A 144179-nucleotide genomic window follows, 5' to 3' on the forward strand; every position below is an offset into this window, starting at 1 on the left:
ATGGACAAATAACTCATTGTGACTTTCTCTGCATTCTTCCATCAAGATTCTTTCTGGTGCATTTTATTTCTTCTTTTTCCTTTTATTTTTGTTCATTCATTCATTTATGACATTCATTTAAATAATTTTTTGGATTCTAAATTCTCTTCCTTCTGTCTCACCCTCCCACTTATTGAGAAAGCAAGCAGTATGATATCAATTATACATGTGAAGTCTTGAGAAACATATTTCCATATCTTTCTGGTGCAGTTTCTTGATTTCTTTGGAGGAATTTTTAGTTGTACTGCTTCCTACCAGTCTGTCATATTTAGCTATACTTCTCTCTTTTTTTTTTTGACAAGGCAATGGTAGTTAAATGACTTGCCCAAGGTCATACAGCTAGGTAATTATTAAGTGAGGTCCTATTTGAACTCAGGTCCTCCTGAGCCCAGGGCTCTATCCTTTGTGCCATCTTGCTGTTCCCTCAGCTGTGCTTCTCTCTCTTTTGAATTACAAATATTTTATTTATTTTGAGTTTTGCAATTTTTTCTACTAATCTTACTTCCCCCACCCCACCCCACAGAAGGCAGTTTGCCAGTCTTTACATTGTTTCCATGGTATACATTGATCCAAATTGAATGTGATGAGAGAGAAATCATAGCCTTAAGAAAGAAACATAAAGTATAAGTGATAGCAAGATCAGAATATAAAACATCAGGGTTTTTTCCCTAAATTAAAGTTAATAATCCTTGTTTTTTGTTCAAACTCCACAGTTCTTTCTCTGGATACAGATGGTATTCTCCATTGCAGACAGCCCCAAATTGTCCCTGATTGTTGCAGTGATGGAATGAGCTAGTCCATCAAGGTTGATCATCACCCCCCATGTTGCTGTTAGGATGTACAATGTTTTTCTGGTTCTGCTCATCACTCAGCTTTAGTTCATGCAAATCCCTCCAGATTTCCTTGAATTGCCATTCCTCCTGGTTTCTAATATAGCAATAGTGTTCCATGATATACATATACCACAGTTTGCTAAGCCATTCCCCAATTGAAGGATATTTACTTGATTTCCAATTCTTTGCCACCACAAACAGGGCTGCTATGAATATTTTTATACAAGTGATATTTTTACCCTGTTTCATCATCTCTTCAGGGTATAAACCCAGTAGTAGTATTGGATTAAAGGGTATGCACATTTTTGTTGCCCCTTGGGAAAAGTTCCAAATTGCTCTCTAGAAAGGTTGGAAGAGTTCACAGCTCCACCAACAATGTATTAGTTTCCCAGATTTTTCATATCCCTTTCAACAATGATCATTGTTCTTTCTGGTCATATTAGTCAGTCTGAGAAGTGTGATGTGGTACTTCAGAGAAGCTTTGATTTGCATTTTATTGCATAAGTAATTTATTTAGAGCAATTTTCCATATGCCTTTGGATCACTTTGATTTCCTCATCTGTAAATTGCCTTATTGACTTTGCTTTTTTTTTTTTTTTTTTAGATTTTGCAAGGCAATAGGGTTAAGTGGCTTACCTAAGGCCACAGAGCTAGGTAATTATTAAGTGTCTGAGGCCGGATTTGAACTCAGGTACTCCTGACTCCAAGGCCAGTGCTCTATCCACTGTGCCACCTAGCTGCCCCTGGCTTTTTTTTTTAAATTTGATTCAGTTCTCTGTATATTTTAGAAATGAGTCCTTTGTCAGAAACATTAGTTGTAAAGATTGTTTGCCAGTTTACTACATTTCTTTTGGTCTTGTTTAGAGTGGTTTTGTCTGTGCAAAAGGTTTTTAATTTAATGTAATCAAAATCATCTAGTTGGTTTTTGGTGATGTTCTCCATCTCTTCATTAGTCACAAACTGCTTCCTTTTCCATAGATCTGACAGGTAAACTACTCCTTGATCTTCTAGTTTGCTTTTAATATTGTTTTTTATGTCTAAGTCCTGTAACCATTTGGATCTTATCTTCCTATAGGGTGTGAGGTGTTGGTCTAATCTAAGTTTCTTCCATACTAACTTCCGATTTTCCCAGCAGTTTTTATTGAAGAAAGAGTTTTTATCCCAATAGTTGGACTGTTTGGATTTAAGCTATGCTTCTCTTAATGCTGTTCATGATTACATTAATTTTTTGACTGCCATATCTCTCTGTTGAGTCATTGAGTTTGTAGTTCATTAACCCCTTCAGATCTTTTTCATACAAACTGCTATCTGATTATACCATCCCAGATTCAGAATAAAAGAAAATGAGATCTAGAAAGGTGAAATGACTAACTTTGCTCAGACACTCAGCTCATTAAGTTAATGGCATAAGTGAGAGTAGAACCATTTACTTGACTCCCAATCTAGGTGTCTTTCTTACTGCACCAAGATTTTTGTGGAATTATCTCTGTACCAGAAGTGATTACCTTGACTAAAATATGGAGGTTTGGAGGAGGAACTGGTTTAGGTTGCAAATAATTATTTGTTTTGGACATATTGCATTTGAGATATTGCTTGAACCAAGATGGTGGCATTTGGCTATTATGGCACTGAGTTGTACGAGAGAGTTTAGGACTGAGTGTGTCTTGTGGAATCATTAATTCATGGGAACTGATGAGAATCACCAAGAGATAATAGAAAAAAAGGAAAGAAGCTTAGGGAAACTTGTGCCCCATACTTGCTGGGCTAGAATATAGGTTTATTAAAAGAATTTGAAGAATATGATCGGATAAGTAGAGAAGATCATGATTAGAAGATGAAAGGCTAATATGAAATGTTGAAAGTTATATGAGACAGTAGAATGAACATTCTAGTAGAATGAGAAAAGATTTTGGATTTAACTGTTTATAGAGCAGTTTTATTAAATTGTTGGGTTGGAAAAGAGGAAATATAGGACATGAGAATAGCAACTTTCTAGGAGTTTGTCTGAAAGGTATAAACAGTTTGAGAATTTGTCTGAGTTAAGTGAAGATTTATTACATAAGAAATTACAAGAATACAAAAATATGGAAAGATCAACTGAAGAAAAAGATAGAATTAGAACTGTATGAATATTGCCTTAAAAGTGTTTTAAGACACAAGGGCAAAAAAAAATAGGAATAAAGAGCTTTTTATAAAAAAAAGTCTCCTTTTTTAAAACCTCAGCCAGTTTAGGTTTTGTTTTATTTGGGGCTTTCCCCTGGATTTTGTTATTTGTGTTTATTGGGAGTATTGTCTGTAATAATTTCTTGAATTTTTTTCTTAAAAATTTTCTGACTCCAGTAAATATTTGGGGTGTTGTAATAATAATGCTATTTTATATAATTTGGCATATTACATATTTATTATGATAAATAAATTATATTTTATATATTTTGAGGTCTGATCTGTGAGTTATCAAGAGAAAAGTGAAGCACTTAACTCAAAAATCCTATTTTAGTATACTGAATTTTTTTTAACCAGTTAGTCTGATATTGAAAAGATTTGATGGTTTAACTTTGTGCCAATAAATTCTTGAAAAGTCTGGCTTTCCATGAAATTAATTTTTTATAGGAAGTTATGATAACAAAGTTAGCAATTTAAATTCGATTGGTCTTGTTTATTAGAATAAAGTAATAATTACTGTAATGAGATATTACCAGAGACTGTCATCTTCAACCAGTTATAGAATACTGAGAACACACCTTGTATTGAACATTCATGTTGAGATCGTCTACTACTGGTTAATATAAGGTGCTTTTGTCTTTGAAGTCCCACACAATGTGTATGGCACATTATTGCTTTCCTTTTCTCTCGTCATTAGAAGATTGTAAACTTCTTGAGGGAAGTGGTTTTCAACTTTCTTTGGCTTCTCATTCCTACGACAGTGCTTTCTATATAGTAGGGCACCTTAAACTTTTATTGAGTTGAACTGAACCTACATTTTTAGCCTAGGATTACTAGGGAACCCTTAGCTCCTCCTAGTTAATGAGAAATATAGCTTGGGGGGGAGAGAGGGAGGTATTGTAAAAGGAACAAGTTTACTTCATATTATTATTTTAAAGTTGTCTTTTAAAAACCTTACCCTAAATTTAGAGGGAAGAGTAGTCTTCAAGCCAGGGTGACTACACAGCATTTAACTAATTTTAAATTTCTTTATAGACATAGTTGTAAGATGAAATGAGGAGTAATATCAGGTTCTTATGTCAAAGTGCTGGAAATATGGAAAATAGGGAAGACACTTAATGTAATAGAAAGAGCATTGACCTTGAAGTACCAGCAAGGCATTTTGTCCTTTTGAATTTCAGGTTCCTCATATCTATAAATTGAGACTTAATTTTTTTTTAATTTAAGGCAATGGGGTTAAGAGTGACTTGCCCAGGGTCACACAGCTAGGCAATTATTAAGGGTCTGAGGCTGGATTTGAACTCAGGGTCCGCCTGACTCCAGGGCTGGTGCTCTATCCACTGCACCTAAATTGAGACTTATTTGTGTCTTTTCTGTAAAAGTTGCAGCTGTGTTTGGATGGTCATTTAAGTTATAATTCCAATATAGCTATATTCTTCTAAGTGCTTTTTCTGATTAGACTAGGGAAATGAGTGGTAAGCATGTCTTTATAGTTATTTTTATTCTTCTGACATGTAGGAACTGTATTTCTCCCATTTCAGTTATCTTAAATGCCTTAAAATAAACTCACTTTGACTTCTAAATCACTCTCAAAAATATCTCAAGAAAATTCAGAAGTCAAGAAAAAGAAAGGATATATAGGGGAAGCATGAGACAGAAGGAGTTTCATCCCCTATGAAATGTTGACCAGTTGTTTTTACTTACTCATTCCAAAGACAAGCTATTTTCCTCCTTGACTCAATGAGTTCCAATTGTAATTTCATCAGATAGAGTTATTTTTAGATAAATTGTTATTAGGTTTTATGAAATTAGTTGTTAAAGAATTTCTTCTGCAGTGCTTAAGGAAAATTTTAGTCCAATTCCTGCCAGAATTGTTGTAGATTTTTCAATGAGGAGTTCAGATCAATTAGGTAAATATTTTAGTGTTTTAAGAGAGAAAGGAAAAAGTTCAGTTTTAATGAAAGAACTGTGTTCATGTTTTAAAGAAGCAGCTAGACTCTTCTAAAAAAATTGTTAGCCTCTCCTTACCAATTTAAAAATACCAGTGATTCTCTCAATCCCTCATACAAAAGAAGATAATGAAATATTTCATAAATTACTTTGATGAAGCTGTTAAAACTAAATTTCATTAAATAAAATGTTGAATTGCATAGTAGTATACATTTCAACCAATAATGTTTTTCATGCTTAGAAACTTTACTTTTGGGGCAGCTAGGTGGCGCAGTAAATAGAGCACCAGCCCTGGAGTCAAGAGGACCTGAGTTCAAATGTGGACTCTCAGACACTTACTAATTACCTAAGCTGTGTGACCTTGGGCAAGTCACTTAACCCCATTGCCTTGCAAAAACCTAAAAAAAAGAAACTTTACTTTTGTCATGACTAAAGCAAATTAAGATAAACCTAAAGTCTTTTAACTTTTTTCCCCTACTCATTTGCTATTAACTTTTTTCCCTACTCATTTGCTATTTTAAGGAAATTATGGAAGATAGTAATGTTTTTTAAAATTTGACAAGACAACATCTTAGTAAAACTTCAGAACCTAAAGGAATCAAATAATCTGCAAGCACTTATTAATGCTACTATGTACTTGGCATTGTTCTAGTGACTGGGTAGATTAAAGAAGTAGAAGACATTTTCTCTGCCTTTCAAAGAGTTTTATATACATTATCCCAATACAAATGATACCATGAAATTGGCTATACTTGGACAGGATGAAATATTGTGAATTAACATTTTTGTTCTCAGATACAGAAATTTTGATAACCAAGCTTTCAAGTGAGTGGTCATCACTCCCCTATATTTATTTATTCTTACTAAGTCTTAATAAATTTCTTTTAATTAAACAAAACATCATAATTTTCTTATTAAATGAAATACATAGCACAAGTGTAGAAGAGTTCCCTGGTCTATATATTTGCCATTAGCAGGACAGTTCATAATAAAACCAGTATAATGGTTCAGGATTTTCAGGGAAGTAGATTGCTCACAGCTTTCCTTGGTAATCCATTCTAGTTACTCTTTAGTTTTTCTGTCTTTTACCTAAATCCTTTCTGCTGGCTCTCTTTGTTTTGCTCTTAGCAGAAACAACATATCAAACAGTTAAAGAAATAAAAATACCCTTTTTCCCTTTTTTAAAGTAAATTTTTTTTTTTAATCCAGTCCCATTCTCCACCTCATCTCCCAAATCATCCCCAACAAGCCTGGATTAGATGCTCCAGTTTTTTCATTTATTGAAATATTAATGTATTTAGAGCAGAAATGTCGTTTTTTAGGGAATCTAGAACAACAGCAAAGCTGAGGTCAAACTGCCATACAGGATGGACACCAAGGAAGCTGTGTTGGGAACAAAAAGAAATCAAAATAAGGTAGATGAAAAGTAGAGAACAAGCACTGACCTGTGGGGACATGGGGAAAAGGGAAAGGGGGAGGAGGGAGGGATATGATTGTAATACAGTTAGAAAATAAAAATTAGGATATTTCTTAAAAAAGAAAACCTAGAAGCATACTAAGAGGTGGTAAGTAGGGTTTTAGTGGTGTCTTCTTCAGAATTTAGAGAAATCACATAAACCAAATTTCCCTTGACTGATTTTTGTAACAAACTCCCTGTAACAAATTTACTTACATCAAGTGAAAAGTGTGTTGGTGGAGGGGCTGGACAATTCTGAGTTATAGTTTCATGTATAACTTATTGTATAAAAGTCACTAGTGAAACATGTTTCAGTAGGGACTAAATACATAGGTAGAAACAACACTTTCTTCCAATTCATGATCATATTTAGGAAGTGTCTTCTTGTTTGGAAGACAGGCTGTGATAAGGAACTCTCCAATTTTAAAGTACTGAATGAACATATTCAACACAACAGATGTTATTTTATCTTCCCTTCCCCTTTTCTATCCATGATAGAATATTATGTTTTTGTTCATAGCAACATGAACCGTGAAGACCGGAATGTGCTTCGTATGAAAGAAAGGGAAAGGCGAAATCAGGAAATTCATCAGGGTGAAGAAGCCTTCCCACCTAACTCTCCTCTCTTTGCTGAACCATACAAAGTTGTGAGTTTACCTAATTTTAAACTTGCATCCAAAATAAAATGTAATGGTTCTGTATTATTATGGTGGTTGTTATTTTTTAACTTGAAAATTTGGTTCATGTTGTCCTTTCTAGTCTGTCACTAACTGATTGAATAAAATCCCTTAATTCCTCTGAAATTGATTTTCCTTATTTGTAAAAATGTTTTAGTTGGGCTCGGTGGTCCCTAATGACCTTTAACACTCTGAATCCTCCAACTTCTGTTCTTGTAATCTTCAGATGCAGTTTTATTTTAATTTGCAATTGCATTTTATTGCTATAATTTTTAATTGCTCATATTAAATGTAGTGTTGAACCAGGGTAATTTTGGCCAAAACAGAACAAAACAGGAAGCCAGTGTTTCCATTGATGTCTATAATGTATTGCTTATTGATACATAAGTTTCAGTAACTTCACCTTAAGTTTCTCTATTTTCTAAACCATTTTCCTAAACTTATTAACAAAATAGCAAATCAAGCAACGTATTACAGGCATCAGTAGAAGCATACAAAATGTAGATCTTGTTCTGAGTAGCTATGCTCTTTAATTTTTTCTACTGAGGTTCTTCTAACAAAATTAAGAATATTTTCTGATATCTGATTTTTAATTTCATACAATGGTTATCAGTACTACCCTGCTAAAATTTGACAAACTTCAAATAAACTTTATCATTGATTTCTTATTGTTCTTTTAATTGGTTCTGGTCTATTTTGTTGACTGATTTCAAATCTATTGAAGTTTATGTACATTTAGTGTATCATGACAGTAGTAATATAAAGATGACACAGATCTATTTTCTTGACCTATAGCAGGTCAGAAAATTTGACACCTAAAAATTCTAAAAATAATATACTTGATGCAGAAATTTTTTTGATAGATTTTTCTAAATTTTCTGAATTTCTTAAAATCTAGGCCCATTGACATAGCCATTTATGTTGCATAAATAAAATTTTAAAAAATGTTATATGTGGGCAAGAGCCAGGGAAGGAAAAGGTAGAAGGAATATAATTTTGATTCAAATTTTTTATTAAAGTACTCAGCTAAAATGAAGAAACCTGAGATAGCAACTTTTTGATAGAATTTAAAGAATTATGCATTTGTTTCTCTCATATGTGGCTGGCAATTATTTTTTAAGCACTCTTAAGTCATTATAGATAAGTGCCGGCCATAATAAGTATTTTTATGGGTTTTTTTGGTGGTGAAATGGTATTAAATTCTGTTTAGACAGTAACCAAAAAAATTTCCTCAAATTTTATGAAACATATTGGGGGATATGTGTGTGTGTGTGTATCTTTGGTATATATATGTTTGTACGTATGTATTAGACCAGTCATTTCCCCTTTGTTACTTAATTATATTTTTATGTTACTTGGGTACAATATTGATATATAGTGCATGATAAAATTAAATATAGGGTGATCAGAATTTAGTATTTCAAATTGTCTTCATATTTTTTTCTTAAATTTTCAATTTTAATATTACTATTATTTTTGTGAGTGGAGAGGAAAAATGTTTAATATTTGAATATAAAGTACACAGACTGATTCTACTGAATTTTTAATCATAATTTTAACCATAATTGAAATACTGGAGTACATTACATTCCTAGGGATGTTTTTGTTGGCAGTCAAAAATATGAAAATTGACCAACTGATTAACCTGCAGTTTTGTTGAATTAGGTAAAAATGTTGACTATTAAAGAACATTATTTCATGTTCCTATGGAATGTTTTCTTAAATTAAATTGTCGGATATGAGCATGGACCATTTGATTGACTTAGAGCTTTGATAAGTTAGGGAATATTGATGTTTGATGTTTCTGGCTCCCTGATGTATATTTTTTCTTATTTTGCCAGCAAATTGATTAAAAGAAGGGATCAAACTAGATTGCATTTGGAAAACCTTAAGGTGTTTTTATTGATTTTTTTTTCCCAAACAGCTTGCTATCACAGAAACCTTCTCTTTAACCACCAAGGTTTTCAGCCCAGCAAAAAGAAATTTCATAACAGTGAAATTAATTTTTATCCTTTTCTGACTTCTCTTAAATTTTTACTTATTAAAGTTTTAGCTTTTAAAATTTTTAGTGATGCAAAATATTTGAATGTAAAAATTCTTAGAAGAGTGAATTTTTCCTTAAGTAATGGAGTTAGGATTTCCTTAGTTTTCAAAGTTTTCAAAATTCTCCTGACTAATTGAAAAATAATCTGAATAATGTGCTTTATTGTAATTTCATGTCATTTTATTCTTTGTGTAGACTAGCAAAGAAGATAAATTATCTAGTCGTATTCAGAGTATGCTTGGAAACTACGATGACTCCTACGAAATGAAGGATTTTATAGGAGACAGATCTCTACAAAAGCTTGTTGCAATTCCTAAACCTACCATACCATCAACAGCAGATGAAAAACCAAACCCAAGTTTCTTTAGTGAACACAGACATGGTAGCTCTCATCAGAGCAGCAAATGGACTCCTGTAGGACCAGCACCTAGCACTTCTTCCCAGTCACAGAAACGGTCTTCAGGTTTACAGAGTGGACACACTAGCCAACGGACCAGTGGAAGTGGCAGTAACAGCAGTAGTAGTGTGGGTCAGAGGCATGACCGTGAATCATACAGTAATAGTGGCAGTAGTGGAAGTAGTCGTAAAAAAAGCCAGCACGGATCAGAACACTCCAAATCTCGTTCTTCCAGTCCTGGAAAACCACCTGCTGTTTCTTCATTAAGCTCTAGTCATTCCAGATCTCATGGGAATGATCACCACAGCAAGGAGCAGCGTACCAAGTCACCACGGGACCCTGATGCAAATTGGGACTCACCTTCTCGTGTTCCTTCATTTTCAAGTGGACAGCACTCCAGCCAGTCTTTTCCACCTTCATTGATGTCAAAGTCAAACTCAATGTTACAGAAACCTACTGCCTACGTAAGGCCCATGGATGGACAGGAGTCCATGGAACCAAAGCTAACCTCTGAGCACTACAGCAGCCAGTCCCACAGCAACAACATGAGTGAGCTGAAGCCTAGTAGCAAAGTACATCTTACCAAACTGAAAATACCTTCCCAACCATTAGATGTAAGTTGATAATTTAATTATAAAAACTTGGATTTAAGATAGATCATAGAAGAACATATTAATAACTGGAAAGAACTTGAGAGGTCATTTTTGTCCATATCCTTCATTCAACAATTAAGGAAAATGGGACCTTGTAGAAAAAGTTTACTTGTTTTGAAACTGCTACTGACCCTAAACTAGCTGTTTGGTTATTTGGCAGCAAGAAGTCTTTCTTGTGCTTTGTGATTGATTCTTTTTGACTTCTATGAAGACTTCAGTTTCTTTCTTGTTTAATTGTGTATAGGAAATAACCTGTCCAGCTAGGAAACTGATGAAGTGGCAACCATGATTCATTAATAACAGATCTTTTCCTCTTTTGGGTTATGTGGATTCATATATTATGGTTTCACCTGATTTATATACCAGATTGTTTTTTCTAGAGATAATTGGTGGGCTCTCACTATGCACTTTGAAGATTTCAAGACATTTCAAATTCAAAGTTGTTTGAAATGTATTGTTTATACAGTAATGACAATTCCAAAAGTTCATCTACTTTGATTTGACTACTTTGTCAAAGGAATGAACTGCATTTTTCCACTTTTAGGAAAAGAAAGTTAGTTTACAGAAATCCAGAGTATCAGAATTAATTAAATTTTGGTTGGAGTCAGTTGTTTATGAAATAATTAAATTGACTAAGATCAAAAGAAATTAAAGACTTCTCCCTCTGTTTATAAGAGGGGGTGGGTTATGAGTAAAGAGGATCTCTTCCCCCATCACCAACATCACCACCACCAAAAAAAAAAGGCTTTGTAACACCCTGTATTGTCAGATTCAGTAGATTGTTGGAGTAACATTTCCCTTTTTGTTGTTGTTGAAAGAGATGATTCTCTTGGTAAAGGGAATGCAGAGGGTGGTATTCAGAACTGAAGGTGTTGTTAAAAGATAGCAGTTTTTTGAAAAAGCCAGCTTGTTCATTAAACAATACTTTAAAAACAAAACTCCAAATCTTAGCAATCTTTTTTTCCTGATTGGTACTTACATTTTTACTGTTATCCAATAGAACAGTGTTTATTGGTTTACTTGCAGTGATTTTAAGAATTTTATAGATTTGGGGTGGCTAGGTGGTGCAGTGGATAGAGCACCGGCCCTGGAGTCAGGAGTACCTGAGTTCAAATGTGGCCTCAGACACTTAATAATTACCTAGCTCTGTGGCCTTGGGCAAGCCACTTAACCCTTGAAAAAACTTAAAAAAAAATTTTTTTATAGATTTAAAATTATTTTGCTTTTATAAATCCATATTTCTTGTTTAGTCATGAATTTTCCCCAAAATCATAGAATTAAAAGATAACTTCTTCCATTCTGTAGGTTTCTGTTTATTTTTTTTTTAATGCTGTACCTTTTTATATTAAGGTCAAATTTCTTTTTGGAGCTTATTTTCTTTATGTTGTGTGTGGTGGTAAGCCTTATGTTATCCATAAAAAGTATTTTCACTAAGATAATAATGATAAATAGTATTTTGCTAGAATGTACTTTTGCTTTGTTACTTTCCTCACTTGTTTATTATGATTTAATATCTTGAGTTGAAAATCATCAGCTATCTTATTTTCTTTTTTAGGCATCTGCATCTGGTGATGTAAGCTGTGTGGATGAAATTCTTAAAGTAAGTTATCTGGTTGTTTTAGCTTATGAAAATTGTTTTTATGTTTGACCAATTCAGTCAAAATAATAGATTTTTGCCAAGAGTTGACATTTTTGTTCTCTATCAAATAGTTTAATTGTACTCTAACAGAAACCTCCAAATTGACAGTTAACTTTGAGAGCAGAAATAAGCACAAATTATCCTTACCAGGCATAGCAAACAATGTTTTTTGAGGTATAGATATTGTCTTAATAAAGATTGCTAATTACTTAGATTGAGAATAGCATTAGAATCTAAGATAAATTCATGACCAGGAATTATATTTCTCGGTTGTGGGTACTAGAAAAAGAATAGAATTATTATCTAATTTCTCTCATGAATTGGCAAGTAAAGTCTTTCTTAATTAGCCTACAGTGATTTTTTTGGGGGAGGACTTTTTGCCTATACTTCTCATAAGACATTAAACTTATAAATAGATATTATTCTTTAAAATCTTCGTTTGTTTTGCCTCTTTAATTAGATATGAGAGTATGAGTTTTGTTATTCATCTTTATAATATTTTTTTGCACACTGTAAAGACTTAGATATTTGTTGGTTAATTAGATGCATTTTCTAATTTGGGTGCATGCATGTATATACAGTTACATTATGGCAAATAAAAATATACTTTTGGGATGGTTAGCTTTTTCATATTTGATTTTAAACTTAATTCATTTCAGGAGATGACCCATTCATGGCCGCCTCCCTTAACTGCAATTCACACACCATGCAAAACAGAACCTTCTAAATTTCCTTTTCCAACTAAAGTGAGTAAAGAAAGTTACTTTCATACTATAAACTCTAAACGACTTCAGTAAATAAATGCTTAAATTGTAGCATTCAGTTCCCAAAGTGAGTTTTGGACTCATAAGTTATCTTTAATGACTGTACTGCATATTTAGTATTACCTGTCTTTTTCTTTCTTTCCACCTTGACAGTGATTGCTTCTTATAGAACAAATTTTCCATTTCTTTTTCTGTCTTCTTCAGTTTAGTATGAAGGATTTATAGCCAATTTTTATGTGTTCCAATTTTTAGCTCTCTATTGAAATAGAAAGCTCTAAAATTATCTTTATTAAATAAAATACTATTATATTATTGCTAACATTACTTTATATAACCCAGGTACTTTTCTTTAGATATCTGTTTATTCTCCTGATAATTTAAAGTTTGGGAGCACTTCAAAGCATCAGAAATAAAATATTATGTCAGATTCCATACAACATATTAGCTTTTTCCTGAAATGTATCTTGACTTTTCATGTTCATTAGTTTGACTGAGCACAGACTATACAGGGAAAGATTTTAAGTTAGAGTAGGATATTAGATTGGAGCCAGGCCTTGAACAGGACCTTTTATGCCAAGCTGAGGAGTTTGTATTTTATCCTAGTGACAGGAGGAAACTAGAGCTACTGAAAGTTTTTGAGCAGGAGAGTAACATAAATCCAAACAGTGTTCAAGATTATTTTGCCAGCTATACTTGGAAATAGGTCAACCAATGGGTAGTAGAGAGAAAGGGAACAAACATCTATCTTTCTTATCTATCTGTCTCTCTGTCCCTCTATCTGTTGTGGTTTTATCTAATTACTTGTAAAGCTAGTTTTCAACATTCATTTTTTGCAAGATCTTGATTTCTACTTTCCCCCCCCCCCCCCCCCGACAGTATTTTCATATTGGTTATGTTGTGAAAGAAGAACTAGAATGAAAGGGGGGGGAAACCATGAAAAAAAAGGGGAAAAAAAACCACAAAACACATTTTTAAAAGTGAAAATAGTATGTTTTGATCTGCTTTCAGACTAGTTTTTTTTTCTGATTATAAATGGCATATTCCATCACAAATCTTGTAGAATTGTCTTTACTCATTGAATTGCAGAGAGAAGCTACACCCCACTATATTGCTGTTTGCTGTTGTGCTCACAATGTTGATCATCCCACAGTGTTGCTGTTAGTCTGTATGATGTTCTCCTGTTGTGCTCACTTTATTTAGCATCAGTTCATGCAAATCTTTCCAGGTTTTTCTGAAATCCACCTGGCTCATTATTTCTTATAGGACAGTAATTTTCCATAACATCCATATACCACAACTTGTTTAGCCATTCTCCAATTGTTGGGCATCTCTTCAATTTCAGTTCTTTGCCTCTACAAAAAGAGCTTCAAATATTTTTTGTTCATGTGGATCTTTTTCCCTTTCTTATGCTCTCTTTGGGATATAGACCTAGTAGTAGTATTGCTGAATCTAAGGGAATGCACAGTTATATTGCCCTTTGGGTTTAATTATAAATTGTTCTTCAGAATGAATGCATCCTAGTTCACCACTCCACCAACAATGCATCTACTTTTCCAACATTGTCCATTTTCTATTTTGTTTTTATTAACTAATTTGATAAGTGTGAGGTGGTATCTCAAGGTTGTTTCAGTTTGCATTTCTCTAATCAATAATGATTTAGAGCATCTTTTCCAATATGACTATAGATTGCTTTAGTTTTCATCTGAAAATTGCCTCTTTATATCCTTTGACCATTTATCAATTGAGGAATGACTAGTATTATTATAAATTTGACTCAGATCTCTCTCTCTCTTTATAAGAAATGAGTCCTTTATCAGAAATGCTAGTAGTTAAAATTAGAAAAAATGTTTAAGTCCCATTATGTGCCAAGTTCTACACTTAACCACTTTGTAAATATTATCTCATTTGAGCCTCACAATAACTCATACTATTATGATCCCCAGTTTACAGTTGAAACTAAAGATGACCTTCCTAAGGTCACACAGTAATTTTTGTAGATCAAAATTGTAAGAGGCTGTTACTTTTTTGGTAGTGAAGGTGACATATGACAATACTTGGAAGAATTTTTTAAGGTGGGAGAGAAAGGTAAAAAGAACACAGGAGGAGACATGAATGGGGAGAGGAAAATAATCAGGGCAGCAAGTTCTTATAGAGATGGGCCCCTTTTCAGAATAATATTTTTAAATTCAAAAAACAATGCATAGACCTGCTGCACAGATAATTAAATTAGTGAAAATAAAGGTGCAGGGGCAGCTGGGTGGCACAGTGGATAGAGCACCAGCCCTGGCATCAAGAGTACCTGAGTTCAAATCTGGCCTCAGACACTTAATAATTACCTAGCTGTGTGGCCTTGGGCAAGCCACTTAACCCCATTTGCCTTAAAACTGAAAAAAAAAAAAGTAATTTTTTTCTCCTTATCCTAATCAACCACTTCTCTTTCCTCTTCACCCCCTGCCCAAAATCTGGAATCTCTAAGCCCCAAGTTCAAGAAGGGGCATAAAGACTTCATAAATAGGGAAAAGTAAAAATTTTTTTGGGGGGGGAAGGGGAAGTGAGACAGTTGGGAGTGAATTGACTTGTCACTTGCCCAAGATTACAGCTTGTGAGTGTAAAGTGTCTGAGACAGAGTTTGATCTTAGTTCCTACTAACACTAGGGCAGTGCTTTCACTGTACCCACTTAGCTGCCCCTTAGAAATCTTAATTACACTATACATCACCTTATACACTGTAAACCAATGTTGATTGATAATGGAAATTAAGAGCAGGACCAGTTTTTGTTTTTTACCATTTTTGTATTCATGGTACAGTTCCTGGATCTTAGTAGTTGCTTAATGAATGCTAATGTATGTCTACAGAGTAAAGAATTTTTTGATACAAACAGAACCAGAAAAACTACATGCATGAGATCTCCAACTGAAAGAGTAAAAACAAATTGAAAATAAATACCATGTGATTGTAATGACCAAGCTTGTCCCTAGAGAAGAGAAATAAGAATGTGTTTCATTTTTGTATTTACAGAGGTGAGGCAATAAGAGTTGGGAAACACTGCATATACTAGTACCTTGGTATGTTGGTTAGTTTCACCACATTCCCCTTTTCTCTTTTAAGGGATAGGTTTCTGAAGGGTGGAGGGAGGAATATGTTAGGATAAAAAAGATGATATGAAAACAAAAGTCAGTGAAATTTTTAAGAAACCTTTGCTAAATGGGAGAAAAGGTTTTTTAAAATTATATTACAGTTAATGAAGGCAATAATATAACATGTTAGACATGCAGATAAAGTAGTCCTCAGTGGCAAATTTGTATCTTTGTACAGTTATATTAATGAAAGAGAACAATAATGATTAAAAAATTTGACTAAAAGAGAAAATTAATAAAAACCCAAAAACCATAAAAGGGAATTTAAAATTTAAGTGAACAGATTTGAAATAAAAGTATAATAAAATTGATTAAATTAATAAAAGAGAAAAATAAGATGTAAAAATTAATAACAAAAAAAATTAGAGTAATTGGAGAATATCTAAAATTATAAATTATAACTGAAAAATCTGAAGTAATATCTACAGAAATATAAACTAAATCAAAATTTAAAAACATTGACAGTCTAGGGAAATTAGCACTGTTTTAAAGATTCTTTCTTCAGATCCTTACTCTTATACTTTATTATTTGAGTATGACAAATCACTTAACTTTTCTAGACCTTGACTTTGTTATCTATAAAATAAAGGGATTAAATTCTAGATGACCTCAAGGTCCTTTCCAAGACAAATGCAGCAAACAAACATGAATTAATATGCATTACTGAAGAAAATACTCGAATCACTAGTATATTGAATTTATTAGTGAATTCTATCAAACATTTAAGTAACAAAAATTAGTGTCAAAATCTGTATTCAAAAATAGAAAAAAGCAGGACTGTGATCTTGATACTCAAACCAGAAGATAGAGAAAAACTTTTCATTAATATTTTTTTTAGGTTTTTTTTTTGCAAGGTAAATGGGGTTAAGTGGCTTGCCCAGGGCCACACATCTAGGTAATTATTAAGTGTCTGAGACCAGATTTGAACCAGGTACTCCTGACTCCAGGGCCAGTGCTTTATCCACTTTGCCACTTAGCCACCCCACTCTTCATTAATATTACTAATAAATATTGCTGTAAATGTTATTAAACAGTATTGGTAGATTTTTATCAATCTATCCCAAAAGTTATTTTTTTATGATTAGTTGGATTAGTTTACTAGAAGTGTGTGGATAGGGGGCGGCTAGGTGGGAGAGTGAATAGAGCACCGGCCCTGGAGCCAGGAGTACCTGGGTTCATATGAAACATTATTCCAAATTACTAAAAGTAAAATGCAAATGAAAACAACTGTCAGAAGTCCCAACTCTTACCCAGAAAACTGGTCAAAACAATATGCTTCCACAGTTAACAGTTCTTTTGAGCTGTATTTGTTTATTTCCATTGATCCCTTATGCAGTGGATGTCAAACCTTTATTAAACTTAATTGATGGGGCAACTAGGTGGCACAGTGGATAGAGCACCGGCCATGGAGTCAGAGGACCTGAATTCAAATGTGACTTCAGACACTTAATAATTACCTAGCTGTGTAATCTTGGGCAAATCACTTAACCTCATTGCCTTGCAAAAACTAAAAAAGCAACCAAAAATCCCCCTTAAATGATGAAAAGATATAGTTTTCTAATTCACACTTTCCTGTCTTAGCTTTGTTGCATTGATTTTTGTTTGTGCAAAAGCTTTTTTATTTCATGTAATCAAAGCTTTTTCCTGTCAACCTGTCAATATCATGCTAGAAATGTACACAAACAGCAGTTGTTATTATATATTATATATATATATATATATTTATTATATTTTTCTGGTTATTTTGCATATTGCAAATTTGTTGGAGCATTTTATCTGCTTTGTGCAATGCATTTTAATTGATTACTATATTTAAGTGGCAATACTTAATATCCTTTTGTTTATTTTTAGAATTTATTAGGTTATAGGTAAATTTATACTTATACATATTTGTCATTTGAGTTAATGAATTAGCCTTAGATTAGGATGCTATCTGGTACTTTCTGTTGCTGCCTTTCTATTCTTTAACTGTGTCCCTTCATCCCCCAAATAATATTATATGGAGCTGGGTTTACGGAACTACAGGGATGTGGAGGAGACCCTTGACACTATAAGACATGGAGATTTGATGACAAGGAAGCTTATGAAGAGTGATGCAAAATATCATGGAATATCTTTGTTGGTGATATATTTCCATAAGTTTAGCAAATTGGTTCTGTAATTGTTTTAGCCAATATTCTTTGCCTTTAATTATGATTTTAATTAGAGAAAGATGTTTAAAACTTTAATAAGTTATGAAAACTTATTATAATAAGAGTTATGAAAACATTTTTTTCATTGAGGGGAATGAGTTAAGACAGGGACAACATTGTAATATGGAATATTAGTGACCGACTGATAAAGGAAAACCCCACTTAAATGATTCAGGGGGTTGCGATTTGGCATAGGGAAAGTCCAGTCAATTGCATTGACTAATTATCTGTAATAGATGGAGCAACAGAAATTAAATTATAAGCATTAACTTTTTTACATTGTTATCTAACTATGAAAAACTTAATAGTACTCTTAAATAAATTAACTGGAACTAAGTGGTTTGATTTGAAGTCTACTTCTCAAATGAATATTTCAGCTTTCTTTAGAGATAATTATGTTGTAACTTTTCCCCCTATTTTTAGGAATCTCAGTCAAATTTTGGCTCTGGAGAACAAAGTGAGTATTTCTGTTACTTTGATTCTTTAAATTAAACAAAGTTTTATTTTGTGCAAAATATTGTGCTAGGAGTTAGTGACAGACACATAAAAGAAAAAAATAAGACCTGGACCTTCCCCCTAATAATCTTTTAATTTTGTAAGAGTGATAGACATATGCAGAAAAGTATAATACAAGTTAAATTACAAGGGAATTTCAGAATGATGTGAGAGATATGACTTAGGGATGGTATGACTTCATTCTAGAACGTTTCTTCTTGAATAAGTTGTATGGTTCCCTTTGTCAAACCAAATACCCCTTAAGATATGCCTCTGTTTTATGCTTTTAAGATATGCCAGCTTTTGGTGAAAATGAGTTACTTTATATTAAATGATTTGGAATACTTATTTTTACATATAAAGCTAAGTTTATTTATAAGCCAGATAAATATATATTCATCATATTAAAATAAGTTTCTGACCCATAAATTGAAAAATGAAGGTTTTCCAAGTTATGGTTAACAGAAAATACATAAATTAATTTTGTGTATCTAATCATCTTTTCCTAACCTTGAAAAACAACATAATAGTTGTTGATGAAAAACTCTTTAAAGGTTTTAGTGCCCTCCTTCCCCCTTCCATCCAGCTTTTTTCTCTGTCTTTTCCCATATTTGCCCAAGTTTCAAAACTGTTTATCAGGATTCCAAATTACATTAGCAGTTACCACTACCAACTTTATAGACTTTTATCTATGCTTATGGAAAAAGATTTATCCACACCTAGACCAAGTGAAACATGGTACCTTAAAAACTGTTGCATGGTGATGGCATTTGTTGTACAGAAATAGGTAAAAATATACAATTGAGGGTACCATGAATAAGTGAAGATTTTGGATCATAAAATTTTAGAGCTAGAAGAAATCTTGATAATCTAGTTTGGTCCATCTCATTTTACAAATGAGAAAACTGAAACCCAAAGTGATAAAGTGACTGGTTCATAGTCACAGAACTAGTAAGTAGAAGAACAGGGTCTTGAACCTGTGTTCTCTGATTTTCAGTTTAGTGAACTCCCTAAATTGAACTGCCTTCCAAGTCCTGATCTTTTCATTTGGAATTGACCTTCACAAGAACAAAATACTGGATTATGTAATTGACCAGATTTTGCCTAAATCCATTCTTTTGTGGCCTGACATAAGACTATGAGCAGTAATCATTCCATTAAGTTCAGCCATTGATTAATTTGGGATTTGTAATTTGGGGGATGAAAATGGATAACTATAATACACTGATTCAGGCTTAATTCTTGTCTTCTTCAGTAGTCATTTCAGGCATTCCTGTTAAAATTGCTAAGTTTATCTATAATTTAAATTTATAGTTAAGCATTCTTTTTTTTTGATATTTAATGTTATGAAATGACTGTCAGTCAAAAGGGATTTTCCTCTGTTGCTGTTGATATTCTGTAATGTAGCAATAGAGAAGTTAATAATTTCTCATAAGAAAACTGAGGTTGTCTCAAGTCAGCTTCACTAATAACTAAATCCTCTAGTTATTCTCATTAAATGTTACTACAGTTTGACTGTTTCTCAAACTGTCAGTTACTCACTTGAGCAATCTCTTTTTCTAGAAAGATACAATCCTTCAACTAAAACTTCAAATGGGCATCAGTCCAAATCGTAAGTTAATTATTTTTAATTTTTAAGGTTCCTTTGCTTTGATCTTGTTTGTATAGTTTGGGAATTTGGGACAACATTTAGAAAAATCATCCTTTTTAGGTTTGGAATTATTTTTCTTGATTTTATTTGTGAATGTATAGTAAGTATTAAATTAAAATGTCCTTTAAAAGTGGGATCAATGCTTATAAGACCAACTTATAAGGTCAGCTGATAGTGTTGCAGTATCAATGATTATACTATTCTTAAGTTTCTGTGATATATTTGGTAGGCAATGTGGGGTAATAGGGAGAGAGACAGAGAAGGAAAAAAGAGGGTGGGTGGGGGCATGGTACTATTTTAATAGATAAGCCCTTAAATTCCTTTGAAATTACTAATTTAACAAGTATGTATCTAGTAGTCCTGAGTCAATGGCCTTTTAGTTTGGAGAGTAGAAATTTTGTACCAATGATGTCAATTACATGGATTTGATATCATTTTGGTTCATTTAACTTTCTTATATTCTGTGGCCACACATTCCATTCCAAATCTCAGCCTAAAAATGTGTTCCATTGATCGTTTGTTGAACTTAATAAAACAGGATGTATAAATTATTGTAGTTAATCATTGAAGCTGAAGAATAGCTCAAATCACACTTATGTTGATCATAGGTTCTATTAAATCATCTTCATGGACAGCTTTTAGTTCTATCATACACACAACACTTTGACATATGTATTAAGGATATAAAAACAGCAAGATTCTTAGGAGTCTAGTTGAGGGAATATTATACATTTGTTATACATGCATGGAAAAAATAGAGCCCGAATATAATTATATAACATGCTCTATGCCAAATGTATAAGGAATAAGGAGGTCAGGAAATTTTCTTAAAGCTGTCTTTAAACTCAGAACATAAAGAGTACTAAAAAGAAAGTCATTTTATTTGTTCTACCCAAAGAATATTTCTCTTTTTTGTGCTTAGTACTAGCCATCAGGGAAGTACTTTTTTTTGATTATCAACTACATTTATTATTTAAAATTTTATTTATTTCTTTTGAGTTTTGCAATTTTTCCCCTAATCTCACTTCCCTCCCCCCCACCCTTCACAGGAGGCAGTCTGTTGGTCTTTACATTGTTTCCATGGTATACATTGATCTAAGTTGAATGTGATGAGAGAGAAATCATATCCTTAAAGAAAAATAAAGTACAAGAGGTAGCAAAATTACATAGTAAGATAACGTTTTTTTTTTAAATCAAAGGTAATAGTCTTTGGTCTTTGATCAAACTCCACAACTTGGATACAGATGGTATTCTCCATTGCAGATACCCCAAAATTGTGCCTGATTGTTGCACTGATGGAATGAGCAAGTCCATTAAGGTTGATCATTACCCCCACATTGCTGTTAGGGTGTACAGTGTTCTTCTGGTTCTGCTCATTTCACTCAGCATCAGTTCATGCAAATCCTTCCAGGCTTCCCTGAATTCCCATCCTTCCTGGTTTCTAATAGAACAGTAGTGTTCCATCACATACATATTCCACAGTTTATTAAGTCATTCTCCAATTGATGTCCATTCACTCAATTTCCATTTCTTTGCCACCACAAACAAGGCTGCTCTAAGTGATGTTTTTACCCTTTTTCATAATCTCTTCAGAGTATAGACCCAGTACTGGTATTGTTGGATCAAAGGTTATACACATTTTTGTTGCCCTTTGGGCATAATTCCAAATTCTCTCCAGAAAGGTTGGATAAGTTCATAGCAGGGAAGTACTTTTTTTAGTTGGCATGATGAGTAGACTGAACTGAGATCAAGTTTAACAATGCAGGTGTGTTGGTTAGTATGAATAATAATAATAAAAGAATTTTTTTTCCATTAACTGGATATTGAAATATGATCTAAGGAGTAGAAAACATTACAAAATGAGGATTTTGGTAGCTTAAGTCTTCAATTCAGTAAACATTTATTGAGGAAGTATGCTTAAGTCATACATAATATGTAAAGTGTGGGGGAGCGGTTACAAATGGAGAGTAAAGGCCTTTACTTAGAAGTGAAGGAAGAAGAGCATTCCGCATGTGTTGAACAGGTCACGTAAAGACATGGAGGTGTGAGATGCAATATTGTTCATCAAGCACTCCAACTATATGTTATTTTGGAATATAAAATATACAACTGGGGATAATGGGAAATCAGTTTGAAAGGTGGACTTACAGCTATATTGTAAAGGTCTTTAAATACCAAAGACGAAATTATATTTTAAGAAATATTTATGGTTTTCATGTGTACAACATGGTCAGACCTATGCTTTAGAAATATCACTTTGGTTATTGTGAGGGGACAAACTGAAAAGGGGGGATATCCAGTGGCTACTTGATAATTTGACTTCCCTTAGACTTTAAATGTTTAAAGTGTTAATGGGTTTTTAACAGTTGCCTTTTTTTTTTCATTTTCACCCTTGTATAAGAAAGTGCTTATATTTTATTACTTGTCATGGCCAGCCCACTGTTTTCTATTTTTAGGTAAGCTGTGATGGGCCTTGAACAGCAGAAATATTACTTTGAGAGCATACAATCAACAGTGACAGAATAGGGAGAGGGGGCAGGTTGAAGGTGCTATGAATTGTGTGGGTTTATTAGATAGTTGACAAATATTAATTTAAACCATATTATTCTAAACTTTATATCTTTGACAAATAACCCACCATATCCATTTTTTGACATTCTTACTGTAAATGAAGTCAGAAAATATAAAAATGTTGCATCTAAATAGAAGAATGACTCACAGGTTCTTGAAATGGCATTCTTTACGACCAAAAAAAAACACCTTGTCATATATCAAGAAATCATTAAATCAAAATTTCCTAGATATATTAGAATGAGGGCAATGTGAAAATCAAATCTACTGTTCACTTTCTGAAAGAAACCTCGGAATGAAAATTTCCAAGAATTATTTCCAAAACCCAGACCTATCAAACAATATTTTTAAAAAAAGTATCCAGAAGAAGGAATTTATTAAGGAACCACAATCAGTATCACTCAAAATTTATCAGCTGTCACTTTAATGGAGTAGAGAACATGGAATTGGATATTCTGAAAGTCAAGGTCTACAACCAAGAATGACTTACCAGAAAAATTTAGTTATTTTACAAAGAAAAAAGAAGAAACCCTTTATGAAATAGAGAATTTTTCAAATATTTCTGGGGGGGGGGAGTGAAAAGGAAGTTGGAAGTATAAATATTGAAGCCAGGAGAAAAATAAAAAAAATAGCTACAAGCAAACAATCAAGAAGGCACTTTATAAGGATTGTTTACATTCTATATATTATAGTTTCTTTAAGAATCTTAATATCAAAAGAGACCATACAAGTAGTCATCTGAGAAAGTCAGATTATAAATAGCATTATTATGTTTTGAAAATTCTGTGAGACAAAAAAGAAGGGAAACACTTTGGCCATTCCTCATCACTTTTTGCCTCCATTGCTGCAATGATTTTCCCCCACCTCTGATCATCATCCACCTTAATTACTTGCCTAAGTGATTTTCCTTTGTGCATTTCTATCCATGTCATTCCCCTATTCATTTAGCTCCAGTGACTCCATATAGGTGCTAGAATTTCATCTTTTATCTCATCCCTTTTAAAATTTCTTTTTTTTATGTGTTTTTAAATATACATTTTTAGTATGTACATGTATAATTTGTTAGGGTTATAGGCTGAACATATGATTTCATTGGTATGGATAAGTATCAAAAGAAGCTCCTTCTAACAATACAGGTTGCAGTTTTGTCAATAAGTAAACATATTCATTCAAAAGTTCATGCTCAGTTTTTTTACTGATAGTAACTACTGCTCTAAATCGTAGGAGTACATATTTAAAGCTGCAGGGAACCTAAGATAAAATTGAGTCCAGTGAAGACCACACTGGACTTAACTCTAGTAAGTCCCTTATCCTCTAGACCACAGTTTTGAAATACCAGAGTGGAGCTGAGTAGCAGATCCTATGTTAACAGGGACATTGATTCTCAAAGATTTCAAAATAGGGTTGGATATATAGAAGGACAGGGAAAAGTACATGGGAAAATTGGTTTAGAAAGAAGAAAAGGGGGGGGCATAAGACTAAAAAAGTTAAAAAACATGAATGTCAACACTGATTATCATCATAAAATGAAATTGTGACTGAATTTTACCATATAAAAATGTTTTGATTAAAGATGTTGTAAGTCATTTCTGTATCACTTTTCTGTATACATTGGTACCATCAACTAGTTATAGTAAAAGTTAATACCAGTGCCAAGTTAAAAGAAAAAAATAAAAGAGAAGAAAAGCCTAAGAGGAACCCAAATTTTTGAACAATCTCTTGATAGTAATATGGAATAAACTAATTATTGTTATTTCCTAGGGAAGCATGATTCAGTTTAATAAAACATTGTAAATAAGGGAGGGCAAAAAAGCCTAGAGAAATGCTCTTAGCCAGAAAACTCCTTTCCTCTGAAAGAGATACAGCAGATTTGGACAACTTTCCTTTATAATTACAGATTCATTTGCAATACAAGATGAAAATGAAAAGTCACAAATAATGCATCACCTTACAAAACAGGATATTTCCCCAGTCTGCTGAGTCAGACCAAGCACCTTGAAAGAAGTCTCTGCTGAATGCAATGTGATTTTGAAATCATCATCCAAATTAAAAGACATGCCACCAAAATAATTGGTAAAAATAATCACTGCTTTTAATTCTCCTCCAGGAGAATCATGACTCTTCAAAAGATAATTCCTACAGGGAAATGAATTAGTAATAATTATTATTAACCATAATTTACATGTAATTGAAGAAAACATATTATTTAAAAAATAAATTATAGCTAGCACTTAAATAGTACTGATGCACAGGACAATCACCTAGACTCAGAATTGAATAAAAGTGCTTTCAATCATTCCAAACTGCACTTTGACATATCTATGTTTTAATACCAGCAATCCTCCAGTATGATTGTAATTATATGACTGTAATTCACAGAACACTGCAGTATCCCAAGAAAGGCATTATTGCAATGAAGAAATAATGGATATTGCTATGGCATATTGCTAAAAACGATTTGTCCTTAATAGCAACATAAAAGATATTTTCCAAGAAATAAATCTCTGATTCAGAAAAGTAGTTGAGCTGGTCATTTAGCATGAGGAAAAATAGATGAATAGTAAAGCACTGAATTTGGTACCTTTTAAATATTAATAAAATCTGTAGGAAAATCTACCACATAGACTGGGGTGGGGTGTTGCTTGATAATGTACTTATAACATTTTATGAAAAATTATACAGAACAAGATGCTATTCGATAGATTATATGTGGTCTGTGGTATTAGAGGAAGTACCCATATTAAGAAGTTAAAAACTCTTCAGGAGAATAATTACTTAGCTATTGAACACACATCCCTGGGTAAATAGAGATTCTTTCATTCATACATAATTTATCTATAATGCAGGACAAAATCCCTTGTTCTTTATTATAGGTTAGATAAATTAGAATGTTGAGTGGTGAAATTGAACTTAATTTTTACAAATGTTTGACCATATCTGTCTATAAGGGAATTTTGGATGAAAGAAATCACAGCTAGATATTTTCCCCTGCTTACTTTCTCTTTATTTGTAATTCTTTGGGGGGAAGACTTATATTAGCTCAGCCTATCTATGAGCAGTTGATATTTGCCCAGTTATTTTAATCTGATTTTATTTGTGTGAGAAGTGTTTTTAATTATTTTCAAAAAGTTTCTGAGTCTGTCTTGGCAGGTAGACTTCCTTGTATTTTTTATTGTCTGAAGTTACTTTGAATGGAATTTCTCTTTCTACTACATCTTGTAGCTCTTTCTGCTGCATCTGGGGGGGGGAGCTAATGAACAATTGTGTATGATTCTTGCAATTTATAGGGTATAATTGAACTAAATAACCTTACAAGTCCTTTTAAATATCAAGCATGTTTTATAAAAATCGTTTTGGGTTTTTTTTGGGGGGGGGGGAATTTACTCTTAATGATCTTACTTCTTTGATTTTAAGATGAATAGAAAAAATTAGCTGTCATAAAATGGTTAAAATTATTCCTGATTTCTTTGTTCTTTACTTCAGAGAAGAAACAGGCAGAGTAGACTTGCCTAAATCATTGGTTTCTTCAGTGATTACTTCTAGTATTATTGATGGCTTTAAATGTCTGTCATGGTATTACAGAGTGTTCTGAATTATCCTAATCTCTTCAACTTTTTTTCTCTAGTATGTTAAAGGATGATTTAAAACTTAGCAGCAGTGAAGATAGTGATGGAGAGCAGGTAGGTAATTTAAAATGTTGCCCATATTTAAAAACTAAATAATAGACTTTGTCAATTGCTTTAGTAGAAGTGATGGTAATAGTAATCCTTGATGTTTGTATTTAGCACCATGTACATCAATTGACAAGCATTTTTAAGTACATACTGGGGGAGGGAGGGTAGGAATTTAACATAGTGCCTATTCTTTGCCTAGCACTGTGCTAGAAACTTTTGTCTCCTGTTAACACTCTCTGTTAAGAGCTTCCCAATGTTATCCACTGGAGATATAGAGTCAAAAATGAAATATTCTTTGCCCTTACAGAATTTAAAACAGTTCATTCTTATTACAAAAACAAAGATCAATATTTTCAAATTAATGTTTATTGCATTCTGACTAAGGGAAATTCTGGATTATCTTAAAACAAAATCATGGTTTGTTTGATGTTATATTCAAAATACTATATGAGAAGGTATCAGGGTTTTCAGGAAGGAATTTATATCAGGGTTTTCAGGAAGGAATTTAGTGGCCTCTTTGGTGCTTTGTGATCAAAGACTTATCTGCTTTTTATTCTGTGAGTTCTGGCAGTTTTGAACAAATGTCTTCTGCAGTTCCCTCATCATTCTTCTCACTCCCCCCTTCCAAAACCCATATGCATATGTGCAAGTTTGCACCAACACACACTCACACATGAGAGAGAGAGAGAGAGAAATTTAGTCTTCCCTTTGCTGTTTCATTAATACATTTGAGTCTCTTAGGTTTCTTGTAGGAAAAGAGCTACTGTAACTTTTTTTTCTTAGATTGAGACAAGTCTACTCTGAAGAGCACTTTTATGATCTAACAAAAATGGCTTATCAAACTGAAACCTATCATAACTTTTAGGGGTTATAACAGCCAAAGTCTTCACTGTATATTATGCCTATTTTATTTATTTTGGGGCCAGTGGAGTCCAGCCTCTCCTTTTTAGTGATAGTTTTGAGCATGAGAAATATACTCTTAAATTTATGGCAAAATAATCATACAGATAAGTTAAAGGATGAAAATAACTTTATCTCTGTACAGTCAGGGAGATGATAGTCATGATATAGATTCCTCAGTGAAAGGAAGCATTAGGAAATGTTGCAAAAGTAAATTGATAATGCATTTAGTTATGGCTTTAGGATATTGATCACATTTAGTATATAGAATATAAAGTGTGAATCATGAATTTATTGTACTTTAATTATAGGATTGTGATAAAACTGTGCCAAGGAGTACACCAGGAAGGTAGGCATTAATGTGTTATTTGGGATGAAAGTGTGATATGATAATATATAAATGTTTATATAATTGCTTGTATGTAATATGTATTATATATGTATGTGTATGGGGTGAAGTAATTTTGGATCTTGGCAGCTTTGCCTAAAAATGCTTTGCGTAATATGTTTTTGTCCAAAAATATTAAATAAATTAATGATCAGATTGTTTAGACTTGAATGAAATTGTTTTTAGTTTAAGAATGCAGCTGTATTAATTCCTTCATTCAGATGGTTTAAATTTCATCCTTTCTTTTTTTATTTTTAAGTAATTCTGAACCATCACACCACAATAGTGAAGGAGCGGATAATTCCAGGGATGACTCAAGTAGCCATAGTGGATCTGAAAGCAGCTCTGGATCTGATTCGGAGAGTGAAAGTAGTTCCAGTGACAGTGAAGCCAATGAGCCATCACAAAGTGCATCTCCTGAGGTAGGGTGAAAGCTGTTTCTACTTACTTTGAGCTGATCTTTCATAGGCTACTGAGAGTGAGATTACTTGGAAGGAGAGACTCTGAACGTAAGCATATGAGGAGAAATACTTAGTGCTTTCTTGACCATCCAAATGAAATTTATCCGCCATTCTTATGGGAAAGCTACATGGGAGGAGGACTAGGAGAACTTTGTATATAAATCATTTAATTACTTTTTCCCTGTTTCCTTTCTTAAGGTTCTGGTCTAATTTGCTTTGTCTAAAACCTACTTGGTGCTTTGAGGTAATATTGCAAATCAATTAAAAGGTAGTTTTTCTTTAGGCATAATTTTATTTTTTTGCAAGGCAATGGGGTTAAGTGACTTGTCCAAGATCACACAGCTAGGTAATTATTAAGTGTCTGAGGTCAGATTTGAACTGAGGTACTCCTGACTCCAGGGCTGGTGCTCTAATTCACTTGCCACCTTGCTGTGCCCCATTTTAAACTGAAGTTATACAAAATTATGCCTAAAGTCCTCAGGGATATTAAGGCAGGAAATAAGAAAATCTAAGTAGGTACAGGTGTATTACAAAGTTTATTGAATATGCAGGTGAAATGTCATCCAGTGTGTACAACATTATTCTTGGGATTTTTCAGTACTAGAGGCTGTTGTTAAATATTATGTATTTATTTAGGATATTGCTTTTAGTCTCAGATGATTACGAAAATGATGATGATGATGATGATGATGTCTGTCCTTCATTCTTGAAGAGGACCCATGCCATCGGGGAGGTGATGCCATGATAAGCACATGAATTGAATTTGAGAGGGGGTGCTTTGCTAAGTCACTTTCTCTCCTAGAGTCACCTGGGTCCAGTGGCCAGATGTGAATCTAGATGATTAGAGATGACCCTAGATGCAAGACAAGGATGTGTAAGACTGGATTCAAACTCCTGTCCTCCTGACTCCAAGACCAGTGCTCTATCCGTTGTACCACTTAGTTATCCTTAATGGGAATATTAGCCACTTAGAAACCATATATGACATTCACCTTTTTTGCCAAAATTATCAGAATTCCAAACTCAGATTCTGGATTAGTAGAACTGAGGATGGTGGTGGGGGATAATCCTTCCTTGAAACTTCCAATTAGTTTTTTTTGGTGGTTGAAAAAGTAGTTTTCTTAAAAAAATATTAATTTATTTTCACATTAATGCAATAGTCTTGTTGTAAAAGTAAGCATAACCCCCCCACACACACACACACAAAGATAGAGAAACTTCAAGAAAAATAAAGTGAAAGAATAAAAAAGTGCACTTCAGTCTGTGTTCAGATACCATTAGCTCTGTCTCTGCCATTTAATTTTCTAGTGGGATTGAGTGTTTTTAACAGGCTCTTAATTTATATTTAATCTCTTTAAGAAGATAGGAGAGGAGTAAATTTAATTTAGGAATGATGTACTGTTTTCTCTTTCAGCCTGAACCACCACCAACAAATAAATGGCAACTTGACAATTGGTTGAATAAAGTAAATCCACATAAAGTGTCACCGGCTTCTTCTGTAGATAGTAATATCCCATCTTCGCAAGGTTATAAAAAGGAAGGTCGGGATCAAGGGCCAGGAAGTGGCTACAATGAGCAAAATGGACCCAAAGAGTCCAATTCTTCTACTCCTGGACGAGATTCCAAAACTATTCAAAAAGGATCAGAGAGTGGTCGCGGGAGACAAAAGTCCCCAGCACAGAGTGAGAACACTACACAGCGAAGAACTGTAGGAAAAAAGCAACCCAAAAAAACAGAGAAGGCAGGTGTAGAAGAGCCTCGAGGGGGCCTAAAAATAGAAAGTGAAACTCCTGTAGATATGACAGCAAGTATGCCCTCCAACAGACACAAGGCTGCCACAAAAGGCTCAAGAAAACCTAATATAAAGAAGGAGCCCAAATCTTCCCCTAGATCTACAACAGAAAAAAAGAAGTATAAGTCAACAAATAAACCTTCCCAAAAATCTAGGGAAATCATAGAAACAGACACTTCATCCTCTGATTCTGATGAAAGTGAAGGCCTTTTTCCTTCTTCTCAAACTCCTAAGTATCCTGAGAGCAACAGAACTCCTGTTAAACCCTCCTCAGTAGAGGAGGAAGACAGCTTTTTTCGGCAAAGAATGTTCTCTCCTATGGAAGAGAAGGAACTCCTTTCCCCACTTAGTGATCCTGATGACAGGTATCCACTCATTGTGAAGATTGACCTGAATCTCTTGTCAAGAATACCAGGGAAGCCTTACAAAGAAATGGAGCCCCCCAAGGGAGAAAAGAAAAATGTGCCTGAGAAGCACACCAGAGAGCCTCAGAAACAAGTCTCAGATAAAGGCTCCACTAAAGGGAAAAGGAAACATAAGGTTTGTAAAGCTTACCAGAAAGGCTTTTTCTGACTCAGATAGTCAAACTAATATGCACCATAGATGTCTTCAATGTTAGAATAGTCACTCTGAGTTTTAGTAGCAAGACACTTCTAGAACCAAATTTTGCTATTAGGTATGAATGAACTTTCAGGGTAAGTGAAAGTTTATTCATAACTATCTATGCTATAATTGGATATACAGATCAAGGAAAAGTAGATTGGAATTATTAGTTGCATGCACATGTTTTTGAGTTCCCAGGACTACTTTGCTTATAAATACTCAATAGACTCTCTTCTATTTTAAGTTTTATTCACCCATACACACCCATATTCCTACCTACCTCTTAAACTTTCTACTTTGCTTTCTCATCAGTAATATACTTGAAACATAGGAAGAACCTTCAGCTATCTGCCCTGAATTTGTGTATATAAGTGGAAATGGATGATCACTTCTCTCCTTCAGCAGCTTAAAAGATTTTATTAAGTCATTTTCAGTCATGTCCAACTTTTCATGACCCCATTGGAAGTTTTCTTGGCACAGATATTAGAGTGGTTTGCTTTTTCTCCTCCAGTTCATTGTGCAGAAAAGGAAACTGAGGTAAATAAGGTTAAGTGATTTGCCCAGGCTCACAACTAGTATCATTCTATTCACTATGCCACATAACTGCCTCAGCTTAGTAGAGACTAGAGAATCATTCTTGGAAGACTCAATCAAGCTCATGATTGGGGAGGGGGTCTGTTCTGTAATGTTTGCTGATATCTGCTAAATATAAACCACTTCGAGGATACTAGAAAATTGAAGTTGAGAAGCATGTGTGAGTTTAATTGCAAAACGTTTTATATTCTTGTTTCGTCTAGAATGATGATGATAGCCGAACTTCTGAGAGCAAAAAGCCTAAGGTTGAGGAGAAGAATTCATCATCAGGCCATAAGACATCCAACAGTAGAGAGTGAGTTTCAGTGAATGTTGAACATTGTTATACTATATACTGCCTTGTTTAAGACACACCTCTTTCCAAAAAATTTGGGGTCTAAAAACTGATAGTGTCTTATAGAGTGGTTTTAAATTTTTTTACTTGCATTTCCCACTTTTTCGCTCTTGTTGTCTTTGCGCTCATTGTTTCACCTTTGTTACTCATATATTAGGTTACATTTTACCACATTCTGCCCAGAAATGGTTCAGAAAAGATTTTCTTACAGTGCTGAATTCAAGTTAAAAGTGATCCAGTTTGCAAAAGTGAATGGGAATCATGTTGCTGAATGTCTGTTTGATCCTCCTCCAACTAAGAAAAGAATCTGAGACTGGCTCCAGGAAGAAGAAATCCTATTGAAAACACCATGGCAGAAGAAAGCCATGAGAGTCAAGTCAGCCAAATGGCTTGAGTTAGAGAGGGAATGGAAGAAATGGATTGAAGAGCAAAGGGCAGTTGGAATTCCTGTGACAACAAAGATGGTTCAGCATGAGACAAGAAGATGCTGATGAAAAAGAAGTGACTGATTTCAAAGGAGGACACAATTGGTGCTTCAGGTTCACAAAACAGAATGAATTGCGCATGCATCCATGCACCAGACTTGCCAAGGGAGTGCTTGTGGTCAACTTCAGATCAGAGCCCAGGCAGGAGACCTGCCAGAACTTCTCCTAAGACAGATTCGTCATCAAACACAGATGAGCACAAGCCAATGGATGGAAGTTTGAATTTTATGATGAATAAAACTTGAGTACAGTAACTTTATGTAATGCATTTTTTCCCAAAATTTGAGCCCCCAAATTCAGGTGTGTCTTATACATGGGAAAAAATGGTAATTGATATAGAATATCTGTCATTACATACAATGGTTGATATTAAAATCTTCCTGATATGTGATTCAGGTAGTTAATAAGTATTATAATACAGGAAAATACCCAATGTTTCTCCATATGTATTTCCAAGGCAGTATTATACTTGCAACTAGATCTTTAGTTCCTGTTAGTCTTAGTTCCAATTTTACATTTTTTAGTGCTAGAACTGTTCACATAAGTAAAAAATAAATGAAGATAAAAATGTTATTTTTTTCAGGGTTGTGGGAAAATTACTTCATAGACAACAAATATATTGACATTATGTAAGAATCTGCAACAAAAGCCATATGCCATTCTTCTCTTCCTGGATTATAAACTCATAATTAGAAAGTAAAGAAATTGGTTCCAAATATATGTACATTCTGAATATTTTTAAAAACCCACATATTTTAAGAAAAATGGAAAGGGAAAGATAGCTTTCACAGATCTGAGTAGGGGGAAATTTTTTTTTTAGGTTTTTGGAAGGCAAATGGGGTTAAGTGGCTTGCCCACAGCCATGCAACTAGGTAATTATTAAGTGACTGAGACCAGATTTGAACCCAGGGACTCCTGACTCCAGGGCCGGTGCTTTATCCACTGTGCCACCTAGCCGCCCCGGGAAAATTCTTAATCAAGAGATTGAGATCATCAAGAAAAGAGCATATAAGTTTTTTGATTACATAAAATTAGAAAAACTTTTTTCAGACTAAATAGAAGAAACTGTAAATGGGGGTAATCTTTGCAAAAAATGATCATATTAAATATTAATAATCTACTACCCCTGGAATCAAGAGAACCTGAGTTTAAAGCCATCCTTAGATACTTATTAGATGTGTGACCCTGAACAAGTCACTTAATCCCAATTGGCTCCAAAAAAAGTTTATATCCAACATATGTAAAGCTGCATTTGCCAATAAATCCTTGGTTACAAGATATGAAAATTTTCTAAAAGAATTGCAAACTATCAGGAACTATATGCAAAAATACTTAAAATGAATAGTAATAAGAGAAATGCAGATTAACTTGGTTTTCACCTCACTCTAAAAATTGTCAAAGATGACAAAAAAACTAAAACTGTAGAGGGATGGGTTTTTGAAAGATCAGTAACATACTTAATACATTATTCGTGGAGATAGACATTGATCCAACCATTCTGGAAAATACGTATGTAAAAAAAAATGTGGAATTCATGCACTCAAACCTAGAATTCCTTCTACCTGGCAATTACTACTCCTAGGAGATAAAAAATGAAAATGTTCAATTGTGTTTATGAAAATACTCATTAGGAGCACATGTAATGAATGATACCACAAACTGGAAATAAAGTGAGTGCCCATTCATTGGGAAATGAATTTGTGGTCTTTGGATTAACATATGGAGCTGAATTGCAATAGCTAGCACTTATATAGTGCTTTAAAGTTTTCAAAGCACTTTACAAATATTACCTCATTTTATCCTCACATCTCCCTGAGAGATAAATGCTATTTCTATTGCTGTTTTACAGATGAGGAAAATAACACAGGCATTGGTTAAGTGCAGCTTAGAATCACACAGCAATTAAGCTCTTAAGTTCAGATTTGAACCCAGGTCTTCTGATTCCAGGCCTAACCCTCTATCCAATATGCCACCTAGCTACTTCTGGTACTAGGAATGTAGAGAAATTTTGCACATTAAGAAATTACAGATATTAGGAATTCAGAGAAGCATAGGAAGATTCATAGCAACTCAGACAGACTAATAATAAGCAGAACGATTTGTATAAGTATGACAATAGTCAAAACAAAAAGATTATTTAAAAGGAGGCCAAACTGTTCAGTAATTGGAAAAAACCAGTAATGATCTGGAAAAGAGTTAATAAAACATATAATTATCTTCCCCACTCATGGCAAAGAAGCAGGGGCAAAGTAGTGCCTTCTTTGTCAGATGCACTCTTAATTATTTTGGCTCAACTGTTTTCCTTTATTACAAGAAGGAATTTGGTTGGGATTGGGTAGGACATATTCAGAAATGACAGATACAAAAGCAAAAGACATCAGTAAAACTTAAATTTTAAGTGGGGGAAAAAATGTTGATAAACAATGAACATCTGTTATTAGGCAAAATTACGTAAATTAGATGCCTTTTTAAAAAAATTATTTTTATTAATAGCTTTTGGTTTTGTATCTTTTGATGTCTGAATGTATCACTCTTCTAACTCATTGTACCATAGCTTTAAGAAAGGAAACAAGTCAGCAGAATGAACCTACACATTGATTGCCTGACAATATTAAATATTCAACACACATAGTCCTCCATATCCACACAAAAGAAGGGAACATTTACTTGATAATTCCATGGAGCAAATCTTGGTCATTAATATTCATATAATTTTGTATAATTGTATAAATTTGTATAATTATGAATTCATTAATGCACATTCAAATCAGACCCTGATCATCAAATGCTAAGCAAAAGAATGATTTTCCTTGAAAACAATGGGATAAAAAAATACTCAAGTCTTCTATGTTCTGCTTATTCCTTTCTCCATTTGAAGAACTAAATTGCATTTATTTGATTTGGCAGGTCATCCAAACAGAGTACTGTGAAAGACAAGGATCCATTGCCTTCTCCTGCTGGGCCTATTCCCCTAAAAGATTCAAAAACTGAACATGGATCCAGGAAGAGAACAGTCAGCCAATCGTCTTCCCTAAAATCAACTAATAGCAGCAACAAGGAGAGTAGTGGTAAAAATAGTTCTTCCACTTCCAAGCAGAAAAAGACAGAGGGGAAAGTTTTTAGTGGTTCCAAGGAAGCCAAGGTAAGAATTTGGAGGTCTTTCTAAAGAGTTAGTTGAAGATTTGTTTGCTTGTTGCTTTAAATTATGATTTCCATGTGATTTTTCTAATCAATATTTTAAAAATCTTATAGAAAATATTTATTTTAAAAAGAACATATTTTGTAGACCCTGGACATCAGTAACAAAATCCATCATCTTGATAGTAAATTTCAGTAGTGAGTTTTAGCACTTGAGAATCTAAATGTTGTGTATTCTTGCCAGATTCACTTTATGACTTCTGATTTTAACTCTGTGTTTGTGTTTGGGGGGGAAGGTTGGAGATCATCGGAATGATGGTGGGAAGTAATGATATCAAAACAAAAGGTATTAAAACATTTAAAATGAGAGAAACTTTGAAAACAGCCTAGTAAATCATTAACTCCCATGTTAATTAAGATTAGCCCTCCTGGTTGAAAATGCTAATTGACTATAAAACTCAAAACTGGCTCTTAATTCAAATAATACCACTCATTTAGAGTGAATTTTTGATAGACGATTTGAGGGTTGGATTTCAAGTTAAATAATAAAGTAACATGTGAAATGAACCCAATTAGTCATTCAGCTTTTTAGAGCCAAGGAAACTTTTAACTAAGCCAGCACTGATTCATATCAAAACCCTTCAAAAATGTAAAGTGATGCCATTCAAAGCTCCCCCCCCAATATAATTTGTAAGCAGGACATTTGAAAAAGAAGTTGTTTTTCAGGTTTGTATTTTATTAGGTAAAAATTTTAACCTTTTGTATGTATCTCTCTTCAAATACTGTGGTAATTGAGGAAACTCCTTAAAGACAGAAGATTGAACTACCATCCTAGGATATTATGGTATTAAGATTCCATAAGTTAGCAAAGATTTGAAAACAGGAATAATTTCCATGCAAGGCAGCAAAATTAAGGAATTTATGAATGCTAAGTTTAGCTGTGTTAGATGTAATTGGTCTCAGGCGGCTAGATGGAGCGGTGGATAGAGCACTGGCCTTGGAGTCAGGAGTACCTGAGTTCAAATCCGCCTTCAGACACTTAATAATTACCTAGCTGTGTGACCTTGGGCAAGCCACTTAACCCCATTTGCCTGGCAGAAAAACAACAAAGAAAATGTAATTGATCACTATTAGGAAATAGCTAAGTAATTACTAAGCTATATTCAATAGATAATCAGAATCAAGGAGCAGACAGGCACAGAAGATTAGTGATAGATGCAGCTGGTGAGAATGGAACATTAATGAGGAGGGGGATGTGGAGGGAGTTACATCATGACTGTGGTCTGCTTGGCAATTTGAGGTGAAAGGCTTCAGGCATCTATGACCACTAGATAGTAGCAATTTCCTACAAATTAGTATCAGAGGATGTCATTAGCTGTTCTGTGTTTAATGCTCCTTTTGATATACTATTCATTTGAAGCCCAGGCTGGCAGATAAATGTGTCAGAAGTTAGGTACCAGAGGTCTGGGGACAGAGTTGAGCAAATAAAGAACAGCATGGAGCTGGCCAAGCATGGTGTACTAGGGCAGGAAGTGGTCCTAGATCCAGGACAGAGTGTTCAGAACCCTGTTTAGGGAGCAGTAACAGGTGTATACTTGTAGTTCTGTCACTTATCTTTCAAAGCTGTGGTTCATCCCTTGTGTATCCTGAGGAGGATGATAGTCTTAGGAAAACAGTAGGTGTGATCCAAGACTGGATTCTCTGAAACTGAGCAACAGCAAATTTGACAGTGACTGTTTTAACTGGAATAATGAATAGGGTCCTAAATCCAACACCCAGGCTAATCTGAAGCCTGCAGCAAAATAACAAATTCAGGGAGCTTTAGACCAGAGGAGAGGTTTGCATTTCTGTCATTTAGAACTCTGGCTCAGGTATTTTCTAGCAGAGATTCACTGAGGGTTAAATCCATAGTTGGATTAGTCAGACCTCAATCTAGGTCAGAAACTTGTGGAATTTAGACCTGGAAGTCAGAAAACAGATTTATCCCCCCTAATCAGACTGTTTTGAGCTAACTGAAAGTTTGCATCCTAAAGCTGTTCCTGAGATCCTTGAAGAACACAATACTCATCTTGAAAAAGTGTCAGGACTCAAGAGAATTCAAAACAGGACTTTGCATGGTCTAAACATTTACTTCAGAAGTGGTAAAAGCCTAGCCTTAATGTGAAGTCCAAATTTAGGAAGTAAGACAGGAAAAATGAGTTAACCAGAATCTGACACTAAAAAGTTAATATGGTGATAGTGATACCCAGGTCACACACAGGAGAGAATTACTATGAAGAAAATATAGTTAGTCCACAAGAACAACTAAGAATACTGGAAAAAATGAAGTGTTTTTTTTTTAATTTATTTTTATTAAAGATATTTTTTGAGTTTTACAATTTCCCCCCATCTTACTTCCCTCCCCCCACCCTCCCACAGAAAGCAATCTGTCAGTCTTTACTTTGTTTCCATGTTGTACCTTGATCCAAATTGGGTGTGATGAAAGAGAAATCATATCCTTAAAGAAGAGACAAGAAGTCTAAGAGGTAACAAGATCAGACAATAAGATATCAGTTTTTTTTCTAAATGAAAGGGAATAGTCCTTGAACTTTGTTCAAACGCCACAGCTCCTTGTCTGTATACAGATGGCACTCTCCTTTGCAGACAGCCCCAAATTGTTCCCAATTGTTACACTGATGGAGTGAGCGAGTCCTTCAGGGTTGATCATCACTCCCATGTTGCTGTTAGGGTATGCAGTGTTTTTCTGGTTCTGCTCATCTCACTCAGCATCAGTTCATGCAAATCCCTCCAGGCTTCCCTGAAATCCCATCCCTCTTGGTTTCTAATAGAACAGTAGTGTTCCATGACATACATATACCACAGTTTCCTAAGCCATTCCCCAATTGAAGGACATTTACTTGATTTCCAATTCTTTGCCACCACAAACAGGGCTGCTATGAATATTTTTGTACAAGTAATGTTTTTACCCTTTTTCCTCATCTCTTCAGGATATAGACCCAGTAGTGGTATTGCTGGGTCAAAGGGTATGCACATTTTTGTTGCCCTTTAGGCATAGTTCCAAATAGCTCTCCAGAAGGGTTGGATGAGTTCACAGCTCCACCAACAGTGTAATAGTGTTCCAGATTTCCCACAACCCTTCCAACAATGATCATTATCCTTTCTGGTCCTATTGGCCAATCTGAGAGGTGTGAGGTGGTACCTCAGAGAAGCTTTGATTTGCATTTCTCTAATAATTAATGATTTAGAGCATTTTTTCATATGGCTATGGATTGCTTTGATCTCATCTGTAAATAGCCTTTGCATATCCTTTGACCATTTGTAAATTGGGGAATGGCTTTTTGTTTTAAAAATGACTCAGTTCTCTGTATAAAAAATGAAGTGAATGTTAAAAAATATTAATTATTTCAAAAACTAAATGAGAGCAATACAGGAGAGAATTGACAAAAGAGAATTAACAGCAACAGAAAACATGAAAATCAGAATGACCAATTAATAGTTAATGACTTCCTAAGATAATAGAAATCTTAAAATAATACCAAAGGACTAACAAAAAAAACTAGGTATCTCAAAACAAAAACAACTGACTTAGAAAAACAGATCAAAGAGACACACTTGTGAATCATTGGACTATCTGAAACCCATGACCAAAAAATTAGTCAAGACATCAAATTTCAAGAAATCATGAAAGAAAACAGTGAGTATCACTTTGAACCAGGGGGTAGGGTAAAAATTGAAAGACTTCAGTTTTTATTTTTTATGGTGGATGTTTCTGTTTGCAACATGGCTGTTGTTTCTTATGGCACAGTTTATTCTCACATATTCATGAATTACAGTTTGTTTACCAATTCCTCAATCAGTGGGCATCTGTTTTATTTTTAATTCTTTGTTATCTGAAAAAAGTGCTGTTGTGAATATTTTGTGTACAGGAAATTTTTTTTTATCAGTGACAGGCTTAGGGGACATATGCCTAACAATGAAATCACTAGATTAGAGGATATGAACATCTTAGCTACTTTTATCATAATTTGAAATTGCTTTCCAGAATGGTTATACTAATCACTACTACACTGACAATACATTGTGACCCTTTTCACAATCCTTATATGATTTACTAAGTGATCTCTTGTCACTTTGATCAATTTACTAGGGGTAAAACCTTAGAGTTGTTTCAATGTGTTTTTTTCTAATTTGTAGCAAAATTCTTGGGTACAATAATTGATTAAAAAATTTGTTTCTTCTAGTATACTACTTCCTTTATCTTCTGTTAGATGTAATAATTTTGTTTATATTAAGCTTTTCAGTTTAATAATTAGAATTATCTGTTGGACATGTTTTTTAATTGGCTGTCTCCCTTGTTTAATTAAGAATTTAATTCCTGGGGCAGATAGATGGAGCAGTGGATAGAGCACTAGCCCTGGAGTCAGGAGGACCTGAGTTCAAATGTGGCCTCAGACACCTAATACTTATTTAAGTGTTTGACCTTGGGCAAGTCGCTTAACCACATTGCCTTGCGAAAATTCCCATTCCCCCCACCAAAAAAATTCCCCTCTTACCCATAACTGTAAAAGGTGTATGATCTGCTTCTCTTATAAATTTTTTGTAGTATCATATTCATGTTATATAGCCATTTTGAATTTACTGTAGAATATGGAATGAGTTAGTTCCCATTCCCCCCAAAAATAATTACTTGGAACAAGGAAAACTGGAAAGCACAGTTGTCTTGTTTTTTAAGGGATGAAAGTTGCAGGCATATTTGTGATACCAATTCTATGTATCAATTCTAATACAGATGACTTCCAAATCTTAGGGTTTATTTTTTTTTTATGCTAACTTTTCTTCTCAGCTACAGACCCACATCTCTAACTACCTCAGATGTCCCATTGGGACTTCAACTTCACCATTTTCATGATCACACCTTTTGTCTTATTTGCTACTTTCTGTGATATTGCTACTTACCCTGTTATCACCGACACACATCCCTCTCTTTCATCTCTCATGATCATTTTTCAATCCTTTTAGTTCTATAATATTTCTTGACTTAATCCCCTGTTTCTCCATTGTTACCATCACCATCCTAATACATAGATTCATCTTATCTCCTCCCTGAATTGTTAAAAATCATCTTAACATATATTTCCACGTTCTAATCTTTTCCCTCTAATCCATTCCTCATACCCTTACCCAGAATGATCTGTCTTATGTGTATCGAGTCATTCTTTTGCTCAGATATCATTAGTGGTTTCCTCTTGCCACTAAACTTGCCACTTAATTAAAAAAACTCATCTGGAATACATGGACCTCCCTAGTGCACTGTGGCATTACATTTCTTGTATTATTCCCTTCTGCTTTTGGTTTTATTTTGTTGTTTTGTTTTGGGGGCAGGATCTCCTTATCTTACCCAGACTGGAGGTGCAGTGACCACTTACAGTTCCAACCCCCAAAACTTTAAATAGCTCCATTTTTCTGACCTGGGCCATTTTGCCTCTTCTGCCAGAAGTTCACCACACTATTCCTAGACTTAAACTTGAACTCTACTGTAGCTCAGAACTCTACAATTCAACCAATCCATTAGCCTGAGCCTTTCCAACAGCAGAATTACAAACGTGCCTCCAAACCTGGCTACACTGTTAATTATGAAATGTTCTTCCCCTTTTCCTTTTGAAGTCTCACTTTTCCTTTAGAGCCAAACTCAGTAACATTTTATAAAATCATAGGTTGTAACTAGAAGAAATGCTGGCCCACTCTGGTCATTTTGCATGAAAATTGAATTCCATAAAGAAAATGACTTCGCTAAAATCATATAATAACGTGGCCAGAATTTGAACCCATGTCTATTCTTTCTATTGCCCTACTCTCCCCTGTCAGTAGCAACCTCCCTCCCTCAGAACATCATACTGTACTTTGTTTTGTCATTCTCTAAAACACTTAGGTGTTTTATTTATATTGTGTGTGTGTATATATATTCTATGAATGTAGGAAACATGTCTAAATTTATGCCCTCTAGCATCTTGAGTAGAGTTTTTCAAATAGGCAAATAATTTAGGGATGAAAAAGAATGAACTATTACTAATCCATGCCTAACAGATTGGTCTTTTTTAAGTTATTGATTTAGCATATAATTTACTAGTAATTGTATGAAGCAATGTGATTTTGGCAATAGATCCATCCTTATGTTTTCATTATTTGACATTGATTGAATAAAATGAACTGTTTTCATGTAAAATGAAAAATAATTTTCTGAGCATTTTTAGAAGTTCTTAAATCTTAGAAAAGTGTGGTTTATAAATTGAAATCAATTGAAATGAATTGCAAAAGGCTAAAGAGTTGATTTATTACATATCCTGAAGTAGAAAACAATTTTTGTATTGTTTTACATATCTTATTAATTCTTTAGCTTCTAGCTAATTGTTTAAATGTGCTTATTACCTTTTTTTCAGGAAAAGGTTCCAAGTAGTTCTTCAAACTATCCTCCAACTACACAAATTCCCGATGGCTCTAAAACTCGAAGAGCAAAGCTTGTTTTTGATGACAGGTAAAGCAAAGGGATTGGTAAAGCAATTAAATTGGTGACGAATTTTAAATGTGAAAGTCTTGTCATGATTAGAAGGCACACACACAAACTTTTTAACAAGATAAATACTTATCCATCAGTACAAAGCCCACTTAAAGGGCTTTGCACCCCATGTTTTATGTCTTTTAATAATAGAATACTAGCTAGAACAAATGACTTTTTCTGAGATTAGCCATGAAGAGAGTTCTAGTCTGATATTTATAATAGTCGTATTCAAAAAGTTTTCTCTCTAAGATTTGTGCTAAGTCTCAGGCACAAATTAGGTTATCAAGTACTTTGTATTTGAAAGTTTAGAGGGGAGTATTATCTTGGGTGTCTCCTTTGCTTTCTGAAATTTTCAGCATTTTTATTTGACTGACTCCAGTAAGCACTTATTCAGTGGCTACTCTGGTCATGCTATTGTGCTAGGTGCTGGGATATAAAAAGCAAAAAATGATACCTAATCTTAACAAAGCCTTTACTGGGAGAAATGTAACATATAAACAGAGAAGTACATGCGAGATAATTTGAGAAAGTAAAAAGCACTAAGAAGGAATCGCATTAGAAAGTTATTACATAGCATGTGGGTCATGAGAATGAACCTTGAAAGAACTAGGAATTCTAACAAGTAAATGTAAAGCATTCTAGCATAGGGAATACCTTAAATAAAGATATGAAGGTGGGAAATAGAAAGCTGAGTTTGCAAGTAGACCAATGGTAAGGTTAATTGCATGAAAGGATGGGAATATAGTCAGCTTAAAAAAGGAGACTGAGGGCAGCTAAGTGCTGCAGTGGATAGCGCACTAGTCCTGGAGTCAGGAATACCTGAGTTTAAATCCAGCTTCAGACACTAGTTGTGTTACCTTAGGCAAGTCACATAGCCTCATTGCCTTAAATTAAAAAAAGAGAGAGACTAGAGCCATAATTTTAAAGGGTTTAATGCCAAATTTAGTTATATTTTATCTTTCAGGCAATAGGAAACCATAATCAACCACTGTGTCAACATTTTGCTTGCGTCAACCAGCATGCTTTTTAATAAAGTGACTTTGGTTTACATATTGTATTTCATGAAACTGAATGTTGAACAAACTGATTATTGAATCACAATGAATTTTTCATTCTGTTGTAGGAGTTATTCAGCAGACCATTACTTACAAGAAGCTAAAAAGCTAAAGCACAATGCGGATGCATTGGTATGTTGGCCTTCATGTGTGTAGCTTTTTTGGAATTGGCTGGTAATTTTTACTTTGATTTTAGCTGCCTTTGCAGGACTCCACAATTCTCATTTTCTCTAATGATTACCTTCTCTTTAGTCTGATAGGTTTGAGAAAGCTGTCTATTACCTTGATGCTGTGGTATCCTTCATTGAATGTGGGAATGCTTTGGAGAAAAATGCTCAGGAATCCAAATCTCCATTCCCTATGTATTCAGAGACTGTGGAGCTAATTAAGTGAGTACATGGAGAGGTTTATATCAGCCAGGTCAGTAATGCTGATTCACTGACCTAGATGTGAAGAATACAGCTAACAATAAAATTTAATCCTGGATTGGTAGTGGAGCAATGAGATAAATGACTTTAAATTAAGTGATTTCCTAGGCCTTTTTACTTTCAATTTGTTTGAGTCTAATGTGTTGGAGGGTGGGAGGAAAGAAGTAATTCGATAAAATAAAGTACTCGGTTTTGCTTACATTTTATGGTCATTGATCTGTGTACTCAATGTTGCAGGTACACCATGAAACTGAAGAATTACTTGGCACCAGATGCTACAGCTGCAGATAAAAGACTGGCAGTTCTTTGGTATGTAGATTTGAAAAAAGACCACATTAGCACTGGATTGTGAATGCTTTCTAACCTGAATCCATGCTACTTCTGATGTTTTTTGTTTTTTTCCTTTGTCATTCTATGAGTTTAGAGACTGTGTTGTAAGGCACAGTAAGTTAAGAACAAAATAAACAGATTTTTATCTTGCTTTTAAATTACAGGGTATTGTGGAGGGAGATTATCTTCTCCCTCTCAGGTAGATCCTTCTTCTTGCTTTGGGTATAGGAGGGTATAACATAATCTAGGTTTTTAACCTCGTCTCTCTCACTGTCTTTTCTTGGGGATCTAATAGTGTGCACATTTTCTTCCTTGCTTCATCTTTCCCCATTTTTAACAAGAGAATAAAAATGGAAATATATCTGATGTCTAAAGTGTGTGGGCAGCATAGTGGACCTATACTAGTATACTTCTGGGATGTTTGGGAGTGGAAATTCATAGAAAGAACCAGCCTTAGAATGAGGGACTTACTCTGATAACTCCCAGAATAATGATCATGAGAATACTGATGACCATATACAATTCACTGTGTGTAATTTTCATTTAGTTCTCTGGAATACTTAAGGAGTAACAACGATGATGATGATGATGATGATGATGATGATGATGATGATAGTACTACTGATAGTGATCCATTAGATTGTGAACTCCTGAAGAGAACAGGCTTTGTCTTTTTCTTCTTTTTGTATCCTCCAGCACTTTAGCACAAGACCTGGTACAAAGGAGGCTCTTAGTAGATATTTATTGATAATAATTTTGTCTCATTCTGTAGTGTTAGTAGTTGAATCATTTTACCTATGACTTAAAACTAATATCATTGTCAATTTAGTGATGACCATTTATTTTATATAAAATTGGAGAAAATTGTTCTGTGCTGGCATTGTAAACAAATCTTTCTTTTCTCTCTCTCTCTCTCTCTCCTCCCCCTCCCCTCTTTTTAAAGCCTTCGATGCCAGTCCTTATTGTACCTGAGATTATTTAAACTGAAGAAGGAGAATGCTTTGAAATACACAAAAACATTAACTGAACATTTAAAGGTAATTAAAAATTCTAGTTCTCAAACCTAATTTTGCAAAAGAGCCTAACCTTCTGTTGACCCTAGAAATGTTCTTATATTGTTTATGGCATTAGAAGAGGAGGAGCATTAGAATTGGGGGATTGAGGAAGAAGGGGAGGTGACTAATGATTATGATGACTATTCATTTTTGGGATTATTGGGACTTAAGTCAGGTTTCCAAGAATATGGTTTTTGGTAGAGTGCTTTTTGAAATTCCATTTAGACTATGTTTGGCAGTTTATTTAGCTATGTGCAAATAATACCTCAATACATTAATCCGTTTTCATTAAACCTTAGAATAGTCTCTTAACATCTCTTCCTTGCATATCTCTCTTTCTGATTCTACTTCTTTTATTGGCATTCAGGACCATCCACAGTCCATCCCCACTCTACCTTTTTTGAGGGTTTTTTTTTTCCCCCAGTAAGGCTGGGAACTGTCCATGAACAAGCTTTACATTCCTGCTTCTACTTTTATTTAAATCATTCCCTTTGCCTCAGATGTCCTCCTCTGCCTTTCTGAATCCTTCTAGGCATTGCTCTTCCATAAATCCATTTCTCAGACCCACTCTACTCCCTCCCAGCTCCCAGTAATATTTCCCTCTTTTGTTCTTTTATAGTTCTTGTCTCTGTCATCTTTGCTATGTACATGTATGTCTTCTCCCTAAAATGATTGTAAGCTCTTTTAAAAAATTATTTAGTGTTTTATTTTCCTCCAGTTTATGTAAAATCAATTTTTAATGTTAGATTTTTAGAACTCTTGAGTTTCAGCTTCTCCCTTTCTTCTTCCTCACCTCCCTCATTGAGAAGGCAAGTAATTCAATATAGCTTATACATGTGTAGTCATGCAAAACTTTTCCATAATATTCATGTTGTGAAAGAAAACACATCTCCCCCTAAAAAAACTTCTCATGAAAAACAAAGTAAAAACTTACTTCAATTTGTCTATAATCAGGCACCATCAATGATTTCTCTGGGGATGGAGAATATTTTTCACCATAAATTCTTCAGAGTTGTCTTGGATCATTATATTGCTGAGAATAGCTAAGTCATTCATAGCTGATCATCTTACAATATTGCTTGTACATTTTACTTTGTAGCAGCTCATTTAAGTCTTTTCTGAGAGGATCCTGCTCATCATAAGTCCTTTTCCCTATTGTTTTTGTTTTTTTCTCTTTTGGGATACAGCCCTAATGTGGTATTGCTAAATCAAAGGATATATACCTTTTGAGCATGGTTCCAAATTGTTCTGCAGAATGATTGAATCAATTCACAACCACACAAAACAATGTTTTAATTTTCCCATATTCTCTCCAACATTTGTGATTTTCCATATCCTTACAGATATGCAGTAGTACCTCAGAATTGTTTTAATTTGCATTTTTCCAATCAGTAGTGAATTAGAGCTTTTTTCATATGATTCTAGATAACTTCTAGATAAGGAATATTCATACCTTTCCAGTTTTTGTCAATTGAAGAATGGCATTTATTTTTTAAAAAATTGACTTGATTCTCTTCATGTTTGAGAAATGAGATTCTATCAGAGCAACGTTGCTTCAAAATTTTTTTCACAATTGCTAACTGTATTTCCCTCTATCCTTTCGTCCTCCTTGTTTATTCTATTCTTTCTCCTTGCCCCTCCTCAAAAGTGTTTTGTTTCTGCTTACCCCTCCCCCCAATCTGCAGGCTCTTCTCTTATCCCTTTCCCTCCTATTTTCCTGTAAAATTAGACAGATTTCCATACCCCATTAGAGTGTGTATGTTATTCCCTCTTTGAGCCACTTTCAATGAGAATAAGGTTTACTCACTGCCCCTCACCTTCTGCCTCTTCCCTTCACTGTAAAAGCTTTTTCTTGCCTCTTTTATGTGAGATAATTTGCCCTGTTCTACCTATTCCTTTCCTTTTCTCCAAATGCATTTAATTTTTCTTTTAGATTTTTGCAAGGCAATGGAGTTAAGTGGCTTGCCCAAGGCTAGGTAATTATTAAGTGTCGGATTTGAACTCAGGTATTCCTGACTGTGCCACCTAGCTGCCCTAATTTTATTTTTTGGCAATATTCCTTCGTATTCAACTCATACCGGTGTCCTCTGTCTATCTGTGTGTGTGTGTGTATTTATTTTTTTTCCTATTCAGCTCTGGCCTTTTCATCAAGAATGCTTGAAAATTCCCTATTTCATTGAATATCCATTTTTCCCTGTGAAAGATTATACTCAGTTTTGCTGAGTAGATGATTCTTAGTTATGATCCTAGCTCCTTTGCCCTCCAAAATATCATTCTAAGCCCTCTGAGCCTTTAATGAAGAAGTTATTAAATCTTGTGTTATCCCAACTATAGCTCCATGACACTTGAATTGCTTCTTTTTTTTTTTTTGACTGTTTGCAGTATTTTCTCCTTGACCTGAGAGCTCTGGAATTTGGTTATAATTTCTGGGAGTTTTTACTTTGGGATCTCTCTTTCAGGATGCTCTCAGTATCAATTTCTATTTTTTTCTGATTCTAGAATATCAGAGCAGTTTTCCTTGATAATTTCTTGAAAGAAGGTGTCTTTTTCATGACTTTCAGCTAGTCCAATAATTTTAAAGTAAACTCTCCTGGATCTATTTTCCAGCTCAGTTGTTTTTCCAATGAGATATTTCACTTGATTTCTCATAAAGTCATTAGCTTCCATTTGCTCAATTCTAATTTTTTCCCCCATTTTTGCAAGGCAATGGGGTTGAAGTGATTTGCTCACAGTCCCACAGCTAGGCAATTATTAAATATCTGTGGCTGGATTTGAACTCAGTTCCTCCTGACTCCAGGGTCAGTGCTCTATTCACTGCGCTACCTAGCTGCCCTTAAGTTCTAATTTTTAAGGAATTATTTTCTTACACAAGCTTTTATACCTTCTTTTCCATTTGCCCAATTTTACTTGTTAAAGATTTTTTTCAGTGAATTTTTGTGCCTCATTTTCCATTTGGCCACTTCTGCTTTTAAAGGCATTCTTCTCCTCATTGAGTTTTTGTTCTTCTTTTATCATAGTCTGGTTATTAAGGTTTTATTTTCTTCAGTATTTTAATCTCCTTTTCCAAGCGGTTGACCCATTTTTTTCATGATTTTTGTTCCTCATTCTCATTTCTCTTCCAATTTTGCCTCTACCTCTCTTACATGTTTTTCATAACCCTTTTTGAGCTCTTCCATGACCTGAGACCAATTCATATTTTTCTTGGTGTCTTTGGGTATAAGAGCATAGACATTCTTATCTTCTTTTGAGTTTGTGTTTTGTTCTTACTGGTCACCAAAATAACTTTCTGTGATTGGAACTTTTTTCTCGTTTGCTCATTTTCCCAGTTTATTGCTTGACTTTTAACTTTATTAAAGTAGGGCTTTGCCTCCAGCATGGAGGGTACACTGTCCCAAGCTACTGGGATTTTGTGTAGCTATTTTCAGATACTTCTAGGGACTTGTAAGTTTTCAGTTCTTCCGAGTATGATCTAAGAAGTTTTTAGTCTCCTGATCTGTCCTCTGTTCTGTGAATGATCACAAGCACTTTGCCCCGGACTGTGATCTGGGCATAACTACAAAGACTTACCTCAGTGCTGGCAGAGACTCCTGTAATCTCCTTCTGTTAGACCCCCTTAGCTGTCTGTAGACTGAGAGCTCTGGAGCAACTGCCATTCCCTATGCCTTATTCTGGTTTGCTGGGTTGTGAGTTATCTTGGGTTAGAAAATTGTTTCACTCAGTCTTTTTTGTGGGTTCTGCTCTAGGATTTGTTTAGTGTCATCATTCAAAGATATTTGGAAGGGTTTGGAGAAGAACTCAGGCCTTTTCTCCATCATCTTGGCTCTGCCTTCCCCATAAAGTCTTTTGAGGGCAAAAACTGTGTTTTATGCTTGTGTTGGAGATTACAGAGGTTATATGTAGTAGACATTCATTATTTGTTGATTTAATTGACAAGCAAATTTGTTTTGTTTTGTGTTGGTTTTATGTGTGTCTTGTCTCTAGAATTCCTATAATAATTCTCAAGCTCCATCACCTGGCATGGGAAGGTATGTAATATTTTTCTTACCTTGTGAAAATAGATGATTTCCTATTAGCACTTTAGTGTTTGTTGAATACTTAAATATAGGTCAAAGTTGGCAATAAGGACAGTTTACATGTGCCTTACTTTTTTTTTTTGGTTTTGCAAGGCAATGGGTTTATGACTTGCCCAAGGTCCCATAGCTAGATAATTTATTAAGTGTATGAGGTCAGATTGAACTGAGGTGCTCCTGATTCCAGGGCTGGTGCTCTATCAATTGCACTCTTTAGCTGCCACCATATTTTCTTATCATTCAGAAGGCAGCAGTTCCACATGTTGGCATTTGAAAATTTTATGAATTGAGTACAAAAAGTTGCCATCCTAAACATTTCGGATATTCTCAGCTAAATTAGCAGATATATTTAGTCTTCTTTGAGATTGGAATTTTTAGAATATTTGACCTTGAAACTAATGCTCAAAGCCTTGGAGGCAAATGAGTTAGGGTAGTCATCTGATTCTCTTCCTCTCCTAAAAGTGTTGTTGCTGCCAGCCAGACCTATAGCACAGTATTTAGGGAGAAAAGTTTTGGAGAGTGGGTTCTCCACCCCAAAATACCAACATCCTAATTGGTACTTAGGGAAACTTTAAAAGATCTATTTGGTTTTCACACTTATTGAATTTAAGGTGATCACCTCAGGGGGCAGCTAGGTGGTGCAGTGGATAAAGCACTGTCCCTGGAGTCAGGAGTACCTGGGTTCAAATACAATCTCAGATACTTAATAATTACCTAGCTGTGTGGCCTTGGGCAAGCCACTTAACCCCATTTGCCTTGCAAAAAAAAAAAAATGATCACCTCAGCGATGTCAAAAGGTAATTGAAAATGTGAGTAAAGCTTGGGAGAAATCAGAACTACAGATAGAGATTTGGGAATTCACAGTGAAGTGAGAACTTAAGAGTGGTAGACTTCACAGAGAAAGAAACTGAATACAGCAGAAAGACATGTCAGAAGAACAAGAATATTTGTATCCCCAGAGTTCTTAGATGTATTTTCATTCATTTATACCAGCACCTCTGACTCTAGTTATTGCTTTCATATCACAACTTTCCCCATTGTGGCACAGGAAGTTACATGGGACTTTGGGGATAATTTTTCAAAAGCCACAGGTGACACCAAAAAAGTTTAGCTCAGATATGCATAAAATATTTATATAGTATCTTATACCAATCCAAATTTTATGATAAGGTACTCTAAAAACCCCATGAAAGAAAAAGTTCAAACTTCTTCTCTGGCATGGAGGGAGGGCCAAAGAATTTTACATGAATTTTTCAGATTTCAGGGGCACTGCTCCCTAACCCCCAGAATATGGAAGAGGGAATAACAATCATGTGAGTAGAAAGGAGAAAAAGGCTATGGTAATTTTGTCCATTTGATTTCCCTATACTGTATGTAGATTTTATTATTTATGAGCCTTTTTTCTTTTTTTTCTTTTTTCTTTTTTTTGCAAGGCAGTGGGGTTAAGTGGCTTGCCCAAGGCCACACAGCTAGATAATTTATTAAGTGTCTGAGGCCAGATTTGAACTCAGGTACTCCTGACTCCAAGGCTCGTGTTGTACATTGCACCACCTAGCCATCCCATTTATGAACTTTTTTTAATTTGAATTTTGGTTTTAGAAATTATATTCCAGGGGCAGCTAGGTGGTGTAGCTGTGTGGCCTTGGGCAAGCCACTTAGCTCCGTTTGCCTTGCAAAAAAAAAAAACAAACCTAAAAAAAAATTATATTCCAAAGTTAGGACTTTAATATTTTTGACAATTCAGTTTGTAATTGAAATGCCTATAGCTTGTTCATTCTTTCATCCATTTAGTTTGAGATTTAGTTGCAAATGACTGATTTACTCTCAAATGTATTTTTATATAATATTCTAATTATATAACTATACATAAATATTTTTCCTCAATGAATGTCCTTTGTTAATCAGTATGACATTATACTAATACCTTTGTTAAGATAGCAATAAATTTTGGAACTTTTTCTGAATTAGTCCTAAAAAGTCTTTACATTATATGCCCATAGGAAACATTGCATTGTTGGGTTAAGATGAAAGGTTAGGGGCAGCCAGGTGGCACAGTGGCTAAAGAATCAACCCCTTACCTGAGTTCAAATCTGGCCTCAGACACTTAATAAATTATCTAGCTGTGTGGCCTTGGGCAAGCCACTTAACCCCATTTGCCTTGCAAAAACCTAAAAAAAAAAAAAAAAATGAAAGGTTAGATGAAAACTGTGCCTGTTTGTCAGTATTGAATACTCTTGTTGTGTAATTTGGGTAAAAAAAAATTACATGTTTCAGAGTAAAATACTGTGTTCTTTCATTGCCTGGTTTAAGAAACAATTTTCCATTACAAGCCCATTGTGAAAAAAAAAGGTAGAAAATATTATTCTAGTCTTTTGTTTTCATAAATGATGAAAGCCTGAGTCATTAGCTCATAGTTTAAATTTTGGTATGTCTTTGTAATCATTACAAAATTAACATTGTTGCATTTTTTTTTCTATGTACATACAGCAAAGCTGTTGGGATGCCTTCCCCAGTTTCTCCAAAGCTCTCTCCTGGCATTCAGGAAGCTATACTTCAGGAGCGAGCAGCGCTTCAGGGAACAGTTCTTCAGTAACTATTCCACAGAAAATACACCAGATGGCAGCCAGCTATGTTCAGGTCACATCCAACTTCCTTTATGCCACCGAAATCTGGGACCAAGCTGAACAGCTTTCTAAGGAGCAAAAAGGTAGATTTCAGGAAATCAGTATATTCAGATAGCTAATAGATTTTTTTAAAAACCAAGAAAGTTAATTGATTTGATATTAATAGTTCATTTTAAGTATTAGTATTTTTAAAATTTTGGTATTCATTTTGTGAAATCTATTTTGGGATTGATAACATTAATGTATAGATTTCTAGGTTTTATAAACATATACTATGGTACATTTGTTCTCCTTTTCTGTGGCATGGAGTTAAGCTCTGTATATACATTCCTGTATAGAATAAGATCCATGGCTTCTATGAAGTTGGAAAACAAAGATTTTGGTTGTAGACCTGATAAGGGACAACATAATGTGTGGTCTCCTTTTCCAAAGACCAGTTTGGCTGAATCAGGAAAAGCTTGTTAGAAGGTGGCCTACAAAGATCTATTACATTATAGAGAGAGTGTAATCTGAGTTGGTAACAAAGTTAGGAAAAATGAGTAAAGAGTTTTTTGTAAACCCGTCTTATTGATCTATCATGAGAAGAGTGATACTTTTTTAAGATCTTCAGAAAGATATATAATATAATCACTGTACTAGCATTTAAAACATAAGATATATTTTTAATTTAATTTGCTTAAAATAATTTAACGTGCTTTTTTTGTAGTAGTCACAGGAATATATCCCAACTTCTCTGAGATATCTAATATTCATGAAAATATCTACTTAATTTGTTGGCAAAAGGCATCTTCTAAAATTGGCTATTTCATCTTGATTTATGCTAAATACCAATCTTTATATTCCAAGTAAAAGGGAAAAGAAAACAATACCAAATTGAATTGGAAAATGGAAGATTTCCTAAGGCACTTTAGTACAAAGGAAAGAATATTAGATTTGGTGTTCTGTCAAGTTCACTAAAATGTACATTTGCCTGTAAATGTAACTCTGGCAGCAAATTCTGATGAAAAACAAACATCCATAAGTGGAATGGGCTGCTTTTGGAGAGAGTGGATTCTTCTTCTACCAGAGGACTTCACCTTGGTTGTTTTAGTGTCCACTTGTCTAGGATTTTTGGTTTAAAGTTTCTAATCAGGATAGGTTTAGATTAGATCTCTTCTGATGCTGAGATTTAGTAAATCTGTGCCTGAGGTAGAATGTTCCTTTGAAAAATAACTATTCTCAATAAACTTTGCTTAATATTTCTCAGAGTGAGGAAGAAAAAAATTAATTCTTTTTTCCTATAAATTATGGATTTCATTTTACTATACTGCCTGCCAGATGACATAGCAGTCACATAGGAGATTGTACGTGATTTAATTAATGTTTTTGCTCATTTTAGAGTTCTTTGCTGAACTGGATAAAGTTATGGGTCCTCTCATCTTTAATTCAAGCATCATGACAGACCTAGTTCGTTATACCCGGCAGGGACTTCACTGGCTTCGTCTGGATGCCAAATTGATATCTTGAACTGAAGGATTCTTACCCAGAACATATTCTCGTTGCCTCTGATTTTTCTCCACAACACTGTGTCATATCAATAAGGAAGACTGCCATAACACTGCTTAGTCAACACTAAGAGCAAGGAATGCTTCTGCCTCACTGTCATGTAAAAGTTGTATTTTTGTTTTGTTTTTTTTGTTGTTGTTGTTGTTGTTTTTAATCCAAAGCCATCATGTTAATGGACTCCTAAGGTATTCCCTCTTTGGAAAGTTATTTAAGTATTTTTACATCTGCAGCATATTAATAAGATGCAGTTTTAACTGATCTGAAATGGGATTGGAATTCTAGTCGTAATGCATAAGTAATCAATTTAAATCATATTTATTTTAATTTTTAACTGCCCAGTTTGGTGGGACTATTTTAATAATTATTTCTACCTATAAATTTATCCTACCAAATGCTTAGCAGAAATTTCATGCAGACACTTTTATTTATATACTTTAAACTTTGTTCTCAGTAATGTCTCCATGTGGTAGAACTTGTAAAAAAAAGGATCATTATATTCTTAAATGTAGAGACATGTAGTTAACATGACTGCTGCCTCCTACTCATATTTTAAATGACAACTACAGTTTTAGTATTGCATAATTTGTACTTAATAGTAAGGAAAAGGACCCAGAAAGGTTCTTGAACATGAAAAAGAAATTTAAACATTAGAAATATAGCATTGTAGATTGGGGGGGGGGAATCATGTTTGATTCAAGATGGGTTATTATTTTATGAATCATTACAATAATACCATAGCAGTCTCACAGTGTTACAGTTACTTACTTTTCATGAATTATAAAAGAGATCGGGTAAGATCATGGACTCTGGGAGAAGTACATCATTTAGAAGTTAATTTTTTTTTTATTGAAAGGACAATCTTGACAAACCTTAATTTTGTTGAAACTTTATTCTTTGTTTTTGTTACTTGATACTGCATTGTAACAGTATCATATGCCATCGAAAAAAATGGATTATAGAACTCCTAGAATCTCTTCCAATGACTGAAAAATTAGACATTTTGTTCATTCGTGTTCATCTTCAGAATTCTCTTTATTTTATCTTTATCAACTCATTTGTGATATTCTGATGTGCGCGTACAATGACTGCTGTGGAAATGGGCTGGAGTTTGTGTATGTCCTATTTTACCTTACAACTTTAAGCAAAGTTGAAAAAACCGTTCTAATCTGGAGACATAGAACTTGTTTTAATCATGTATTTACCCCATTGTATTATGAAGGCCCCCAATGAGTGATAATTGTTTCTGTTGGGAGCAGAATATTCACTTTAGAGAAGTATCTTACTGATGTAAAAGGAGAGCCCTCCATGGGTTTGAAATGGCTGCTTTTGTAAAAGTTGTGCACCAAAGTACCTTTCCATACAAGGTGCTTGTTGGAATACAAGGTGAGAACTGTACTGTTTGTACTTTGCTTAGTGCCCCTATCATGTCTGGTGTGCCTTAAATCTTACATTTAGATGAAGACTTGATGGACTGTTTACAGACGAAGCGTCACAGGAGGACCAGGTCTACTGTGTACAGCTGGTTTTGTGCAGTAGTTATGTAAAATTTCATTTCCTTTTAAATATTTCTTTAGGACTAACTGTAAAAATAATTGCTTTTATAAATGGTAACCCTTTAGTATAGTGACTTAGTCTAAATCTAGTGAGTCTGGATTACATAAGGCTGAGATGAGCAGATTTTCCTCCCAGTACCAGAAATGAACATAAACTTTCAGGAAGATTAAAAAAAAAGATTGCACTCAATTTCTGGATCATCATCATGTGCCAAAAGGATGGCAAGTGCAAAAAAAAAGGAATTGAATGTTGAGTTGTAAACATTGTACAACATTGAGTTTATCCTCTGGGTTTGGTCTTTTAAACTCATATTTTACAAACTAGCAAGCTTTTATTGTATTATAGTTGCATATTTGTAGGGCTTCCTTGATTGTTTTGTACTTCCAAAAAAAAAAAAAGATGGTTCTCTACTCTTAGAGAAGGGAAAGTTAGCAGACCAATGCTGAATTGAAAACCTTCCTCTGATGTAGATTTCTGTCTGTTTAGCACCCTTCTGAATTTAATCTGTGTGATTGTGTGTGAGAAAGAGACTGTTAGGGGCTGTATTCAAAAGATAACCTTCTTGTAAAGTCAATAATGATTTTTTAGTAAGAAGTTTTTCAACTAGTATGAAAGCAGATTCAATCTTTTAGCTCCACAGTGTCTTAGGGAGACTTTAAGGCCCAATGTGTTTTAATATACCCTTGTATGGCCTGATGGTCAGGTGAGTGTGTGGATGTGGGTGAGTGTTGTGTGTGTGTGTGTGTGTGTGTGTGTGTGTGTGTGTGTGTGTGTGTGTGTTTGTGTCTATGTATGTGTATGGGTGGTGTAAATTTATGGTGAATGGTGCTGCACTAAAATATTCTCCTTTAAAATGTATTCATACTGGAGTGGTGAATTCTTTTCAATTGAAGAATATTTCCTTTCAGTTAGTAATGGGCAATAGAAAGTTTAGGTCTGAGAAATTGTCTATTTCAAATGCCATGGTTTCTGGCAGAAACCCCAATAGCAATGTGTAGTATATGGTTTCCCTGTCTCTGTGTCTGCAGTAATCTGGATATTTGACTCTGTTGTAGGTGACCATTCCACCTCAAATTTCTTGTGACTTTTTTGTTTAACTTTTAAAAATGAATATAACTAATAACAAAAAGCTGGTCTAATCTTTAATATATAGATCATCTTGGAAATACAACTCTTCAAACCGATTCACATAGTTCATTAAAGACTAATTTTGTCTGCCTCCTATCAAACATACATGATTTAGCTAACATTTTACCCTTTATATACAACCAAAGTATGGAACATTGTCATGTCCAGCAATGCTTTTTTCAACCTGGGAGCCTCAACATAACCTGGCTGAGCCAGGCCACAGGGACCCCAACCTCATGAGATGGAACCTTTCTTCACAGCCACTGCCTTCACCTGTCAAGATGTTTTTTTCTTCCATCCCCTTCAATCCTGCTTCAAAAGGCAGAACTGTGACTTCCACCTAGTGAGACGACTTATCCGTGATTGTTGTTGACAGTACTAGTACTCCCTCCTTTAAAAAAAACCTTGAAGAAGGTTATCTTTTTAGGAGTTCTGTGCTGTGACACAGGATGAGATTTGTACATATGTCTGCCAAAGAAGGTGTTTGAAAAACTCTGGCCTAAACCAACAGTGCAAATCAGACTCAAATAATGAACATTTGGGGAAAAGGCCACTCCTTATTTTACCAAGAGGGTTCCTATTATTGTGGATCGATATATATATTTATATATCAGTGTTGCACTTTGAACCACTTGTAGTTTGACTAAATCCTTTTCCTTATATCTATTTCTTTAATTAAAGAAACATAATATTCATTTCAGACCATGCTGACTCAGACGCATAATTTTTATATTGGCTGATAGAAAGTTTACAATATTATGGAATTTATTTGATTTATAAACAGCTGGGTTTCTCCTTGTGAAGCAAAAATTACAGAAAAAAACTCTTTAAAGCTCAAGACTTTGGCATTCATATAATAATAATAATAATAATAATAATAATAATGATCCATGTGAATCCAGTGTAACCCCAGTCCTTTTGGTTGAAGATGATTTAGCCATAAAAGGAGTACATTCTGCACTCTTCTTGGTGTGATAGTGAGCAGTTTGAATCTTTAGAATTATGTACACATACTCACTTTATATATAATGTATTTTTTAAAAACCATGAAATCAGTTTGTCTAAAGTATATATGTGTAGTTTTTAGCTTAGTGCACCCGTTTCCACATTATTTATTAAATTGATCTAAGTCACTTTCTCAGTGACACTTCTGTCACTTATTCAGTGACATTTGTTGCATAGTAATGTACAAGAGTGCAATGTGTATTCCTTTAGATTAAGAGTTTATTTGCAGTAAGCTCATTCTAAAATGTATCTGTGCCCTTTATTAATATGTCAGGGCTTTAGAGGGTGGGGGGTGGGGTGGGATTGGGTGGAGAGGAGTCTTAATTTTCCAATTGCTATTTGGATAAAAATGGCCTCATTGTGTGTTTTATTTATATAATATTTTGCTTTGTCACAGGTGCACTTAGTGGGATTTTTGTATGAAGTAGTTTATGTTAAGCCTGAGCAAGTCCAAGTTTTAAATGAACTCACCCCACTGGGGAGTAAACCATTGTACAACCTTATAGAGTCTATGACTAGAATTCCTCAATTCTTTGAAACACAGATTTCATTATTTCTAGCTTTAGTATAAAGTATGGCAGAGAAGTAGGTTCTTCCCCCCCCCCCCCCCCCCCAGTAATAGGCAGTATGGAGCCAGACTAATTCTGCATTAAAATAAATGATATGTGCACTAACTCCCTACTTGACAGTAAGTTGTCATCAACAGTTTTTATATTAGTTTGCTGAGGTTTGGTGATTTCTAAACATGCTTGTTTCTTATACTCAGCTAATGGAGAACCTATTTGGCTCTCCAGAGATCAGAGCTAAGCAGTTAGTTGAAGGGCAGAAGTCACCTGTCCGAAGATCATTGTTAAGACTGCATTTAAAGGTTAAAGTACTTATTACTAGGCTCCATTAGATCGCTAAATTAACAGTTTAGTTGAAGAAACTTGATGCTTCTACCACAAAAAAAAGTCAAGCTGGGAGTTATAAGGTTAGATGTAAACAGATGCCCTGTGAAAATCTTAAAATTGCAGACTGGTTCTCATGCTTTTAAATAACCGTTGGAGGATAATCTTTCCTATACCAATTATTCAACATGTTGTAAAATGATCAAGAAAAGGCTGCCCAGAAATGTGGTTTAATTATAATTGTTCACCTATGAAATTTTCTACCTGTTTTATTTCATCAGGAAAAAGTGACCAGAAATGATGCCTTTCAAGTCTATGCCACGAGGGCCCATATTTATTCCACTAGCTGGTGATGTAGACTTTCAAAAAATGTCCCTGTTTTTGTGACTTTATGCATAAACCTAGCAAATTATTCAGTTGAGCATTCATCAGTATTGTGGAACTCATTGAGTTGACTGCATTGATATGAATGCCTAAAAGTTAACCTTTTAAGACCAGACATGGTGTTAGCAAGCACAGCTCCTAGAATTTGTATCTGGTCTCCCTTTTCAATGATTTTAAGCGGTTTTGTATATGGAGGATGAAGTGCTTATATATTTATTGAAAATCCTTTAATCTTATTTGAAATAATTATTTGGTGAATAAGGGTTTGAGGTTTTTTGTTGTTGTTTTGTTTTTGTTTGTTTTGTTTGGGGGGATGTTGAAGGGGGAAGCTGGGGAGGGTAGCTAACTTGTAAGCCCTGGTTGATCCTAAAGAAAAGATATTGTTAATGACTGACAAGATGTCTTTTTTTGTACATGACTCAAGTCCCTGTTTTACATTTGTTTTATCCAAATTATTTAGGCATCTGGTATTTTCAACCAAAACTTAAACTATATACTGTGAGTTTTATTTGTTGCAATATACTTAAATTTCAAGGGATAGTTTGGGGCTCGGAAGTTTAGGATTTAAAGTCAATATGTGCATTTCACGTAATAAAGCTGTTAATGGTGAGCAAAGTATTATATACTAACTAGATTTTTCCACATCTGTATAGTATATTCTATGTATTTTGTGGTATTGAGATTATAGAAAGTTTAGAATGTCTGAAACATGCATTTAATGTGTATTTTTAAACAAATTTATGGCAATTAAAATATTTGGAGAAAAGGGTATCACATTTCAATTTGTAAAGATCTTTTTAACTACTGTGTCATTAAATGCTTTGTATAATGCAAAACCATAACTGGAAAAACTTAAGTTTAATAAATATCAAATAGATTTTTCTGTATTAAACTTTATAAATGCTGTGCAGTTTACACTTCTGTTTTTTTCTTCCTAGTTTTCATTCTCATTTTATATTTTTTCACTGGGTTCACGGATCAATGTCCTTTGAAAACATGTTTTAATGAATTTTTGCCTTATCACAAACCTTATGCCTGCTTCTAAATTGGTCAGTAGAATTATTGTATAATCCAGGTGCTCATGTGCATAGAAATCAAGTAATTGAAATGAAGTAGTACAGGAGTCTTAGCTTTTTTCTTAGAGTAGGGATTGTCTCGATTAATTTACAGGATTTTTTAGATAATTCAAAACATGGATATATTACTTGGAAAGGTGGTAGGTGGGTACCAAAATTACAAACCATGGATCTGTCACTGGAAAGATGAAGTAAAAGGCCAATGTTATACAGATTTTGAAATTAAAGATTTTTCCCTTAAGTCTTAACATTCTACCACACTTTTCCTATTCTTTAGAATATTACTGCTGTCTTCCCCAACTTGGCAGACTGAAAATTTTTCTAACCTGTTACATCTTCTAAAATAATAGATTTATTTTTCTATATTCCATATCCCAAAAACTTAAATTCCAGATGTTTCATTATTAAGAAAAGATTTAAAAATTTTAATTTATTGAATTTTAACAATACATGCATATAAAAATATAGGCTCCTAAGTTCAAAATTTTTAAATGTCTTCATCTACATGTCCGTGCTCTTAAGAATGGGTTGGGGATGGAGACACAAAGTTAAGGTATGCATCTGCCTTTAAATATTAAATATCTTCACAGATAATTCCAGTAGTTATGCCGCTAATAATCAATATTCCATAGAACGGAGCATTGTTGGAAGCAGCTGCTTTCTTCTCGTTAGTAAATATGTTATTCTTGTGTCCCGTTGAGGGAACAGCGCCTTTTCCTAGGTGGATAAAAAGATATGTTACAAGGCAGAGGCAGGACTCTGCTCATACGTATATGCATACAGATACACACTGATCATACACATGTATAAAACTATAGATAAAATACACGTCTTGCCTAGTTTTGTTATCTCATAAGATAAAGTGAAAATTGTCTTTTCTAAAAGATCACTTGAATTGTTGCTAATTTAAGTAAAAGAGAGAAGTGAACCTCAGCCCCTGGACCCTTCTTGACTAGTCCCAGATTTGTAATTTTCATGAAAAACCAAGCGTATGATTATACTCCCTTTCTCCTTGTCATCCCCCAATCGAGGAGGCTAGACTGCAGATCATCCCTGAAACTTAACTTAGTCATAACTATGATCTTCTGAACCTGACAGGCTTTCTTTTCCCTCTGCCAACTCTGGCTATTAGGTGGTACAGTGGCTAGAATGTGGAACCTGGAGTCATGAAGACTCAAGACACCTAGTCCCTTACTAGCAGTGTGACCCTGAGGAAGTCAGTTAACTTCTGTTTTCCTTGGTTTTTCTCCTACCACCTGCCAATTGGGTTACATAAGGATCAAATAAGATTTAATACAGTGCCTGCCATATACTAGTTGGTATATAAATGTTAACTATTATCTCTCATCCTTTCATACCCTTCCTTCTCTCCAAACTCCCACCCCCCCCACCCCCCCCCACACACATATATATATTCACACAACCTCAGAATTGTAGGTACCTGCATAGTCCTGTGATACATTCAGAGTTATCATGACAAGATGCCCCAATAGGCCTGAGGGAGAAATTTCTCCAAAAGGGGGTCATCCTTCTTAGTCTTCTCTGTACTGATTTCTGCTGGGGCATGGGAGATGCCCCCACCTAAGGAATAGAGTGGAAAGTGACAGTCATAATAGATGTCCTGTAAGTAATGCCTCCTCGACAGCCGTGTGAGATTAGGACAAGAATAAGAAGAACCTTTGTTTAGGCCGACCTCAGGAGCAGCTAGATGGCACGGTGGATGGAGTACCAAGTCTGGAGATGAGAAAACTCATCTTCCTAAATTCAGATAGCTCCTCAGGCACTAGCTTGGTAACCTTGGGCAAGTCATTTAACCCCGTTTGCCTCCATTTCCTCCTCTATTAAAATGAGCTGAAGAAGGAAATGCCAAGAAAACACGAAATACAGGCAATTGAACAACAGAGGTCAACCTTATGAAGAAAGGACACTCTAAAAGGGAAGAGTGTGAAGGGAGAGTAGAAAAATGATTTTAAAAGTGAATTAAGTTCAGCTTCCTCAGGACATATTTGCTCAGTGATTTGTAAGGGCTTACCCCTTATTCTTACCTGTCTCAGGAGCAGCAAGCACACCATGAACAGAACTAAGAGCTTAAGGTGTCCCATGGCGATGTATAGAAAGGTTTGGCTGCCAGCACAAACCTTTTGCTTTTTATAGGTCGAAATCAGCCCAGTGATTAGTGGCTGCGTGTTCCAGGGGGCAAAGTTTGGAGCAGAGATCAGGGAAACTTTAATAAGTTAATGTCTACTAGAGCAATCTGCTCAAGGTCTGCCCCTTAAGCTAATTCTATTTGCCAATTCCTCACCTGACCTTTGAAATGGTTGCTAACTGGCCTAGTTTGCATTTTACCCACTTTAAGAAAAATTACATTTTCCTGGTTCCTACCTTTTTTTTTCCCCCCTTTAAGGTCCAAGTCAAGCCATAAACATAAGGAATTTCATAATCTGTTGATGTCACTAATTAAAACATTCCAGTAATTAGCTTCTAAAAATAGCATTAATAGTCATATCTTTGTCTGAGAAGGACGATTTGTGTGTTTTATATCACACATATAACAACTATTTGTTATAAGTGCATTTTTTAGTCTCAAATACTATGTGGATATGCTGCCTATTTAACAATGTTTCTTTGATTTTTTTAAAAAACAGTATTGTCATTTCCCAATGACTTTCTTCATCCATCCTTAGGAAAACCTTTTCTCAGAACAAAATAGACCTGTGGATCCTCAAAACAAATCAACACACTGGCCATATCTGTAGTCCACCACTTCCTTTTTCTTTTAGTGTTCATTTTATGAGTGTAGTGTAGTGTAGTTGTTTTATAAATTGTTCTAGAGCTCATCTCTCACTTTATCAGCTCATACTCAATAAAACTATATAGTAGGTCATATCAAGAAAAATAATTATCTTTACAGAAAAGTCTTGACAGACCATAACATTCATTTTTATTTAAAACCTAGATTTTTTTCTTAATATGAGCAATGATATAAGACCAAGGGCCAGTATTTGCAAATGGAGTAATTCAGAAGTTTCTTCTATAAGATTAGGAATAAACAAGTATGTTCATTATCAATACTATTGATAGTGCTAAAAATATTTGCTAAACAGCAACAAGACAAGGAAAAAATGAAAAACAGGCAAAGGGAAAACAAATTTATAATCTTTTGCATACAATAGTTTTAGAGAATCTAGAGGTTCAACTAAAATTGAGTCAATCACTTAGCAAAGTAAGAAGTTATATAAGAAGCCCACCAACTCACTAACTTTTCTTGTATATTACTGACTAATCATTAGCATTCTGTATATTGCCATAAGGAAAAGTACACCAGGAAGAGAGAAATTCTTTTCAAAATAACTATAAAAGGATTAGGCATTCTTCATTTCTGTCTCAGCTTCCCCCTTTTCAGCTCCATCATAAGCTATTTTAATACTCCCAGGCATGATTAAAATCTACTTTGCCCCACTTGAAAAAGAAATTTCAACTGCCTTTGGTAGTATCTGTTTCTCAGAGGTTTGTGGTATGGAGCTTCAAGCTGCTGGCCAAGCCTAGGGATGGGCAAGAGGGCATTACAATTCAGGCAAATTTCAGAGTGTTAGTGATGCTCCTACAGCAAAAAAGAACCTGAAGCAGGGAGGGACTACAGACCTTTAAAACTACATCCTACTCTTGCTTCTTAATTTCAAGTCCTGGGTCCCACACATGTAAAATCCCTCGGGGGTTTTTTCCTTCGTTTTTGTAGGTTTTGCAAAGCAATGGGGTTAAGTAACTTGCCCAAGGTTACACATCTAGGCAATTATTAAGTATCTGAGGTCATATTTGAACATGGGTCCTGACTCCAGGGCCGGTGCTCTATTGACTGCGCCACCTAGCCGCCCCTTTTCCTTCCTTTTCTGTGGAAGTAGTGAGGGCAGTTGAGAAGGTGAAGACAATGGAACTGAACACTTAAAAAGGGGAGGTCTTAACCAACCTCTTGAATATTTTCAATGTGTCCACTGTGTGAATTGTGTCATAATCACATAGAAATCTGTGAATGAAGAGGAGAGCCCCCAAAACAGGATGAAGAAATTTTCCTGTTTAGTAATTTTGGAGCATATTCCCAATCATAATCCTAGATCTCCATGGAACTACACTACTGATGGCCTCTCACACATTTATTAATTAAAGAAGCTGCTTTCTGCAGGTTGTACAAAGTAAGAAGATGTAGCATCTAGTGTGGGCAGCACACCTTAAGTGTAAGTCTAGTTCACACCATTGTCTTATTGAGAGTTCATTCCATTCTTATCTCCACTTTGTTGAAAAACAAAAACCTAGGGACAACTAGGTGGTGCAGTGGAGTGAGGAGAACCTGAGTTCAAATCTGGTCTCAGACACTAATCACCTCGCTGTGTGACCTTGGACAAATCACTTAATCCCATTGCCTTGCAAAAGTCTAAAAATAAAAAAATTTAAAAAAAACCTTCTTTCAAAGCAGCTCCAGTCAGCTTCCCAAAATCCTATTATGGTTCTCCTAGACAGCTACAGAGATTACTTTGATATAGATTCTATGTCCTGACTTCGGGCCCAGCACTCTATCCATGGGGCCTAACTGCCTATTTTAGTTCTTAGTTTGTATCAAACCACACTAGCTGTGGTAAGTAGTCTAGATAACAGAGAACTGTTTGAAATATATAAGAACAAGAGTCATTATAAATAAAAGATATAAAAAGGCAATTCTCAAAAGAAGAAAAGCCATTATCAACAATTATTTGAAAATGTTCCAATGAACAACTAATAAGAGGAATATAAATTAAAACAGTTGAGGCCTAACCTTATACCCATCAGCTTCACAGAAAAAGAAGTGAATAAATTGGGATAAGAAAATTTTACAATTTCTCTTCATCAGGCTTTCATCTCTGTACAAATCATGACAGCTAAATTAATTGAAGAAAACTGGAAAGGCTGATGACCTTTAACTTAACACTTTGCCCTAGAATCATATCACAATCTTTATACTAGTGACAGGAATAGAAGAAGAAAATGGGGGCATGGACCTGGCAATAGGACATTACAATCCAGTCTTTTATTCTACATGCATCTCAAGGATATCCGAATAGGGCAATGTAGTTTAATGCTAACACTGAGTGTTGCAACTTTAGGGGAGAGGAGCACAACCTTTCTGTTGCTCTTCATTGTTAAGAAATAAATGCATGATTTGAGGATTATATAAACCAGCATTCCTAGGGAAGGGTAGAGGAATCCAAGTGGCATCACTCTAAATAGGGAGTCATTCTGAAGTTTGGCATAATACCCATCTGCCGCACCCTCGGGACAGCTGATAATTCCATCCACCTTACAGTTGGACCCTCCTCTATGTCACCCCCAAGTAGAGTTTGAACTACTCTCAAGCAGGAACTTTTTTTTAAATTTTATTTATTTAAGGCAATGGGGTTAAGTGACTTGCCCAAGGTCACACAGCTAAGCAATTGTTAAGTATCTGAGGTCAAATTTGAACCCAGCTCCTTCTAACTTCAGGTGCTCTATCCACTGTACCTCCTAGTTGTCCCCAGGAACTTTTTTAAAAATTTATTTGTATCTCCAGGCCTTAATATAGAGCTTGTCACATAGTTAATGGTTAATAGTTATTTTCTCATTCATTTATTCAACCTATATTAAAAGGCACATTCCCAAAGAGCATTTTACATATTTGATTCTCCCTGCATCTGCTTAGTTTCAGTGCGATTTAGAGCTGCTTGTTCTTTTCCATGATGAGCTGTTCTTTATCTCTGTGGTGACAGAGGCCACAGGGCATGTGTCTGAGCAGCAGAAGCCACCTGAAACTGCCAAGGACAAGGTCAGGCACTGCTGAAACTTGGAATGCAGAGGAGGGAGTCAGTGAGCTCCATTACAAAAGAAAGTTTGGGTCCCTCTTCTGCACAAGAGTGGCTACTTTTAGGATCAAGATGTTGTGTGGCCCACACTCCACTCTTGCAACACGTCCAATAAGCTTCCTCTGACTAGAACTCCCCATCTTGTGAGCATGCCCACACATGAACTGGATGAGGAGGGAGGGGAAATCTAATTCAGCTCTAGGGTAGGTACGCTTGGCAGTAAATGCTGAAAGATAAAAATAGTCAGTTCCCATACCCCTCTATCTGAGCTCTGATTGAGGGGCAGGAAGGGAGATTCTTTGGCAACTCAGTAAACACTGGACAAGTACACAAATCAGATTAGATAAGCAAGGGGGTCTAATAACATGATGTACAGGAAGGAATGGGAAATAGACACAAATTCTTGTCTATGGGCCTACTAAGCCAAGAAATTTGATTATTTCACAACTGGAAATGGGGTGCCAAAGGAAGACTGCCAGGGAGCTCTCATTGTGGGACTCATTCTTCTAGAATTCCCCAAACCAATCAAATCCATTTTCCTTCTAATCAACTCTGGGCCTCAGCTCATTCATCTGTAATAGCTGTCCCATATATATGCTGTTGTACAGACCCTTAGGGTCCCTATACAAATAAAAATTGAAATCTAAGCAATTGATATTCTTTATCTACTTGATCTTCCCTGTGTGAATGGACAGGCTAAAATTTAGCTTATTATAAATTTCTTCCAGGAGGCTTTGTAATGCTCTTGGTCTTGATGGAATTATCTCAATAATATGAATGTACAACAGCATCTGGAGGATCTCAGTATCCACAAGGAATCCCTCTTCAACTTGGATTCTGTCCTGGATCTCTTCATCACAGTAAGCCAATATCTTATAGTAAGAATATCTCTCAGTTTTATCCCTTGCCTAAATGATTATTTTCAAAAGGTCATTGAACAAATTTATTTCTATTGCTACAAAAACTTTATAAGAATCATCTACACAATGATCTATTGCAATCTCAATGAACTCAAAAATAGGACTTAACATTTCTCTTCATTAAATTTCACTTTATTATATTTAACTTATCATTCTATCTTATTGAGATCTTTTGGGATTGACTATCCTTTTTTCCCTCTAGACAATTAGGGTTAAGTGACTTGCCCAGGGTCCCACAGCTAGTAAATATCTGATAGAAAATTTGAACTCAACAAAATTGACTATCAAATAGCAGTTAACCCTCACTCTAATCTCTATGTCACTTGAAAATATGATAATATTGCTATTCCTATTCTTAAATCACCATTATGTAAAATATGGAGGCGGGGCTGTCTAAATTTATATAGATGTGGTTTGATGTATCATGAGAAGATATAATCTGAAGTATAGCTCACCTTTGCCAAAAGTAGGAATTGTGTCTGCCACATCAGTTGCCTATCTGAGAAGTGGAATCCAGATCTTCAGAGACTAAGCAGTCTTTCCTAAGCAATACAATATTACAATATGGTAAACATTTACCTGCTATGTGCCAGACAATGTGCTAAGGATCCAAATAAGAAAAAAGTCAACCTCTGCCTTCAAGATGTTTAACAATCTACTGGAAAAAGACAACATACTAAAAAGAAATTAGAAAATTGGAGATGGGGCAGGAATGTGAATGAGGGTGCAATGGTAGAGAAAAGATTGGTTGTTGTCCTTCATTCTCTAAAAAGACCAAAAGGATTTCACTATGTTAGAGTCATTGTGTCCAGTTGTGGCTAGCCAGACCACTACAAGCTTGGAGTGATCTACCACAGGTCAGGCACAAATAGACCATGTGAACATTTGGGGTGGATTCTCTAAATTTATGTATCTTGTGTTTCTTTTGGGCTACTTCAATTCTGCTTTGTTCACAGAGCATATCACCTTTGATGAGAGCACATCATGCTGGACAGTCCTGTGCTAGTGTCTCCCATGGGATGCAATCAATTCCGAAGTTCTTCAGAGAGATCTTGAGTGTCCTTGTATCACTTCTGATCACCATATGAATGTTTGCCTTGTATGAGTTCTCTACAAAATAGTCTTTTAGGGAAGTGTATATTTGGCATTTGTATGACATGGCCAGCCCATTGGAGTTATGCTCTCTATAATAGTGTTTGAATGCTTGACAGTTTAGTTCAAGAAAGGACCTCGGTGTCTGGTATCATAACTTGCCAGGTGATCCTATCTAAGATAATTCAGATGGAGGCCATTCAGCTTCCTTACATCCCACTGGTAGATAGTCCAAGTTTCACAGACATACAGCAGTGAATTCAGCACATCAGCTCTGTAGACATTCAGTTTGATGGTCAATCTCATATCTCCTTTCTCCTGAAATTTTCTTTGGAATCTTCTAGACACTGAGCTAGCTCTGGCAATGCATTTGTCAACCTCATTATCAATGTGTACATCTCTGGAGAGCATATTGCCAAGGTAAGTGAACTTAATCACAGCATTCTAAAACTCCATGGATAGTATGGTACTAGCTGGTGGAGTGCTGGTATTTTCCCAATGTTAATTGTAAGGCCAAAATTAGCGCAACCAACAGACCTATTCCATACTTTGTTGTGCCTCAGCTTTAGAGTCTTCATTGTGTGCACAATTATCTGCAAATAGAAAATCATGCACCAAGTCTCCCTCCACTTTAGTCTTGGCTTGTTGTCTTTTCAAGTTAAACAATTTACCATTAGTGCAGTAGCTGACCTTGATATTGGGTTTGTCCTCATTGAAGGCATTTAACAGAATTGCTGAGAACATCATACTAAAAAGCATGGGAAAAAGTAGATAGTCATTGGTGACTGGGAAAATGCAAGAGCATCATCCATCATCTATTATCCAGAAATAGGGCAGCCTGCCATCATGAAATTGTATACAATACCAATAAACTTCTCCAGGCAACCAAATCTTGACATAATTTCCCATAAATCCTTCACAGTTGACAGTATTGCCAGCCTTGCTCAGACTGACCTCTGTTCTGCTTCTGCCACTTCTCCTAGAATTGTCGGGCAGCATTCCTTGGCCCTTTTCTTGAGCCACATTGTTCTCAGGTAGATGATAAAAGTAAAGGATCAGTCTATTAAGGAGGATTCTGGCAAGAATCTTGCCTATAATGAATGAGAGAGAACCCCCCCCCCCCATCATTGTCTTATTTTCTTCACCTTAATAAAGATGGACAGTGATGGTGTCCTTGAACTTCTGGGGATAACATCCACTTGCCATATAACTCAGGAAACTTCAGTACATGACATGGGGACATGATGATGGTTGAGTTAAAACCAAGCAGTAAAGCTGATGGGAAATGAAGAACTGGCTGGGCTTCTGAGCCCTTTTTGAAGGAAGGCTTTGGGAGGTGATTTTTTGCTTACCTTTCCAGTTCTCCAATGAGAGGGGTAGAGGAAATTGAGGGCATTGATGAATCAAAAGCTGAAGAAATCTCCATAATAATGAATTTCTTGGAGATGAGTTTTGGGGGACAGGGGGAAGGAGGGGTTGGTGGAGTGGAAACCAGAGTAGGGGTTGAGAAATTAACACTCCCCAAATGGGTATGAGGTTATAAATTATCTCTGTCTGTCATTCTTTAAATATCCCTACTCTTAGAATATGGTGCTAGTTTAGCCCTTTCCCACCAAACAGTAGTCATACAGAAGACCATCATAAATAACTTTGATGAGTAGACTCATTTAATCAAAGTAAAAACAGCAAACAGACTTTAGAGAAGTTCTTTTATTATAACATACCAGAGAATATCCAATAGTAAATGAATTCTCTAGCTGGTTGTGAAGTGTAGTCTCAGCTTTAACATGAAAAGAAAACAATCTCACCCAGGCGAAGTCCACTTCCCAGATTTTTCTGAAACCTTCCCTATCATCATTTCTTTTTTTTAAAAAATTTTTTTATTCCCATCATCATTTCTTACTGCACAATAGTATTCCATCTCATTCATATACTATAATTTGTTTGGCCATTCCCTAATTGATGGACATCCCCTTAGTTTCCATGGAATACCTTTTTCTTCTCTTGTTTTGTGGCAACCCTAGATGTAAGCCAAAACCTAAATTATAAATAAATTTGTTTCTTAGGTAAAAAGAGTGAAATGTGTGAGAATATTCCCCAAGACTAAACCCAGTCCTAACTGTATACAGAACAGGGAGTGGGTTTAATACTTCAGTCCCGGTGAACCCAGCAGAGGTTCCTCAAGATTAAAATCATTCCCAATCAGTATAGTATATTGGAAAGAGCCTTGAAACCTCTCTCTGGGAGATCTGGGTTCTACCCCTAGCTTGCCACTAACTTGATGTTTGATACTGGACATATCACTTCCAGTCTCTGGGATTCATCTTACTTTCCTATAAAATAGGAACTGGGGACTATATAATCATTACAGTAGTATCTTTCTGATTTAAGATTCTGTGAAGTCCCCTTGCAAAGGAAGAAAACAGTATTTACAGCAAAATTGGTTAAAAGTTTTGGTATAAAGGGTACTGAATAGCTATTTAAAATATCTTTCTGTTTATTAGGTGGTAACAATGGATGGATATTGAAACAATAGAATGAGAAAAAATAGCATGTAAGTGCTATAAAGAGGAGAGATTAATGAAAGATTGAAGTCCCAGAAATGGAAAAACTTTTCCAAGGAAAACTTAAGCAAAGGTCAAAATGTATTTGCTTTTCAGTGACTAGATTTGGCACAGAACACCTGAACCTGAATACACTTCACAGAGTCAGACAGTATTTGCAAAATTAGAAAACAGAATTCACTTCAGAAATCACTGAAGCAGGGAGACAGCATCCTGACAGAGAGTAATGAAACGAGTGATAAAACTTTTCCCAGGGTGGCAGTGGGGTGGGGTGGGAATAGTAAGCTATGAGAGCCCCAACCAAGGAGACTTCCCTGATCCATGTCTAAGTCATCGATTAACTGATTTTTCCATTTTTTTCTAGGTGTGGATTACAAATGTATATGTACAACTTTTGCAGACTATTTGCCTCCAGGGGGAGGGGCAGAGAAGGGAGGGTGGTAGAAGAATTTGTAACTTTTAAATTTGCAAATGGATGAATGTTGAAAAACAACTATAACATGTAATTGGAAAAATAAAATATCAATTTAAATTTAAAAAAAAAGTTCAAATAGATTTGATAGGAACTGAGACTGTCCGTAGGGTTATCATGAGGATATAGTGGCAATCAATGCTGAGAGCTCTCTGCAGCTGAGTTTCAGTCTTGTGGAGATCTCTGAGACCCTACTGCTACTGAGTCAGTTAAATCAATTAGAGGCTCCAACCACTGACAGCCTTTTATTCTTTTTTAGGTGACTATAACAGGGAATTATTCAAACCTGACTTTTTCCATTTTTTTTTTTTTTTTTTTTTTTAGGGTTTGTTTGCTTGTTTTTGCAAGGCAATGTGGTTAAGCGGCTTGCCCAAGGCCACACAGCTAGGTAATTTGAACTCGGGTACTCCTGACTCCAGGGTTGGTGCTCTATCCACTGCGCCACCTAGCTGCCCCTCAAACCTGACTCTTAAAGATGAATTTACATCACAATCAGCTCCCTAAAGGATAGGGTTGAAATTCCTCAAGGAAATCAGTTCTATAGATTGGAAACTTGTTACAATCCTCCCACAGTATGGTACACTCTATGATCAGAGGCAATTAGATCTCATTTTGTGTGTGAAATACCTTCTGAATGGCTTCAGTTTTTAGTTTTAAGTCTCCCTTGCCACACAACTATGTAAGTGTGGGCTGACCAATTGCTGAAATTGTGGCCCAGGCAAATATTGCTGCCAGCATAGAGACTCAGTGAATGGAGTGAGAGGGTCTGCTCTGCTTATGTAGACAGAAGTGGGCATGAAACATGGAATTGATAAGAAATCGATTAATGGTCAGTCTATGGGATTGCTAGTAAAACTGTAGAAATTCAGCACTAAGGCAGTAGGGGTTCTTCAATCCCCCAAACCTAAGGCATCTTCCAAAGTCCCAGCCCCAGGATTATTTAGGAGAGGTCACAGAGGACAGACCATGTTGGGAAGGAGTATAGTTCTCATTAGACTCTTGAAAATCTGCTTGCTATGCTAACCCTTTCAGCAACCTCTATGTAGATCACTGTAGGTAGGGGCCAATAGAAAAGCTTGGAGTTGCCCAAACTGTCTAATGTAATAACCACCAACCAATATCAGGCTTGGAAGATATTTCTTTTCTAAGGAAAGGAGCTGGAGTACTTCATTATATCTAATATACATTATACCTTAAACTCTCCTTATCACAACCTGAGTTAGCCTGAGGAAAGGAGATAGCATCTGAAGTTTATAGTGAACTACAGGAGCTCAATCACATCACTGTGTTCATCACAACAGTTGTTCCTGACCTCATCACTATTGTAGACTAGGGTGACTGTGACAGGATTATCGATTTCATCAATGCTTTTTTCTTCGTTTCTGTGATTATGAAGCATATGTCAGAAGCAATTTTCTTTCATCTAGGAAGAAGTCTAGTGTACCTTCATTGTCCTTAACCAGGGCTACCCACATTCTTCTTGACATTGCCACTCCATGGTGGGCAGAGATTGGAAAGAAGGCTCCATTCCTGAGAACACTGATGGACAACATTACAACATAATATTTTCTGAGCCAGATGAGACCATTGTGGCAGAGGCCCCAGATCACACAAAGAAGAGGAAGAAGGAGTCCCATATGAAAAAATTAACTTTTATCACATTCAGTATATTGAACATATATATATATATATATACATATATATATATAAATATATATAAATACATACTTACCACAAAGTGTTAGTTTAAATATATGAATATATATGAATATAGACATACCATGAGAAGTCATGATTGGTTGCTATTTTACTCAAAGTTCTGGAGCTGAATCTGTCAGTCATATTTTATGATGCAACAAAATTCTATTGCATTCCTTTGTCACATATTTGGCCATTCCCCAATTCATGAATGCCTATTTTGTTTCTACTTCTTCAATTAAAAAAATACTGCTATAAATATTCTAGTACAAATAAGAACCTTTTCCCCTGTCTCTGTGCTAAAGGTTATATGTACTTTTAGTGACTTGTTGGATAAATACCAATTTTTTATTTTTTATAGAATAGCTCCACCAAGAGTACAGACATGATGAGCATTTTTTTTTCATACAGCTACTGGTAGATTGCATTTTTCTGAGAATGGTCTGTTCTTATTCTTTGATCACTTATCTATTGGGGCATGAGTGTAGTTAAGGGGATGCAGCGAATAGAGCACTGGCCTTGGAATCAGGAGGACAGGAGTTTGAATCTGGTTTCAGACACTTGACTCTTACTAGCTATGTGACCTGGGGCAAGTCATTTACCCCTGATTGCCTCACATCCCCCCACTCAAATCCAATTCACCTGCTTGTCATGGCATCACCTCCCTGAAGTCATGGTCTTTCTGGAGAATGAAGGACAAACATAATTATTATTGGGGCATGGAATGCACCCCTGCCTAAAAAACTATTTCATAAGGAACTCACACAAGGCAAACATTCATATGGTGGTCAGAAGAAGTGATATAAGGACACCCTCAAGGTCTCTCTGAAGACCTTTGGGATTGATTTGTGACACAGGAACTCCCAGCTCTGTGAGCCCTCATTAAAGAAGCTGCAGTGCTGTATGAACACAAGATGAGGAAATTTAGAGAATTCACCCAAAATGTTCACATAGACTATTTTGCCTGACCTTAGTAGAGTGTTCTGAGTTCATATTGGTCTGATCAGCCACAAGTGGACACACTGCAACTTAGCTCGAATAACAACAACAACAACAACAACAATAACAATAATAATAATAATAACAATAATGTTCATTTTTTTTAAAGTTTTTGCAAGGTAAATGGGGTTAAAGTGGCTTGCCCAAGGCCACACAGCTAGGTAATTATTAAGTGTCTGAGACCGGATTTGAACCAGGTACTCCTGACTTCAGAGCCCATGCTCTATCCACTGGGCCACCTAGCCACCCCTGTTTGTCCTTCATTTTCAAAGAACATGACATCAGGGGGGTGATACCATGATAAGCAGGTGAATTGGATTTGAGTTGGGGAGGGAGGGTCTGTGCTAAGTCCCCAGCCTCACTTTCTCCTCCAGAACCATCTGGGTCCAGTGGCCAGATATAAATCAGGATGACTGGAGATTGCCCTGGATTTGAGGCAATCAGGGTTAAGTGACTTGCCTAAAGGTCACCTAGCTAGTAAGAATCAAGTGTCTGAAACCGAATTCAAATTCCTGTCCTCCTATCACTGTGCTATCTAGTGATCCTTTATATGTTTAACAATCTCTGGAGGAAAAATGTATGTGTACAGCATACTTTTAAATTTAATGTGCATTAACCTTTTCTCCATTACTTTCTTAATGTAATCAACAGAATTCTAACTTGCAGCATTTGCCAATTTCTATGATATAAATATTCACATTGAAAATTTAGCAGTTGATTTGCATGTTCTCTCTTTTGTTGATGAACATATAAACTTTTATTAACTACTGCTTTGGCTACATTTCAATATTTTTCACTCCAAAAGTTTTGGTGTATAGTCTCATTGTTGTTATTATGAATATTATTATTGATATTATTGTTTTTGACAAAATTATCTGAAATAGGCAGGGAAGAGAGTTTCTGTATTTGTTCACCCCTGGGAAGACCCAATCCATTCAACAATGTCTTCAGTAGGACTCCTGTGGAGTCTCCAGGACATCATGTGTCTACCTTCCTGCTGGTCTATGGCTTTCAGGCCTTGCCCTGAGCATCAGACTCTGGAAAGTCCCACCTGAGCTCTTGTGAACTGTAAGTTGATCTCCTAGGGACTCCCCAGGTGTGTGTGTAATGACACTGGTCTGATTTCCTGGCCCTTCACATAATGGGCTCCACTCATTCCCTCTCTAGTTATCTAACAAAGGTCCCTGACTGAATTCAATCCTAGGTCCTCAGGACATTCTGACCCAGATCTTGCTTACTTTAGACCCCTGGGGCATCCCTGACCCTTTGATTATGATGCCATTGCCCATTTCCTGGCTATTCCAACTCACTCATTTTACAGATGAGGAAATTAAAGGAAGCAGATTAAGACCACCCCAAGGTAAGGCAGATAAGTTTCAGAGGTGGAATTTGAATTCAGATCCCTGACCAAAAAAGTACTCTTTCCACTGTGTTGTGATGTTTTTGTGTGTGTGTGTGTGTGTGTGTGTGTGTGCGCACACGTGTTTGTGTGTGTGTCTGTGTGAGACTAGTTTAGAATGATTGAAAGTATTCCATGTGTTCCTAAATTTTTTTCCAGTCTGATTTCATTTTAATTAAATCTTCAACCTAGCTTATTATCTATCTGCAGTACCTATCTAAGATATGTATATTGATAAACTAGCTTGGGGCAGCTAGGTGGCACAATAGATAGAGCACCAGCCCTGGAGTCAGGAGTACCTGAGTTCAAATCCATCCTCAGACACTTAATAATTACCTAGCTGTGTGGCCTTGGGCAAGCCACTGAACCCCATTGCCTTGCCAAAAGAAAAAAAGAAAAGAAAGAAAGATAACCTAGCTCAAGACAGAATCCCTATCAGCCAGCTGTGTATCATAGTTTGGGCAATGTTTTTTCTACCTGCTTTGGTTTTCCAGTTTAAATGGTTAGTCAAATTTCCATAATTCTATAGAAAACCTCTTGAAACTATTAAAAGTATTTAGGTTTTAAAGCAAGATCTAAAGGAAATACATAAAGCATCAGAATGATGAGGATCAACTGGAGGAATTGATAGTGTTTAACCTGTAGAAGATTTAAGGGAGAACATGTTCACTGTCTCTGGGGCATCAAGGTGGTACAGTGAATAGAGCACTAGACCTGTAGTCAGAAAGACTCAAGTTCCTGAGTTCAAATCTGGCCTCAGGCACTTACTGGCTGTGTGACTTGGGCAAGTCACTTAACCCTGTTTGCCTCAGTTTCCTCATCTATAAAATGAGCTGGAGAAGGAAATGGCAAACCAGTCCAGTAGCTAAACCCCAAATGTGGTCATGAAGATTTGGACAGGACTCAACAGCAAATGTTCACTGTCTTCAAATAGAGGACACTTTAGAGAGCAACATCTGATCAAGGATAAGATGATCACCTGAAATTTTATCACTATGCAGACTGATACTTAAGAGTTTTGGGGGCAGCTAGGTGACATAGTGGGTAGAGCATCAGCCCTGGAGTCAGGAGGACCTGAGTTCACATTTAGACTCAGATACTTGACATTTATTAGTTGTATGACCCTGAGCAAGTAACATTAAGTGATTCATTGCCTCAAAAAAAAAACCCTTGACTTTTTGAGACTTAACACCTCAATTCCTTTAGGTGCTTCTCCTCTCTGACTAGAAGGTTAGAATATGGAGCAAAAACTCCCAAAGCTTTCTTTTTTTTTTTTTAATTAGATTTTTGCAAGGCAAATGGGGTTAAGTGGCTTGCCCAAGGACACACAGCTAGGTAACTATTAAGTGTCTGAGGCCGAATTTGAACCCAGGTACTCCTGACTCCAAGGCCGGTGCTCTATCCACTGTGCCACCTAGCCACCCCTCCCAAAGCTTTCTTTCACAGGTAGCTCAGATTTTTCCAGGGGATTTCCAGGCTCAATATAAGGAGAGCCATCAGAGTTATCTTAAAATGGAACAAGTTACCCTGGAAGGTAGTGAACTTTGTCAGTGGAAGTCATGGGTGGCAAGTGATAAGAATGCTGTAGAGAATGTCTGTCCTATAGGTTCCATCCTTTCTGAGATGTCTTTAGGCTCTGTGATCCTATCATCTTAACTAAGAATCTGTGATTCTTTGAGAAAGACTATAATGGGGGTGGCTAGGTGGCACAGTGGATAGAGCACCGGCCCTGGAGTCAGGAGTACCTGGGTTCAAATCCGGCCTCAGACACTTAATAGTTACCTAGCTGTGTGGCCTTGGGCAAGTCACTTAACCCCAATGCCTTGCAAGAACTGAAAAAAGACTATAATGTAGAGAAAAGGGAACTAGACTTGGCATTCAAATATGCAAATATTTGGATTCAAATCCTGCTGCTGTCACTGGAGCCTCATCTTGTCATCTGCAAAATAAGGTGGTTGGACTAGCTCTAAAGTTATCATCCTAAGGAATCCATGATTAATGTGCTTCATTTTCAGTCATGTCTGATTCTTTGTGCCCCCATTTGGGGTTTTCTTGACAAAGATACTGAGGTGATTTGCCATTTTCTTCTCCATTTCATTTTACAGATGAGAAAGCTCAAACAACTAGAGTTAAGTGACTTGCCTAGGGCCACACACTACCAAGAGTCTGAGACCAGATTGGAACTCCCGAAGATGAGTGTTTTTGACTTCAGACCTGTCACTTTATCCACTGCACCACCTAGCTGTCCTAGTTCATAATTATCTAGGGTAAAAGTACTTTGAAATTATTGAATTATATAACATTCAATATATATATATATTTGCTTTTTAAAGGGAAGTTCTTTAGCTAGGTGGTAACCTCCAGAGTAATGTAGAAGAATGCAATCTAACCATCAAGGTTGGAAAAAATGAAGATGAATAACTATGAAATACAGCTTGATAGACATGGGACCTTTATGAGTAGTCAAACAGCAGTTACTTTGATTTAATGAGGAGAGACCTCTATCTGGAGCTGTGAAGTCACTCAGTTTCTTTTCTCTACTTCTCTTAACTTCCTACTATCTCTTGCTTACTCTATCCTCTGTACCCCTAGTCAGAAAAAGGTGTCCTTCCTCTTGCTGAGGGAATTGAGTGAACCATATTGATTTCATCTTGTGACTCAATTCTGGATCTAGCTCAGTTCCCTTTCTATTCAATTATGGGAATTGTAGGAAAACATTATTGCATGGCTTCCCTGCATGGCTGGGAAGCTGGACCAATTCTAACTGTTGCTTACGGACCTTGAGTTTAAAAAGGCCAGCATCTCCCACTGTATCCAGAGTCATCACCAGTCATTCTGACCACCGGACTCTGATGACTTGGAGGAGAGAATGAGATCGATAACTTTACATAATTCTGTTTCACTTAAATCCAATTTACTTGCAAGTAGAGATTTCACTCTCCTGAAGTCACTGGTCTTCTCCAAAAACAAAGGATGAAGAACAAGAGACTAGCTAAAGAATGAGGTTTATGGTGACCAAAAACCCAGTCAGATCCAAAAACCGATGCAAGTTTCTTTACTATTATACAGCTCAAGTAACCCATATGTTTTATCTTAAAACTAGTCCAGACTGATCAATTTCTGTTTCTTCGTTCCTTTATTGAATTTAGATACTTGGAGAATAGGACTTTTTTTTTCTGATTTCAAGAAATTGTACTTATTCACTCTCTTCCTCAATTTGGAAAACCCCTAATCTTTTCTTCAATTAGTAATCAGATTACTACTACTCATCTTGAATCCTGGAATCTATTAGTTTTCTTTAAATACATAAAAATTTATCTTCTCTATCCAGCATCAAATACCGAACTGAGGAGGCCTGGTCCCAATGTGTCATATAATTGCTTAACAAATCAACATATTCAATCTTTGATCCTTCAGTTACTTCAGATTTCACCATCACATTGTCAAATCTAGCCTTTTCATCTATACCCCAATCATATTTACTCCCTCAATCAACCCTTCCTTGCATCTTCCATACCTTCCTCCCAGCCCTTTCTTGATCCTGCTTCTTCATATTTAATCTTTCTCTTTCCTTCGTTGTCAGGTTCCTTGAGAAGAGGAATTCACCTTTGTCCTTTTTCCTCTCTATTTTCTACCTTGGCAATCTCATCCACTCCCAATTATCATCCTTATACAGATGACTCTTAAGTCTACATCTCCACCTCAAACCTCCTGACAGCTCCAATTGAACATTTCCAACTGTCTCTTGGTTATCTTAACATCAACCCCAAATTTGACCTTCACCCTTTGTCATTTTTGTGACAGCAAAACCCTTGAAGTATTGTTTTTAAGGTTTTTTTTTTTTTTTTTGCAAGGCAATGGAGTTAAATGGCCTGCCCAAAGCCACACAGCTAGGTCATTATTAAGTGTCTGAGACCAGATTTGAACCCAGGTACTCAACTCCAAGGCCGGTGCTTTATCCACTATGCCACCTAGCCCCCCCCCCCCCCAATTAACTCTTATTTGCCATACTAGCTGTTTTAAATCACTTCTCAAGACTCTTATGCCACCCAGTCTTTTCTATACTCATCTCCTTTGGCATCTCCTCTCCCCAAACCTCTTACATTCTGGTTTCCAATCTTTGCACTAGACTGGAACCATTTTCTTTAGATGACCAACAATTCCTACCTACTAAATCCAGTAACCTTTCTTGGTTTTCATCCTTTTGATCTCTTCAGTTTTTTTGTTTTTTTTTTTAGATTTTTCAAGGCAATGGGGTTAAGTGGCTTGCCCAAGACCACACGGCTAGGTAATTATTAAGTGTCTGAGGTCGGATTTGAACCCAGGTACTCCTGACTCCAAGGCCGGTGCTCTATTCACTGCGTCACCTAGCCACCCCTCTCTTCAGTTTTTGACACAACTGACCAATCCCTTCTCTCTTGACTCTCAAGACTTGCTCTCTTCTCATGCTCCAATATACCTGACCATTCCCTCCATCATTCATATCCTGCCTCCAACCATAGGTATATCCCAAGGTTCTCCTGGACCATCTTTTTTTCCCCTTTCTATACTTTCACTTGATCTCAGCAATTCTCATGAGTTCATCTTTATGCACATGACTTTCAAATTTACCCATCTAATCCTCTTTCACTCCTGAGCTCATCCTGCATCACCCGTTGGATATCTCAAATTCAACACATCTAAAACACAATTGTCTACTCCACTGAACACCTCTATACTTTTCTGAGACCATCACCTGCTTTTCAAGTTACTGAAATTCCCAAGAGTCATTCTTGACTCTTCCTTCTTCCTAGTGACATGCCTTGTCAATTCTGCTTCCACATCTCTGACATTCATCTTTCTTTGCACCTGTGTCTCTACCAACCTAGTTTGGGATCTCATCTTCTCACTTGGACTGACATCTCCTAAATGGTCTGTTTACAATCTCTTTCATCACAGTTATAAACTTTCCTAAAGCAGATTTGACAATATCATTACTCTTAAGAATCTTTTGTGGTTCCCTATTTACCCATAGGGTAAAATACAAATTGTTCATCTTAGCATTTATAGTTTTGCACAATCTAGTTCCAGACTATCTTTATATTTCACATTATTCTCTTGAAAATTTGCCAAATTGTCTTACCGACAGCTTTCAGAATTTGGTATTATTTCATCTCCTGTGGAAACTCATCACCATATTGACATTTGCACAGTAGTTCCCATGCCTAGAATGTACTCCCTCTTGACTTCTATCTCTTGGAATTCTTTGCTTCTCAGCTTAAAATCCAAATAAACCGAACTACATTTCCCCTTTTGCCATCTCTATACACTTTTGCTCACACCTGGCATAGATTCTCCCCCTTTTTATTGAAGTTCAATCTCAGATAACATCTACCTGCTAAAAAGCCTCCTAAACTCTCCTGCCCTATCTTCCAAAGAAGTGGTAGCTGGAAGGCACTCTCTCCTTGCCTTTACCTGATGGGAATTCTTGGCTTCCTTCAAGGTGCCAGGCCTATCCTTCCCAGTCCTCAAATGTTAGTACTTACATCCAGAAATTTCTGAGTAGATACTTATGTTTAATCTTTTGCTAATTCTCCCTAAAATTCCTTGAGGATAAGGCTTATTTTGTTTTTGCATCCCCTGTACTCAGTATATTGCCTGACATATAAGAGATAATAAATGCTGCTGAATGGATGGTACTTACAGGGAAAGAAAGGGAAGGTGTGTTATGTTAACATACAAAGCACCTCCCAGGTAAGGTTTCTGGAATATTTTGCTCAATTAATTTTTTAATTTTAAAAATAAAAAAAAAGAAGAAAATTCCACACCACACAGTTTGTGAAATGTGAAGTTTATTTCATCTTCAAACTATCTTTATACACTCTTCTTCTATTGGTGCCTCAAGTCACAGAGCTGACCACCAGGGAACCAACTGTTGCACTTCCCTGAGCCGCTTATTTTTCTTCTTCAAAGTCGGATGGCTTCTTCCTCTTTGACTTCTCAAATTCCTGGGTTCCCCAGGTATAGATGAAGTAAAAGCCTATAAATGCTTTAGAAATCAAAATAAAAAAAAAAGTAGTGAGCACACACAATAGAAAGACTACTGCATACTAGGTCTTTTATTTTGTCAGAGTAGCTCTGAGCGATGACCCTTCTATGCCTAATACCTCCAACAACCATTCCTCAACCTAAAAGATATTATGGAAGGTTATCTTGTATTCACTTTAAAGGAGCTAAAATATTTATTGTTGCTCAGTCCCGTCTGATTCTTCATGCCCCAGTTTGAGATTTTCATGGCAATGGTTTGCCATTTCCTTCTGAAGATCATTTTACTAAGGAAATTAGGATTAACCGTCATATTTAATGCCATATTTGAACTCACACGAGTCTTCTTGACTCCAGGCCAAGAACTTTGCCACCTAGCTGACTTAAAAAAAGAAACTGATATCAAATTGATTGCCTTCTCATAGAGGAAGGGAATATGGAACTCAAAAAAAACTTTATCCAAGTCTGTTTTCAAACAAATTCATTTTAAAGACTCTCGATATCCTATTTCAGATAAAGTAGTCTAGGGCGGCTAGGTGGTACAGTGAATAGAGCACGGGCCCTGGAGTCAGGAGTACCTGGGTTTAAATCCGGTCTCAGACACTGATTAATGACCTAGCTGTGTGGCCTTGGGCAAGCCACTTAACCCCATTGGCTTGCAAAAAAAACCCCCCAAAACCCCCCAACTGATAAAGTAGTGTAAAACCCCGTTTTTACCATTAATTAGCATGTGTTTGGACAAATTCTTTGACCTCAGGGAGTCTCATCTGTAGGACGGGGAGAGCTACTACCAACCTAAGCGGGTAAGCAAGCCCACAGGGCCCTGAGACGCGGGTCATTAGTGGCAGCCCAGCCTGGGGGGCCACTTCGGCGGGTCCCCTCAACGCTTCGGGCTGAAATCTCCTGGACTACGTGCAAGCGGGGCCCGCGGCAGGGGCCGAAGCGGCTCTGGCCCGGCTGCCCGGCAGCGCACTTACGGGGTGCGACCCGCAGGGCCGAGTCCTTGACCCTGCGGAACATGTTCGGGATGCCCTTGGAGAAGTAGTGGGGGAAGGCTTTCTGCTCGAACGGGGACAGGCTGTAGGAGATGATGTGCCGCACGCGGATCAGGCTCCCGAACTCGCGACCCATCGCGGCGCCCGCGGCCCCTGGGGATCAGACACACCGTTACGGAGAGCCCGGGCCCGGGCCCGTGCGCGGCCCCCGGCCCCGCGGCCGCCACCCACCCCGCGCTCTCACCGGCCTCCGGACACTCCGTCCTCCAAAGACGGCTCGTGCCCCGGCTCCCTTACACTTCCGGGTTAAGCAAGCGACGACTTCCGGGAGATCTCATGTGGCTGTTCTTGCACGGGGGGGAGAGGAGACGCGCCTCCCCTCTCCGCGGAGAAGTGCCCAGACCCAGAGGAGAACGTGGGGCGGGCCGGAGGGGGGAGCGTGCCCCGCAGTGCAGCCCCCAGAGGCGGGGAGGCTGCCGGGCCCCCATTCGTCCCTGCCGCCTGGCAGCTGCGCCGAGCCCTCTCCCTGCGGTGTGGATCATTCCTTGCCTCCTCACCGGGCCCGCTTAGCCGCGCGGTGTCGGGGCGGACCTTCCCATCCGCCACGGCGCCCCCTAGCGGGCCGTCCGTTCTGCTGTGGCGGGAAACCGCGCGTCCAGGGAGAAGAAGCCGGAGAAAGCGCGGCCGGTGCCACCCGAGGCACCAAATGCGTGTTCCTTACCTTCCTCGGGCTCAGTTTCTTTTCCTTTTTCTTAAATTTTATTTATTTAAGGCAACGGGGTGAAGTGGCTTGCCCAGGGCCACACGGCTAGGTCATTATGAAGTGCCTGAGGCCGGATTGGAACCCGGGTCCTCCCGCCTCCAGGCCCGCCCCCTAGTTTCTTCCCTACTGTCCGGAGTAGCAGTAATTTTCCATCTCTAGGAGGGGAGGAAGGAAGGAAGGAAGGAAGGAGGGAAGGAGGGAAGGAGGGAAGGAGGGAAGGAGGGAAGGAAGCTTCAACGTGTTGGGGGTCCTCGGACTTGTCAAGATCAAGTCAAAGCCCGCCCCGCAGAGCTGGAGGAGCCCAGTGCTGCAGTACAGTGGATTGAGGGTGATGAGACGCCCCCTGCCAAGCCTCCTCAGCAGCATGGGAGCCGGGGGGCCCAAAGCGGAGAGAACAGACAGGCGGTAGGATGGAGATGCTTGAAGAGAAGGAGAGGGATAGGAGGTGGAATAGACGGCTGGGCTCCAGCAAGATCCTAATAACTATTGACGGATATTCCCACGTAATGTCATTTTTTTTTGGTGAGAATATTCTATATACATGTTAAGGCTATCTTTTCCAAGCAATGTTCCACAGAAGATCATAGCTTTACAATCACATCATTGACTGTAGGAACCCTTGGTCTTGTTCTCCCCACCCCCATGAATAAATTGGATGACTGGCGGGGCTAACTTGTGAACTCTGTGAACCCAAACTCCTAAAACTACTTCTGAATTTTCACCTATAATTGGTCAGCAGGGCAAGTTGTATTAACTCTCAGGGTCTTGGGACACTCATCACATATTAAAAGTCCAAAAATCTTTAAAAACTTTTTTTACATTTTTATTATGCTCTTAAATACCAAAAATTAGCATTTCCATGTTAATAGTAGAAGAAAAAAAGAGTACTGTATAGAAAACCACGAACCTCCATTTCATACCACTCACTTTAAAAAAAAGTATACTAAATCACATGCCTAAATTTGTCTGCTTCCTTCTGTTCTTTTCTGTGCATTTTAATTTTTCAAGTAACAAGTATTTTTAATTCATCTATCCTCTCATCTCCTCTGCCCCAATTAAGTAAATATAGTTTAAAATCCCTCAAAATATATTTCTAGGGGCAGCTAGGTGATGCAGTGGATAGAACACTGGCCCTGGAGTCAGGAGTACACCTGGGTTCAAATCCTGTCTCAGACACTTAATAATTACCTAGCTGTGTGGCCTTGGGCAAGACACAACTCCATTTGCCTTGCAAATAGATGTCTCTTTACATTTTAAGTTCATCACCTTTCTGTCAGGGAGTAAGTAGCATGTTTCATTTTCATTCTTTCTAGGACTCATAGTTTTTGATTTTGTTGTTCAGAGTTCTAATTTTTCAGTTGTTTTGCTCTATCATCGTATAAATTGTTCTCCTAGTCCTCATTTTGCTCTGGATCAGTTCATAAAAAATATTATTAGTTTCCTGTGAAATGGTTCATTTAGTTATTTCTTATGTTACAATTCTATTTCATTACATTCATATGCCAAATTTGTTAAGCCATTCCCCATTAGGACACCCCTTCCCCCTTTGTTAATGAAAAGAGCTGTATAAATATTTTGATACATAAATATCCTTTTCCTCTTTTTTTTGGCTTCTTTGATATATATATATGTATATATATTATATATATACATATATATAGCAATTATATATTTGGGCAAATGGGTATACAATAGATTAATAAATTTCTGGACACAGCTCCAAATTACTTTCCAGAATGGTTTGGACAGATTCACAACTCCTCCAACAGTGCTCTAGGGAAAAGGAACAGAAGAAGTACTTACATGGCTCTTTGATAAGCAAGTAAGCTCTTTACAAATATCTTATCTGAAACTCAACAACCCTTCGAGGTAGTTGTCATTGTTATCCCTATTTTATAGTTGAAGAAACTGAAAAAACAGAGATTAAGTGATGAGCCCAGGTCACACAGCTCTTAAGTGTCTGAGGCTGCATTTGAACTCAAGTTTTCCTGACTCTTGACCCAGTGCTTTGTGCACTGTGGCATCACTGACCTGTTTCACTAGTGTACTTGCTTTTCCACGGCCCCTCTTAACATTTGTCATTTTTCTCTCTTTTGGAATTATCTTTAACAGGCAACTGGATAGGACATGGCACTTCAAAATTACTTTAATTTGCATTTCCCTAATTATTAGTGATTTGGAGCTGTCTTTCAAAAGACTGTCAGTAAGTTGCATTTTTTTTTTCCCTTTGAAAACTACTTGTTTATATGCCTTGACTGTTTACCTATAGGAGAAGGCTCTTATTCCCGTAATTTTGAATGAGTTCCTTACATATCTTGGATATGAAACTTTTTTGAGAGAAACTTGCTGCAAAGAATTTCTCCCAGTTACCTATTTCCCTTACATTAGTCAATCAATAAATATTTACTAAGCACCTACCACATTGTAAGCTCTAAAGATACAAAAAACAAACAACATAAAAAAGAGGCAAAAGAGAGTCTTTACCATTTAATTGAGGAGATAGCATACTCTCTCTCTCTCTCTCTCTCTCTATACACACACACACACACACACACACACACACACTAAACAAGCCATATACAAGAGAAATAGGAAATAATGGAAGGCATTAATTTGGTTACATTAAACCTTATCTGTGCAAAAACTTTTAAATTTCATATAATCAACATTGTGCATGATCCCATCACATGTTTAGTCATGAACCCTATTCATAGATGGAAAAATTTTGTTATATTTTGATATAACTGTTGAGTATGGTATTTTTTATACCAAAAGATGCATATGTATTCAACTTCTTTTGTTCATTTGATGTCTATTCCCCTTTGTTCATGTTTTTACTATTTTTGTGATGTGAATTAGCAAGTTTTGCCCTATTTTTACTAATTTCTTCACTAGTGTATTCCTTTAATCCTTTCTCTCTTTCTCTAAACTCTCAGCACAAAATCAATCTACCCCACTCACCCTCAGGAATTCTACTTTTCTTATTTAACTCCCTCAATATCCTTTGAAGACATTAAGGACTTCTTCAAATATAAGCATTACACCATCATATAATGCCTTCCAACTGTTTAAATAAATTTATCTTTCTAATTTCTCTGGATCCTTGCCTTTGTATTTCAAGGTTCCTACTCAGTTCAAATGCTTGAAAATACTCCTGTTAAAATGTGAGCTGCTTGATGACAGAAATCAAGTTTTTACCTTTCTCAGCATCCCAGTGCTTAGCACAGCATCTGAGACATCCTATTATGCATAGCACAGGACCAGACATTAATAAATGTTTTATGTCTGACTAAAATAATCAATGCCCTTTCTCCCTACAATTACTTTTATTTCCCAATCCTGATGCTAAAATCAGCCTAGAGGTTGCTCAGTCAAGATAAGGTCCATGTGATTTGAATCATGTATATTTTACTTTTGCTAACTTTGTCTTTCAATGCCCTACCCCTTCATTTTTAAATTCTTACTCTCCTCATACTTTAGGACTGTATCTCAATGGGTCACAATGTAGGTCCTAACACCCTGTAATCCTATCAAGTTGATTGGACAGATTGGCAAGTTTGGTTGAAACATAGTTAACATGGGGCGGCTAGGTGGTGCAGTGGATAAAGCACCGGCCTTGGAGTCAGGAGTACCTGGGTTCAAATCCAGCCTCAGACACATAATAATTACCTAGCTGTGTGGCCTTGGGCAAGCCACTTAACCCCATTTGCCTTGCAAAAACCTTAAAAAAAAAAAAGAAACATAGTTAACATAAAGGGAAACGATATGTTGCAAGCCTGGAAATGGTAAGCCAGAGTCGTTAAAAACTTTAAATGACTCAAGGGGGAGTTTATATATTGTATTGCCTTGAAGCAAAAGGAAGCCACTAGAGCTTATTAAGCAGGAAAGAGACAGGATCAAATCTGTGCTTTACAAATATCAATTTTACAGCTGTGCAGAGGATAATTTGGGGAGGAAAAAGATCTGATAGAAAGAAATCAATATGGAGACAATTGTAATATTCCAGTTAAGAGGTGATGAGGGCCTGATCCAGGACTGTGGTGGAACAAATGAAGGGGCTAGAATATAGGAGATCTTGTGGAATTAGGAATGATAAAATTCCTCACCTGTGTGGATATGTGGGAGCAAGGCAGGGGTCAGCTTCAGGGATAAATGACTCTTTGTCCAAAAGGATAGTGTAGGCCTCAAAAGAAATGTGGATGTTAGAAAAAGGGAAAGATTTTTGCAGAAAGATAATAAATTATCTTTTTCACATTTTGGATATAACTACCAAACATCCAACTGGAAATATCCAATAGGCAATTGTTAATGCATGCCTAGCACTCAGTAGGGTTGATTATGCAGATATGAGTCATCTTTATATATTTGAGAATTAAATCCATGAAGGTTAATGAAACCACCAAGAGAATATAGAACAAAAACTGCCCAGGACAGAGTTGTGGAGGCTATCTAGGGTTTTAGGGGGCAAGACCTGAATAATGATTTGGTAAAGGAGACTGAGAAGGATCAGGCACATGAGTAAGAGGAAAACCATAAGGGCAGTGTCATGAAAATGTAATGCTGAGGAATAGCCAGGAGAAGGTGGTGGTGGTGACATCAATATAAAATACTGCAGCGAGGTCAAAAAGAGTGAAAATTGAGGAAAGGCAATTAGATTTGGCAATTAAGAGATAATTGGTAATTTGGAGAAAGCAGTTTCAGTAGAATGATGCAGTCAGAAAACATTATAAAGGGCTGAGAAGAAGAAAAGGTTAGCAATATAGAAGACATTTTCTAGGAGTTTCAATGTGGGAGAAAAGACATAGAATGACAATCAGAGGCGATGAAGGGTCAAGAGAAGGTTATTTAGGGATAACCAATGACAAAGATTAAAAATTAGAAAGAGAAAGAGGGGATTACTGTGAGTCCAATTTTCCAGGGAAAATATAAAGTAATGGGATCAAGGGAGAGGGGTTGGCTCTGACAAAGAGAAAGCTTATTTCTTTGTCAGAATGGAGCAAAGGAGGAGAGAATGGGGTTTTGAGATGTTGAATAGAGGAGGTGGAGAAGAAGTACTCATGGTGAAAGGTTTTGATTTTCTCCATAAAGAATGAGGTGAGGTTCTCTGCTGAGAGGAAGGAACAGGAGGTGATATAGGAGAGAAGAATAGTTCTGGAATAGTGATCATGGATTCATAAAGTACTGGAGTCTTATGATTACAATCACAATTTAAAATTGTGATGGCTAGTTTTTCAAAACCCCCCCACATAAGTGATATCACGTGATGATCTTTGGAGGAGAGAATGATGAAGGGGGAGTCAGACTGTGATTTAATTTTTTTTTTAGATTTTTGCAAGGCAAATAGGGTTAAGTGGTTGATTTAATTATTCTAGGAGACTCCCAGAGAGAAGGTTCTCTCAATTAAGGCAGATGAGCACCTGCTCTGAAATTTATAATCTTAGGAAGTTGCCTGGATACTGAAATTTGCTCAACATCACATAGATGGCTTGTTTCAGAGATGGTACTAGAATTTGTTTCTTCCAGGTTGGGGCCTTCTCTCTATACATTATGCCCTACTGCTTCTATCACAGCATTTTAAGATTATGTAAATATTGATACAGCTCAATTTGATTCAGAATTTTCAATGTTTTAAAATACAATAAAAATAATTAAATTTGCAGCCCCAAGCTTTATACCACCTTTAAATGTAGGTGTTAAAATAAGAATTTCATTGATTTAAAGACAAATAAATCTACTTACCAGTGAATGGTCATGCTTATGAGGAATTACGTTTTCTGAATGTGACATTCAATGAACTTAAAGATTTTGACAATATACCACAGTTTTATCAGTTTGAGTAATGAATAAATTGGTTCTATTTAAGGTAGTATTGGGGTTGAATGCTTACCTTCCACAGATTAACAATTTTTTTTTCCAGATTAGCACTATATATCACAAACTTTAATGTAAGCTCTTAGTGGTTTTCCATGGCACGAAATCCACCCTCCTTCAAGAGAATAAATGCTCAACTTCATTCAAGACTTTTAGGTGAAAGTTCTCCCAGGGCACATTCAATACCATTCTTGTGACAAAATATAATCCTTTGTTTAGTTGTGCTGCTTTATAAGGCAAGAATTTGCAAAACCAGAAAACCTGTAGCTGAGCATATACAAATATACAAATACAAAAACAAAAAGGAGCAGTTAGAAATTCAAAATGAGTCAAGGAAACAGTCCCAAAAAATTATGGGATATGGAATAAATATAGAAACATACTATCACAAATAGGATGTTGGTAGGGCTGACATCACAGCAGACAGAACCTTCACCTTTAACTTTTGCTTGTTTTTTCCTTGGGCAAAATATGTCCAGGGAGTTCTTTAGGAGTCCTAATTTCTACATTAAAAACAGGGAGACCCTGACTAGAAAATCATTCTCCAGGATCTTATATTCGTTCAGGAGGCAGTTATAGTGTGCCCATAACTTAAAAGATGTTTCAAAAGTTTGAGGAAGGGGGATTGAAGGAGAAATAGGCAAATAGTCCTGTTTAATGGGACAAATTGGGTATTCTATAGCTGACAAAATAATCATCACAGCTGGATGCACTTGTCATCTAACCCCTCCCTGCCCCACCTTAAACTTTTTTTAAGAGAGCAATTGGGACCTCTCAGGGCTTTAGAGAGTAGCCAGGCATGGGGAGATGTGTTTAATCTCCCCAAAGCTATGGAAATCACCAGCACATTCATCCTCTACTTTTGCTGTTTAGCGTGGATGTTTTCCTCCCTCAATTTTGGGTCTCAACTCCTTGAAGATGAAGCTGGAGCTTTAACAAGTGGGGAAGCGCCCCTTAAAGATAAGCCTCTGCCCTGGAATCAACCTCTAGATGGAGAAAGCAGCCCCAGTCTCTTTCCACCCTTCTTCAAGGTCTTAGTTAACCACCATCTTCCTGGGGCACCAAGGCTACAGCCTGACTCGAGAGCCTTGCGTTATATGAAGAGGCTTTATAAAACCTATGCCACCAAGGAAGGAATTCCTAAATCTGACAGAAGTCATCTCTACAACACAGTCCGTCTATTCACACCAAGTACGCAGCACCAACAGCCCTCTTGGGGTCAAGCCACAGGTGTGTAATAGCAATCTCATTTTTAAAACTGGGGTGAAGAAAGGGAAGATGGGAAGGGGATTTATCATATTGCTTCATCTGGGTGCTTCATTTGCATGTAAACTGCAATTTTGTATAAAATATGCATTGTGGTTCCAGAGAAGTACCCAATACCTATATTTCTATCAAAGTATTCCTGTCTGTCTCTTAACCTTTTTTCTTAAATTTTTTAATTTAATTTTTAATTTTTCTATAACAAGATAGGTTGAATCATTTCTTTCTTTCTTTTCTTTTCTTTTCTTTTTTTTTTTTTTTTTGCAAGGTAAACAGGGTTAAGTGGCTTGCCCAAGGCCACACAGCTAGGTAATTATTAAGTGTCTGAGACCAGATTTGAACCCAGGTACTCCTGACTCCAAGGCCAGTGCTTTATCCACTACACCACCTAGCCGCCCCGAATCATTTATTTCAATAGCAAAATAGAAATTGGATGAAGAAATAAGAAAATATGACTATTTTATTTATTTATTTTTCTTTAGGTTTTTGCAAGGCAAATGGGGTTAAGTGGCTTGCCCAAGGCCACACAGCTAGGTAATTATTAAGTGTCTGAGGCCAAATTTGAACTCGGGTACTCCTGACTCCAGGGCCGGTGCTCTATCCACTGTACCACCTAGCCGCCCTGAAAATATGACTTTTAAAGTCAAAGGAAACTTTAGGGTACATTTGGTCCGTTTGCCTTTATCTTTTTGGTTTCTCTTCATGTGAGGAAAATGATCTCTACTTTTAGAATTTAACAATCTGATTTTATTGAGCATCAAAGGTGTTTGTGATTTTTCTTGGTGATAAGTTATCAAGTGTTTTGGGAGTGAATATCCTAATAAATGTACTTTACCTTGTACTATTGTGTAAGACCTTTTTGAGGGTATCTTGATTTCCTCCTCTTCCATTACCAGGAGAGAAGACAAAATACCTAGCGTTAACTTTACTATTCTTGCTATTAGGCTGTCCATTTGACTTGATTTCTAAATGTTCTGCCTCATTTGTATTGAAGCACCTGTGGTGGATTTTGTTTTTTCCTTAGGAGTTCTTCAATCAATGGATCTGCTATTTAACCTGGATCGTATTACTGCCCTTGAACACTTACTCAAGTCAGTTTTGCTATACTCTTTGGAAAACTCAGTTTCTTTTTCTTCTACCACTAAATGTATGTGCCACATAATTGTAAAGGAACCTGAATGTCCTAGCCCATCTTGTTTCAGGTCTCCACAGTCCTTCACTTTTAATTTACAATTTGAATTTAGAAAAAATCACAAATGGATTGAAATAGATGTGACCACTTTGCTTCAGCCTCTAGTTGCCTCCAACAAGAGAAATATCCACATGGCTGTCAATTTTACTTGTTTCAAAGACCAGCAAAATCCAGTGCAGGATGAGTTGTTTGACATGGTCATATTAGTGGCCCCATCACTATTAGTATATCTGAATGACATGAGTGCTCAAGCTTACCACAGATGGAATTCTCTTAGATACAAAAAAAGGTACCAGCAGTTAGCTGACCAAAGAGATCTGTTTCTGTATCCTATGGAAGAAGAGCTCACTTGGGGCAGAAAATCTTCACGTCACCGAAGAGATAAAGGAATTGACCTTAAAGCAAAGAGTCCCAAAATTGCAGTTTCTTATAACCTGAGTGAATATTTTAAACAATTTTTGTTTCCTGAGAATGAGTGTGAGCTCCATGACTTTAAACTGAGTTTTAGTCAGCTGAAGTGGGACAACTGGATTGTGGCACCACATAAATACAATCCTCGATACTGCAAAGGTGACTGTCCCAGGCTCATTAGGCATCGGTATGGTTCTCCTGTACATACCATGGTACAAAACATAATCTATGAGAAACTAGACCCCTCCATTCCAAGGCCTTCTTGTGTGCCTGCTAAATACAGCCCCTTGAGTGTCTTGACTATTGAACCTGATGGCTCTATAGCTTATAAAGAATATGAAGACATGATAGCAACAAAATGTACTTGTCGTTAGCATATTACCTTAGGGAAAATAAAATCCCAAGGCCTAGAACTTCAGGAAAACATTCATGCTAAATTCAGTTGTGTCTTCAGGAAGCCTTCATACAGTAAACCTTGGATACTATGTATAGTTCTATATGAAATATTTTGGTTAGATTTAGCATGTTTTGAAAAATATTAAGTAGGTTTTTGGGATACTATTTAATTTTTCTTGATTTCAAATGTCTATTTTGGAGTTCTTAATAGCCTCAAGGAAGTGTTTTTTTTTTCAAATCAGAGCTGTATTTGACATTGTTGAAGTAAAAAAAAATCTATTAGTATGAATGTTAACTGGAAGCAAAGACAAAATAAATGGTAAGACAAAATGCTATGTTCTTGATGAAAGAATAAATACTTATCAATAGCATATTTCTTCTGAATGATTTTTGTGAAACTTTTAAGAATTTTTTTCCATAATGAATATTTGGTGGAATAGTGTTTGATGCGGGGATGGTCTGGGAGGGGTGCCAATGCATAGGGTTGATAAATAAGGTGAAGTGGGAACAGAAGGTGGAAAGCATAGAGGATTAAATGATAATCTTCTAGGGAAGATCTAAATACATAGTTGCCTAAATGGGCAACTTCTCTTATACTGCTTGCATTTTTACCCGATGGAATATTGGGTAACAAAGAGCTAAAATTCTAGCATTATTTGTGGCACCTTCAATTTTTTCAATTTTCTCAGGTGTAATTGTAAGTTATAAATTTAATATGTACATTAAATAAATTTTTATAAATCATCCAGGGGAGTGCATATTAAAATAACACATCTTTATTTTTTCACATTAAAGGCATTAACTTTGTCCTTAAATTTTAATAGGAAAAAACCCTTCTAGAAAGAAAGGAAAACAGTGATACCTTGAAAGTTCAGGGATAAAGCTACATATTATTCTTTTTTTTTTTTTTTTAGTTTTTCTTTTTTTTTTTTAGTTCTTTTTGCCAGAAAATGGGGTTAAGTGGCTTGTCCAAGACCACACAGCTAGGTAATTATGAAGTGTTTGAGGCCAGATTTGAACTCAGGTACTCCTGACTCCAGGGCCAGTGTTCCATCTACTGCGTCACCTAGCTGCCCCCATGTTATTCTTGAATATATTTACTTGGCATGTTCCATTCAGATGATAGAGATCATTTTTGGTGAATTGTTGGCCAAGAATAACAAACAATGGGCTATGCTAAGAATGGGTTTGAAGTTGACTTTGGCTTCCTTTTTTTATTTAAAGTTACTTATTTTAATAACTACTTTAGGGATTAAAAAAAATCTTCGTATCCAAGTATATCTTCCTTACCTAATGCTTTCTAACAAAAATTTTTTTCTTAAAGAGCATGGGGGTAGGGACACAGAAATCTAATCAAATAATTATTTATGACTATAAAATGTTCTCTCCTTCAATGGAGAAAGGTACATTTTCTCAATTCTTTTCTTGGACTAAGACTAAGTGTTAAGTGTCTGAGGAGAGATTTGAACTCAGGTACTCCTGACTCCAGGGCTGGTACTCTATCCACTGTGCCACCTAGACAGCCCAAAGTAATTTCCCTCATATTTTTTTAAGTTTTTTTTTTTTTTTTGCAAGGCAATGGGGTTAAGTTGCTTGCCCAAGGCCACACAGCTAGGCAATAAGTGTGAGGTCGGATTTGAACTCAGGTAGTCCTGCCTCCAGGACTGGTGCTCTATCCAGCTGCCCCAGAATAGCAATTCTTTTTAGTTTTTGCAAGGCAATAGAGTTAAGTGGCTTGCCCAAGGCCACACAGCTAGGTGATTATTAAGTGTCTGAGCCTGGATTTGAACCCAGGTACTCCTGACTCCAGGGCTGGTGCTTTATCCACTGCACCACCAAGCCACCCTGGGAGTCATTTTCCATAAGGAATATTTCCTAGCACTTGAAGCACTTTCCCATATATTTTGTTATGCTCATATTGTTTCTATTTTATAGATAAAACTGAGATTCAGAGAAGTTAAGTGACTTGTTTAAATCTATAGCTCTCTGCTAACTGCAACCCTAACATTTTCCTATTATAGAAAACTCTTCTTATTGGAAATTGAAATATTTGGAAGCCAAGGGAAAAGTTGATCTTATCTTCAACGGTCATGTGATATTCTCCATTGACCTATGAAGAATCCCCAAAACAAGATGAATCTTATCAGTGATTCTCAAATGAGTTTTTCTAGATGTGCTCCAAATTGTATGGCACTCACAGGTGAGTCTCCAGACTCTTCTATAATGCTGCCACATCTTAAACATTCAGTATGCTGCAATACTAGGGGCAAAAAAAATGCTGAAAACCACTACATTAAAACCATTGGATGTTGTAAACTCTACTAAGACAACAATGGGTTGTGAGTGCTTTAGACAGATCCTTGAGATTTAGAGGAGGATGTGAATTAAATGAGGAAATTAGGTGGTATAATGGATAGAATGTTGGGTCTGGCATCAGAAAAACCTCATTTTCCTAAGTTCAAATCTGACCTCAGTTACTGTGAGACCTTGGGTAAGTTATTTAACCTTTTTCATCTCAGTATCACTTGTAAAATGAACTGAAGAAGGAAATAATAAACCACTCCATTATCTTTTCAAGAAAATCCTCAAATGGGGATATGATTGAAACAACTGAACCATTACAACAATGTGAATAAGAATTACATGAATGAGAAAGATGGAGGTGAACTGGGATCTGTATCCTTGGTGGGAGTACCCCATGGCTAGGAGAATATGTATGCACTGAAATGTTTAAATGGAGTCATTAAAGCTTCTGTAGTTACTGTTTCAATGACTTTATGTGATATATATATATTTTAAAACTTTGAAACCCTTTTCTGAGAAGCATCAGCACTTTTCACAGCAATGGTTGAATTCTTAACCAAATAAAGGACAGAGACAATTATAAAAGACAAGATAGATACCTACATAAAACTGAAAAGATTTTGCTTAAATAAAGACTTTCAACTAGAGTATGAAAGGAAGTGGAGCCATGGAAGAAAAAACATTGTAACTAATGTTTATGAAAAGGTTTGTTATTCAAAAATATAAAGAAACTACAGGAAGATAAAAATCATGAGCCATTCTCAATAAATAAGTGATCAATGAATATAAACAAATTTCTCAACAGAATTGCATATCATTAACAACTATATGAAAGAATACTAAGTCATAAGAGAAACACAATTCAGAAGTTTCCTTTCCTGAAAATTGGCAAAGATGGCAAAAAAATAGGAATAGCTGATGTTGGAGAGTTTGTGGAAAGACAGGCATACAATGAGCTATAGGTGGAGTTGTGGGTTGACGCAATCATGGAAATAAATTTAGAATAGTGGGGGAAAAGGAAATAAAATGTCAATATCTTTTGATAAGAGAGATTCCACCAGTTGGCATCTATTTCCAAGGAAGTTACTGTTAAGAAAGTATCCATATACACCAAAATATTTAAAGCAGCACTTTTTTTTGGTAGCAACTCCCCCCCTGCAAAAAATTGAAGAAAAAGAGCAGTAGATGCCCATTAATTGGAAAATAGGTAAATAAATAGTGGTACATGAGTATAATTGAATAATACTGTGGTATAAAAACAAGGAATATAGTATAATATGACAAATGATAAATACAAAAGTATGAAAAGACTTAACCTGATTCACAGTGAAGTAAGCAGAGTCTACATTTACATTAATAGATGTTGCTTCATCACGGTCTTTCATGTTGTTTTTATGAGTTGTTCTTTTGTCCACTTTTATTTAGGATTTCATTATTAAGTCTTCATTTAGACACTAGTCTTTTGTTGTCTCTTAATTGTTTACTTTTTTATGAGTTGTAAAGGATATGTTTATTTTTATTTCTTTTTTTTACATTTCTTTCCAATATCGCTGTGCCCAAATATATATGGTCAGTTTTTGTAAAATTTCCATGTGATACTGAAAAATTCATATGTTCTTTACACAATGACATAAGACATAAGAGGGGCAGCTAGGTGACATAGTGGACAGAGCACCGGCCCTGGAGTCAGGAGTACCTGGGTTCAAATCTGTTCTCAGACACTTAATAATTACTTAGCTGTGTGGCCTTGGGCAAGCCACTTAACCCCATTTTCCTTACAAAAAACAAAACAAAACAAAAAACAAAACAAAAAAACAAAAATAAGATGACATGAGTCTCTAGTTTTTGCATTGATATTTTAAAAGTATGATTTTGGTTTATTTTATATTACAATAATTTTGTTATGAGTAAACATAACCCTCCCCCCAAGAAGATGATAAACCTCAAGAATAATGACAGAGAGAAAAAAATGTACTTCAGCCCATGTTCAGATTCCAATGGCTCTGTCTCTGGGGTGAGCTGCTTTCTTTATCATAAGTCCACCAGAGAAGTTGCTTCAATATTTTTCCCACAGTTGCTATTACTAGCTGTATTTCCCTCCACTCTATTCCTCCCCACTCTCATTTATTCTACTCTCTCTATCTCTCTCTTCTTTCATCCTGGCCCTGTCCAAAAGTGTGGTGCATCTGAGTATTCTCTCCCACAGTCTTCCCTCTCTTCTATCACCTATGCCCCCCTCCCCCTCTCCCAGCCTCCTCATCCCATCCCTTTCTTCTCATTTTTCTCTAGGGTAAGATAGATTTCTATACCCTATTAAGTGTGTATGTTATTTCCTTTCTGAGCCATTTCTGATGAGAATGAAGGCTCACTCATTCCCCCTTGCCTTCCTCTGTTACACTACATTGAAAAAGCTTTTTCTTGACTCTTATGTGAAATTTCTTTGCTCCTTCTTCCTCTCCTTTCTCTTCCTCCCAGTACTTCCCTTTATCACCCATTGACTCCATCTTTTTTACTATATTATACCATTATATTCCACTTCTTCCTGTGCCCTGTCTATATATGCTGCTTCTAACAGCTCTTATAAATGAGAAAGTTAATATGAGTTATCAATATCTTCTTCCCATGCAGAAATACAAATATCACTAAGTTCCTCATAGTTAGTCCTTCTCATCCATCCTCTCTATGGTTCACCAGAATCCTGTACTTGGAGATCAAACTTTCTGTTCAGCTCTGGTTGTTTCAATAGGAAAGTTTAAAAGGCTCCTGTTTCATTGGAAGTCCATCTTTTCCCCTGAAAGAGGATGTTCAGTTTTTCTGGGTAGTTGATTCTCAATTGTAAACCAAGATCTTTTGCCTTCTAGAATATCATGTTCCAATCCCCACGAGTCCTTAATGTAGATGCTACCAGATCCTGTGTCATCCTGACTATGGAGCCTCAGTAGTTGAATTGTTTGTTTCTGGCAGCTTTTAGAATTTTCTCTTTGACTTGGGAGTTTTGGAATTTGGCTATAATATTCCTGGAAGTTTTTCTTTTGGGCTCTCTTTCAGGAGGTGACTGGAGAATTCCCTCAATTTCTATTTTACCCTCTGCTTCTAGGATCTCAGGGCAATTTTGCTGTATTATTTCTTGAAAATGAAGTCTAGAGACTTCCGGCCAAGATGGCAGAGAGAAGACAGGCACAGTTCTAAAGTCTCCTGATCTCTTCCCCATCTATCATATGAAACAAACCTCTTAACAGAAATCTGACCCACAAAACCAAGAAAGAAAAGCCAGGAGAAAGAACATCTGCCTCAGGATTTGTCTCCTGTAGCAGCATTGAACAAATTCTGGTGTGAATCTGGGCTCAGAGGGCGGATCAGCCAGATTAGCAGCTGAATTGGAGCTGGGGAGTCTGAGGGCCCAAGAGCTGGACCTGCTGGATGAGCAGTGGGGCTAGACGGCAGGGGCTTGAGTCAACTAGAGAGCAGAAGCACTTGTGTTGGCACTGTCCCTTTGGAGCTTGCCGACAGGGCTGGGGGGATAGTTCTGGTACAGGAGAACTGTGGACACCATCCCTGGGCTCCTCTGGTCTGAGGAACCATGAATCCTTGCCTCCATTACAGCTGAGGCTTCTTCCCAGAACAAACAATTGCAGGCACAAGTGTGTGAGCAGATGAACAAACCCAGCTGACAATAGGGAGAGGAATGACCTCACCCCAGGGAAAAGCCCACAATTGTTTGAAGGCAAATGAATTCAATAGCTCCAACTCCTCCCTTCAAGCAAAGGGAGAAGGCCTCAATGAAGGTCACAGACACTCCAGAGAAAGCAACCAGCACCTCCTACTGGCCAGCCAGAGAAATTGTATTCAGTGAGTAAAGCCTTTAGGGATACTAAGCTCCTGTGAACCAGCCCCTTCCCCAACTCAAGGTCTTAGCAAAAATGAAGAAGGGTCAGCGGAAAGGTGGATCCATGGAAAAATTCCTGGAAGGGAAAGACCCCAACTCAGAGAGACCTGGAACCTCTGAGGAGAATACAATCTGGTCTCCAGCACAGAAAGACTTCCTTGAAGAAATAAGGAAGGAGCTTAAAAATTTGGGGGAGACAATTAATACCTTAGAAAGTACAATTGGACAAACACAAAAGGAGAATAAATCTCTCAGTTCATCAACTGGACAATTACAAAATGAGAATAATTCTCTCAGATCCTCAAATGAGCAAATGCAAAAAGAAATTAATTGTCTCAAAACCTCAATTGGTCAAATGGAAAGCTCTTTCAAAAACAGAATTGACCGACTGGAAAAGGAATTGCAAAAGGTTAATGAAGAAAACTCCTCCCCTGCAAAAAATAATGGAGTCTACAGAAACTAATAACTCCATGAGACAGCAAGAGTCAGTTAAACAAAATCAAAAAATAGAAAGAATAGAAGCAAATGTAAAATACCTCATCAACAAAACCACTGACCTCAAGAATAGATCGAAGAGGGGCAACCTGAAAATTATAGGACTTCCTGAAAACACTGAAGAGAAAAAAAGCCTGGACTTAATATTACAGGATCTAGTGATGGAAAACTGCCCTGATATCATGGAATCGGAGGGCAAAGTAGTTATTGAAAGAGTACATCGTTCCCCCCAGAAAAAGATACTAAAATGAAAACACCAAGGAATGTTGTGGCCAAACTCCAGAACTATCAGATAAAAGAGAAAATCCTGCAAGCAGCCAGAAAGAAACAATTTAAATATCAAGGAGCCACAGTAAGGATCATGCAGGACCTGGCTGCATCAACTTTAAGGGATCGAAGGGCCTGGAATGAGATATTTTGAAGAGCACGGGAGCTTGGAATTCAGCCAAGAATCTACTTTCCTGCAAAGCTGAGCCTTTTCTTCCAGGGAAAAAGATGGACATTTAACAAAATGGAAGAATCCCAAAAATTTCTCATGAAAAGACCAGAGCAAAACAGAAGATTTGGACATCAAAAACAGGAGGTTCAAGAGACACATGAAAAGGTTAAAAAAAAGGGGGTGGCGGTAAAAGAAAAAAATGCAATCTAGTAAGTTGAAATTGGCTAAACCCCAGCATGGGGGTTAAAAAACAAAGATTCTCATAAACCTTGAGAAATGTAACTCTAACAGAGAGAATACACCTAGCCAGAAATGATGGACATTCATGACCTATCCATGAGACTACTATCCAATGGGATGTAACTGGCTTTAACCCCACTTGGGAGAAAGACTCTAATAACTCTCAGGACTTTTGACTCTATTCAACAGAAGGTACAGAACTAGAAGGTACAGACACTCAGAATTTTCTATGACTTAGACAGAAGGATCTAAAAAAAACACTACCGCCCTAAAAAGGGGGAAAAGAAAGAGATGGGAGGAGGGAGGGGATTGAATGTGGTAAATCTTATTACATTAAGAGGTACAAAAAACCTATGGTAATAGAGGGGAAGAAGGGAGCAGAGGAGAAACACCTGAATCTTCTTCTCATCAGACTTGGTTTAAAGTCAACCCACAAATACTCAGTTAACTTATAAAACATCTAACCTTTCAAGTATTAAAAGGGGAAAAGGGGAGGGGGGATGGAGAAAGGGAAGGGGAGTGGGGGAAATAAGGGGAAATAACAAAAGGAAGGGAAGGGAAAAGGGAAAAAGGGAAAGGGGAAAGAAAGGGGAGGGTGTGATATAGGAGGGCAAAAACACTGAAGGGGGTGGTTTTCAGAAACAAAAGACTGGGGAATATGGATAAAAGGGGGGAAAGGGGGAAAAATACAAACAGAGGGAAGATAGCACAGAGGGCAATAAAGAATTAGTAATCATAACCTTGGATGTGAATGGGATGAACTCTCCCTTAACACGTAAGCAAATAGCAGAGTGGATTAAAAACCAGAATCCTACAATATGCTGCTTACAAGAAACTCATTTGAAGCAGAGAGATACATATAGAGTAAAGGTAAAAGGTTGGAGCAAAATATATTTTGCTTCAGCTGAAGTAAAAAAAGCAGGGGTAGCAATCCTTATCTCAGACAAAGAAGCAGCAAAAATAGATAACGTTGAAAGAGATAAGGAAGGAAACTTTATCCTTCTAAAAGGTACCATAGACAATAAAGTCATTTCAATACTGAATATATATGCACCCAGTGGGACAGCACCCTAATTCTTAGAGGAGAAGCTGAAAGAACTAGAGGAAGACATAGACAGCAAAACTCTACTAGTGGGAGACCTCAACCTCTCGCTATCAGATCTAGATAAATCGAATCATAAAACAAACAAAAAAATTAGGGAGGTAAATAGATTGTTAGAAAAATTAGATATGGTAGACTTATGGAGGAAACTGAATGGGGATAGGAAGGAATATACCTTTTTCTCTGCAGTACATGTTACTTATACAAAAATTGACCATGTACTAGGACATAAAAACCTAATGATCAACTGCAGAAAGGCAGAAATAGTGAATACATCTTTCTCAGATCACAATGCAATAAAAGTTATATGCAATGCAGGGCCAAGGAGATATAGACCCAGAACAAACTGGAAACTGAATAAACTCATTTTAAAAAATGAGTGAACCAAAAAACAAATTATAGAAAAATTAACCATTTTATCCTAGATAATGATAATAATGAAACAACATAGCAAAACCTATGGGATTCATTCAAAGCAACTCTCAGGGGATATATTATAGCTCTAAATGCTTATATGAATAAATTGGAGAAAGAGGAAATCAATAAACTCAACATGCAACTAAAAAAATTAGAAAAAGAAAAATCAAAAATCCCCAATCAAATACCAAATTAGAAATTGTAAAAATTAAAGGAGAAATTAATAAAAGCAAAAGCAAAAAACTATTAAATTGATAAATAAAACCAAAACTTGGTATTATGAAAAAACCAATAAAATTGATAAATCTCTGGTCAATTTGATTAAAAAAAAGAAGAAAACCAAATTGCTAGTATCATAAATGAAAAAGGTGAACTCACCACCAATGAGGAGGAAATTAAATGAAAAAGAGATTAAATACCTAAACAACCCTATGTCAGAAAAAGAAATTCAGCAAGCCATTACTGAACTCCCTAAAAAAAAATCTCCAGGGCCTGAGGGATTCACCAGTGAATTCTACCAAACATTTAAGGAACCATTGGTTCCAATCCTATATAAACTCTTTGGAAAAATAGGGAAAGATGGAACTCTGCCTAACTCTTTCTACGAAACCAATATGGTACTGTTACCTAAACCAGGAAGAGTTAAAACAGAGAAAGAAAATTATAGAGCTATCTCCCTGATGAATATAGATGCAAAAATCCTAAATAAAATCTTAGCAAAATGATTACAACAAGTCATCACTAGGATAATACATTATGATCAAGTAGGATTTATCCCAGGTATGCAGGGTTGGTTCAATATTAGGAAAACTGTGAGTATACTCAGTTATATCAACAACAAACCTATCAGAAACCATATGATCATATCAATAGATGCTGAAAAAGCTTTTGACAAAATACAGCATCCATTCCTATTAAAAACACTAGAGAGTGTAGGAATAAATGGACTGTTCCTTAAAATAATTAGCAGTATCTATCTGAAACCATCAACAAGCATTATATTCAATGGGGAGAGGCTAGAGGCATTCCCAGTAAGATCAGGGGTGAAACAAAGATGCCCATCATCACCACTACTATTTAATATTGTATTGGAAATGTTAGCAGCAGCAATTAGAGAAGATGAAGAAATTAAAGGAATTAGAATTGGGAAGGAAGAGACAAAACTCTCACTCTTTGCAGATGACATGATGGTCTACCTAGAGAATCCCAAGAAATCATCCAAAAAACTACTGGAAACAATTAGCAATTTTAGCAAAGTTTCAGGTTATAAAATAAACCCTCATAAATCCTCAACTTTTCTATATATGTCTAGCAAGAAACAGCAGGAAGAGGTAGAAAGAGAAATCCCATTCAAAGTAACCTCAGACAATATAAAATACTTGGGAGTCTATTTGCCAAGACAGACTCAGAATCTTTTTGAAAACAATTATAAAACACTACTCACACAAATTAAATTAGATTTAAATAACTGGGCAAATATCAACTGCTCATGGATAGGTAGAGCTAATATAATAAAAATGACAATTCTATCAAAACTAAATTGTTTAGTGCCCTACCAATCAAAATTCCAAAAAATTACTTTAATGAGTTAGAAAAAATTGTAAGTAAATTCATATGGAGAAATAAAAAGTCAAGAATTTCCAGGAGCTTAATGAAAAAAAGTGCAAAAGAAGGTGGTTTAGCCCTACCCGATCTAAAATTATATTATAAAGCATCAGTCATCAAAACTGTTTAGTATTGGCTAAGAAATAGAGTGGTGGACCAGTGGAATAGACTAGGTGTAAAAGCAGGAGAGGATTATAGTAATCTGCTGTTTGATAAACCCAAAGAGTCTGGCCATTGGGAAAAAAACTTCCTCTTTGATCAAAACTGCTGGGATAATTGGAAGTTAGTATCAAAGAGACTTAGATTAGACTAACACCTCACACCCTTTACCAAGATAAGATCCAAATGATTACAGGACATAGACATAAAAAACAATGTTATAAGCAAATTAGAAGAGTTGGGGAACATCACCAAAATCCAATTAGATGATTTCAATTACATTAAATTAAAAAGTTTTTGCACAGATAAAACCAATGTAACCAAGATCAAAAGAAATGTAGTAAATTGGGAAACAATCTTTACAACTAATTATTCTGACAAAGGACTCATTTCTAAAATATATAGAGAACTGAGTCATATTTTTAAAACAAAAAGCCACTCCCCAATTGACAAATGGTCAAAGGATATGCAAAGGCAATTTACAGATGAGGAGATCAAAGTAATCTATAGCCATATGAAAAAATGCTCTAAATCATTAATTATTAGAGAAATGCAATTTAAAGCTTCTCTGAGGTACCACCTCACACCTCTCAGATTGGCCAGTATGACCAGGAGGGTAATGATCATTGTTGGAAGGGTTGTAGGAAATCTGGGACACAATTACACTGTTGGTGGAGCTGTGAACTCATCCAACCCTTCTGGAGAGCTATTTGGAACTATGCCCAAAGGGCAACAAAAATGTTCATACCCTTTTACCCAGGAATACCACTACTAGGTCTATACCCTGAAGAGATGAGACAAAAGGGTAAAAGCATTACTTGTACAAAAATATTTATAGTAGCCCAGTTTGTGGTGGCAAAGAATTGGAAATAACAGTCAATGTCCTTCAATTGGGGAATGGCTTAGCAAACTGTGGTATATGCATGTCATGGAACACTATTGTTCTATTAGAAACCAGGAGGGACGGGATTTCAGGGAAACCTGGAGGGATTTGCATGAACTGATGCTGAGTGAGATGAGCAGAACCAGAAAAACACTGTATACCCTAACAGCAACATGGGAGTGATGTTCAACCTTGAAGGACTTGCCCATTCCATCAGGGCAACAATTGGGAACAATTTTGGGCTGTCTGCAAAGGACAATACCATCTGTATCCAGATAAGGAGCTGTGGAGTTTGAACAAAGTGCAAGGGCTATTCCCTTTAATTTAGAAAAAAACAGATAGATTATTGCCTGATCTTGTTACCTCTTAGACTTCTCTTCTCTTTAAGGATATGATTTCTCTCTCATCACACCCAATTTGGATCAAGGTGCAACATGGAAACAAAGTAGAGACTGATAGAGTGCTCTCTGTGGGGGTGGAGGTGGGAGGGAAGCAAGATTGGGGGAAAATGTAAAAATCAAATAATATTTTTAATAAAAATAAATTTAAATTAAAAATAATTTGGGAGAGACAATTAATACCTTGCAACAAGAAAACAAATCCTTAGAAAATACAATTGGACAAATATAAAATGAGAATAATTCTCTCAGATCCTCAATTGGGCAAATGCAAAAAAAATAATTCTCTCAAAACCTCAATTGGTCAAATGGAAAGTTCTTTCAAAAGTAGAATTGACCAATTGGAAAAGGAGTTGCAAATGGTTAATGAAGAAAACTCCTCCCTAAAAAAAAAGAATGGAGTCTGCAGAAACTAATGACTCCATGACACAGCAAGGGTCAGTTAAACAAAATCAAAATATAGAAAAAATAGAAGAAAGTTTAAAATACCTCATCAGCAAAACCACTGTCCTCAAGAATAGATTGAGGAGGGGCAACCTGAGAATTATCGGACTTCCTGAAAACATTGAAAAAAAAAGCCTGGACTTAATATTACAGGATCTAGTGATGGAAAACTGCCCTGATATCATGGAACCAGAGAGCAAAGTAGTTATTGAAAGAATACATCTATCCCCTCCAGAAAAAGACCCTAAAAGTAAAACACCAAGGAATGTTGTGGCCAGATTCCAGAACTATCAGGTAAAAGAGAAAATTCTGCAAGCAGCCAGAAAGAAACAATTTAAATATCAAGGAGCCATGGTAAAGATTACGCAGGACCTGGCTGCATCAACATTAAGGGATCGAAGTGCCTGGAACAAGCTATTTTGAAGAGCAAGGGAGCTTGGAATGCAGCCAAGAATCCATTATTACACAAAGCTGAGCATTCTCTTCCAAGGAAAAAGATGGACATTTAACAAAATTGAAGAATTCCAAAAATCCCTGATGAAAAGTCCAGAGCTAAATTGAAAATTTGAACATCAAACAGGAGGTTCTAGAGACACATGAAAAGGTAAAAAAAAGGGGGGGTGGTAAAAGAAAAAAACTGCTATCCAGTGGAAACTGACTATATCCCAGCATGGGGGAAAAAGATTCTCATAAATCTTGAGAATTGTAACTAACAGAGAGAATATGCCTAGCCAGAAATGATGGACATTCATGATCTATCCAAGAAGCTACTATCTAATGGGATATAACTGGCTTTAACCCCCTTGGGAGAAAGACTCTAATAACCCTCAAGAATTTTAACTCTATTAGATAGAATGTACTTAGTTAGAAGTGATAGATATTCAGAATTTTCTATAACTCAGAATGATCTAAAAAAAACCACTACCTCCTTAAAAAGGGGGACAGGAAAACACGGGAGGAGGGAGGGGATTGATTGGGGTAAATCTCATTACACTAAGAGGTACAAAATACCTCTGGTAATAGAGGGGAAGAAGGGAGGAGATGAGAAACATATGAATCTTCTTCTCATCAGACTTGGCTTAAAGTCAACCTACACATACTCAGTTAACTTATAAAACATCTGACCTTTCAAGTATTAAAAGGGGAAAAGTGGAGGGGGATGGAGAAAGGGAGGGGGAGTGGGGGAAAATAGGGGAACTAACAAAAGGAAGGGAAGGGAAAAGGGAAAAAGGGAACCGGGAAAGAAAGGGGAGGGGGTGATATAGGAGGGAAAACACACTGAAGGGGGTGGTATTCAGAAACAAAATACTGGGGAATACAGATAAGGAGGGAAGAGGGGAAAAATACAAACAGAGGGAAGATAGCATGGAGGGCAATAAAGAATTAGTAATCATAACTTTGAATGTGAATGGGTTGAACTCTCCCTTAAAATGTAAGTGAATAGCAGAGTGGATTAAAAGCAGAATCCTACAATATGCTGCTTACAAGAAACTCATTTGAAGTAGAGAGATACATATAGAGTAAAGGTAAAAGGTTGGAGCAAAATATATTTTGCTTCAGCTGAAGTAAAAAAAGCAGGCGTAGCAATTCTTATCTCAGACAAAGCAGCAGCAAAAATAGATAGCATTAAAAGAGATAAGGAAGGAAACTTTATCCTCCTAAAAGGTACCATAGACAATAAAGTTATTTCAATACGGAATATATATATGCACCCAATGGGATAGCCTCCAAATTCTTAGAGGAGAAGCTGGAAGAACTACAGGAAGATATAGACAGCAGAACTCTACTAGTGGGAGACCTCAACCTCCCACTCTCAGATCTAGATAAATCGAATCATAAAATAAACAAGAAAGAAGTTAAGGAAGTAAATAGATTGTTAGGAAATACTAGATATGGTAGACGTATGGAGGAAATTGAATGGGATAGAAAGGAATATACCTTTTTCTCTGCAGTACATGGAACTTATACAAAAATTGACCATGTACTAGGACATAAAAACCTAATGATCAACTACAGAAAGGCAGAAATAGTGAATACATCTTTCTCAGATCACAATGCAGTAAAAGTCATATGCAATATTGGGCCAAGGAGATACAGACCCAGAACAAATTGGAACCTGAATAACCTAATTTTTAAAAAATGAGTGGCCAAAAAACAAATTATAGAAAGAATTAATCATTTTATCCTAGATAATGACAATAATGAAACAATATACCAAAACCTATGGAATTCATTCAAAGTGACTCTCAGGGGATATATTATAGCTTTAAATGCTTACATAAATAAATTGGAGAAAGAAGAAATCAATGAACTAAACATACAACTAAAAAATTAGAGAAAGAACAAATCAAAAATCCCCAATTAAATGCCAAATTAGAAATTCTAAAAATTAAAGGAGACATTAGTAAAATAGAAAGCAAAAATCTATTGAATTAATAAATAAAACCAAAAGTTGGTATTATGAAAAAACCAATAAAATTGATAAATCTCTGGTCAATTTGATTAAAAAAAGAAAGAAGAAAATGAAATTGCTAGTATCATTAATGAAACCACCAATGAGGAGGAAATTAAAATAATAATTTGAAATTATTTTGCCCAACTCTATGCAAATAAATTTGATAATCTAAGTGAAATGGATGAATATTTACAAAAATATAAGTTGCCCAGGTTAAATGAAGAGATTAAATACCTAAACAACCCTATCTCAGTAAAAGAAATTCAACAAGCCATCATTGAACTCCCTAAGACAAAATCTCTAGGGCCTGAGGGATTGACAAGTGAATTCTACCAAACATTTAAGGAACAATTCCTTCCAATTCTATATAAACTCTTTGGAAAAATCGGGAAAGATGGAACTCTGCCTAACTCTTTCTATGAAACCAATATCATGCTGTTACCCAAACCAGGAAGAGTTAAGACAGAGAAAGAAATTTATAGACCTATCTCCCTAATGAATATAGGTGCAAAAATAAAAATCTTAGAAAACAATTACAACAAGTTATCACTGGGATAATACATTATGATCAAGTAGGATTTATCCCAGGAATGCAGGGTTGGTTCAATATTAGTAAAACAGTATACTCAATTATATCAACAACAAACCTATCAGAAATCATATGATCATATTAATAGATACTGAAAAAGCTTTTGACAAAATACAGCATCCATTCCTACTAAAAACACTAGAGAGTGTAGGAATAAATGGACTGTTCCTTAGAATAATTAGCAGTATCTATTTGAAACCATCAGCAAGCATTATATTCAATGGGGAGAGGCTAGAGGCATTCCCAATAAGATCAGGCTTGAAACAAGTTGTGCCCATTATCACCACTACTATTCAATATTATATTATAAATATTAGCTTCAGCAATTAGAGAAGAAAGTGAAATTGAAGGAATTAGAATTGTCAAGGAAGAGAAAAAACTCTCAGTCTTTGCAGATGACATGATGGTCTACCTAGAGAATCCCAAGAAATCATCCAAAAAACTACTGGAAACAATTAGCAATTTTAGCAAAGTTTCAGGTTATAAAATAAACCCTCATAAATCCTCAACTTTTCTATATATGTCTAGCAAGAAACAGCAGGAAGAGGTAGAAAGAGAAATCCCATTCAAAGTAACCTCAGACAATATAAAATACTTGGGAGTCTATTTGCCAAGACAGACTCAGAATCTTTTTGAAAACAATTATAAAACACTTCTCACACAAATTAAATTAGATTTAAATAACTGGGCAAATATCAACTGCTCACAGATAGGTAGAGCTAATATAATAAAAATGACAATTCTATCAAAACTAAACTATCTGTTTAGTGCCCTACCAATCAAAATTCCAAAAAATTACTTTAATGAGTTAGAAAAAATTGTAAGTTAAATTCATATGGAGAAATAAAAAGTCAAGAATTTCCAGGAACTTAATTAAAAAAAGTGCAAAAGAAGGGGGCTTAGCCCTACCTGATCTAAAATTATATTATAAAACATCAGTCATCAAAACTAAGAAATGGAGTGGTGGACCAGTGGAATAGACTAGGTACAAAAGTAGGAGATGATTATCGTAATCTGCTGTTTGTTAAACCCAAAGAGTCCAGCTGTCTCTCTTTGACAAAAACTGCTCGGAAAATTGGAAGTTAGTATGGAAAAAACTTAGATTAGACCAACACCTAACACCCTTTACCAAGATATGATCCAAATGGTTACAGGGTTTAGACATAAAAACAATACTTTAAGAAATTTAGAAGATCAAGGGCCAGTTTACCTGTCAGATCTATGGAAAGGGGAGCAATTTAGGACTAAGGAGGAATTGGAGAGCATCACCAAAAACCAATTAGATGATTTTGATTACATTAAATTAAAAAAGATTTTTTGCACAGATAAAACCACTGTAACCAAGATCAAAAGAAATGTAGTAAATTGGGAAACAATCTTTACAACTAATGATTCTGACAAAGGCCTCCTTTCTAAAATATATAGAGACCTGAATCATATTTTTAAAATAAAAAGCCATTCCCCAATTGACAAATGGTCAAAGGATTTGCAAAGGCAATTCACGGATGAGGAGATCAAAGCAATCCATAGCCATATGAAAAATTGCTCCAAATCATTAATTATTAGAGAAATGTAAATTAAAACTTCTCTGAGGTACCACCTCACACCTCTCAGACTGGCCAATATGACCAGAAAGGATAATGATCATTGGTGGAAGGGATGTGGGAAATCTGGGACACTATTATACTGTTGATGGAGCTGTGAATCCAATATTTCTGGAAAGCAATTTGGGATTATGCCCAAAGGGCAACAAAAATGAGCATACCCTTTGACCCAGCAATACCACTACTGGGTCTATATCCTGAAGAGATCATGAAAAAAAGGGTGAAAAAATCACTTGTACAAAAATATTTATAGCAGCCCTGTTTGTGGTGGCAAAGAATTAGAAATCAAGTAAATGTCCTTCAATTGGGGAATGGCTTAGCAAACTGTGGTATATGTATGTCGTGGAACACTATTGTTCTATTAGAAACCATGAGGGATGGTATTTCAGGGAAGCCTGGAGGGATTTGCATGAGTTGATGCTGAGTGAGATCAGCCGAACTGGAAAAACACTGTATACCCTAACAGCAACATGGGGGTGATGTTCAACCTTGAAGGACTTGCTCATTCCATCAGTGCAACAATTGGGAACAATTTTGGGCTGTTTGTAAAGGAGAGTGCCATCTGTATCCAGATAAAGAGCCCTAGAGTTTGAACAAAGTTCAAGGACTATTCCCTTTAATTTAGGAAAAAACCAGCTATCTTATTGTCAGATTTTGTTATTTCTTAGACTTTTTTCTCTTCTTTAAGGATATGATTTCTCTCTCATCACACTCAGTTTGGATCAATGTACAACATGGAAACAAAGTAAAGAATGACAGGTTGTGGGGGGAGGGAAGTAAGATTGGGGGGAAAATTGTAAATCTCAAATAATATCTTTAATAAAAATAAATAAAAAAAAGAAAATGAAGTCTAGGCTCTCTTCCTGTCATGACTTTCAGGTAGCCCAATAATTTTTAAATTATTTCTTCTGACTCTGTTTTCAAGGTTGGTTGTTTTTCCATTGAGATATTTCACATTTTCTTCTAATTTTTGGAAGAGTATTATTTCTTCCTGATTTCTCACAAATTCATCAACTTTCTTTAGTTCTGTTCTGCATTTGAAGGAGTTATTTTTCTTCAGAGAGCTTTTTTATCTTCTTTTCCAGATGGTCAGTTCTGCTTTTTAAGGCACTCTTCTCCTCTATTTTCTTCAGTATTTTTTTGTATTTCTTTAACCACTCTACTGATTGAATTTTCTGCATCACTTTCATTTCACTTCCCAGTTTTTCCTCCTCCTCCTTTGACTGTTTTTCAAAGTCTGTTTTGAGCTCATCCATAATCTGAGCCCATTTTCTATTTCTCTTGGAGGTTTTGGATACAGAATTTCAATTTTGTTATCATCTGAGTATGTGTTGTGATCTTCCATGGGACTAAAGTAATTTTCTATGGTCAGATTCTTCTTCTGTTGTTTACTCATTTCCTCAGCCCAAGACTAATTTACAGCACTTCAAAGGCCTTGAGTTTTTTTGGGGGCACCCCACTGGGACCTTTATTCCTCCAAGTCCTTATGTTCTCTTGCCTGAGCTTTGATATGTAGATGACCACAGGCACTCCCCTCTGCCTTGGAGCTGTGAGAATCCCTGCTATCTTAGTATGGAGGGTCAAATGGCAATCTGGATCTCAGTGTGGGTAAACAGCAGAGTCCTGCCCCAGGGAGAACATAGAGATTTCTTCAGTCTCCCCTGACCCCCTTACCATCTGTGGGCTGTGCTATAGAGGTGCAGGCTGGTTTCCTCTGATTCTTGCTGTAGGTTCTGTGGCCAGTATTCCTCATTCCACACTTGTTCTAGCATAGCAGAGTTCTCTCAGTGCCCCTTCAAACTGTTCCCAGTGATCCCTGGGCTGGGCTGGGCTGGGCTGGGCTGGGCTGGGTTGGGTTGGGTTGTGGCTGTGGCTTTTTTCCAATCCCCAGTCCTGGTGAAACACACCTTTCCCATGGAACTTCTAAGTTATCTTGGACTGGGAAAATGTATCACTCAGTCTTTCTGAGGGTTCTTCCCCTCTAAATTTTGGCTCGAGTCATCATTGGAGTTTTTTGGGGAAGGAATTCCCGGGAAATGCTGCCTTCATGCTGCCATCTTGGCCCTACCCCCCATTGATTTTTTTTCAATTCTCCAATTTTCCTTTTGTTTATTTTTTCTGCTAATCTGTCTCAACTTGAGAGAAGGACACTAGTCTTCCTCCTATTATATCTTTTTTGTAATTCAGTCAATTTTCCCTTTGTGAAATATTATGACATTTTAAACATATATGTTTAACAATATCTGTGGTACCTTTCATTATAATTTTCTTGTCTCTCTGTATTATTAATTTTTGCTTTTATCTCTTATTATGATGATAGCTCCTATTTTTGGATGTTAATCTGAACCACAGTACGTTTTTCCCAGCCTCTCATATTTTATTTTATGTTTATATTTGCTTTTGGGGCATACTTTTTTGGGGGGTCTATGAGTAACAGATTGTGACATTTTGTTTTCTTATCCAATCTGTCATTCTTTTTAAAAAATTGATTGTATCAGCAATCTTGTATGATGATCAGCTATGAATTACTTAGCTTTTCTCAGCAACATATTGATCCAAGACAAGTACAAAGGACCATGATGGAAAATGCTAAGTTGAACTTTGAATGCACCTGAAACATACTTTTTTCACTTTGTTTTTTTTTTTGGGGGTGGTATTTTCCTTTTGATCTATTTCTTCTTTCACACCTGTGACTAATAAGGAAATATGTTTTACATAATTGCACATATATAACTTAAAAAATAAAAATTGATTGTTTCACCTATTCACATTTAAAGTGATGAGTGTTAACTTTATATTTTCCTTCATTTATCCTTAATTTTTTTCTGAATTAGTATTTTTTCTGTTTTTCTTCCTCTTTTAAGACATTACTTTGTCTTATTTGGTTATTTTTACTTAGTTTGCCTTAAAATAACCCTATTTTTTTTCTTTTAAAGATTTTATTTATTTTGTGTTTTACAATTTTCCCCCTAATTTTGCTTCCCTCCCCATCCCCCACAGAAGGCAATTTTCCAGTCTTTACGTTGTTTCCATGGTATACATTGATCCAAATTGAATCTTATGAGAGAGAAATCATATCCTTAACAAAGAAAAATAAAGTATAAGAGGTAGCAAAATTACATAATAAGATATCAGTTTTTTCCTAAATTAAAGGTAATAGTCCTTGGTCTTCAAACTCCACAATTCTTTCTCTGAATACAGATGGTATTCTCCATCACAGATAGAAATGGTCTTGGATTGTTGCACTGATGGAATGAGCATGTACATCAAAGTTGATCATCACCTCCATGTTGCTGTTAGGGTGTACAATGTTTTTCTGGAAGAACCCAATTCATAAAGGCTTTCTTCCCCTTACCCTCAAACCTGTTGTTCTGCACATACTTTCCCTTTATTGTGGAGTTTTAGTTAGTTTATTTTTTCTTTTATTTAGCTATTTAATTCTTCCTATCAAGTCAGTAGTTAAAATCTCCTCTCCCCCTTTCAATTTCTTTTGTTAATTTTTTTTCTGTATTTTGTTTAGAAGGATGTTTTCCCTTAGTTGTCTTTATTAATTCTCTTTCTATTCTAAATTTTTATTCTTTGATTTATGGTCTTTATACTCATTCATTCTTTTATTTAGTCTTTTTTATGTTCTTCAAGGAATTAAAGCTATTTAGGAATGATATTTAATATAAAGGATACAAGGAATGCCATCTATTAGTTCCTTCTAAATTTCCATTGTTATTGCCTTACAAATCTTACCCCCTTCCTCCCTTTTTTCCCATTGTGCCACATTCTCAGAAATATTAATTCCTCTAGGAGGCAATAAGATTAGAATTGTCTCATTGTAGATATTTTCCTTTATCTCTGATCATATGTTCCAATTCTCCATCTTACCTTCCTGATGTTAATTTTCTTCTATTGACCCTATAATCTCGCTGGGTTCATGCTTTGCCATACTTCTAGGAGTCAGTGGAGAAATTCTGGTTTTCTCCTGAGGTAGGATATTGGCCATTAGAAGCACAGTACTCTAAAGGGAGTAGTCTCTCTGAGTACCAAATCCCAGCAGATTATATCCTTTGTAAAGATTCTCTCGCTTCTCTCTCTGTCTCTGTCTCTTTCTCTTTCTCTGTCTCTGTCTCCATATATATATATATATATATATATATATATATATATATATATATATATATATATATATATATGTTATAGCCCATAACTCACTGCAGACTATATTTTGCCCCCCCCCCCCCACTGGGAGCTTTCTTCAGTGGGTCCTCCTTAAATCACTGAATCAAAATTTCCCTCTTTCCCACTGTTTTCAGTCCTTTCTCTTGTCACCTTACTCATTCTCTTGTCTTCCTAAGAGATGGTGGGAATTATTTTTCCTTCATTTTTGTTTACCACAAACTTGATTATGGCACATCACCTATTGCCCTCTATCCTCTATGTCCCCTCTACCCTTTTATGCACTGTTTAATTTTACTCTGACTCATAGGAAGGGAGGGACTAAAGTTTAAACTGTAGCGTTTCACATCTGTTCTCTGACTGTTGCTTCTCATATTTCTTCAAATTCTGCTTTCATCTTTAATCTCTTTTGTACTTTAAGAAAGCTATCTCTTTATTATCCTTTATTTTTATTGCCTATTTTAACCCAATAAGTGTTTTTCTATTTTTGTTTTATTTTAATAGTTTTCATGGATAAGACAATTTAATATATTTCATTTCTATGTATTTATCTTATGATGGCAAATTGAATAATCAGCTCACTTTTTAAAAAATTAGTCAACAAGCATTTTTGAAGAACTTACTGCACATGGTGCCAAGCATTGGATATACAAATGCAAGCAGGAAAGAAAGATAGCTCAAGTCCTCAAGAAGCTTACATCCTAAAATGAAAAGATATCATATAAAAGGAAACTGAAAGGGGGGATGGGAAGATGAAGGTAGCTGGAATGGGGGAATGGTAGAGACTAGAGTTAAGCCTGGACATTCTCCTTAAATGGAGTTTCTGGAACAATCAAAGGCCACCATAGCAGAGGATATTTCCAATGTGTGGATTCAAGCACATACAGAATGAAGAGGTCTCTAGAGTGGGGTAGAGAAAGTCAAGAATGTACCATGGCCCAAGTTACTTAACCCTGCTGTCCCACAAAAACCAAAGCAAACAAACAACCAAAAAACCCAAGAACTGTATGAGGGAGGAATGAAGAAGAAATGCTTTGAATTTCTTTCTTTTATTAAATGTCTATCATTTTACCCCTTTTATTTTTAGGCTATGATAATCATTTTGAGAATCTTTGATTTTAGAATGAATTGTTCTATTTCCTTCTGTTGGGTACAGAATAGTCTTGTTTTATTTGAATTTTCTTTCTTTATATTGAATATATTTCTCTTGTTCATTCACAGAACTTGTTGGCTGTTTTTCCTGTTAGCAATCTGGATTCTTTTGATGGATTTATCTTCTTTATCTAGAAATTCTGAACAGTTTTCTTATAACAATTTTAGAATTATGGTGTTTAGATCTTTTGACTCTTCATGCTCTGGGAGACTTTATGGTCCTTACGTTATCTCTATACAATTTGGCAATGTAGTTTGCTTGTATTAATATGTTCTTTTAACTTTGTTTTTTACTTCTTTCAGATAGTTTTTTCCCCTTTTTTATTAAAGATTTTATTTATTTTGAGTTTTACAATTTCCCCCCAATCTTACTTCCCTCCCTCCACCCTCAGATAGTCTTTTGCTTCAGTATGGTTGGTTAGTTCTTGTCCTTTATTATTGAAGAAGACCAAAATGATATCACTTCAGTAAAATGCTTCAGGATAATTGTATTCTGAATCAATAGTTCTTTATTTTGGGGAGATTCACCACTGTAGACTTAAGTCTTTATTCTAGTTAATTCTGTTGTGCAGGCCATATATTCTGCCATTTTTTCCCTTTTAATTTTTTGGGGTTCCAAGTTTCATCTTGAGTCATTCAGGAATATTTTACTGTATTTCCTTGCTCTCTTAGTAATCTACAGAGTTTTAGTGCAGTCCACTGGATGAAACTCGAATTGGAAAATGATTAAATTAAATAATGTTAATTAAATTAATTTAAATTAAATAAATAAAAGTACAATATGACATAAATAATATTAATTTGTGGCTTTCAAAGTCATTGTGAAGGCAGTAGGGATCCTTTTCCTTATGAGTTTCATACCACTGCTCTATCTCATCAGGTATTGGTTCATTTTCCTTTGTCTTATAATATTTATATAAAGATATTTGTAGTTTAGATGTCATAATTCTAGATTTCAAAGTTATCTCAGCTTCCTTTCTTCTCTAGAAATTCTAACTTCAGTCCCTTGAGGGGACAAGATTGGTTCCAATCAGATGCCACCACATAAAGTGGTGCTCTAGCCCAGTTCCTTTTCTTTTTAGTTCTCTGACTAAAGCAGCTGTAGCACACTACAGTTGCAATCAAGAGCAAAAACTCTTTCCCCATAAATTTTAGATTATCTTCAATACTTCTACCTCATCCCTAAATAGGTGAGCAGAGTTAAGGTCTGCTGCTTATTGCCATAGAATGGTCAAATGAGGGCAGGGTGTGTTGGTAGATTATTGGCACTGAAAGGAAATCGTTGACTGGATTCCAGAGCACAAATCTGTTGGTTGGGTTAGGTGCTGAGTGAATTAATTGAAGATTAGTGTTCTCTGCATTTAATATATAAAGTTACTTCATTAGCTTTCTTGTTGTTTGACCTGAGGAAACACCTGCAATTGCTTTTTTTGTTCGTTTTTGCAAGGCATTGGAGTTAAGTGACTTGCTCAAGGTCACACAGCTAGGTAATTATTAAGTGTCTGGAATCATATTTGAACTCAAGTCCTCCTGACTCCAGGACTAGTCCTCTATCCACTGCACCACCTGGCTGCCCTGCAATTGCTTTTAACTCTCGTTCCTTAATTCTTTTGGGGAATTTTTGAGAGTGGAAATTGGAAAAAAAAATGTTTAGTCCTCCATCCTGTTGATCACATGACTCAGAAGTATCTCTTTGATTTTTGTGGTCAGTCAACAACTTCTCAGCTTTGTGCATCAGTGAGGTTTCACTAGTTTTGTTTTCTTTTCAGGGATGACCAAGCTCCATTAGTTTGGCCATTTAATAAAGAATTAAATATGGTGTTAACTTCCAGAGTTCGTTCTAATAACAGACTATGTTAGTCTTTAGAATTTGTTCTCAAGAAAGAATTAGGTTAAAATACACATTTAGTAACTTTTCTCTAAATTATCTGATTTTGCATGAGCATGGGGTTCCTAGAAAACTGAATCTCAAACTAGAATTTTGGAGAGGGATTCTTATATAACTCCCCTATCAGAAGGTGAAATCTAAAAAAAGCTGCTTCTGACTTGTCTATCAAGGGAGAGGCCGTCAACCGAGGATGGAGCTGGATATCAGACATTCCTAGGAGGCAAATACTCTTGCATATGCCAAGAGAGAATGTCCTCTCCCAACTCAGGACCTTAGAGCCTTATCAGTTACAAAGCATGTAAATCTTCCCCTTCTAGGTTATTGTTGCTAACCAGTGATGTTAATGGAATGGGGAGATTCATATTTGTTATTGATATTATCAGGTGTTCTAAGGCAGTGAGTGATTGGAAGACAAGGTCTTATCTGTTTCATCTACTCTGAATTTACACTTAGAGATCTTTGAGTATTAAAATTTAATGAAGGGCTGAGAAAATAATGAAAAGGGGAGGGCTGCACAAAGAAAATCTGCCTTCACCATAATGAATGTATTGTTCACTCCTGCATAGAGATAGGGGTCCACCTTAATGACTCTGAATGGAATCTACAAAACATTTTCCTAGAGTAATTTCATCTCACTGAAGAACAGTCCTCATGATTCAGAGAATGCAAATTTATCAAATGGCAAAACAAGATGCCATTATGTTTGTTCATGACCTGAATTTCTGACTTGATTTTTAATTTTTTCCTGGACCTTGAAAACCTAATAACAATATAGATTCAAATGAGATAATGTATGTGAAGGTTTTTTTAGACCTTAAAGCACTATAGAAATGTTAGGTAATTGTAATCTCAGACATTTACTCGAGGTTAACTTTTAGTCAAGGGCTCTTTTTCAGTGTTTCATACACTAGGATATCTTCCATAAAGGAAATGGGTCAGCAAGCAAATACAAAGGCTGAAGCAAGATACTGAATTATATGTTTGTGTGATTTCATGCTTATTAAAAAGGGAAGAGATTTTTATTTTTAGTTTTTTTTATTGCAAATGTTTGACTTTAGACCAGGAAATGCACTGCTTTCTTTATTTTTTCTTCTCAGATGCTTTATATTTCTGGGACAGTAACCTTCCAGACTATGAATAGTTCATTATTGAGAGTCTAGTCACTTCAAAAGACCCTCAATGTCTCCACTTGGCCCCCCACCCAGAAATTTAGACTTTCACTTCTCTTCCCTTATTAATGCAGCCTTTCAGAATTACCAGTGAGAAAGATGTTGTTCTGAGGTGACCAATTATGCTATGACAAATATTTTTACTTACCATTTAAGCTCTCCCATTGAGGAAATAGTATTTTTGATTTTAAATATTAATAAATGGGAACTAGTTAAGGTGGCTAAATTGTTGGAGATAAAGACCCTTGACTTGGGAATAGCATTTTTTTTAAATTGTAAGGGAGTTTAAGGATCATCCTATTTAATCCTGTTATTTAATAGTTGAAGAAGCTGAGCCTCAGAGAGAGTGAGGCTTGCTCAACTCTAATAGTAAGAAACAAAAAGTATTTGAATTCTGGTCTGATAAGGTCAAGTTCAGCACTCTAGATTGAAGGAGAAGGAAGATGTGTTTTTCTCCCAGGGGAGCCCAGGAGGACCTATTTAATTAAGTAGGAGCAAGGGCAGCTAGTTGGTTCAATTCTGGAACTGAAAAGAACTGACTTAAAAGCCAGCTTCAGACATTTACCTACTGTGTCTTTCTGGGCAAATCACTTAGCTTCTCTCTTTCAGTTTCCTCAACAGTAAAATGGGGATAACAATGACAGATCCCTCGGAGGGTAGATGTGAAAAACAAATGAGATAACTGTAAAGTGCTCAGCAGAGTGCTTGAAACATCATTAAAAACTATTTAAATGTGCTACAGTGGATAGAGCACTAGCCCTGGAGTCAGGAGAACCTGTCTTCAAATCCAGTCTCAGACACCTGTGTGTCCTTGGGCAAGTCATTTAATCCTATTGTCTTACCCCCCCTCCCAAAAAAACCCTATATAAATGTTAGCATGTTAGCTACTATTATCAGGGATTTGAGAGGTTGAATTTGAACCCTTTTGATATACCCATTTGGGATTTTAGTATCTTTGTCTCTTGTGACATTTTAAAATATTTTGATCCTAAATAAATTTTTAAAAATCCAGTGGAGTGAAAAGGGAAGAAGACTGAATTTATTCATTTGACTTTTTTATACCTCCTTAATTTTAACTAATGAATATTTTTCTGATATTTGTCATGGCTTCTTCACAGCTCACCTTAGAGAAAGTTCATTTGCTTCATGGCGATAGGTCTAGGGAAACACACTGAGAATTATGTCTAAAACAAACAGTAAATGTCTAGGTTGTCACCAGGAGAAAGCCTAAAGACAAGAGGAAGTCTAAAAATATGCAATATGGAACTTGATAACTAAGCAAAACCTGGGGACTACTGGATTCCTGGAAAATGAACCATACCTCAAAGATTATCCTTTCACTGAGTTCTCAACAGCAAAATGTAGTCTTAGCCTAGAGACTCTGCCTTCAGATTTGTTGGTGGCAACTCTTACCATTGAACAAAGACAGCTAGGTCTGGTGGGGAAATCAAAAAGCAAGCAAGCATGTCCCGAGGGGAGCAATTATGATTAAAATAGTTCTACTTGTAAACAGTAACTCAGATTCATTTGATTTACCAAGGGAGCATCAATATTTTGTTGAGGGATTTCTGTCCACTAACATAATCAGCTGTAACTGAGACTGATAGTCAAGGAGACTACCTCTTTTTCTTTCTACTACTACCACATTTTTCTTATTCTCATCCCAAGTTCTAAGGCAATCAAGAGGTATGTCTTTATATCTCCTTATTACTAAAATTCTAACAACTTTTTTCATTAATTAGCTCTATAACTGCATCAAAACAGTTAAATATTTCTTATTTAATAAGGGATCAAAAACTCTTTCCCCATAAACTTTAAATTATCTTTATCAAACTCTCTAATTTTCTAGGCTTAAATAAGGAGAAAGAAATTAATATTAATCAACAACCATGGACCAGAAACTGTGCTTGATGCTTTGCAAATATTATTTCATTTGATCCTTACCACAATCTTATGTAAGAAGTACAATTATAATTACTATTTTATAGCTGAGGAAACTGGGGAAGACAAAGGTTAAACTACTTGCCCAGGACTACATAACTAGGAGGCTGAATTTGAACTCAGGTCCTCTTGAATCCAAGCTAAGTGCTCTCTCCACTATGTCACCTACCTACCAATAAACATCAAAATTGCTAATTAAACTGTTTATTAAAACTGTGATGTAGGGGTGGCTAGGTGGTGCAGTGGATAGAGCACCAGCCCTGGAGTCAGGAGTACCTGAATTCAACTCCGGCCTCAGACACTTAATAATTACCTAGCAGTCTGGCCTTGGCCAAGCCACTTAACCCCATTGCCTTGCAAAAAACCAAAAAAACAAAACTGCAATGTGGCATAGAAATGTAATGGAATATTACTGTGATATAAGAAATAATGAATATAGAATAGAATGGAAAGATATATGTAAATTGCTTGACTACAACAATGTAAATAGAACAACCAAAAAACAATGAAAATTAATGTTGTGCATAATTGTATGTGAACAATTTTTATCAGATTGTTCCCCTCCATAGGGAGGGGAAAGGGAAAGGAGAATGGTAGAAAAATGTGGAACTCATAAACTTGGAAATGGATGAATATTGAAAACTACCTTTGCATGCACCTAGAAAAATAAAAGAAAATAATTAAGCAAAAAAAATGAATGTTGTAAAAAAGATGAATAAAATACATAACTTCAAATTCAGTCTCAGACATTTAATAGCTGTGTGACCCTGGGTAAACTGTACTGGGCAATCTATCTGCCTCAGTTTCCTCAACTGTAAAATAGGGATAATAACAGCATCTATCAGTGTGATGATCAAATGAGACAATACTTGCAAAAAACTTCACACAGTTCTCTGCAAACAGTAGGCATACTTTTCTCTTTCTCCTTTTCCCAAGGGTACATTAGTAGTTTTTTTCCCCTCACAACCTGTCTAAAATTTGTCATTTTATTTTTTGGTCAGCTTTGCCAATCTGATGAATGTGAGGTAGAACCTCAAAGTTGTCTTAATTTGCATTTCCCTAATTATTAACAATTTGGAACATTTCTTCATATGTTTATAAATAGCTTGTGTTTATTGAGGCCCTTTTAATCCAAGCAATTGACATTAAGGCTTTTTTCTTCAGTCATAGTGAAGTCCTTCATTTTGTCCTGGTGACAGAGTTCAAGGTTCCCTCTCTCTCTGGGGGTCCAGATAAGAGCCTCTATGTGCCAAAGGAGTTTAGTTGTATGTTAGTTAGTATAAGTTGACCTGTATAGTTGAGGAGTTGTGGGGACAGGCAAGGAAAGGAATCTAGGTTCACTGCTTCCTTCTACTCTACTATCTTGGTAGTTCCAAGCAGTACACAGAGTCCCAACCCTACCTTCTCTAGTATTTTTAAGAGATCTCACAATCAGAAAACTTTTACTTAGTCTTACTTAGTCTAATCTAAATCTTTCTTCAAAGAGTTTGGACATAGGTAATTAGCATTTTGCACAAGGATTCTTAACTTATCTTAACCTCTTAGAGTCTCTGGATTCCTTCAAATACCACTTTCTGGGAAGAGACTTTTCTAGTCTCCCATAACTTCTGGTTCCATCCCCTTTAGGGACTATGTGCTTTATATGTTATCTCTCCCATTAGAATGTAAGCTCCTTGAAGACAGGGATACTTTTTTGTTTTTATTTTTTGTTTTTGGCATTCTTAGCTTGGTATACAAAAAATTCTTGTGAATTGACTGATTGTATAATGCCCTTTTCCAGAGACTGATTAAATGTTTGGAAATATAGGATTAGAAAGTCCAAAGAAAGGTTAGAGATGGTTTTAGAAATATGAAAATGAAATGAATGAAGACATCAGCTGCTTTAAATAAGTTTTATTGATTATTTTCATGTTGAAATTACAGTAAATTCTGTATATTTTGCCACTTCATTACCCACAGTGAACTATTCCTTATGACAAAAAAGTAAACAATAACAACATGCAACTGGACATTGGTCTATTCCTTTGAACAAGTACAAAATTTGCTTACCATTGCCAACACACATGGGGCTTGATGAGCTTGCTTTTGGGCTTGTGTAAGGAAGAGCCTTGACTTCTACTACAGAGTATACCCAAATGTTTCCTGTCCATTTATTGCATGATGAGAGAAATGATTATTTCTTTCACATATTAATAATCAATTATTAGGGGTGGCTAGGTGGCACAGTGGATAGAGCATTGGCCTTGGAGTCAGGAGTACCTGGGTTCAAATCCGACCTCAGACACTTAATAATTACCTAGCCATGTGGCCTTGGGCAAGCCACTTAACCCCATTGCCTTGAAAAATACAAAAAAAAATCAATTATTGAATTAGGTCTAAAAGACTTTCCAATTCCTCATTCAGAAATCAACCATTGTGTGACAGGTGATGGATTTGGTTCTAAGTTAAAAACTCACAGATCATCTGATCCTGAGATGTAAAAAGAAAAACACAGATTTATTAAAAGAGTGCTACAAACACAAGATAGAGAAAGCAAGAGGAAGTTAAGAATTCTTTAAAGGCCGCAAGGGAGTTGGGCATGATAGTCTAACCCAAACTGTCCAGCTATTGGTTAGGTCCTGTAGAGGAAGTAAGGGGTACAAAGTAAATAAGAGAGAGAGCGAGTCACATGGCAGACTCCTTTTAACTTCCACTCCCCTCCAGGATCAGTGGAAGGGATGATGTTTTGGGGAGTGGTCAGGCTTGTTTTGGAGAGGTTACTACTGTAGGAGGAGTGTGACTGTAAGGCAAGTTCTCACCTCGTTTAAGGTGTTATTCTATTGTGCCTGTATAATTTAGCTTGATCCACAGATGAGGTGTGATCAGAATCAAAGTAAGGTCAAAAGGAAACATTTTAACAGTGCAGAGAAGTTCCATATATGCATATACATATACACACACATATATAAATATGATTATAAGATTTAAACACTGTAACAATACAGAAGAGAATACAAAATTTGTTTCTGATTACAATATTTCTCTGTGCCCATAATTTCCTACATCAATTGTGGGAAATCTTGGTCAAGACTTAACTAGTCAAGAAAGTGAAGATCTAGTCAAAAATAGTAAAGAAATTCTATAGTTTAGGTGAATGGGTGGATTCCTGCTCATTGTATTTACTCAGACAGATCTGGGGAAATGTGAATTCTCCCTTTTGTTCAAAAGATGATATGGATATTGATAAGTCTCTTTGACCAAACTGGATGCTTAGTATCCTGTATTCCAAGACTCTTAATGGAATAAGCCCACTTCTCATTATAATGTTCATTTTCTTATTATTTATTACCAATCAGAGTTGATTTCCACCCTGAGGTACACCCCCTTCTCAAAAGACTATGAATATTGAAGATTTGAAAAGCATGATTTCTTTGTTCTCTGAGAACAATAAGCCTTTTAATTATGACTTTCAAGATAATGTATTTAATAAAATTGATTTTAATTTATTGAGAAACTCTGTCTCAGAAATTTTCGAAGGTCACAGTAGAAAAGTAAAACTTCTTAAAAAACTGAAAAAAGAGTAGACTATGCATACAGAGGCTCCAATAGATAAATTAATAAACATTTATAAAGCAAGGAACTAAGTGCTGGAACTAAACCTCTATCTCTCCCTAGTGGCTTTCAAATGAAGAGGTAGAACAAGCAGTTGTAAGCCTATGGGGGGGGGGGGAACTTAGTCTCTTTTACATGGGCCAATGAAACCATGGCTCTTTGTGTTGCTTTTTCATCATCTTAGGTAAATGAATATTGGTGATAGAGTAGACTAGATAATAACCTTGTGAACTTCCAAAGATTTAGAAATTCTGGAATTAAGAGTATAATAGAATTTGCCAGTTACTAAGTCTGGTGAAGAGCTAGCTCTAAGGAACAATCTACTTGACTCAATCCATTTGGTGAATTGAGACTGAGGGTGACATAGTTCAGCCACTGTGAAAACTGTGTATCCTATAAACAAGAGAGTAGTTTGTTCACCACTTATTTCATACATATGTGAAAAATTACTGAGTCTTTGATCCCCCCCCCCCAGAATATGAGAGGAGGCTATTAGTTAAGATTTCTCAGGTATCTATCAGAATAGTACATTACAAAAGCAGGGGTTTCAGGCTATTGATTAGGTTGAAAGGCACAAGCCTACATGTAGGAATTTGGGAGTAAGACAAAGGGAAGATAAAAGAATTGACCCCCACCAATCACCGAACTGGATGAGTTTGTCTGATATGACCTGAAGACAGAGCTGAGATTAGACTGAAACCAGCTCCCCTAGTCCAGGTTGATCTAGGGTCCCTGACCTTTCATAACTATGCATGCTGAATAAATCTGATGCATAGCAACTTAGCCACCACCAGTGATGATTGAGACTCATTAGCAAAATATGTGGCATGTGATTGGGGGAGGGGGAATATATTAAGGAGTAATATGGGATGAGCATATCGATTAGATTTTACCCCTGATGATTCAATTAATGTCTGCCTCAAAAGGGAGGAGAAAGTCTTTCACACAATATATAAGACATTGTCAGAATTTGTGGCTCTCTCCACTAGGGGAGTGCCCATTTCCTTCAACGGATGTTAAATAAATGATCTTTCTATCATTTCAGGCTAAGCTTCATTATTAGGAGGCATGTGACCCCACTTTGGAAAAAAGGGGTTATAATTTTCCTCTCTAACACATAGAAATAAACTTGATGGTGGTAAGAAGAATGCTTTGTAGCAACCACTTTGAGTTTGACCTCAATCTTCCTAGGGACCAAGGTGTTTACTTTGGTTCAGGGGAATATTTTGATACTTAGGTTTTTTTGATATATATACTCTCTTTTTTAGGTTTTTGAAAGGCAATGGGGTTAAGTGACTTGCCCAAGGTCACACAGCTAGATAATTAGTAAGTGTCTAAGGTCAAATTTGAACTCAGGACCTCCTAACTCCAGGGCCAGTGCTCTATTCACTGTGCCACCTATCTGCCCCTTATACTTTTTTAAAATAAGTTTTTACTGATATTTTGTTTCTTAAATTGACAGAATCCATGGATCTCTCCTTATTCCCCATGAAAAAATCATTCCATTTGACACATAACATTTTTTTTGGCGAGGGGGAAAAATGTCAAGACAGCTGACTGATACACTGTGGATCACCGAACTCCATGAATAGCAAGGATGAGGTCTTTTTTCACATCTCTTCATTTAAGTCCTGTTGGATATTTATACTTTTGTACAATTACTTTTGAATTTTTGATGTATTGTGTTCTTTTCATTTATATCATTGTAGTTAATAAGTATACTGTTTCCTTGGCTCTTCAGACTTCACTCTGTATCAGTTCATATAGATCTTACACTTTTCTGTATTCATCATAATTTCTTATAGCACAATAGCGTTCTATTGCATTCATGTACTACAATTTGTTGAGTCATTCCCAATTGATGGTCATCTATTTTATTTTCAATTCTTAGCTATCACAAAAAGTGCTGCTGTATTTTAAATTACATGGGGACTTTTTCTTATCGGTCTTCCTTGGAATACATAAGCTCTATATTCAAAGAGAATATATATTTTAGTCACATTATTCATGTAATTCCAAATTGTTTTTCAAAATAGTTTTACCATTTCACATCTTCACTAACAATATATTAGTGTGCCTATCATACTACAACCCCTCCAACATTGACATGTTATGTTATTTTTATTAATTTGCAAGGTTTATTAATTTACAAAATAATGTTAAGGTTGCTTTCATTGCATTTCTCTTACTATTATGATTTGAAGAATTTTTCATGTGATTGAGAGTTCTTTGCTATTCTGTTAAGAATTGTTCATTTGAGTCAAATGTTATGCAAAGGCAATTTACAGATGAGGAACTCAAAGCAATCCATAGCCATATGAAAAATTGCTCTAAATCATTAATTATTAGAGAAATGCAAATCAAAGCTTCTCTGAGGTACCACCTCACACCTCTCAGATTGGCCAGTATGACCAGGAATGATAATGGTCATTGTTGGAAGGGATGTGGGAAATCTGGGACATCATTACACTGTTGGTGGAGCTGTGAACTCATCCAACCTTTCTGGAGGGAAATTTGTAACTATGCCCAAAGGGCAACAAAAATGAGCATACCCTTTGATCCGGCAATGCCACTACTGGTTATATACCCTGAAGACATGATGAAAAAGGGTAAAAACATTACTTGTACAAAAATATTCATAGCAGCCCTGTTTGTGGTGGCAAAGAATTGGAAATCAAGTAAATATCCTTCAATTGGGGAATGGCTTAGCAAACTGTGGTATATGTATGTCATGGAACACTATTGTTCCATTAGAAACCAGGAGGGACAGGAATTCAGGGAAGCCTGGAGGGATTTGTATGAACTGCTGCTGAGTGAGATGAGCAGAACCAGAAAAACACTGTATACCCCATCAACAACATGGGGGTGATGGTCAACCTTGATGGACTTGCTCGTTCCATCAGTACAACAACCAGGGATAATTTTGGGCTGTCTGCAATGGAGAATATCATCTGTATCCAGATAAAGAGCCATGGAGTTTGAATAAATTTCAAGGACTATTCCCTTTAATTTAGGGAAAAAACTGTTATCTTATTTTCTGATCGTGTTATCTCTTATACTTTTTGTTTCTTCCTTAAGGCTATGATTTCTCTCTCAATCACACTCAGTTTGGATCAATGTGCAACATGGAAACAAAATAAAGACTGACAGATTGCTTTCCATGGCAGTGGGGGGAGGGAAGTAAGATTGGGAGAAAAATTGTAAAACTCAAAACTCAAATAGAATGTTTTAAAAAAGAATTGTTCCTTTGAAAAAAATTAAAAAATTAAAAAAATTGTTCATGGGGGGGGCAGTTAGGTGGTGCAGTGGATAGGGCACTGGCCCTGGAGCCAGGAGGACCTGAGTTCAAATCCAACTTCAGACACTTAATTACCTAGCTGTGTGACTTTGGACAAGTCACTTAACCCCATTACCTTAAATAAATAAAAATTTTAAAAAGAAGAATTGTTCATTTTTATTCTTTGACCATTAATCTATTGGAGAATGGATATTAGCTGTGTGTGTGTGTGCGCATGTATGTATAAATATAGATGTGTAAATTGTTTATATTTTTATTGGATATCAAATATTTATTAGAGGAATTTGTTACAAAGATTTTTTCCTCATTCAACTACTTCCCTTCTTATCCTAGTGCATTAATATTGTCTGTGTAGCATTAACAATAACATTGTGAACTGATAAACTATGATAGATACTGCTCCTCTCAGCAGTTTACAGATCTAGGACAACCACAGGAGAACTGATATGTTCAACACTATCCACATCCAAGAGGGGGGAAACCACCACAGAACCTGAATGAATACTATGTTCACTTTTTAAAAATTTTCTCTTATATTTTTCCTTCCTTTCCCATGGTTATCTTTCTTTCTCCTAGGTCCTATTTCATCATACACAAAATAATTTTATGTAAATATGATTTTTAATTTTTTATTGATATTTTATTTTTCCAAATACACATTATAAAAGTTTTTCAATATTTATTTATATGGATATGTATATTTTTAAGTTAAAAAATTTCCTTCTACTTCCCTTCCCATCCCCCTCCCCTCAGGGGTGAAGTCAGGTGAATATTGTACATACATATTTGGTGTTAAATATGCTTACAGATTAGTCATTTTTGGAATGAGGAATTAGAATTAAGGGAAAGAAATACGTAAGAGATAGTTTTTAAAAAAGTGAATGCAGATTCACATCAGATTGTTTTGTTTTGTTTTTTTCCCTCTGGATGGGGATAGCATTGTCCATAGGTGATCTAATAGGGTTGTCCTAGCTCTCTGAACTGTTGAGAGGAACTGCTTTCATCAAGGCTGATCATCTCACACTGTTGTCATTGTTTACAATGTTCTCTTGGTTCTGCTCCCTTTGCTCAGCATCAGAACCTGTAATTCATTCCATGCTTCTCTATGGTTCAACCCTTTATGGTTTCTTATAGAACAGCAGTATTCCATAATATTCATATACCATATGTTCAAACATTCCCCATTTGGGTATCCCCTCAATTTCCAATTCTTTGCCACTAAGAAAGAGCTGCTAGGTATATTTTGGAACATATGGGACTTTTCCCATTTTTATAATTTCTTCTGGATATAGGCCTAGAATTGGAATTGCTAGGACAAAGGGCATAATCAGTTTTATTGCTCTTTAGGAATAGTTCCATATTGCTTTCCAGAATGGTCAGATCAGCCGACAACTTCACCAACAATGCATCAATATATCAATCCCCCCACAACCTCTCCAACATTGATCATTTTCCCTTTTTGTCATCTTAGCCAATCTGATAAGTGTGACATGGTACCTCAAAGTTATTTTAATTTGCATTTCTCTAATCACTAATGATTTGGAGCATTTTTCATATGAGTATATATAGCTTTAATTTCTTCTAAAAACTGTCTATTCATATACTTTGAGCAGTTATCAACTGGGGAATGACATGTACCTTATAAATTTGACACAATTCTCTATATATTTTAGAAATGAGACCTATATCAGAACTCTGGGTTGTGAAGATTGTTCCCTAGCTTTCTGCTTTCCTTCTAATTTTGACAGCATTGATTCTATTAGTACAAAAACATTTAAATTTAACATAGTCAAAAATCATTCATTTTGTAATTTGTAATGTATTCTATTTCTTGTTTGGTCATAAAATTTTCCCTTTTCCCTAGAGTATTTCTTGGTCTATTAATTTATCTATGGTGTTCCCTTTATGTCTAAATCCTATACCCATTTTGACCTTATCTTGGTATAGGATGTAATATGTAAACATCTTAAACACAAATGTACATATATGCCAGACTATTTGCTGCTAAGGGAATAGGTGTGGGAAGGGAGGGTGGTAAAAAAATTAGATTACATAAATATGCAAGTGAATGAATGTTGAAAACTTTCATAACATGTAATTAGAAAAATAAAATAAAATATCAATCTGAAGAAAAAATGTTATCTGTGTTGTCGCTTTTCAGTTTCAAGTTCCTCCTTTGCGATAGACACAGTATTATGTTCCTTTTTTAAAGGTGGCCCTGTTTCCTTTGGCTCTCTTCTCCTTACACCTGATCCCCACTTCTCATTTGATATTAAATCCTCTTTTTTCCTTTCCTTTCAAACAGTCTTATTCATGGCTTTTAAAATTTTGTAGATTTTTTGCCCCTTTCCAAAATGGATTTCTCTCACTCTTTCTCTTTATTCTTCATGCAATCAAGACTTCCAAGGCATCTAATATAGGCGATCCCCTTTATGCACTTTCTACTGCTGCCTGTCTGATGGAATCCTCCTATCTACTGATTTGAGAACAATGTTAATTGTTACAGGTGTCAGGGAGGACATAGTCCCATGTGAGGTTCCTCTTCCTCTAAGTCCTTGACTATGCAGCCCACTACTGATATACCCTCTCATGTTGATATTTTTTTTAAAAATCTCCTAGAAATTTCTTGTGCCCATGCTCTTCCACTTCTTTTTTTAAGGTTTTAAATTTATTTTTTTAAAGATATTATTTGAGTTTTACAATTTTCCCCCAATCTTGCTTTCCCCCGCCGCCATGGAAAGCACTCTGTCAGTCTTTACTTTGTTTCCATGTTGTACCTTCATCCAAATTGGGTGTGATGAGAAAGAAATCTTATCCTTAAAGAGAAGAGAAGTCTAAAAGGTAACAAGATCAGACAATAAAATAACTGATTTTTTTTCTAAATTAAAGGGAATAGACCTTGAACTTTGTTCAAACTCCACAGCTCCTTATCTAGATACAGATAGTACTCTCCTTTGCAGACAGCCCAAAATTGTTCCCGATTGTTGCACTGATGGAATGACCAAGTCCTTCAAGGTTGAACATCACTCCCATGTTGCTGTTAGGGTATACAGTGTTTCTCTGGTTCTGCTCATCTCACTCAGCATCAGTTCATGCAAATCCCTCCAGGCTTCCCTGAAATCCCGTCCCTCCTGGTTTCTAATAGAACAATAGTGTTCCATGACATACATATACCACAGTTTGCTAAGCCATTCCCCAACTGAAGGACATTTACTTGATTTCCAATTCTTTGCCACCACAAACAAGGCTGCTATAAATATTTTTGTACAAGTAATGATTTTACCCATTTTTCTCATCTTTTCAGGGTATAGACCCAGTAGTGGTATTGCTGGGTCAAAGGGTATGCACATTTTTCTTGCCCTTTGGGTATAGTTCCAAATAGCTCTCCAGAAGGGTTGGATGAGTTCACAGCTCCACCAACAGTGTAATGGTGTCCCAGATTTCCCACATCCCTTCCAACAATGACCATTATCATTCCTGGTCATACTGGCCAATCTGAGAGGTGTGAGGTGGTACCTCAGAGAAGCTTTAATTTGCATTTCTTCTAATAATTAATGATTTAGAGCATTTTTTCATATGGCTATGGATTACTTTGATCTCCTCATCTGTAAATTGCCTTTGCATATCCTTTGACCATTTGTCAATTGGGAATGGCTTTTTGTTTTAAAAATATGACTCAGTTCTCTGTATATTTTAGAAATGAGTCCTTTGTCAGAATCATTAGTTGTAAAGATTGTTTCCCAATTTACTACATTTCTTTTGATCTTGGTTACATTGGTTTTATCTGTGCAAAAAGCTTTTTAATGTAATGTAATCGAAATCATCTAATTGGTTTTTGGTGATGTTCTCCAACTCTTCCTTAGTCATAAACTGTTCCCTTTCCATAGATCTGACAGGTAGACTAGTCCTTGATCTTCTAATTTGCTTATAGCATTGTTTTTTATGTCTATGTCCTGTAATCATTTGGATCTTATCTTGGTAAAGGGTGTGAGGTGTTGGTCTAATCTAAGTTTCTTCCATATTAACTTCCAATTATCCCAGCAATTTTTATCAAAGAGGGAGTTTTTATCCCAATGGCCAGACTCTTTGGGTTTATCAAACAGCAGATTACTATAATCCTCTCCTGCTTTTACACCTAGTCTATTCCACTGGTCCACCACTCTATTTCTTGGCCAATACCAAACAGTTTTGATGACTGATGCTTTATAATATAATTTTTAGATCGGGTAGTGCTAAGCCACCTTTGTTTGCATTTTTTTCTCATTAAGCTCCTGGCAATTCTTGACTTTTTATTTCTCCATATGAATTTACTTAGAATCTTTTCTAACTCATTAAAGTAATTTTTTGGAATTTTGATTGGTAGGGCACTAAACAGATAGTTTAGTTTTGATAGAATTGTCATTTTTATTATATTAGCTCTACATATCCATGAGCAGTTGATATTTGCCCAGTTATTTAAATCTAATTAAATTTGTGTGAGAAGTCTTTTATAATTGTTTTCAAAAAGATTCTGAGTCTGTCTTGGCAAATAGACTCCCAAGTATTTTATATTGTCTGAGGTTACTTTGAATGGGATTTCTCTTTCTACCTCTTCCTGCTGTATCTTGCTATATATATATACATATATATATATATGTATATATATATATTAAAGCTGAGGATTTATGAGGGTTTATTTTATAACCTGCAACTTTGCTAAAATTGCTAATTGTTTCCAGTAGTTTTTTGGATGATTTCTTGGGATTCTCTAGGTAGACCACCATGTCATCTGCGAAGAGTGAGAGTTTTGTCTCTTCCTTCCCAATTCTAATTCCTTCAATTTCTTTTTCTTTTCTAATTGCTGATGCTAACATTTCTAATACAATATTGAATAGTAGTGGTGATAATGGGCACCCTTGTTTCATCCCTGATCTTATTGGGAATGCCTCTAGCCTCTCCCCATTGAATATAATGCTTGTTGATGGTTTCAGATAGATACTACGAATTATTTTAAGGAACAGTCCATTTATTCCTACACTCTCTAGTGTTTTTAATCGGAATGGATGCTGTATTTTGTCAAAAGCTTTTTCAGCATCTATTGATATGATCATATGATTCCTGACAGGTTTGTTGTTGATATAATTGAGTATGCTAACAGTTTTCCTAATATTGAACCAACCCTGCATTCTTGGAATAAATTCTACTTGATCATAATGTATTATCCTAATGATGACTTGTTGTAATCGTTTTGCTAAGATTTTATTTAGGATTTTTGCATCTATATTCATCAGGGAAATAGGTCTATAATTTTCTTTCTCTGTTTTAACTCTTCCTGGTTTAGGTACAGTACCATATTGGTTTCATAGAAAGAGTTAGGCAGAGTTCCATCTTTCCCTATTTTTTTTTCTTTTAAATTTATTTTTTAATTCTCATTTTGTAGAAATATTTTTTTACATTAATAAAATATTCTTGTTTACAAGTAAACAAAATACCCCTCCTCCCCCATGAATATAGATAGACTTGTTTGGGCAAAAAAAGTAAAGGGGAGATAAAAAAATTAAAATAAAAAAAATTATAATAGTAATAATTGTAGGTATGGCCAGGTGGCGCAATGGACGAAGCACCAGCCCTGGAGCCATGAGCACCCGAGTCCATATCCAGCCTCGTAAACCCAACAATCACCCAGCCGTGTGACATTCAAGCCACCTGATCCCCACTGCCCTGCAAAAACCAAAAAAAAAAAAAAGAACAAAAAGACCCAAAATAAAATAAAATAGTAATAATAGTAGGGGTGGCTGGGTGGCAGACAGAGCATTGGCCCTTGAGCCAGGAGCACCTGGGTCCAAATCTGGCCCCAGACACCCAAAGATCACCCCGCTATGTGGCCCCAGGCAGGCCATCCAGCCCCACTTGCCCTGCACCCTCCCCCAAATAATAATAACAAAAATTTGCTTGAGTCTTTGTTCCAACACCAACACCTCTGTCATGGGTGGATCTCATTCGTTATGATAAGTCCATCACAAAAGTTACTTCCATATTTTTCCACGGTTGCCATTGCTGATTGCAACTCCCTCCTTTCTTATTTCTCCACTACCATGTACTCTATTTTCTCTCTCCTTTGACTATGACTCTGCTGTAGGGTCACTGAGTGGCACAGCAGACAGATCCCTGGTCCTGGGGCCAAGAAGCCCTGAACCCCCATACCACCCCTTAGGCCCAGAATCCACATGGCCCTGTGGTCCTGGGCAGGCCTTCCATTCCCAGCCCCTTGCAAGAAGTAAGAAAGAAAATGTGTTATATCTGGCCACTCTCCCGCCATGGTCCATCCTCTCCTCCTTTATTCACATCCCCACCCCTTCCCCCTGCTCCCCACTCCTTCTTACTCCAGATGTCTATACCCCATTGAATATATTTGCTGTTTCCTCTCCTAGCCATCTCTGATGAGAACAAAGTTTCCCTCATTCCCCCTTGCCTCCCCACTTCCATATCATTACACTAGCTCATTGTAATAAAAAAAATCTTATGTGAAATATCTTGGACTATTCCCCCTCTCCTTTTTCTTTCTCCCATTCCATTTCCCTTTTTTTTTTTCTATTGACTCCATTTTTACACCATATTTTATCTTGGAATTCAGCTTTCTCCTGTGCTTCAACTATAAAAGCTCTCTCTACCTGCTCTATTAACTGAGAAGTTTCATATGAGTATTCTCAGTGTCATTTTTCTATTACAGGAATACATGCAGTTCATCCTCATTAAGTCCCTCATATTTCCCCCCTCTCCTCCAATCTCCATGCTTCACCTGAGTCCTGTATCTGAAGATCAAACCTTCTGTTCAGCTCTAGCCATTCCAAAAGGAACATTTGAAATTCTCCTGGTTCATTGAAAGTCCATCTTTTTCCTTGGAAGAGGACATTCAGCCTTGCTGGGTAGTTCATTCTTGGCTGCATTCTAAGCTCTTTTGCCTTCCGGTATATTGTATTCCAAGCCCTACGAGCTTCCAATGCAGCTGCTGCTAAGTCTTATATGATTCTGACTGCAGCTCCACGATATTTGAACTGTGTCCTTCTGGCTGCTTGTAATATTTTCTCTTTGACTTGGGAGTTCTGGAACTTGGCTATAATATTCCTAGGGGTTGGTTTTTTGGGATCTCTTTCTCTGGGGGATCGGTGGATGCTCTCCATTTCTATTTTGCCCTCTGCTTCTAGAATATCAGGGCAATTTTCCTGTAGTAATTCTTTGAAAATGATGTCAAGGCTCTTTTCCTGATCATGACTTTCAGGTATTCCAATAATTTTTAAATTATCTTTCCTGAGTCTGTTTTCCATATCAGTTGTTTTTTCAATGAGATATTTCACATTTTCTTCTAATTTTTCAAGTTTTTGGTTTTGAAGTATTGATTCCTGAATTCTGTTAAATTCATCAATCTCCCTGAATTCTATTCTTTGTCTGAAGGATTTGTTCTCCTCAGAGAGTTTTCTTATCTCTTTTTCCATCTGGCCAATTTTACTTTTTAAAGCATTCTTCTCCTCAATAACTTTTTTGAACTGTTTTATCCATTTGACCTAAGCTGTTTTTTAGCATGCTATTTTCTTCAGCATTTTTTTGGATTTCCTTGACTAAGCTGCTGACTTCATTTTCATGTTTTTCCTGCATCTCTCTCCTTTCTTTTCCCAGCTTTTCTTCCAACTCCCTCATTTGATTTTCAAAGTCTTTTTTAAGCTCTGTCATAGCCTGAGCCCAATTTCTGTTTTTTCTTGGAGTCTTTAGATGCAGGAGCTTGTGCTTCCTCATCTTCAGACTGAGTATTTTGGTCCTTCTTGGGCTCATTTGCAAAATATTTCTCAATAGTCTTCTTTTTGTTTCTCTGCTTGCTCATTTTCCCAGCCTGGGCCTGGTTTGGGGTGTTTCTTGAGCTTTTAGGACACTCCCACAAGGGTCTCAGTGTGTGAGGCTCTGTCCTTCCTCCTGGTCTGTGAATGACTATAAGCGCCCCCCTCTGCCAAGGAGCTGAGGTGGGGGGGGGGCCCTGCTGTTCTATGGGGGGGCCTAGACTGTGATCAGGATCTGAATGTGGTCAGAGCCCCAGAGTCCTGTTCCAGAGGCAGAGGACAGAGCTCTGCAGTCTCTCTTCACTCCCCTCCCTCAGCTCAATGGGCTCATGCCCTGGGGGCTCCTGCTTACCAGCTCCGCCTGCTTCTGTTTCCTGGATCAGGGCTGGGGAAAGACCAAGCTGCTCACTGTGTGCCCTGATGGCTGGGCTCCATGTGCTCGCTCTGTTCCCCCACTTTGTGCCCAGTGCTCCCCGGGGTGCAGCTCAGGAGACTCCCCCACTGCTGTGAGCTTAGACTCCCAGCACCCTAGGGCTGCCTCTGGGAGGCTGAATTTCTTTCGCTCTGGCGGGCCACCCCTCTGACAGGCCGCCCCTCCGATCCCAGGGAGCAGAGACTTTCTTCTCTTTTCCAGGTTACCTTGAGTAGGAGAGCTGCCTCACTGGGACTCTTTGTGGGTTCTGTCTCTTGAAAGTTTAGTTAGAGTCCTTAGCTGATGAATTTTATCAGAGAGCTCCTAAGACTCAATACCTTCTTGTCGCCATCTTGGCTCCACCCCCAAAATCCCCATCTTTCCCTATTTTTCCAAAGTGTTTATATAGGATTGGAACCAATTGTTCCTTAAATGTTTGGTAGAATTCACTTGTGAATCAATCAGGCCATGGAGATTTTTTTTAGGGAGTTCAGTATTGGCTTGTTGAATTTCTTTTTCTGAGATAGGGTTGTTTAGGTATTTAATTTCTTCTTCATTTAACCTGGGCAACTTATATTTTTGTAAATATTCATCCATTTCACTTAGATTATCAAATTTATTGGCATAGAGTTGGGCAAAATAATTTCAAATTATTACTTTAATTTCCTCCTCATTGGTGGTGAGTTCACCTTTTTCATTTATGATACTAGCAATTTGGTTTTCTTCTTTCTTTTTTTAATCAAATTGACCAGAGATTTATCAATTTTATTGTTTTTTTCATAATATCAACTTTTGGTTTTATTTATTAATTCAATAGTTTTTTTGCTTTCAATTTTATTAATTTCTCTTTTAATTTTTAAAATTTCTAATTTGGTATTTAATTGGGGATTTTTGATTTGTTCTTTTGCTAATTGTTTTGGTTTCTTGTTTAGTTCATTGATTTTCTCTTTCTCCAATTTATTCATATAAGCATTCAGAGCTATAATATATCCCCTGAGAGTTGCTTTGAATGAATCCTATAGGTTTTGGTATGTTGTTTCATTATTATCATTATCTAGGATAAAATAGTTAATTCTTTCTATAATTTGTTTTTCGGTCCACTCATTTTTTAAAATGAGTTGTTCAGTTTCCAATTTCTCCTTGGTCTATATCTCCTTGGCCCAGTATTGCATATGACTTTCATTGCATTGTGATCTGAGAAAGATGTATTCACTATTTCTGCCTTTCTGCAGTTGATCATTAGGTTTTTATGTCCTAGTACATGGTCAATTTTTGTATAAGTTCCATGTACTGCAGAGAAAAGGGTATATTCCTTTCTATCCCCATTCAGTTTCCTCCATTAGCTGACCATATCTAATTTTTCTAACAATCTATTTACCTCCCTAATTTCTTTCTTGTTTGTTTTGTGATTCGATTTATCTAGATCTGATAGCAGTAGGTTGAGGTCTCCCACTAGTAGAGTTTTGCTGTCTATGTCTTCCTCTAATTCTTTCAGTTTCTCCTCTAAGAATTTGGGTGCTGTCCCACTGGGTGCATATATATTCAGTATTGAAATGACTTTATTGTCTATGGTACCTTTTAGGAGGATAAAGTTTCCTTCCTTATCTCTTTTAATGCTATGTATTTTTGCTGCTTCTTTGTCTGAGATAAGGATTGCTACCCCTGCTTTTTTTTACTTTAGCTGAAGCAAAATATATTTTTCTCCAACCTTTTACCTGTACTCTATATATATCTCTCTGCTTCAAATGAGTTTCTTGTAAGCAGCATATTGTAGGATTCTGGTTTTTAATGCACTCTGCTATTTGCTTATGTTTTAAGGGAGAGTTCATCCCATTCACATTCAAGGTTACGATTACTAATTCTTTATTGCCCTCCATGCTATCTTCCCTCTGTTTGTATTTTCTCCATTCCCCCCTTTTTATCCATATTCCCCAGTATTTTGTTTCTGAAAACCACCCCCTTCAGTGTGTTTGCCCTCCTATATCACCCCTCCCCTTTCTTTCCCTTTTCCCTTTTTCCCTTTTCCCTTCCCTTCCTTTTGTTATTTCCCCTTATTTCCCCCACTCCCCTTCCCTTTCTCCACCCCCCTCCCCTTTTACCCTTTTAATACTTGAAAGGTTAGATGTTTTATAAGTTAACTGAGTATTTGTGGGTTGACTTTAAACCAAGTCTGATGAGAAGAAGATTCAGGTGTTTCTCCTCTGCTCCCTTCTTCCCCTCTATTCCACAGGTTTCTTCTACCTCTTAGTGTAATGAAATTTACCCCATTCAATCCCCTCCCATATCCCATCTCTTTCCTGTCCCCCTTTTTAGGGGGGTAGTGTTTTTTTTTAGGTCATTCTAAGTCATAGAAAATTCTGAGTGTCTGTCCCTTCTAGTTCTGTATATTCTATTGAATAGAGTCAAAATTCCTGAGAGTTATTAGAGTATTTCTCTCAAGTGGGGTTAAAACCAGTTACATCCCATTAGGTAGTAGTCTCATGGATAGGTCATGAATGTCCATCATTTTTGGCTAGGCATAGTCTCTATGTTAGAGTTACATTTCTCAAGGTGTATGAGAATCTTTTTTCCCCACATGCTGGGATATAGCCAGTTTAAACTTACTGGATTGCATTTTTTTTTCTTTTACTGCCCCACCCTTTTTTTTACCTTTTCATGTGTCTCTTGAACCTCCTGTTTGATGCCCAAATTTTCTGTTTAGCTCTGGTCTTTTCATCAGAAATTTTTGGAATTCTTCCATTTTGCTAAATGTCTGTCTTTTTCCCTGGAAGAGAAGGCTCAGCTTTGCATGAAAGTAGATTCTTGGCTGAATTCCAAGCTCCCGTGCTCTTCAAAATATCTCATTCCAGGCCCTTCAATTCCTTAAAGTTGATGCAGCCAAATACTGCATGATCCTTACTGTGGCTCCTTGATATTTAAATTGTTTCTTTCTGACTGCTTGCAGGATTTTCTCTTTTATCTGATAGTTCTGGAGTTGGCCACAACATTCCTTGGTATTTTCATTTTAGGATCTTTTTCTGGTGGGGATTGATGTACTCTTTCAATAACTACTTTGCCCTCTGATTCCTTGATATCAGGGCAGTTTTCCATCACTAGATCCTGTAATATTAAGTCCAGGCTTTTTTTCCTCTTCAATGTTTTCAGGAAGTCCTATAATTTTCAGGTTGCCCCTCCTCGCTCTATTCTCAAGGCCAGTGGTTTTGTTGATGAGGTATTTTATATTTGCTTCTATTTTTTCTATTTTTTGATTTTGTTCAACTGACTCTTGCTGTCTCATGGAGTCATTAGTTTCTGTAGACTCCATTACTTTTTGGGGGGAGGAGTTTTCTTCATTAACCTTTTGCAACTCCTTTTCCAATTGGTCAATTCTACTTTTGAAAGAGCTTTCCATTTGACCAATTGAGGTTTTGAGAGAATCAATTTCTTTTTGCATTTGCTCATTTGAGGATCTGAGAGAATTATTCTCATTTTGTATTGGTCCAATTGATGATCTGAGAGATTTATTCTCCTTTTGTGTTTGTCCAATTGTACTTTCTAAGGTTTTGTTTTATTGTTGCAAGGTATTAATTGTCTCTCCCAAATTTTTAAGCTCCTTCCTTGTTTCTTTAAGGAAGTCTTTCTGTGCTGGAGACCAGATTGTATTCTCCTCAGAGGTTCCAGGTCTCTCTGAGTTGGGGTCTTTCCCTTCCAGGAATTTTTCTATGGATCCACCTTTCCGCTGACCCTTCTTCATTATGCTAAGACCTTGAGTGGAGGGGGGGCTGGTTCACCTGGGCTTGGGTTCGCTAAAGGCTTTACTGAGTACAGTTTCTCTGGCTGGCCAGTAGGAGGTGCTGGTTGCCCTCTCTGGATTGTCTGTGACCTTGATTGAGAGGCCTTCTCCCTTTCCCTGAAGGGAGGAATTGGAGCTATTGAATTCTTTTGCCTTCAATCAATGGTGGGCTTTACCCTGGCCTGAGGTCATTCCTCAGCTGGGCTGGTTCTTCTGCTCATACACCTAGGCCTGAGGCAGAAGTAGTTTGCATTTGTTTGGGAAGAGGCCTCTGTGCAGTGGAGGCGTGCACTCAGAATTTCTCAGACCAAGGAGCCTAGGGATGGTGTCCGCAGCTCTCCTGCACCAGAACTCTTCCCCCAGACTGGTCCCCAATCTCCAGGGGGACAGCACCAACACCAGTGCCTCTGCTTCCCCATGGACCCAAGCCCCTTTCATCCAGCCCCACCACTGATCCAGCAGGTCTGGCTCTCGGGCCCTCAGACTCCTGGTTCCAATTCAGCTTTTAATCTGGCTGATTTGGTATTGATCTGGGGCTGATCCTCCCTCTGAGCCCAGTCTCACCCGCCCGAATTCTGCCAAAGCTGCTGCGGGAGACAGATGCTGAGGTAGATGTTCTTTCTCCTGGCTTTTCTTTTGGGTTTTGTGGGTCAGATTTCTTTTAAGAGGTTTGTTTCATGTGATAGATGGGGAAAGATCAGGAGACTTTAGAACTGTGCCTGTCTTCTCTCCACCATCTTGGCCGGACCATGCTCTTCCACTTCTTTAGGTGCCAATTACACCACAGGATTTTTGATGCTGCCCCCACCGAAAGACCACCACCCAGAGAAGTAGACTTTTTCAAGTACTGAATCCCATGGTCCTCATTTTTCTTCACTGACCATCTCCATCTCCGTGCAAGCACAGGAGTAGAACACCAATTCTTTCTTTGTTTCTTTCTTTGTTTCTTTGTTTCTTTCTTCTTCTTCTTCTTCTTCTTCTTCTTCTTCTTCTTCTTCTTCTTCTTCTTCTTCTTTCTTCTCTGGAGACAATTGTCATTTGACTTGCCCAGAGTCACAGAGCTAAGAAGTGTCATGTGTCTGAGGCTGGATTTGAACTCAGATCCTCTTGACTTCAGGGCTGGTGCTCTTATCTACTGTGCCACCTAACTGCTCCCCAACCTCTCTTTAAAGTAAGGTCTCCTTCTCTTTCCTCCCCCTTTCAGTCTTTTCCTCCTCTTCCTCCACTTTATCCACACCCTTGTACGTTCTTTTCTTTTTGAGACCATTCCCTCTCTCATCACCTTCCCCTCAGTGCTAGTCTTTGATTCAACCTTTGAATTTTGCTCCTCTATAGCTCTTTACTCCTTCTTCATCCTTTATGAACCTTCCCAAGTTGTTCCACTAAAAAGGCACCGATTCACCTATAGACAAAGTATCACCAGGTTCTAACTATAGTGGCTTCTATCTACTTCTTTATAGTTATCTTTATCAGATTTCCAACTTTGCCTTGAAACTGAAGTTTCTTATTAGTCTCTCTGTTGTCACCCTGTGGTTTTTGCTGACTTTGCTACATTTATTCATTCCTCCTGCATTTCTGTTGGGATGCAAATAATCTTTTCAGTTCCAGTTTTCTTTCTAAAAATGTTTCAAACTCTTTATTATTGAATGCCCAGCTTAGGTCCTAAACACTTGAGCTCATATTTGCAGGATAGATCACCCTTGAATTCCATTGATCTTCAAAATACATTCCCTTATCCTTTTTAAAAGTGAGTAAGGAATAATCTAGTATTGTCCAAATGTCCCTTCCTTTGCATTTGAAGGTCTTTTCTCTAGATAGCTTACTATTTCTGAATTCAGGTTTTTACTTTAGCAACCATGTATCTTGGAGTTAGTAGCCTTGGTTTATTCCCCCCGCCCCAGACCATCTGTGAATTCTTTCAATTGAAATTTAATTTTCTATGTTTAGAAGCTTAGTGGTTCCTTTCTATGATTTCCATTATGATGATGTCTTTTTCATCCTGTTCTTCTGGAAATCCATAGCTGTCTCTATGCATCCTTTCTTTGAGACCCATATATTTGCATACTGAGTATATATATATATATATATATATACATCCTTTAGTGTTACTGTTTTTTACTTTTCTTTTTCTAAGTTGTTCTTCACTTCTGTGTATTTGCATTCTCAATCTATTGTTTTCTCGGTGAGGCTTTTCATGGCAGATTCAAGTTATTTATTCATTATTTTTGCTGTGCAGGGTATAAATTCCCTCAGAATTCCTCTCTCTCTCTCTCTCTCTTTTACGTTTTTGCAAGGCAAATGGTGTTAAAGTGTCTTGCCCAAGGCCACACAGCTAGGTAATTATTAAGTGTCTGAGGCCGGATTTGAACTCAGGTACTCCTGACTCTGGGGCCGGTGCTCTATCCACTGTGCCACCTAGCTGCCCCCCCCCATTTCTCTTTTAAACTACTCAGGCATAGCATGTCCTCAAATTCTTCAGGGTCCTCTGTCTCATTAAGTGCTGGATCATTTCCCTTTATTTTACAGTATTTATGTATAGATGCTTATTTTACTGAATTTCCCCAGGATGTGATTCTTGAGGGGCAAAGGAAGAAATTGGGGTTGAGGTTAATGCCCTTGACAAGACTTTATACACCTCCAGTGTGATGATGATGTTGCCCCTCCCTGACCCCACATCTTTCTGGAGGATGAAAAAGCAGTTACTCAGTGATTTCTGAGGAGGAAGTCTTTTAGACTATTAAGTCTCAAAGATGAGGTTGGGTCCCTTCCAGAAGCTACAGTCCATTAAGGATCAAAATCCTATAGCCAAAATTCCCTAACATTTTGGCTTGATTTTTAATTTTTTTTTCATCTCACACCTTTATTGAGCACTACTCTTTGCAAGTGATTCTGTTTATGCTAAGCTACTTTTGAGTCATCTGTACGCAATAAATCACCAAGTAATCAATCAGTATTGAGTTACTCTTGTGCACCCAGTGTTGTGCAATGGAAAGAATGTATCTGTTTGGTCCACTCCTACCATCACCTCTCCTCACAAAAATTATCTTACTATATTTTTTTCTCTGACTGTCATCAGGTAGGAGGTCACTGGTGAGAGTTCTTAAGTCTTTCTGAGTTGCTTTTTTAATACTATTGTTACTGTGTACATTGCTTTCCTAGTTTTGCTCACTAGTCACTTCAGTTTATATAACATTGTTCTATATACACCACATTGTTTTCCATATACATTGTTACTATATACATTGTTTTTCTAGTTTTTTTCTCTTGTCTCTTCATTGAATTATTTATTTTTTTTAGGTTTTTTTCCCCAAGGCAAATGGGGTTAAGTGGCTTGCCCAAGGCCACACAGCTGGGTACTTATTAAGTGTCTTAGACTGGATTTGAACCCAGGTACTCCTGACTCCAGGGCCGGTGCTTTATCCACTGAGCCACCTAGCCGCCCATCTTCATTGAGATTTATATATCTTATAAATCAGGCTTCTCTGCAACTGTGCTCTTACAGAGAGGTATAACATGAGCATTTATTAGTTCAGGTTGATGGTAGGATACAATAAGGCACTGGTATGTCATGGAGTAGTTAACAACCAGAAGTCTATTTTGCCCTAATATAGGAAATATATATGATAAAGATACAGTAGCACTTAAGAGTCTCTGGAAAAAGCCCCACTCATCTTAATCTGAAAATGCATTTTGTTATCAGAGTAGGATATCGGGAAGAACATGGTGGCTCACCAAAGATCCTCCTCTGCATATTGGTGGTGTTATAAATGGTTCGAGAATATTTAGTCCAGAGTGATTAAAATGTTTTTTTTATAAAATAAAATTTATGATGGTTTTTATAAAAACCATTTTAATTATTCTGGACTAATTATTATCAAGCTATTTATAACAACTTGGGGGCTATTTGATTAAGGATTCAGTATTTGTTCCCACAAAATGACATGCTCACCAATTTAAATGATTGATAATGAATTTATTAAAGACACTGAAGCAAAATCATAATAATATACACGGGATAGAACACTTTCTAAAAGCATAGCATAAGTATACAAATAGCAACAACAATACCACTACGATAATTAAGGTAACTATATGCATAAAAGAGAAAGAAAGAGAAAACATCACCAAGTGGGGGAGCACCGACATCTGAATCAACAGAGGCTGGGGAGTCCCAGGTTACAGCCTTCAGAGTTATGACTGGGAAATATCCCAGGCAAAGCATCCTTTCCATGGACAAAACTCCAAAGGGCTTCTCAATGCTAGGGACTCTTAGGGGTCCCAGATAAAGGTGGCACATTTCCAATAGGCTTATATAAGCTTTTTTGGCACTTAACCAGGACATATGAAGAGTACGTGCATGATCATGTGAAGAGTATGTACATTACCTGGGAACAGTCGTGGCCAAAGTTCTGAAATTAATTAAATGTTGAAACTCTGGGTAGTTGAATCCTCTCTCTCTCTCTCTCTCTCTCTCTCTCTCTCTTTAGGTTTTGGCAAGGCAAATGGGGTTAAGTGGCTTGCCCAAGGCCACACAGCTAGGTAATTATTAAGTGTCTGAGGCTAGATTTGAACTCAGGTACTCCTGACTCCAGGGTCATTGCTTATATAATCATCCCAGGATTCAACCTCCAGGAATGCCTAGTTCCTAGAGGGAGTATCTGGCACACGCAAAAACAACCAAGTTCATGCAAAGGTTATGGGAAACCTTGGGTGGAAGAACCAGCATATGACCTTGACCAGGATCAGAATGGGTATTAACCCTTCAGGGGCTCATTGAGATATTAATGCAAATTGCTTTTCCTGGTATTTTCCAGGAAGAACACAAGAAAATAATGCGTGCAAATGGCTTGATTTCACACCTACTTTCTTGGTATTCTTTAATGGGGAAATATCTCAAGAGATTCCTGGGAAGATTGGCCCAGATTTGGAGTCAAAAGTGATTAAAATTTCCAGGGTGGCATTAATGGCCAGAACCATCCTGGACTGACTGAAAAGTCTTCCAAATGGGAGATCTGTCCTGAAGGAGAGGCCAGAGGATAATATGGTGCCCTGAAGGGAGGGAGGTGGATTTGGGTTCCCTCTCCAGAAATTTCCATGTGGCTGGTAACTGGAAGCCAAGGAAGTTGGAAGGAAACCAATTGCATCCAGTGCTGTGTGAGTGAGTTCAAATGTTCCTGCTGGAGTGTGTGTGTTTGTTCTATGTCCTGTCTTGTGTAAGTGTCTGTGTTAGGCATTTCTGGGTCTGGGAACCAAGGTTGCGTTTTAAACTTTGGGGAGCTGGAAGTTCCCCCAGGAGTTTCAGAAGGTGGGGGAGAAGCAAGTGGGTGTGCAGCGGCCTCCATGTGGAGATTTTCCCTTTCCTCACTGAGCCGTGGTAGCTGTGCTGGTGTGAAGGGAAAAGGGGAGGGGAATTCTTAAAGAGAAAAAGCTATGGTTTGGGGAGAGTTTGGAAGAGACAATGAACTTTTAAGGGAAAGAAAAGTTATAGGAGGGAAGATTTCTTCTCCTTAGAGTGTCTGGGAAAGATCCCATGCTGTCTCCCTGGGTTGGGGGAAGGGGGTGGTGAGTTGGACATGTGGTAGTCTTGCTCCCATCTGCCATTTTGTTAAGACTTGAACTCTAAACTGAGTACAGTTGAGAGCCCCAACTGCCCATGGAGGGAGGAGGGGGGATGGGGACTGGAGATTTAAAAATGCTTGAGTTTTAAAGGGAAAGGCACCCCATGACAGGTATGATATGTGATTGGGAAAGGAAGAAAACATAAAATCAGGGATTGGAGACATATTTATTGAAAGGAAATCATATTTAATAAATTTTCCTGCTCTGGCCATATTGCCTAAGTGATGACTCTCACTGTTTTTAAGGTTTCTGAACTGGAATTTTGGGAATCACTCTGAGGGTTTTAAAACAGGGATATTAGTGTTGTAACATTCTGACAAAACTTGTGCAGAATGGGAGGAATTAAATGACCCAGATTGTTAAATTATTTGGGGATTTTAAACTACTTTAACACTATTGTAACTACTGCGAGGAGTTAAGTGGCACTGGGTTAACCAAGGAGAGAAATACCTATGTTATTGGGGAAATTTACTGATTTATTTTGGGAATAACTCTAATTCATTTTAATGTTAAACCTAATAATGCTAATATTTGCATTTTTATTTTGGATGGAGCTTTTGGAATGTGAGTGCTGGATTCTCTGTGTAAGGTACTCTAAAGCTTTTATCAAATTAAAGTTTAGTTTGTAGTTGCATTGGGGTTTTAAATGTATCATGTATGAGTTTGGATTCTGAGAATCTGGGTAAAGAGGTCTGGAAGACAACAGTGTAAAGACAATAGGATATTCACCTTGTGTTATTTTAAGCGGAATGAGATGTTTAAATAAGACTTTTATGTTTAATATATATCAGCAATGTATGTTCATTTTGAAGAAGGCAATAATGTGGACTTCTCTCTTGGTAACTGTAGACAGCTGATGTGGGGAGCTCTAACTGATGTGTGGCAACTTATTGATGAATAAGACATATTTATCAGTTATGTGATGTTCTTTTGTAACTGCAAAGAGATTATATTTGCAATATTTAGTTATTGCTTATGAATATATGTTATTTAAATATTGTATTGTTAAAGCCTGGGATTAACATATGATTGCTTTGAAGGAAAATAAAGGAAATATCAAAATGAACCCTCCTGTAATGGGTTCATGGTGGGTTCATGAATAATGTAATAATGGAAAGATTGCTTTGTACAGTCTAGTAATTTGTGTGTTATTCTTATTGCTGTTTTATTAATATTAATAGCACATGTTGGAATTAATACACCTAAGATGTTCTAATGGTTTAAAGAAGTCTGAAAGGTAATTTGTATGTTAGGGTACAGCTGGGTGGTGTAGTGGATGGAGTGCTGGTCCTGGGGACAGGAAGACCTGAATTCAAATAGGGCCTCAGACACTTAATGATTACCTAGCTGTGTGACCTTGAGCAAGTCACTTTATTTTTTATTTTTTTATATTTAATATTTATTTATTCCCATTTTGTACAAATAATGTTTTTTCATACATTAATAAAATATTCTTGTTTAAGAGTAAACAAAATACCCCTCTCCCCAAAAATATAGACTAGCTTGAGCAATAAAGTAAAGGGGAGAGAAAAAAAATTAAAATAAAAAAATAATAGTAATAATTGTAGGTATGGCCAGGTGGCGCAATGGACGGAGCACCAGCACTGGAGCCAGGAGCACCTGAGCCCATATCTGGCCCTGTACACCCAACCATCACCCAGCTATGTGACATGCAAGCCACCCAACCC

At 36.3% G+C, this 144179-nt stretch overlaps 4 protein-coding genes across 4 annotated transcripts; 2 read left to right on the forward strand and 2 right to left on the reverse strand.

The window, feature by feature from the left end:
* Positions 1 to 6311: 6311 nt before the first annotated feature.
* Positions 6312 to 54653, forward strand: LOC141506445 (AF4/FMR2 family member 4-like). The gene is given in 22 exon segments (XM_074213246.1): positions 6312 to 6400; positions 6962 to 7088; positions 9358 to 10173; positions 11768 to 11812; positions 12511 to 12597; positions 18369 to 18402; positions 20004 to 20052; positions 26288 to 26342; positions 27548 to 27585; positions 27884 to 28046; positions 29500 to 30417; positions 31278 to 31369; positions 34801 to 35035; positions 41469 to 41563; positions 42711 to 42774; positions 42895 to 43031; positions 43308 to 43379; positions 44344 to 44437; positions 48437 to 48480; positions 51013 to 51059; positions 51062 to 51232; positions 52528 to 54653. Coding segments are annotated over 21 exon segments (3507 nt in total). The 5' UTR covers positions 6312 to 6400; positions 6962 to 6965; the 3' UTR covers positions 52656 to 54653.
* Positions 54654 to 58468: 3815 nt separating this feature from the next.
* LOC141506449 (liver-expressed antimicrobial peptide 2-like) lies at positions 58469 to 60915 on the reverse strand. Its single transcript, XM_074213250.1, has 3 exons — positions 60777 to 60915; positions 60173 to 60312; positions 58469 to 59448 (listed from the first exon to the last, which is right to left on the reverse strand). The coding sequence occupies exons 1-3, from the start codon at positions 60831 to 60833 to the stop codon at positions 59412 to 59414; spliced, it is 234 nt and encodes a 77-aa protein (XP_074069351.1). The 5' UTR covers positions 60834 to 60915; the 3' UTR covers positions 58469 to 59411.
* Positions 60916 to 79553: 18638 nt separating this feature from the next.
* Positions 79554 to 81100, reverse strand: LOC141518865 (cytochrome b-c1 complex subunit 8-like). Its single transcript, XM_074231237.1, has 3 exons — positions 81003 to 81100; positions 80741 to 80911; positions 79554 to 79767 (listed from the first exon to the last, which is right to left on the reverse strand). Exons 2-3 carry the CDS (start codon positions 80892 to 80894, stop codon positions 79673 to 79675), a joined length of 249 nt encoding a protein of 82 aa, XP_074087338.1. The 5' UTR covers positions 80895 to 80911; positions 81003 to 81100; the 3' UTR covers positions 79554 to 79672.
* Positions 81101 to 88089: 6989 nt separating this feature from the next.
* On the forward strand, positions 88090 to 90962 carry LOC141518873 (growth/differentiation factor 9-like). The gene is made up of 2 exons (XM_074231249.1): positions 88090 to 88622; positions 89680 to 90962. The coding sequence occupies exons 1-2, from the start codon at positions 88100 to 88102 to the stop codon at positions 90630 to 90632; spliced, it is 1476 nt and encodes a 491-aa protein (XP_074087350.1). The 5' UTR covers positions 88090 to 88099; the 3' UTR covers positions 90633 to 90962.
* The last annotated feature ends 53217 nt before the right edge of the window (positions 90963 to 144179 follow it).

The sequence above is a fragment of the Macrotis lagotis genome, chromosome 1 (assembly GCF_037893015.1).
Source record: "Macrotis lagotis isolate mMagLag1 chromosome 1, bilby.v1.9.chrom.fasta, whole genome shotgun sequence".
Taxonomy (NCBI): Eukaryota; Metazoa; Chordata; class Mammalia; order Peramelemorphia; family Peramelidae; genus Macrotis; species Macrotis lagotis.

What these genes read in the sequence shown, in the direction of transcription:
- LOC141518873 (XM_074231249.1), top strand. Translation starts at nt 88,100, where the DNA reads ATGCACTTGTCATCTAACCCCTCCCTGCCCCACCTTAAACTTTTTTTA. An exon ending in CTCTTGGGGTCAAGCCACAG is followed by an intron (nt 88,623 to 89,679) that starts GTGTGTAATAGC and finishes TTTTTTCCTTAG; the next exon opens with GAGTTCTTCAATCAATGGAT.
- LOC141506449 (XM_074213250.1), bottom strand. Translation starts at nt 60,833, where the DNA reads ATGGGACACCTTAAGCTCTTAGTTCTGTTCATGGTGTGCTTGCTGCTC. An exon ending in GCTTGCTGCTCCTGAGACAG is followed by an intron (nt 60,313 to 60,776) that starts GTAAGAATAAGG and finishes TCTATTCCTTAG; the next exon opens with GTGGGGGCATCTCCCATGCC. An exon ending in TGTATCACAGGACTATGCAG is followed by an intron (nt 59,449 to 60,172) that starts GTACCTACAATT and finishes TTATCCACCTAG; the next exon opens with GAAAAGGCGCTGTTCCCTCA.
- LOC141518865 (XM_074231237.1), bottom strand. Translation starts at nt 80,894, where the DNA reads ATGGGTCGCGAGTTCGGGAGCCTGATCCGCGTGCGGCACATCATCTCC. An exon ending in GGCCCTGCGGGTCGCACCCC is followed by an intron (nt 79,768 to 80,740) that starts GTAAGTGCGCTG and finishes TGATTTCTAAAG; the next exon opens with CATTTATAGGCTTTTACTTC.